The sequence below is a fragment of the Colletes gigas genome, unplaced genomic scaffold, assembly GCF_013123115.1.
Source record: "Colletes gigas isolate AHSC1104 unplaced genomic scaffold, ASM1312311v1 Colletes_gigas_Sc00023, whole genome shotgun sequence".
Lineage (NCBI taxonomy): Eukaryota > Metazoa > Arthropoda > Insecta > Hymenoptera > Colletidae > Colletes > Colletes gigas.
This window is the reverse complement of record NW_025106652.1, coordinates 3,151,311-3,273,182: the sequence shown is the minus strand read 5'-3', so window position 1 is coordinate 3,273,182 and position 121,872 is coordinate 3,151,311. Positions and strand designations below refer to the sequence as shown.

The window sequence follows — 121,872 nt, the reverse complement described above, 5'->3', positions numbered from 1 at the left end:
TTATCAAATTATATCTAGCTTGTCTACTCTAAGCTCGATATTGTCACAAAATTGTCATTATTTTTTTAGATATACATATAGGTTGCTGAATTAAGTTTTGTACTTAAATGAGGAGGAACTGATTTAAATGAATTTTTTAAACGCTCACGAAAGATATTTTCGATGATTTTAAACTGAACGTTATTAAAGGATCATTAATTTAATCATTATGGTCGCAACGAACTAACGATTAATTTAATTATCAATCGGCGCGAGCGTTTTACGATTAATTTCACTAATTGACTAAGGTTAGTCGCGTTGTATCAATTGATTAATGCTCGACTTTGATGTCAGCTTTCCTCTCTGATAAATGAAAAGCGTTTGCCTCCAGGTTTGCACGATAAGACGGAAGTTAGAGTGGAGGAGATAGAAAAATCGTGTGGCGGGGAGAGGGCCTTAGTGACCTCGAGCGGCCAATTCATTCTCATCACACTGCTGCCAGTAAATTGTATCTAGTTGGAGAGAGGACGGAAAAGAGACAGAGGAATCTTTCTCTTGGTAATTTTTTAAAAACGTACTCGAACGTTCGAAGACGGAAATGGATGTTAAAGAGACTCAAAGTGTTTATTGGGCCAATGACCCACCTCCGTTGACCGAGTGACGTGTAGTATACTAGATATTGTAGGACGAAAATAACGAAACGAAGCTTTAGAGAGGATCGGAGCTTTTCTCTTAATATTGTAGTGTGTGTATAATACGAGTATATAATATAAATGTTTTCCTTCTTCGTTCCTTGACGAATACGCACGCATCGTGTTTTCTGAGATGGATCTGCGCCAAAGCCCGGTTAATTGTGATTAAAAATGGATAAATTAATTAGGTCGAATCGTTGAACTGATAAAAATAAAAATTGAATACGCGTGGAAATTTTTTTCGAATCGCCGTCACCGCTTTGGCCAAACGTCTTTTAATTGTACAATCTCTGTTTAATGCGAAATTCCGATAGAATGTTTTTATTCAAATTTCTCCAATAATGCGCATTATATATTATTAAGTAATTTTTATCAGAATTCTTCGTCAAAATTAAAAGATTGTCATTGGTTTTATAAAATGCTTGATGAAAGCATTTTTCATTTCTGTTACCGCGCGTGGCACACGTAAAATATTTCAAAGGTATTTTGTAACAATGAATATCCGTTTTCTGTTTCCAGAACGATTCGCAATAACGTTTTCAATCACGTATGACTGGTATATAGGCGAAAATTCTCGACAATATTTGCAGTAATTGTTTGCAAAACGATTAGCAATATGTCAAACATTGTACAGAGTGCCTGGCAATCTGTTCACAATGTTTACACGTTTCCACGAAACGTACGGAAAAATATGACTCGATTGCGTGTTTCGTATATTATTTTTTATTTATATTTATAAATCGTACGTCTGTTCAGTCAAATCGGGAACACGTTCGCGTTCGTTGCAACGTGCTCTGTACCTTCTACTCGCTTCTCACCCCTTTCGCGACTCGACATGATCGATACTCTATCATTAGAAATCGTTTATTTATAGAAACTCCTTTAAATCCTGACAATCTCGTCGGGTCATGCTTCGTCCTTTCGCTTTTGTCCCTGTAAGGTAATCAGAATATAAAAAAAAAAAGAAAAACAAAGTATTATTTTGTCTCTGTTACTTGTTTTAAGCGACCCAGGCGAAAGGAATAGATTAAGCGCGCTTAAACAATAAAAGGAAGAAAAAAAAACGAAAATAATTATTGTACATAGTCTACGCTACTCGCTTTCGTTTTCTATCTTTTTTTCTGTAGAATCCACCATGAAATTGCTCGACAACGCTACGTCTCCCCGACTCGTTTTAACCTTACACGTATCTATCGCTGCATTTTAACGCTATTCATAAACGGAACATCGAATTTCCCCTCGCTGTATAGTAATCCCAGCGTGATGATCGCGTTTCGGTTCGATCATTGAAATCCAACAAGAGAAGAGAATCAACGCTAAAGCGGTTGCTACATTGACATCTAAGTTATCCCCAGAAATTTATATATTATATATTATTATATTATAGTAATTATTATTATTAATATTATTATATTATATTATTATTTGTACGTAGCGCAAAAACAAATTATAAATTATGTATATATACCATCGATAGATTGAATTAAATCATTAAACCAGTATCTTGTGATTGAGGTTCTTTTCCTAGGGTGGTTCCACGGTGAATATTACAGTAATAACCAGTGTAGTTCTATTTTAATAGATGCGAACGAGTTTATAGCATTTAACTTATTAATCGCATACGCAATGATGTTCAGAATGATTATTTTTAAATCAACGCATCGCAATGAAGTGGCAAATAAATAATCCAGTTTTTGGCCAATTTTCTTCTATCAATTGATTAATCTTTCTCTATTATTTTGTACTCTATTAATTGAAACGTTTCGATCGTTAAACACGTTTTCACTTTAAATTATATTGAAATTATACGCAGTCGCGTAACTCATCTTTTACGCTATTAAAAAGTATGTTACGATTTTTGAAAAATCGGTAATATTTAGTAGAGTAAGAAATAAAATATAAAAGTATAAACAAACAGCGAAGATAAGAATAGTGTCGTTTGAAATTGAAATTTTCGAACGTCAACTTTTCAATTGAAAAAGAAAAAAGAATTACGGTCGAATTCATTAGTTTCGACGTTTCTTTGTTGCTAAAACCTTTTATGAACTTTGTGCGACTTTGGTGTATGATTCACAGAGCGTTTTCATGCAAAATAGGGTAACAATTACTTTCCCAAGAGCTGCCGGAGTAATTAAGCCAAGCACGTGCTTAGAATGGAGGAAGATGTGGACGAGGACATTCCGCGAATGGTAAGCGTTTGCAAGTAACGATTATTGGAGGTTATAAAGATATAACATTATGACGTTTTAAACAAGAAGTCGTCAAACATTGTGTCAGCGTCTTGAAATATTTTTTAAGGTATCCGAGTGATTTTGCAGTGCAATTTCTCATTAATTTTTACAAAGAGTACCCTAAGATTTGTGCACGTAGCAACCAGAAAATTCGTAAAACGTTTTAGTACGAATTTTATCGTAATTATTATATCTGTAGCGACAAATCTGTTACTGTTGCAGCGATCCAGCGTGATAATTCCATCGTTGCAAAGAGAGGAAAAACGATTCTTCGATCTGGTCGAGGTCGGAAGCGTCCCAGAAGTGAGGGAGTTCCTTGAGTCGAAACCAGATTTTAATATCAATGTCGCGGATTTTCAGGTAAAATTTAAATTGAATTGATTATTTTTAAATAGAAAAAAATAAATGCATTGAAATATCGAACTCTACTTGTTTGTTTAAAATATAGATGAAATTTTTGTTCGGTTCGTGAAAGGCAATATTAGCCTCATAATTTCATGATGTTATTTAAAAAATTAATACGATATTTTGATGATACTTTGCTGATATTTCGGTATCGTTCGTTGCCAAAAAATGATCGAAGTGGAGGCCGAAATAAGTGTTTAACGGTAGAATAATCCTTTAAAGGGGAAGACCACTGTGGCGGCTGAAAATAAAGGCAATTTTCAAGAATCTTTTGGGCGTAACTATGAAACTTTTTCTGATAAATGTTCTTGAATAGTAGAATATGAATTAATTATTATAGCCATAATAGGAACCAGCGTGAGAGGCCTTTTCAAATTTGTTAGAAACGAGCGGACGTGTAATTTTTCACTGCAAGTTGTGAAACAAGAAATCGTGCCATTTTCTTAAACTACAAGACAGTAGCTTCAGTTGCACTTATGGATTTTTAAAAATAATTATTTATTATAAAACGGTGGAATATGAAGGAAAAATCTCAAAAAAAAGTGACCAAATAAATATTTCTTTTAACACCACGTCGAAACTAATTATTCGATTGAAAATTCCGTACGTGTAACTGAAGAAAATTATTAAATCGAATGAAAATTTACCGAGTTATTGACAGTTTCAAATGAATATCCCGATAGAGCAGTTAGTTTCAAACGTTACGCATATTACATTTTCTACATCTACTAAATCTTCTGTAACTTTGTCATTTTTGCGAATTTTACTTTAATATTTTAGGGGACCATTCCTAAACCCCCAAGTATTGAAAAGAGATGAAACAAAAATTTCGATTTTTTCAATCCCTCACAGTGGTTTCGTCCCTTAAGAACAAATTTGCCCAACACCGACCGAAACTATTCAACGACAACCTTTCTACCGGCTCGTGAAGATTCCGAAATTTATCTCCCATCGCCTGTGTCCCACAACATAACCGTAAGTGGTGTCGGCCGTTTACGTTGATTCACCAGAAGGTCCAGGTAAAGCTTTAGACGCCGACCGTTTTCCTCTTCTCTGTGCCGAATCCACCGACACTGTCAACCCCTTTTCCGAGATCATTTCCGACCGATGATTTACGCCGACCAGTCTCCGTGTCCCGGGGTTCAAAGAGCAAACGCCGTCTGCTTAGGTCGCGGATGATACCCAAACGAAGGCTACGAGATTCAAGAGGATGGGAAACGAAGAAAAAGAAGAGGAAAGAGAAGAAACCAGGCTCGAAAAACAGCCGAATCGAAGGAGGAAAGCGAAAGTAAGACGAGGTCTCGTTATCTCAGATCTTCACCCCGCGACGGTACACGTACCCCCCGTGGAATGTTACCCCCTCCTCCACACTCGTGCTGGTCGTGTCATCCTCCTCTCTTCGGGGTTCCCAAAAAGCCCAACCCTCGTTTCACTTTGTGGAACGGAGGCCGCCTTGAGCCGGCTGATCTTGAGGAGAAGAGAGCGGAAGAGGGATGGCAGAAGGAAGAGACGATCGAGGAAGAGATGGGAAGAAACGCGAAAGGAGGACGAAGTAAAGTCACCGAGCAAGAGAGAAACGAAACGTTTAGGAGCTGGCTGCCTCCGTGTATCTCCGGCCATATTTCAGCCCGTCCTTTACAAGACAATGGTTTCAGCCGAGGACCGATAAAAATTATTCAAATGACTCGTCCCGCTGTAAATTCCATCCGGGAATCCCCTTGCCACCGTCTTGGCCGCGAGCTGTCCTCCCCGGCTTGCGTTTGCTCTCGTTTAAGAAGGCGACCTAATATCTACTAGTTATCCCTATTCAAACTATGGTCCAGCAAATAATTTCAAATCCTTCGCGCTCGAGACTATAGCCAAAGTCGTATTATTAGAAGAGACGCTACATTCTTATAATTTTGGTTCTATACGTGTATTTCTTTTTTTTTATTTCCCTATCTTTACAATCTACCTACGAGCAATAAGTGAATTGATTAACTGTCGGTGTTCGTTCAGTAATTTGCACCAATTATACCAATTACTCTATTTGGAGCCTGTGTAATGATTCCAGGCTATTTAGATGAATCTGCCAAAGTCTAGTAGCTGTATACATGTATTTGACATTTCATCAACGTTTACAAATTATTCAAATTTACTACCAGTTAAATACAAAAAATACGTGTCGCCATTTTCGTTGCAAGATGTTCCTCGTACCTTTCGACCATCCCAGTCCCGTAGATCAATATTGACTTCTGTTTTCCGTAACAAACCGTAACGATATATCGCACTGTGTGTCATGGTGGATGAGAAAATGTTTAACACGAATTGCAACCTTTTTAAACACACGATAAAGAAACGGATTTACCGCCATGGAACTAGAAAAATTAATTCTCAAGTTGAGACGTTTGAGATTATCGAGGGAAATAAATTTTATAGTTTACAGTTTATATAATTTGCGTATAGTCTAAGATCATTGTACGCGTTAGTAAATTAATTGATCTCGTTTAGACGCGTATGGGGAAGCGTATGGCCCAACTTTTACTAAAAAGCGACTTATAAGCCATCCGACCGGAGATTTGTCCAGGCGCAAAAATTGCGTCGAGTCGGACAGCTGGCGATCGTGAAAAGTGAGGGCCCTCCAACGAAGCATATATCACAAGGTGTCATTGTGTTATGGCGTGTGGTTGGTATGCAGCTCCCCCCTGGGGGCCTGTCGAAAAGCCAGGATATCACGGAATATTGTGACCGTTGCCGTTGTCGACAATGGAGCCGGTCCATTGTCGGAGGCTGCCTCTGTAAACGCGCCGCAGATGGGCGACAAACGTCGTCGTCCTATTCTTCGCGCAAAAAAGGACACGTCCGACGGAGAAGAACAAAGTAGAGAAGCGAATGGAAGTTCGAAAGTCGATTTCACGAGGACGGAAGAGTGCGAGGAATTTCGTGATCGTGGAAAGCGAGAAGCCTTATGGGACATCGGTGCTCCCTTTTTTTACGACGCGCGCAAACGGCTGGAAACTTTCGATCTAGAAACGTTTGGATACCTTTGGCTCCGTAGTTTCAAAATCGAGTGCAATTTGGCACCTTATCTGCAACGCGAAACTCGCAGCAAGAGCTGCGTCATTTAAACGAGCTTCGTATACCGAAGAGACATTTGGTTTTGCACACGACTGGCTAATAATTCATGAGACATTTTGTAAGGATGTCAGGGATGGTCACAGACGTGTGGTCAGATTCAAATGTTCGGACACTTTTAACTTAAACATAAACTATATTATTTAATATTACTATAACTATTTAACATAAAAGAACATAAAAACGTGAACGTAAAAACCATAAGTGACTACTCTCGAGAGTTCGATGCAGAGTGACTTTCTGCTGTTCAATTCGAACCCTCTCGATTCCTATCTGCGTGTTATAAACAAACGAGGTTATCGATACGGAGGACCCCTTTTACAGACCCCTAAACGCATTTCGGTCTAAACCTAAATACTCCCATCGACGCCAACAATAACGCTTTCCCGGTCCAAACACATATACTGTTGAGGTTTTTAATTATATACGTTGTATTTGTAACAAGTAATGAGAAGAACAATTAGTGGTACGATACGTGTTACATTACATTACAGACTGATCTAAAAATCAATAAGTGATCCAACAGGTGGCGATCGATTACCTGCTCTATTTTATCGACGCAAGTGAGATTTACGATTAAGTTTTGTCATGTCATTCCTGACATATGTATACACTTCACATATACCAATTTAAAGTTTCAATTAAACATGGAACGAAAACTGACGTTCAAAAAATTGCAAATCTCCGATGAAAAACTTTGCAAGGTCTCGAAACACGGGAGTTTAAAATATTTATTGAGTATGATTTGATGATTACTTGTTGGTTTTTTTAGGGTGTCACGGCACTTCACATAGCAGTTCGGAACAGGAACGCGGCAATGGTGGAATACCTGCTGTCTTATCCCGACATCGACCCAGGCGATACTCACCTCCATGCCATCAGGGACAACGACATTAAAATTACCAGTATGATTTTAAACAAACTGAACGATCTGATGGCTGGTCTCGAGTACGTGGGCGTCACGCACAGCACCGACTTCCCGGACGACACTACGCCTCTCGCGGTGGCCGCACAATGCGGTCACTTCGAATTGATCAATTTCCTGCAGAGAAGACATCATACGATTTCGAAGCCGCATCCACCGAGTTGCAACTGCAACGAGTGCAAGTACGAATTTTATTTATTCGTTCGACGTCTCCGTCGTGACAATACGAACGTAATATAAACATTGACTGAAACGCAATGACGAGAATTCAACAACTTTTTTGGTTCTATTAACGATTTTATTCGATTTTATCATGACGAGGAGTAAGAACACCAGTTTCTATTTTTTAACCTAACCGTACTCTTGTAATCTTATTTATATCAGTTGATATACATAACTTGTCCACTGAAAATAACTCCCAAAGTATGCAGTATACAAAAAAGTGACTCCAATAGTTTTTTGTTTTTAAATGTCCTATCCGTTTATGTGATATTGAGGCGACTTTGAATTTCTATTTTCAAATATTCTACTAATTATTACTTTCCTCAATTTTAATGACAGCGCAGAAGCGAGAGGGAAAGATCCGACCTGCTGGCGATAGAGAAAATGCGACTACTTATGTACAAAGCAATCACGAACCCAGCATACATTTGCCAGACCGTCGAGGACCCGATTCTGGAAGCCTTCAATTTATCTTACGAGCTGAATAAAGCCGCCTCATTCAACAAAGAATTCTATCACGAGTACAAAACTCTCTCGACGGTTCGTTGACGCCGTCGCTATGGTGGACGAAACTTCTATAAAAACGCAACTCTTTCGAATCTAAAAAGTCGAGCGATTATTAATTTATAATTGGCACTTTTTAGTCAACGATACTCTTCTTACATAAATTTTGTATCTTTATTTGTTCGTAAATTGAAATTTCGGGAATTTTCGTTACAGAAATCGTGTCGCAATGAGCAATATAAATTTGTCAAACGAAGTAACATATTTTGTAGAAATTTCGTTCAATGTGGTGGTAACGATCATCGATCAAAATCACCCTTCTTTCCACAGGATGTCGCACAATTCGCGACCGACCTGATCGATTGTGCGCGCACGGTCGACGAAGTGGAAGAGATGCTGAAACAGTCAACCGGATTCGCTCATTCATCCAAGTTCATCTATCCACGACTGCTATTCGCGCTCCACTACAAGCAGAGGACTTTCGTGGCTCACCCCAACATACAACAGGTTCTCAATTTGAACCGACCAATCGTTTATAAACGTAGCAATTCGTGTGACAGATTCGCAGTGTCGGCCATCGATCGATCACATTCTCCATTAATTGACAAATCAATTGGAAAATTAGTTCGGTTAACCCTCGATTGCAATTACAAACACTGTGTTCAATTGTAATTTATTTTTTACAAATTCTATATTTCTTTTCTTTTAAGACCATCTTATTCCTATTTTTATCGTTTCGAAATTTGCTTCGTGGCATTTAAAGTTAGGTTTTTCGATCTTTGGGTTGGACGCAGAATATTAAAAAATTTGAAAGTTACACAAAAAGATTAATTTTCAAGAACCAAAAATTCGATAAATACGTTTTCAAATCCTTCATTCACTGTTAAGCTGGTATAATACGTGCACAGTATAAACTGTTACGATATTTGAGACTGTAATTGTAATAAAATATCTGTAACATGATTTTACGATACTGCGTCCAAACTTTTTAACAGCAATGTATCGTGTTTATCGTATTGAAAAACTTCTTTTCTAAATAAATACAGTGAGTGTAAAAAGTATTCGTACACTAGTCAATTTGAACAAAAACTTTGCAGAACTTTGTTTATTACAAAAGTATGTTAACAAAAACATGCATACATATTCTTAGAAATCTCTGGAACAAATGTCATTAACAACAAATTATTTATTTATATTTATTATGAAAATATTAACAAATTTCCAGAAATTGGCGTGAAATATACGTGTAATAAGTATTCATACACTTCTAATTTTACAACAAAAACTATAAATTTTAGTACATAAACGTAACAAAAATCAGTCTATTTGCTATTTTAGTATCTAGTGGGATTTCCTTTAGATTGTATAATCGCTTTAAGCCTTTGCGGCATTGAATTTACTAAATTTTTGGTTATAGTACTAGAAATTTTGTTCCATTCCTCTAAAAGTGCATTTTTTAAATCTTGTTTCGAAGAAATGTGATGGTCTCGAATTTTTTCTTCAAGATGACTCCATAAGTGCTCTATCACATTTACGTCTGGAGACTGTGGAGGGATTTTTAGTTGCTGCGGTACATTATACATATAGGATCCACTGACGTGTATTATAAGCATTATGCTTTGGATCATTATCTTGCAAAAATATATAATTGCCCTGTAACTGCATTTTATTTGCACTAACCTGAAGATGCTCTTTTAGAATATCGATGTACAATACATTTTGTGATCCATGATACCATCGATAAAATGGAGGGATCCAACTCCGCTCGCACTCATAGAGCCTAACTGCCAAACTGTGACTGATCTTCCTCCATGCTTTACGGTCGGCTTCAAATTTCTTTTTTCGTACTCGGTATTTTTTTTCCGCCATACTGTACATCGTCCATCTGACCCAAATATGTTAAATTTACTCTCATCGGTAAATATAATACGGTTCCAGTGCTCCATAGGATCATTAACGTACTCTTTTGCGAATTGCAATCGTTTCTTTCTATTAATTTCATTTACGAAATATTTCTTACGAGCTACTCTGCCGTGATATCCTCTATCCCGTAAAAAATTACGCACTGTGCTACTGCATACATTAATGTCCAGATCATTTTTAAGTTCAGTTGTGATTTTCACCGCACTTATCTTTGGATTTTGCTTTATTTTTCGAATTATCCATCGGCCGGTATACTCATTTATTATTCGTTTACGTCCGTTTCTTGGATTATTTTTTACAGTTTTTCTATCGCCATATCTGTCAATGATTCCTTGAATAGTGGACCTCGGTCTATTTAAAACTTTAGAAATTTCACTCAGTGTTTTACACTTATTATGTAAACTTATAACAATTTTCCTTTCTTCTTCAGAGGTTTCCTTGCGTTTTCGTACCATTTTACTGATAACTTCGTTGATAATGTTTGAATTCAGGATACTACCTATACCGACAGCGTCTCCAGACATGCTGATGCTAAGTATGTTTACATATCATTTATTATCTTGTAATCGTTCTATGTGGAATGTTACGAATCAAAGACTGTACTGTTATGCCGTAAGCTGCAGACTCGTCTAAATAGTTGCGGCGTCACAATATTAGGTTGATTTTTGATTGGGAAAGGTTCAAGTACTCGGACAAAGATATCAGGATATACTCTAAGGTTTATTCGGAGACTGAACACTGATGCACTCTTTACAAGATGAAACGTCCAAATGAGCCCGGAGGGCCAGGAGCGGTACGCTTTTATAATTTTGGTTTAAGTACAGCCGGGTTAGGTCTGGGTCTATGACGCATTTGTTTTTACCCCATAAAGGAGTCAACAAGTTCGTCATCTTCTTCGAGTATCGCTTATGACTAACCTTATCACTATGAGTAATACTTATTTTCTATGGGGGCCTACGGCATGACAGTACGAATACTTATTACTCGTATATTTTAGATCAATTTCTGGAAATTTGTTAATATTTTCATAATAAATATAAATAAATAATTTGTTGTTAATTACATTTGTTCCAGAGATTTCTAAGAATATGTATGTATGTTTTTGTTAACATACTTTTGTAATAAACAAAGTTCTGCAAAGTTTTTGTTCAAATTGACTAGTGTACGAATACTTTTTACACGCACTGTAGTTGCTTTTGGTTTATCCAGTATGTATAAAGCGTCGTCGATGCTAATAGTTATTAAATCCAAGTCGCCCATTTAGATTTAAATATCTCCAGTTGATCGAGAGTAAATGGATCGAGGGCTGGTACGAGTGGAAGATAATGGGAACGTGGATGAAGTGTCTATTAGTGATTTTACGCGTTGTTATGCTGCCGTTGATACTGTTCGTCGTTTTCTTCGCACCCTACTCTAACAAGTCAAAATTCTGGCAGTCGCCCGTTAACAAATATCTCTCATCCACCGCCAGCTACATCGTGTTTCTATTATTCGCTTTCCTCCAGTCGACGGCTGACAAAAGCGAACAGCTCCGTGGACCACCCAACACCGGTATTCTAAACAATTTTCTAAAATCGAGCTATAAAACAAAATCAAACGCCTCGACCTCTGACCCCGGGGATACTTTATTAGTGTACGTTTGGATTATGATCATCTACATCATCGCGTATACCTGGGCGATGATCCGTCTATGCGTGGTGCATGGCGCGAAGAAGTTCTTTACGACGCCTCAGTACTGGTACGCATCCAAGTATTCGTTAATAGATCATTGTGACACCTTCAAAAAATTGATTTTTCTTTTCATTTTTCGAAAATAGAAGAATGCCCTGTTTAACTTTCAAAGAAAAATTTTCAGTAATGTTTCTAAAGATTTACTACTTAATTTTGGTATGAAACTTTGTCGCCTGGCGTAGATAATATCTCGAAATCTACATTAACTATTTATTTAAAGAACACAAATTTATTTATAAAAAAAAATTAACACAAATTATTACGTAGGTTCGAGGTATTGATAATATTCCTATTTCTTCTGACATTTTTATATTGGATAATCGCCGCCGTGGACGTGACAATAAACGGACAGCTGGAATTGGAGAGGAAGTATTGGAACAAGTATGATCCCACGCTGATCGGTGAAGGGATTTTCTGTCTTGCGACCATCGCAGCGTTTCTAAAATTATTATATATCTGCTTGCTGAACTATCATCTTGGACCACTGCAGCTGTCTCTGGGAAAAATGATCACGGACGTTGTGAAATTTATCATTCTTTTCAGCATCATTATCCTTGCTTTCACCACGGGTAAACATCCTTGATTGTCGATAGATTTCGTACAAATTGTATCGAGTTTCGTTCGATAATATTTTCATTGTTTTGTAGGAACGTGTAAACTATATCAGTATTACGACGAGATGGTTCAGATCGACGACGAATCTAAGATCAAGACTCAACAAGTCAGCTCGTTCGTGGACTTCAAGTCCACGTTGAAGACTCTGTTCTGGGCACTCTTCTGCATGAGTCCCATCGAAAGCGCGGACGTGATAATCGAGAATCTTCCAGGCGAATCGGAAAACGAGACTGTCATCAATCATCACACGTTCACAGAGGTTATAGGCTACATATCATTCGCTGGTAAAAAAACTGATCTAACCTTTGTTCCTTTTACGTAAAAATCTCAAACCGTTCAATGTTATGTTAGCGATTTCAACATTTAGAAACTCTTAAATATAGAAAAATCATTAATTTACAATGAATCCAAATAATTGAAGACGATATTTTTCCAGGCTTCACGTTCATTTCTGTAATAGTGATACTGAACATGCTAATCGCATGCATGTCGAACACAATGACAAAAGTCACGGAAAACCTGATCGTTGAATGGACTTTCGGCCGAACAGAGGTTCGATACTCCTACAAGAATTGCCTCAACTAAATTTATTATAATGTTCCGTCTCTAACTAATCAACAATCGAAGTCTACTCCTGTTCAGTTACCAGAAATCAACCTTTTTTAATAACATTCAAATTCGTTGATTTTGTATGAAAGTAATCGCAATGGATTGGCGGTGTTCCCCCAATGAAAATGAATCCAATCACGATCACATTCGTACAATTTAATTATATAATTTGAACAAAGTACAACTGCAAATTGTCTGAGTATTCTGGCCGGGATATAAAATTTTAATTTTCATTAACGGCTTGACGAATTGTCTGGGCTGAATAAATTGAAGCAATTGTGAGGATGATTCCTGTTCAATTATCGAAAGAAAAATTCGATCAGTTAGAGAGGGAACACTGTATTATTCAGCTAGCTCGAGGAATCGACCTCGAGAAACGTTTTCCATGTTTTCAGACTTATGTCGATTACATGCTTACAACAACCCTTCCACCGCCGTTCAATATTATTCCAACCTACATCGGTATTCAGCCAGTGATCGAGTACGTGAAGATATTCCTTAAACCGACAGAAGATAAGCGTGCGCGATGGAGCATAAATCACTGTTGCTATATCGTTAGTAGATCAATATTGTATGTTCACAGTGTTTTAAATCACGATGTTGCGAAGAGTGATTAATACAACAATTTTCAATCTTACAATACTCACTATATAACTCACTAAACTTTTGTATAAATAGTAAATAGTAAATAAATTTTGCTACAGTTACGTCTAAGTATTTAATCGAAAACATTTTCCAAAAATTCTATTATAAATTCTATTAATACTCGAAATATTTTAATCACTTCTGCGTTATTTTTTAATAGGAATCTTTAGAAACCGAGAAGAACAAACAATTTTCCATGGTGATGAGGCGACTGGTTCAACGTTATTTCCGGCAAAAAGAAAAAGCGGCGGATGAGAACGAAATAGAGAGGCTCAGGAAAGAAATCGTAGAACTTAGGAACCTTTTAAGGGACGCTTTGTCTACCGATTGAAAGAATCCAAATGCGTAATTGTTCTTTTTCTCTTTTTTTTTTATGAATTTCGAAAAAGTCAGAAACTGTTTAATGTTGAGCGAACGGAGAATACGTTTTCTGCATTATTCTAGTAATGTACAGGAGAAAAGAACGACGAAGAAATGAATAGAAAACAGTTCTCGACGAAACAATACCATCTGTTGTAATTACCTTCGTCAAAGAAGAATAATAGCTATTTGCTGGGCACGTGGACTGTTTCTCAATTTCCAACGAGAGAAAAGGGGTTTCGAGGCAAAGCAAATCGTCCATCAAATGGCTTGTCAAGAAGTAACGAGTGTTCTTTGTATATAAAAGGAAGAAATTTATACTGCTTCTACAAGGTGTCTTGGAAATAAGTAGACCAAACTTTAGGAGTTCGGGTCGTTCGCTTTCAAGACGAAAAAAGTCACAGCAGTGTTACTGCTTTCCCGAATTACGAACATCTCGGTAAATGTTATCTTAACACTAGATTTACATTAGGTACATTCATATCATTCTATCGATAAAATTCAAAGAAAATCGCTAGCGAATAATATTTACGAGTTCTGTAACTTTAAGAACAGAATTTGAAACTCGAAAATTATGATCGAATAAAATTTGTATACTTTTATTTTGCTCTGTCATTGTTTATTACATCTCTATTACAGAATGTATGACCTTCGTTCGTACTCAAGGTGAGTAGGACAACCTTCCAATGTTTAGCAATTTATTTCTAGGGCATCTTCCATATTTTTTTATAACGACACTTGCTCTGACTTTTCCCTGAATTTATGAAACATTAAGCGCTGGATAAAATGTTAATACGAAAAAATTCCTTAGAGACTGTTGATTAACTTTTTCAATGTAATTTCAGATTTTCGCTTGAAAAATTGTAACTGTAAAACACGACGAATAATTATCAATATTGCATACAGGGTGTTCGGCCACCCCTGGGAAAAATTTTAATGGGGGATTTTAGAGGCCAAAATAAGACGAAAATCAAGAATACGAATTTGTTGATGGAGACTTTGTTAAAAAGTTATTAACGTTTAAAGTTCCGCCCGTACTGAATTTTTTTCTCGAAAATGCGCAGGATTTTGGGGGGTATGACTATTTACCAAAAATTATTGTAATTAACCCCCACAACCCAAAATAATTCTTCCAGAACGATCTGAAATTTTTTTTTCCCATCGAAAAATCTCACACCTTCTCGAATTTTTTTCTCGAAAATGCGCAGGATTTCGGGGGTATGACTATTTACCAAAAATTATTGTAATTAGCCCCCGCAACCGAAAATAATTTTTCCAGAACGATTTGAAATTTTTTTTTTTCGTTGAAAAAAGCAACCTAATTAGATTTTCGGTAAGGAATTTTTTTCTCGAAAGTACGTAGGATTTCGGGAGTATGTGTAATGACCAAAAATGATTGCAATTGACTTCCGCAACCGAAAATAATTTTTTTAGAACGTTTTGAAAAATTTTCTTTCCGCCGAAAAATTTCAGCATCTACCCGATTTTTTTTCTCAAAAGTGGTAAGGATAACGGAGGTATGTGTATTCACCACAAATTATTGTAATTGACCCCCGCAACCGAAAATAATTTTTCCAGAACGCTTCGAAATTGTTGAATTTAATTGTTAATAACTTTTTAATAACAAATTAGTATTGTTGATTTTCGTCTTATTTTGGCCTCTAGAATCCCCCATTAAAATTTTTCCCAGGGGTGACCGAACACCCTATATAAAAAGATTTTACTCTGTTTCAAGAACTTTTGAAACACGTTCGACACATTGATGAAATTGAAATACATATTCTAATTAATTGCGAATACATATAGTGTTGATATCTCGTAATTATAATCATACGTATAGTGTTTGTTAAATGTAAATTTCGCACGATTGCGTGACGTTTGCGTATTACGCAAATATTGAAAACGTTGCGATCCACGTGAAATTGGCTTCGCTGCAATGGAAATGCAGCTTACTTAATATGCAGCATACTGCTGTAACGATATTAACAAATTGCAAGTATAATGTGAACGTAAATAATTTCCACCATGGCAAAATTCATTCAAGTACACAAAATATAAAATTGAATTTTATAAATATTGTGATACGTTTTTCATGTAGATGGCTTAGGTAAATATATTTGAAAATAATTTTGTTGCTTTAGTCCTTCCAACGTCATGAAATTAACATAGCAGCGTAAAGTTAGCTTATGCGCGTACGCTCCGCTAAGAAATTAACAGAGGGCCATAAATTTTCATTATATTTTAGCGAATTTAACAAAGTTCACTGTACGAAGGTAACTAAACTTTGAATGGCTGTTAGCCACGACGTTCAAACTACACTTGTTTGCTTTTGTCCAATTATTTCGTTCTGAAATAATAATAAAGAGAAGTAGTTCACTTTTATTAAAAATTCAGAAACCTTTTACAAAGTCGCTACGTATGTTATTAAAAAATGAAGAACACGTAGCAAATATTGTGTATAGGAGGTGTAAAAAATACAATTTCATTTTTATGTTTATCCGTGGATAAAATGTTTGCAGCGACCTAGTAATAAAAGGACTAGATTTTAATAAAGTCACTTATCCGGGTCCCTTGTACGAAGGACGTAAAAGAAACCTAATCTTGTCGTCAATGCGTGACGCCTATTTCCTGTGGTGACTCGAGGGGTGAAAGAAACCATCTCCGTTCCGGCGTATTTATACGAAGTGATAAGAGACATACTATTTTCTAGGAATGCCTAGAAACCTCGCGAATAAAAGGGTTAACGACTTCTGGCAGCCTCTTACAATCTCATAATGAAGATTTTTCCCGCCCTTGTGCAAGTGGCTACGTAACAACTTCTTTTACAAGAGCTTCCAAAAGGGTTAAAAAATTAGGAACAAACCAAATTTCGTCGGGGATGTTAACGAGCACGCTATGTATGCTAATATCTTTCTCTTTCGTGATACAATATTTGAGGATTTCAGGATTAACAAAATGAATCTGTGAATGGAGCTGTAATTAACTAAAAGTGTACAGGAAAATGGTTCCCTAATGGATTTTTATGGAAAGGATAATTCTCGCTGCTCTAAGCATTCAAGGGATCACTTAAACGAGTTAAACAGTATTTTGAAAATTAACTGTGTAATACAAATTACACTTTTTCCATTTGTAACGAATAAAGTAGAAAAAAATGTGACTATATGAAATAGAAATTATTTTAAATCTTGTACTGTGTTTAAACGTAATAATATTTTTTCATATCCTTTCAGCTGCTCGTAACTCTATATTACCTCTGCTGCGCTCATTTTCACGCTAATTGAAAACCGCACAGAAAGCGAAAATTCTAATTAGGAAGTTTTCAAATTTAATAAAAATTTTTCTCTTGCCAGATTTATTAATTTCGTTTTAATATATACTGAAAGCGTCCCGACCAAATGAAAATCAATGTTACGATGGATACCATCAAATATAAAATATTACAATTGCGAAACGATCGCCCGCGAATCGAAAATACATTTAATTTGAAATTAATCTGAATATGAATCATAAATGAACGTTGGAGAACAACAATGATATAAATCAAAATAATTAAAAAGCAATTACATGCATATGTATTTTCGTTTATCGTATAGAATGCTACAATTTAAACTATAATTTCTCCGAATGGAGTACAATTATGATCTTCGAGGACTCGATTAATCTGAAACCATTCGTGTTATTGGCGAGACGCAGCCAATGATATTTCAATAATACCTTTTGTAGTTTTTATTTTATTTCAATTTAAGGTTCTATCGCTCTTATTGGAAATCTATAAAGCGAAATGTGTTTTGTGACAAACTATTTCTCCCTCGGGCTTCGATTATCCCCGCTGTTTGTCACCCTTTGAAGGCGATTTAACGGGTTCTACAGTATTCGGACAGCGTACGAAGAAGTCTGAATTACCGTAAGTATAAGGAAAATAACAATCGATAACAGAAAACGGCTGGATATCGCTACCGAGGAGCGTAATATGGATGGATTCAACGGCAATAACCGTCGATGCTTTCCGATCACGAGGACCTTCCTGCGCCATCATTGATTGCTTTACCAATAGTAATGTTCTCGACGAGTCTGCGACGGTTCTCCGATAGCTACGATTTCATTACTACAAATCGGTTTGTTTCTGACGTTTATCGCGCATTACGCGAGATTTCGCCCGTAAGAAAATACTCTAAAAGGAAACTGAACGACGCTAAAGCTGTAGGGAATTGAAACGTTGCGTCGCAAGAATTATACAGAGCGATTCTAAAAGCTGGAACATGCCGGTAGCTTTTTTTCAATCGAAGATATGAAGGACTCGAGAAGGAAAACGTTTTGTCGTTTAGTACAACAGCAGTACGCGCTCACACGATCGGATCCACGCTATTCCACAATGCACGACGAATTGCAATTGATTCGTGATTAATTTTAAATAACTCACTGTGCAATTCATTCGTTCTGTCATGCCGTAAGCCCCCATAGAAATAAGTATTACTCATAGCGATAAGGTTAGTCTAAAAACAAATGCGTCATACGCCTAGACCTAACCCGGCTGTACCTAAACCAAAAATTATAAAAGCGTACCGCTTCTGGCCCTCGGGGCTCATTTTCACTTCTGATTTTGTAAGAAGTGCACCAGTGTTCAGTCTCCGAATAAACCTTAGAGTATATCCTGATATCTTTGTCCGAGTGCTTGAACCCTTCCCAATTAAAATCATCCTAATATTGTGACTTTGCAACTATTTGGACGAGTCTGCAGCTTACGGCATAACAGTTCGATAACATTCGTGATGGACGCGCGATAAGTTTAAATAAATTGTAACCTCTGCACCGTTGAATTCGCGATGTCGCGTAAATGCGAGAGCGGCTAATTCAAGCGTGGGTCAAAGTGTGGATGTTCTAGCGACAGAGTCAGGCTATGAAATAGTAATCGATCGAGAAAAGTGCCCGCGTACATCTGAAGCTCGCCCCAAATCCTAATTCCAGCCCTACAGAGCCGAGGCCTCTTCATCCAACATCCCCTTCCCCAGCTTCCCATCGAGCTCGACACGGCCATACTTTTTTCGAGAGTGCAACTACGCAAAAAAGACGATAAACCGACGGTCGAGGGGTAGAGAAATTGCTCGTTAAACGAGTGACAAACGATACTCGAGGACAGATAATTTGGTCCAACCGGAGGGAGCGGAAACGGAAAGTTTCGATTGTTCGGTGAATCGCTGGCAAACGACGCAGAAAGAGCATAATCAGAAACATCGACCGTTGTCGGGGAACTAAGACTCGTCGAAAACTAGCTAACGAAATGTTGTTACTGTTATTGTTATTCGCTACAGTGTACCATTTATTCCATTTTTTCTCAACTTTACCAAAACGTACGATCCAAACTGCGTTATGGACAGTTTTTTACGACGTATCGTAAAATTTCTGATGCAAATATTTAATTTTATACGTCTCAAGATATAAACAGGATTTTTTCAAAATAGAGCCAATAGGCAACGGAATTTTTATTATCGTAATTCTTTTGTGAGAATTTAAAACTTATCGATGGATGGTTGCTCAGCGAGTCTGTATATGATTTCGGCTATAGGGGAGGGTCGCTAAAGTCGTACTTAAGACATTTTATCTTGTATTTCCCATTTGGTGCACGATTTAGGAAAATCGTGATTACTTTTTTGAAGCTATCGATTTAATCTTTAGGATAATTCGAATATGGAAGTAGAATAAATGCATTATAAAAACGACTATTTAAACGATAAATGTATCTATCTATCTATCTACAATATTTAATTATAATTTTCTGTAGTGCTGTATTTCTCTGAGGAATTATTATTTCTGCAGAGAATTAAATTCCGTTGACAGATTTGCTGCCAAGTACAGACGTATTTTGACACTATCGATAAATTCACGGTTTGAAATTGATTCTCTTATATCAAAGCATTCGTTACCCTCAAGTAACGTTTGAAACGTATGGAAACATACAAATATAGGTATCGGTACCTATTAATTACGTAAAGTTTAATACCTGTTTAATTGCATTTGCAATTCGTCAGAAATATTATATATATTCTGTACATAAATATTTAAATGAAATATTTTAGCTTTGTGTTTCTTCAATGTCTTTGACACTGAAAATAAATTGCATGCTATAAAAGAGACTGAATACAACAGAAATAATAATAACTTTACTAAAATGACGATTTGTAAGCAAGAGTGATTTGAATAGAATAAAATAATTTAATATTCTGAAAATTAATTACTATGATGCATTTCAATTGTATTTCTACACTTTGCTAAGTTTCAGAGTTAGTGAAAGAAGAATGATGTAATGAAATTTATAACACGAAAGGGAGTAAAATAGTGGTCATTGGTATTATTATTATTATTACATGTTACCAATATCAATAACAACTAATTTCGATGTCTGTTTAATAGCTTAATACAATGCTTGGGAATTGATATACATTGAAATTAATGACGATGTTATTGAATTGGATCGAACGTCAACAAGCTTGATTACTGTAACTGGGGTTAGGTTATAAAGCAGCAATTGCTGAACCTTGCCCTTTCATCGTGATATAGTCGATATTTATATTTTCGTTCCCATCCATTTTACATTTTATTTTATTTCTACCCTGTTACAGCGTATTAAGCTCTCTAAATAAGTAAAAAATAACATTTCTGATCAGGATTTTACGTTTATGAGCCCCTTCAGTAAGTGAAATGCAGAAATAAATAAATAAAATATGTAAAGTATAAGAGAACGTATGCAAAATATTTATGTGCTATTTAAATAATTTCAGATTAAAAATTTGACGTCATATTTAATTCAAAATCAAATAACAAGAAATAAAGGTTATTGGCGGTCGAAACGTTAGTAATAACAAAATTTGTTATTCGAATTAGAAGACAAAACTTCGCAAAAAGTCATTTTACGAGTATTTTTACCAGATAGCTCAACACCATGTAAACTATAAAGAATGTTAATTGCACGTGTTGGTCTAATGAACTGTACCTTAAAATCGTATTGATTCTAGCGAAAAAGAAATACGAGGAAAAGAGGAAGAAAGTTTACACCCTGTTAAACTTGCGTCAGTAGTATTTCCTGTTATTATTCCGGCAGTAGTAACGGACGGGAAAGTCAGACCAAAAGACAAAAGTGTCACGTACATAAAATGTGTGTGCTTAAAAAATTCATTGACCGTATTTTCTATGCATATTCTATTTATTAATTGTACTGATAAAAATCTTTGACCGCGAATACTTTTTTTTTCAAATTAACTATAAAGGAAAATACGTGACTGTAGACAAGCGAAGGTCCTCTATCAAATTAAATCTGTACTTTAAACCTCTAACCTAATATTCAATTTAAAATCTAAATCATGCAGGTAGAAAAAAATAAACATCCACGTAGAATTTAAGAAAGTCCCAATTTGTCTAAAAAATAATACAATTTTTTTAGAACAACGCGCGTCCCAAAAAGGCTTAAAATCAATTTTCGCGGAAACGGAGTTTCGTACAAAAAAAGATTATCATACGTGTTTTTGTTTATTTTTGTACACAGAAACACATCCTTTTTGTATATACAGTATTGTCTCTATAGAAGCGACGCTCTCGGGGCTCAACGCTCGGCTATATCGTGGACGAGAAACGATTCTTGATACTTTGTTGACGCCTACTGGAGGCGGCGAGTATAGAAAAGAACAGCGAGCATATGACAAAGAGGGACTGAGCGGCCGAGCATCGCCGAATTTGCTATCGCTTCCTTCGCTTCGGGTCGGCTGTAACGAAACACAGGCGATGTTTATGCGAGCCTATACGAAATCGGTGTTCTAATTCTGACTTCTACCTCTCTTGGTAGAGGTCGCAGAATGAAATACTGATTCTGTATAGGCTCGCGTAAACATCGCCTGTGTTTCGATACAGCCGACGTGGAGTCACTTGAGCGATGCATGCCTTTGATTTCTTATTGCGTTAGTAAATAGGACCTAAATTGTATATCGTATTTGGTGTCATTTTAATCAGAAAAGTGTCACGAATATGTTGATGAAGTTTGAAAAAAGGAAGAACAAAAATAAAGATGAATTTCGTTGTTGATTTAATATTGTATATGTACTAGTTAAATCGTGTCATAACTTCAGTACATATATGTATGTATCGATCGTTTACTGCAATAGTGATATAACCCGAAAAGATATACATAACTTGCGAATTTAAACTGTTTAACCAACTTATTTTACTCTGAGTTGTCTCACGATTTCGGCAAATAAATGATAGGTCAATTAAATTACAATTCCTTTTTTCAGATGAGGATACACTTTAAAGAAAGGTCAAATGTATATTATAATTTATGAAAAACAATAATAAAAATTATGTTGTACTTGATCTTAGTTAAATCAGAAAACTGTCACAGACATGTTAAAAGTTTCAAAACAAGAAAACGAAAAATAAAAAATTTGTATTATTGCACTAGTGTTGCCTTAGTAATTTGAGCCCGTATCGTATGACAATGTTCGACGACCGACTGTCAAACGCGCCGCTATCTTGGGGAACCGCCCATAGGAAGGCATACTCGCCGATACAGCGAGTGCTTAGTTCTAACGGTACGCAGTGGGGATAAGTAGAGGGGATATGATATTTGCCTATATCGTGGACGAGTTCCGAGCTTATATAGAGAAAATACTGTACCGTTCATTTCGAAATATTCCATTTATTGTTGCGTAGATAGAAAGTAATTTGTAACTCGAGAACGCTCAAATATCCGTGGACTACTCGATTCGTGGTTCGAAAGCGCATACTGTGATATCTGTCGATGTTTTACCGCAGTTAACTGTCAGTCTGTTATTGAGTAAAACATCGAATCTCTCCCAAGGGGATCGCAACGCGCGACCCCAGCTTTTCTGGCTCAGGAAAAGCTTTCAAAGATAAGATTCGCGCATGGTATCAAATATTTAAACGACGATATTTCGCGTTGCCGTCCAAACGAATCTCGATATTATAGCTCGGCTATTTCACGGAATCGATCGTAAACTCTAGCAGAATGCAAAGCTTCGAGTTGCAAAGTGGGGTGGATCGTTTAATTGAAACGGTACGGATCGAATGAGTCTCAACTATAAACGTTAGGTTTTATTCAGTCGATAGAACTGCCTGAAACTCATTGAACCTGAAGTTAATTGATATTTCCACGGAAAGAGTACATAAAGAAGAGCCGATTGTTCCATGTGCGATTAAAACTGCACGAATTAAAATTTATAAACTGATATAGACTTGATCGATGATTGCTATGGGAATTAAACACTACAAGAATTCATAATAATTTAAAAATAAGGTAACGTTAGACTACACTAAAGTACAGGCCAACGACAGTAAGCGATAAAAATCGAAAAAATATTATACAATAGAGTTCCGATTATCCGGCATATTTGATTTGTACTCGACAGGAGAGATAAGCAGAGTTTTATTTGTTTTACTATCAAATCTTTAAATTGTATTCTACGAGTAACGAATAAAAAACAGTTTATCTTTTATTCAATATTCGAAATTTCTGTCTAGATAAGAATATTAATAATATCTGCTCGAGGAGGAGGTTAAATTAGAATTTCATGCTTGAAATTCGCAGACTGGCAGGGAAGTAATTAATCATTCTAATAACCAGACTATATAAGTTTATGCAACTATGACATGCCGCAAATATGCAAAGTAAATGCAAGATATATGTAAAGCACCTGCACAATATATGCGGTAAATGCATTTTCGTAGATATTAGAAATTTCGTACTTTGTTTAATCGAAAATTAACCGAAGAATGACAGTATATCGAGGTTGATGTAACTGTGCATATATGTATATAGAAAATTATGCTTTCTCTTGTTTAGTTTCAGATCCAGAAACTTCCAATATTTTGTGACATAACCGTTTTAAGTTTCAGTATGGACGTAGCTTGCTATGAATGGGCAAGTAATCACCAGAGGTATTCAAAATGGCCTCCGTAGCTGAGCAGACTGACATTCAAATGTTGATATGCATATTTAATGCATGTTCATTATTCTTCGGCATTTCCCACTGGCCTGGAATACACTATCGATTCGTATTCAAGTAAATAAAAAAGTCAAGACGGACGGAAGTGACCATATCATTAGTCCACCGTGATATAATCTTAACCCTTAAGTGGACTCTGAATCTCAACTGAATTCTTTTACTTAATGTTGACTTTTACCAAATTGGCAAATGGATATCAACTTTTCCTTAAAGCATTTAAAATATAATGAATTAGTTTAAACTTGCGAAGAGCCACAGCAGCCTCAATAATCCATTTAAGGGTTAATGTTAATCGTCGGGCACAAGACATATTTCTCTATACCGACACGTACACGCGCTGAAACTTCAATTATTATGTAATCGAGGAAATAATTTAGTCTGAAACAAGTACAAAAAGCTAAATGAAATCATGTTTAGTGATCGAAATAATTAAAAGTAACGTAAAAGAAGAAATATAAAATTTAGAATAGAAATTGAAAAATATATTTTTGATTGTCTTTAAATATTTAAAATTCGGTAGGGAAGCGGTTGAGGCGACGAAAAAGAAGAACGATCAATCGATCGTCAATCCGTTTGAACGTAAATGTAGATTCACTTTGCGTAATGGACAAGTTTTGCTAATGATAAAGAATGAGCCTGTCAGTATAATGACAATAAAACAGAGTGTAGAAGATAGTGATGTTTCCTGGCGGAGTACTTCACTGAAAAACCTCTACTGTCACGAAGGCGCGTCGAAAAACGATTGGAAGAGTTTGGGATAATGGCGGCGACAGGAGCGATGGTCGTTTTTAAAAGTGAGACTTCTTTTCAAGCATTACTTTCTAAACGAGAATCTTTGTCTTATCGTGATAACCCAGTAATCCAGTTAATCGCAGAATACCTGATAAAGATTCATGCTCCTTGCAGCTTCGACGCTTTACAAACGTTTACTAACACTTTAAACGCGCCACGAAACGTTTAATTATGAAACGGATTCGTTTTTCTCCATAGCAAATTGATTTAGCCGCGAATGAACAAATTGAATACATCAAGGGGATAACAGTTAAAGCAGGTTCTAGCGCAAGTGGAAACAGCAAAATTACATTTCCTCGTTAGAATGGCCACCACGGCCGTCTGTTGCCAATCCAATAAAAAATGAACGCGCCATTGTGAAGCAGAAGCCTCGAGGAAACCCCAACGGTTGCCAAAATAAAAAGATACAATAAAGAGAACTGTGTAAATTGAAATGCGGCGTATCAAAATAAATCTTTAGATACGAATATTGCAGAATATTTTTTAGAAAACACAGATGATTGAATTTTTTCTTTTTAATTTAATAATAAAGGGGATGATGTTAACATATTTTGTTCTTGTATAAATATGTTGTATAAGCATACCGTTAAATTAAAAAGAAAAGTTAGCCAATATCTCCGTTTTTCTTTAGGCACAAACGAGGCAAGATGTTTGGAGGGAAAGGTATTCGATTCTATCGCGATAATGACGCATCTCTGTGGAAGATAACGCATCTGCCACAGCCCTTTGAGGGAAGAAGGACATTGCTGAGGGTAGGAGAAGCAAAACCCGTGAGGATGCGCAAGTTCGTAAACCGACCCAGCTTGCAGTCCTCGCGCGACTTTCGTGCTGCAAGCGTCGTCCTGTGAAGTGTTTCGTTGTCATTGTCGCGGAGAAGGGAGAAAATAAATGGTGACGGTCGGTGATCTTTGTTTTCGCGTTATCCACCCCCTAAGAGGCGTCAGGGTGGCTCAATTTTTGCCATGTTTCAGCCTAAAATGAACCTTCCTACGAAGATAAATATCAAACAAAAGTGAAATACCCAGTCTGAAATCTTTTTAAATTCCTAGTAGTTCGTCTGACAAGGACTTTTATAGTTTCATGAACCGCGTTCACCGACGAGAAAAAATTCTCGATGTGCTCTCGGTGCACGTGGATAAATTTTGATTTGGGACGAACAATGAAGAAACGAATTGTGAATTTAAAAAAACGTGCAACGTGAAATAAAAAATATTCTCTCGAAGAGCCGGTGCATATGTATATTTGATAAAACTTTCGAAGTAAGACGAGAACAGTAATTTCCTGTGTTGATATATTAATGAACTTTGTGAACAATCGTGGAACATTATACGTAATACAACGCACTTCGTAATAACGGAGTCAGTTAATCACAGTTATAACAGTTTTATAATTGTCAGATGTTACATACAGAGTTTATTTATTATTATTACACATAAATAACATATACAGAGTTGTTGAAAAATAATTTAAAACTCTTGGTGCGCGACTTTCTAGGTCACCTGATATATATCATTTTTAAACACTTTTTAAATCGAATTTTGATGACATAATTGTAATGGTTGTTATTAATTAAAACCATAACATTCACTTTCGTGTTTAGATACTAGATAGTGCTATTGATGAATGAATGTTATTGTCCTCTTTTGTTTAACATCTTTTGTTTTACAATTGCATCAGGTGCACGAATGAGCAGAGTCAAATTTAGTTATCAAAAATTTAGATTCATCCGTAAACTAACTTCCATTCTTAAATGTATTTGTAAATTAGAATTCATTGACAGAGTTTACGAAGCTAGTTTACGAACGAGTCTATTTGTATTCGTTGTTTACGAATGTGCCCAATTCCGCAAACAACAAGTAATGCACGAAAACAATTAAAAAAGTTTAAATAACTGTATGTCCTATTTGACCTTATTTTTGTGTCATAGTAAGTGCCTTCTTTAACACTCAGTATTAATCAAAAGTATTTAAAATTTAAATTACTTTCCCACGAGAAAGTCCCCGGGGAGCACGATCGCTGTGCAGAATATACGATAACTTCTTGTTTTCCTTAATGGAGGATAAACAGATCGATATCGTGTCGATATCTTAAGCGATTAATCGAACGAGTACTTGGAAAAAATTTTATCAGATGTATTTCAGATGTGATTATACAGCTCTGACCATACATTATGATACACCCTGGATATTTTGTATTTTATTTCCCCTTTCATTGTCTTATATTCTGTTTTATTACCGCGCAGTAAATGGTGTCGGACTTTCCTGACCCTTTTTCCATTCCTGGGATTCGGGATCGAAAAGATTTTCCCGGGATTTGTTATTTGTTAATCTGTGTGAATCTTGTATTTGTTTATATAAAAACAGCCACTATATTTTCATTTTTAATAATGCATTGCTTGTACACTAATAACCGTAAAATAAACAAAAATTTGTAAGAATAAAAAGAAGAAATAAAAATGCTATTATGATAAACTAGGCATACTATTATTTTTCATTTACTGAATCACAGATGCTCAGTTATTTTGATTTTCAAACTGAAATTCGGGCAACTATTTTGCTTACTTGCACAAAATGAAAACACTATTAAATAGCAATTTATAAATTTTCCAATATTCTCGGGAACCAGACACTAGCATTAAAAACGTTAAATATAGAAATAAATAATATTTCAGTATTGGATAAGATTTCGTAACATATAAACTGAATGATTAAAGCTCTCAAGAAGACTCGAATGCTTTCAAGGAATGCAATTTATGGGCGGAAAGATGGACTTCCCTAGCATCGTGAGCATCGCTCAGTGGAATTCTTTATAGCTCCTTGGAGTATCGCCAACAACAACGAAAGAAATTAAAGCTAAACCGCTGACGCTAAATGTTAATCCTTACTGTTAACGTTTACAATCCACGATGACACGAAACTAAAGATCGAAAGAAGGATGTTGATAGAAACTGTCAAGACACAAGGAACCTACAAGCCTACCGTATTTCGATGAACTGGGAAATCGCGCGAATTTACTACGCTGTTACGGCGCTTTTTGGCGAAGAAAATTCGTATGGAAATTGCCGTAGTATTCCGTTGAAAGAATGAATCACTTTTCATCAGGACGGAGCCTAACGAATGGGACAGACGAGAGCATTGTTGATCTGTAAGCACGGACGCGGGTCGAATTTTATGTGGTCATCTATCGTCGCAAATGGATCGAGCGTGCGCTGGATGAAGGGTGAAAATCGTTCGAGGGAATCCCTAGGCTTCTTCGGGAATGGCCGACGTTTGCGGAGAAAATCAGCATTTTGATCGGGGAATTTCTATCGACCTCAATGATACGGAAACGTTCGTGAATGTAAGCTAAAATTATTGCTTCCATGCGCACTAGAGAAATAAAAAAATGTTACAGGGATAGTGTTTCTCAAACTGAGACTCAGCGAAGCTCAATTCTTACTTTATGGACTCAAACGTAATGCAAATTCAAAGTACACAAAATTTACACGCGTGCAATTCCAAAGCTACTCATGTTTTATCCATAACTATACCACTGTTAGAAACGGAAAAGCTTCCACTTTAAAACAGCTTCCGATTTATGTCGATCCGTCTTTCCGTTTTGGAGATATCTTAATTTATGTAAAGGGGTAATTTTTCAAATTTGACAGTCTCTGTCTTCGTCTAACGCGCCGAACGGACCTCTCTCTCTCGCACGTGAGTCACAACAGTCGTGACCAGGAAGTCGTAGTATTTCCAAGAATTTACTACGCACTATTTACTATTTTCACGGGCAAGGTCATTCATACCGCGCCGAATGTCACCAATGAAACGTAAACAAACGCTTCGAACCCTCACATATCCGGAACTAGCCACCGCATCGACTTGAAATTAAAATCGCTATATCTTTGGAACTAGTTACGCTATCGACTTAAAATAAAAGGCGTTTTAAAGGGCGTTTCATACCCTATTCGATGCATATATCAACTATTATAATTAACGCTATCTTCTATGTTTATTTTGAAATCAACTTTGACATTAAATACTCAAATAATTATTGTAGACGTTAATTCTTTCGTCTTTTGATAATTCTACAACGATAAATAAATAGAAACGAAAACTAATTTTCAAAATTTTATACTAATTTCGAAAATATCATTTACTTTGAGCAAAGTGTTACCATATTAAATTAACTGTTGAAATAAATAAAAGAATTTGTTTACATCGCCAAAAATAAACGAATTCTTCTTTATCACTCGGCTATACATATCATAGTACATACATGTCATAGAATGCAAGAAAGTATGATGTGAAGTGAATGATGTTTTGTATAGAGGGATGAGTGTATGATCTAAATGATTCGTATACATTATGATAGAAAAGTGAACGAAAGAGCGACGTGTGTGAAACTGGTCACTGTTAAGCGAGCATCGAGAAGGAGAAGACGTGTGGGACAAAAAATAGAGTCGTTGTTAATGTTTCAATATCTGTAAAATAGTTTCTAACAGTACGTTCAATTCATCCATTCACAATATGCTGGGAACAAAAGAATATACCCTCCAATTCGTTTATTCGAATATTATACAGTGTCCGAGGCAATGTAATACCATCGGCCAGCGAGTGATTCTTCATGAAGAAGTAAATCGAAAATAGAGAATAAAATTCTCAAATGCAAAGAAATAATTTCCCACTCACTACATGTACTTTTAAGAAACATGAACGATAGCAAAATAACTCCACTGGCGGTAATTTCAATTAATATAGAACACAGCAATGATATTAAATTATTTCAAAAAGCGAAGGCTCGAGCGAAAAAATATTGTTCGTTTTTTTCAACTTATTTTTATATACAGAAACACTCTCTGCCCGGTTGTACCACTCGCCCTGCTCTATACAGGGTGTTCGGCCACCCCTAGGAAAAATTTTAATGAGAGATTCAAAAGGCCAAAATAAGACGGAAATCAAAAATGCCAATTTGTTGATTGAGACTTCGTTAAAAAGTTATTAACGTTTAAAGTTCCACCTGTAGAACGGCAATCTGCGTACAGCTGCACGCTGGACTAATCCAAGGATACTAATAAGACACTAATTTGTTGACTGAGGCTTCCTTAAAAAGTTATAGAAACATTTCCGATCACACAGTATATTTTCGGTAAAGAATTTTTTTCTCGAAAGTACATAGGATTTCGGAAGTATGTATATTCACCAAAAATGATTGTAATTGACACGCGCAACCGAACATTATTTTTTTAGAACGATTTGAAAAAGTTTTTTTTCGCCGAAGAAATTAGGCACAAACCCCCTGTTGATTTTTCTTAAAAATTCGTTTTTCATTTTTAATAAATTTGTTTGACGCTGTACGGAAAAGTTGTCTAATACTCTTTTGTAGCTATCCATGAGCTCTACATCCGGACTAAATTTTAATGAGATTCATTGACTGTTGTAGAAGTTATGACCGTTTGGAAATAGGACCATTTTTATAGTGTTCTTCTCACTTTTCGAGGTTAAAGAACAACTCTTTCAATATTCTTGGAATTTCTACACATTCTTAACCAAAATACACGTCATTTGCCTTTTGAAACATTAAAATCCTCCGAGCCGTTCAGAAGTTATGATATTTTAAACATATGCATGAAATTTCATTGAAACATATCAATGTATGGTCAGACATTACATTTTCGGTAAGGAATTTTTTTCTCAAAACTGCGTGGGATTTCGGGGATACGTGTATACACCAAAAATGATTGTAATTGACACCCGCAACCAAAAGTAGTTTTTCCAGATCGATTTGAAATTTTTTTTGCCGCCGAAAAATTTCAGTACCCTGTCGATTTTTCTTAAAAATTCGTTTTTGATTTTTAATAATTTTGTTTGACGCCCTACAGAAAAGATTTGTAATACTTTTTTGTATTCTAATAAATAAGTAATTTCTACATATTCTTCACTAAAATGCGCATCGTTTGCATTTTGAAATATTAAAATCGTCCAATCCGTTCAGGAGTTATGATGTTTTAAAGATTTCCATGTTTCGGGCAAACATTTCTGGCCAGAAATTATATTTTGTGTTATAACTGTGTTTCGTAGAAAATGGCTACGAGGGGGTAATTTAACTTCAACTTCAGCCGCAAAAATATCTGGCGTTCCACGGAAAAGGGAACGAAACGAACGCTGGTAAAATAAGAATATCGTCGGAGCAGAACAAAGAAAATGTTATCTCCACGCGTTATTAAGTTACGCGACGCACTTCTCGCACTATTGCTCTTGCTTTATGATTTTATCGTGACGCCTTTCGCCCGGTGAAATATTGAAGGTAAAGTATCGCGAACTTTTTCTTTTTATCCCTCTACGACACCGACGCGACGCCTATTTCATGCTGTTCAACGATCGTGTGAATTTAATCATTCGTGAAAAATTCGTTGCTGCATGGAAAATTCACTGGAAACGTTTCCTCGACGAAGACAATCTATATATCTATATTATGTATGTATATAAAATGAAAAGCCTGACTCACTGACTCATCAACGCCCAAGCCAAGCCCTTGGACATAAAAAGCTGAAGTTTTGTACAGAGGTTTCCTTTATGATGTATACACGGAATAAAAAAGGATATTCCGAAACTCAACCCCTAAGGGGGTGGAAAGGGGTTGCAACGTTTGTATGAGGAATATTTTATTTGTGGTCGGATTTGCTTCAAACTTGGTCTTAATGCTCTTTAATATAATTAATCAAACACCTGTTTCGGCATTTTAAAAAATTCAACCTCTGAAGGGGTGAAAAGGGGTTGCAACGTTTGTATGGGACATATTTTGTTCGTGGTCAGATTTACCTGATACTTGATCGCGAATGCTCATTGATACACTTATTTCGCATTAAAGTTGCCTTATTTCCGTAAATGGATCTAGAAACTTTAAATTTAACATGTACGAAGGTCTTTTGGGGCGTTAATTACGAAAATGGTATCAATTTTGAAATGTAAGATGGAGATATGACATAAAATTAAAACTCTATAGAGGTGAATGGGGGCTTAAAAGGTTTTATGGAGAAACAATATCTATTTCCGAGGGAACTAAACGGTTTCCTATGCGAACGAAGCCGCGGGCAAAAGCTAGTTTTCAATCTTACTTGTCCCACTCTACAATCAAAGTTTATAACTAGACTGCGTATGTTTATGCATTTATGGGAAATTTTAATCCTCAAAAAACTACAGAATGCATTTAATATGCAAAAATGTAAGAAGTACTTAAAGTAAGATACGAATTATTATATTTAGGGGTTGAGACAGCCCTCTGCGAAGCTTCCGTTTCATTAATTCTATTATTAAAAATGTGAATTTGCATAAAGATCCGCAGTCTATTTATAACAAATGGCATCCAGATCCATTGTATGGATCGCAATATCTGCTTTAACAACGATTCGATCACGAAAGCTTGACACTTCGAATGTTTAATTTCGAAAACATTACTCGTAATATTATCTTCCTTAAAGTATTGTACAAAGTATAACAAAGATTTGCACACAATACAGCTAACGTTAGCTTAATGTTATTTTCCCTTTTTCTATTCGTTACATCGATTAAATTTTCGTATTTATTGCGCCCGTGCAATTTCAGTTCGCACCGGTTGCCAATTTTCGCGTAATCTTCCAGCCTCAGCCTTGCAATTTCACACAGCCGAACGATTCTTTAACAAATCCTTTGTATCCCTCGTGGACAGCTAATGAGACATGAGGCTAATTCCGCGGGTTAAATATTCTAGCGTGATTCGTACACGGAAAGCAAATTGCGATTGCAAACCAATTTAATTAACTGGAACGTCGACTAGCTGTAATGTCTATATGACTGCACGCTTTGGTCTCGCGACAAGAAAACAACATTCATTTCAAAAGACTGAATGAATATAAAAGGAGGTAACGAATTATCGCGTGTTAAGAAGAAAGCAAATAAGAAAATTAATGCACAAAAGTAGAAATAGACTAGAATGGTACAATAATACTTTGTTTAAATATTTAAATACATTTTTAAATATTTTTTTAAATAGTTTTAACTTACTCTTTTATTCTCAATTAATACGAATAATCGAGTTTTATATTAGATTTTTCTTCGTTACGAGCGAAATAATTCATCTCTAAAGAAGTGTAATTCAATAGAAAACTTACTTAATTCTGAAGAAGTATAATTCTGTAGAAAACTTGCTTGATCCTATTACGTAATATTAACGCAGCGAGAAATGAAATAAAATAAAGAAAAGAAGTAATAACATAACCCAAAAATAAATAGAAATTAAAAAATAAAAAACTATTTCATTTCAGGGTTAAATAACGAAATAATCAAGATTCAATTATTTTCCATTAGTTTACAAGTAAAAATAAGATAAAAAAAAAGTTAGTTTTCTCATAACAAGTAATCGAATAACATCTAATTATATGAAAAATATATTTTGTATTAAATATTCCTCGTATGTTTTGCTCTTGGTTTTCAACAAATAATATTGAACTGAAATTGACTCGTAAAATATTTTACTGTAATAATTATTTGAATCAACCAGCCATTTGTCAATTCATTCTAATAACACAAGCATTAAGTCTTATAGTAGTTACGTAAGAATTGAAATATAGGTGGTGGGGTTATATTGAGTAAGTAGAGAACCATATTAGATCGCTTACCTCAATAATTGCAAGACTCTTTAGCCCTTATTGGTTCAATTATACATACTGATGTCTTCCTGAGAGTAACTACGAAGACTAGAAACATCCGTATCCTCGTTAATTTAGTCCAATGAAGTATGTTTTGTCCTTGGACCGGATCTAAAAGTAAAAAGAGTGTCATATTAACGATACATCCATGCTAGATATCGGGGTACATTTAATTAACGTATTAACATTTTTTAGTTAGCAATAAAAGGGGCAAATAAAATATTATTAACAAATTTCATGTATCTCGTATCTAGAAATTATAATACATGTCTAATAATATTAAATTTATTTGTGCCGTTCATCGAGAAGATTTATAAGAAATCTCCGCTTATTTTTACCAGTGTATTTCTCACATTTTAGTAGAAAATGTCTGGCTATCGTTTATTTTATAAAACAGTAAATTTGCCTTTCACGAATTTCGCATAAAATAAACAACGCATGCTACTACAATCTGAAGTAATTGGCATGTTGTTAGCTAACAAAAAACCGTAATGGTCTCCATTGAAAATTATGGTAACTATTATCGACAGCCAAAGCCATACTGCAATCTGTGTAATCGCTGGCACTGATAGCACCTTCCCTTCTATGTCGATTACTAGATGAATTTCTTGCATAAACACGATAAACAAACGATAATTGAATTTAAATGTTCCCAAGAAACAAAATATATAGTTTATGAGAAAAGAGTTTTGCTCTTAATAACTATGAAAAAAATCATTGTACAACTGTTGAGCTCTTATCTTTTTTATGCTTTAACGATTCTTTTCAAGACAGTATACTTTCATAAATGTTATTCGACTGAAGCGAAAGTTTCGTCATAAAATTTGTCCACGTATGAACACGAATGACTGTAGAAGCATTTTCGCGCAAGATTTGGAATATTTGGTGAAATATATCTGAAATGTCGCTGGTGCGTGACTAAAATGTCTACCTTTGAGCAAGTTGCAGTCACGTTTCTGAAATATTTCGAACAACGTTGCTGTGATATAACGGGGACGTTGAACAAAGATTTCCAAAATATTCTGAAACATATTTATATTTATATTAGTTATACTGGGTGTTCGACCACCCCTGGGAAAAATTTTAATGGGGGATTCTAGAGGCCGAAATAAGACGAAAATCAAGAATGCCAATTTGTTGATGGAGGCTTCGTTAGAAAGTTATTAACAATTAAATTCACAAATTTCAAATCGTTCTGGAAAAATTATTTTCGGTTGCGGGGGTCAATTACAATCATTTTTGGTGAATACACATACCTCCGAAATCCTAGGCACTTTCGAGAAAAAAATTTCTTACCGAAAATCTAATTTGGTGCCTACATTTTTCAACGAAAAAAAAAAATGTCAAATCGTTCTGGAAAAATTATTTTCGGTTGCAGGAGTCAATTACAATTATTTTTGGTGAATAAACATACCCCCAAAATCCTGCACATTTTCGAGAAAAAAATTCTGTACGGGCGAAACTTTAAACGTTAATAACTTTTTAGCAAAGCCTCCATCAAGAAATTGATATTCTTGATTTTCGTCTTATTTTGGCCTCTAGAAACACCCATTAAAATTTTTCCCAGGGGTGACTGAACACCTTGTACATTAATTGAACGTTAATTATAATTTGACATGAAGATTCTTATTGCATTTAGGTTTAGACGTTGTCTCACCGTGAATTATTAACATTCACTTTTCGTAATCTTCTATTTCAAGCAACTAAAAATTTGTTGATATAAATTGTTACTTAATAATGGAAGGCTACTGTCAACTTGTCCATAAAACAGTATAGAAGACAAAGCAACTAGATAATTGATCACCAGAAGCGATATACAATGTATAATACTACAACATGATCAAACTTTACTTCGCGTCTTTTCGAGACAGAGCAGTTCGTAAACTTTTCATATTTTTCTAAAGAATATTTACAACATACAATTTTTGATCCTATACGATACCTAAGTAATGTTTTTTTACCACGAAAGTACATTTTTAGTGAAAAGATTTATCTGCTATAAACATGGAAAGGTGTGCCAGAATTTTGAACGACAATGTTTGTATACGTTTCAAATTAAACAAACTAATAACAAACACTATACATAGTATATGTATAACGTGAAAACTATGTTTTCAGAAGAACTGACAAAATATTTTTATAGATATAAGTTAGATTATAAGATCGTCCTTCCTTAATCTTGGCAATAAAAAGCACAATATTGTTTTGTCTACAAAATATTTCTGATGAATCTCAAACAGATAGAACTAGATCCTCTAAAGTACACTCGATATGGAATATTCTCGAGCTGTTCACTCAACGATTTTTCACCCGTACGTGACTACCGACGAATAAATTGGATTACAGGAAGAGCGGATTGATCCTTCAATTTCGCATCCAAGATATCCTCGTTTTAAAGAAGCAGAGTTTCTTTGTACAAAAGACAATATTTCTTTATAGCAAATTTTAATCACTCTTCTATTTTTTACACATTTATTTTGATAAAAAGTACTTTATCAATCTATAGAAAGTAGGTTTACAATTGCGGATATTAAAAGATAAAATAGACTATAAAAAAGACGTTTCTTTTTACGACTGTCGTAAAAAAAAATAATCACGATTGTTTTGTCATTTCTTCTATGGTATTCGAATAAAATAAGAAATAAGAAGGAGATTGTCTCTTTCGAAACAAAACTATTTCAATTTTTATTCAGAATTAATGTATTGATCTTTGTTACAGATGGTTTAAACATTGACTAGGAAGATTATTCGGAATATAATGTAACATGGGTGACGAAATATCAATTTTCTTGGTGGTAATCCTCGCTATTAGCGGTTTAACGATGATGAGCGCGTTGCTGGCCTGTTATGCCTGTATCTTCCGGGACCTATGCTGTAGACCCGAGGACAGAACAAAAAGAAGACGTCCTCATAGTCCTCACCATGAACCTGACAATCCTAATAGACCTAGATTCGATGCAATACTTTTAAATGATATTACGCAAGGAGAAAGTATGCCCACGGAATCTGAGAAAATTTAATTAAAAAAGAACTCTAATATAAAATTACTATTACGATGTGGATTTTTTATTAAGAATTGACAATACTGGAAGAGAATTAATGTGGATGATTATAACCATAAAACATAAACATGGATGATGGGACTTTTATTTCAAGCTGCTATATTGGAGTTAATATATTATGTACATACTCGAATATATTCGTACATATATGTACATACGCTGTATATCATACATATGCGACAAAGTATATGTAATAAAAAATTTCTAGTAAAAATATATAACATCGTTTAGTCGCCAATAACGGCACGAGGAAGTTCTACAACACATTACATGTTTATATCTGCATCTTTATTAATATATAAAATAAATTTTTATTTATATTTCTCGTGCAATCATTATGCCACCCGTATTGCACATAAAACACGTACCGACGATTGACCTAAGTATCAGCGAAAAATTTATATAAACATCGTATTGTGCAATTATAAATTTTAGTAATATACTCAGCTAGCTGATTTGGCTGTTAAGCTGTTGGAGTACAGATAGTACTACATTGCGCAAAGTCTGAAACATTTGTTATGTATTTATTAAACACCATTTATTAATTCATGAATAAAATATATACAATATGGAAAGTAATTTATTTACCAGTGGTTTGCAATGTTCCTCCAACCAACTAAACACACACCCAGATAATTCTGCAAAATTTGCTACAGAAATGTTATTAAATGTTTGAAATAAACGATCCATAATTGCCTGAAACTTTATTAAAATTTTAATTACAAAATATGTCCAAAATAATGTAAATGTAATCTCACTATTCGCAAACCAAATTTAGATTTACCACTTGAAATTTGGTTTCATCGGATATACGCATTTCAGCCTGTCCCGGTTGGGTTTGATGAGCTTTAACAATTTGCTCATAATTAGCTTGCATAATACGTAAAGCAACAACATCTTTTCTTAGTGCGTTACGGTCCTCCTCTTGTTTTTTCTTTTGTTGCAATAAAAATTGTATATAATCAATTGATTTCTGAAGTACAGTAGCCTTGGAAAGCTTATAACCTGATGAATCGGTATGCTGGCAAGCAGGAACCAAATCTTGAAGAGAATCGTATCCTTTCTTAATAGCATCTCTTCGCTTCTGTTCTGCTTGAGTATGTGCTTCCCTCCTGCGTTCTTTATAACTTATCGTTGAATTTTTATTATCACTGTCTTCATCCTCTACAAATAATTAGTTTTACAAAATTTTTTTAAAAATATAATCATCTTTTACTTTGGAAAGCTTATATAATATGTTACTTTATAAATTAATTAATTAGTCTATATAATTCAATTACTTACCTGTATTATGAGCAGATGAAGATGGTGTATTTACAGAGCCAGTACTACTACAACGAGAGAACGTATATTTCTCTGTAGGACTAGACGGCTCTAGCTTCATATCACTATCTGTTGCCATATTACCACCTCCACCACGCATCGTTATGTTTGCTACTTACACAAAACAATAAATATTCACTAAAATTTATTAACTCCTCTTTAATGTCTTATATAAGAACTAATAAACCAATATTAAATTATCTTTATATCGTAATATTAAACGTCAGCTATTATAAACAACTTAGTACAAAATGTATAACTTTGTGTAACTATTGTTATCAAATGTATAACCATGGAATATTTAATAGCAACGGAGAAACGCAGTCGTAAGATTAAAATCGTGCAAAGTACAATTTCACTCACATATTTCATATCCATCTTTACGCAACGTATCTGCCATTACGTCAGTGATTAGTTTGTGGAGGGATCAACGTGAAGAAGAAACAAAATGATATTAAAACGCGTACGTGGAAATATTACAATAGAATTGCAACAAGATGCACCGAAAGTGGAAAATAAAGGAACACAGTTATCTATAAAGATTCGTTCAACAAACCGTCATATTAATAAAAGCACTAAAAATCTACGAAATTTTTCTAGCTTGTACGAAACACGATCAACATATTATAAATTTTATAAACAAACAATCCTCAAATTATTTCGTGATATTACTATACGGCCATATTCGGCGGCAGTAATGTAACTGTTGAGAGTGGTCGACAGTGTCGATACCGTCGACTCGACAGTCGGACAAAGCAGGTTCGCCACCTATCCGTAGCAAACGGAGCATAAACTGTCAAACAAAGCCACGTGCTCGACTAGCAGACGAAAATGAATGTCAAGGGTCGCGGTAAGCCAAGAAGAGTAAATCAATTATCTAGAATTCAGTATAAAATGATAATACACTCGACACTCTTGTAACTTTCTTAAGTTAATCGAAAGAAAACGTATATTTTGCACACGTAAACGTACGGAAAGGCATTATCATTGTTAAATATGTATGAACTTTTGTTTAAAATTACCGCGCTTTCAATGCTTAGGCTATTGTCCGTAAAGGGCACTCGAGCTGAGCCGCCCTTGTGATAGTTGCGATGCGACTTTCTCTTGCGCGCTCTAATAGAACGGCTCTATTCTGTCGTCTTCAACCGGCGCGTGTATGTTCGACTGTTCTGTTATCGCGGCTTTTCTTTTTCATGTATATCTCGTTCGTCCTTTTTATCCATTAAAATACGCAGCATCTGTCTTTTCCATGACGAAAACTTGTATCCTAATCTTTTATATTATTATAAAGAATACATATCTTTTTCACTTTCGTTGAAGTCAAAATCTATTCGCAAGAATCGTAAACTGTATTTCGTGAAAATTATAAAATAAAACGTAAATAGAAATGGAGTTCGGTAGTACAAAATGATAGTAGATTCAAGACATTTGGGCAACTGTAATTTTTCACTGCTATTGAGTCATAAAACAGAAACGGAAGTAGAAAATATTACTTTAGCGAAAATATAAGAATATCTATATAGTTTTCAAGGAAACTAAGAAATAGATTGAGTAAAATAATCGGATAAGAGTGATATTAATAATATTTTGCTTTTACAATGTGAAATCTATTATATTACAAAATCAAGGTCAACTTTATATGAAAGCAAACAATGCAATGCAGTTGCACTTCAACAGAAACAGAAAGTCTTTAATTTAATCCCCAAGTTGTATGCCATTTGGTTCTTAAACATATTATTTTAAAATGGGGTAATTTCTCATGATAATAAATGTAAAAGATGATGGGTTAAAAAATTTCTCTTTTATATAAAATAAATATATACCTTTTCTCGTTGTTAACAAAAAAAACATCAAATTTTGTGAATGATTTATTTTTATATATTTATTAATGCCTGATATGCATTGTACTCGTAAATAGCTAAATTTATAGTTTGTAATGTAAAAACAAATTGTTTTGTTCTTAAAAATATATAATTTGTTATTTAACGGACTTTTGGTTTTATATAGATGCTTTTTATAAACATTTGGATTTAACGAACCTTTGGCTTCGTATAGACGCTATTCTACGGACTTTCGATTTAAAAAATATTCCCCCCCCCATCCAATTAATCTACTAAATCTAAGCTATATTAAACAATTACCTTGTTGTTGTACGAATATAATAAATTAGTTTCTACAAAAGTACTATCTTCTTGCCTCATGAAATTTAGTTTTTATTCATGTTTTCCTCTGTGACTTTCATGGAACACATACCACGAAGTCGCCTTTCAGTATGTTCTACACTTATTTTGACGTACAATATAGTTTGCGCAAAATATACGTTTTCTTTCGTGTATTTTAAGAAAGGAACAAGAATATCATTGTATGCTGGACTGTACCTTTGACCATAGAAAATTTAGTGTACCTGGGTTCTTTTTTAATGTAATGCAAACATAGAAGGCATCCAAGGGTACATTTTATGTTAAATTACGTTTATTATAAGGTGTATCTAATATATTATAATATAATATATATAATATATATATATGATATATATATATATATATATCATATATATAATATATATTATAATATATATTTACAATCGCTTTAATACATGTAAAACCATTTAATATAACTCATTCTTCGGCGGTACGACGTTTCGGGCCCTAACGCTGGCAATTGTATTCCTATGTTCCTTCTCGTGTCTGTAATTACCAAAGTACACGCGTATAATATTTTCTTTGTAATTGCTTATTGTGTACCTGATCCGGAGACCATTACTTGCTAGTATGTACATACTGCGAACGAATATGGTCCTCGGATTAATTCGTGACGAATCAAAATTGAAAATTATCGTTTTGTGCTCGCAATCATAACACACGGCACTACTAATTAGGAAATTAGTCTACCTCTAATTGTGTATTCATTGTTATATTCGATTAATCTTAGTAGATTCATATACATAGTACACAACGCTACATTTGTATCGTTCGGGGACGGATAATGTCGGAAAGCCGAGGACTGTAAACTATTTTAAGACAATAAACTGGCAACGTGTATCGTCGAAAGAGTAAATATTTCAGTAGAAGTACATGAGGTACATTCAGTTATTGATTCCTAAATACAATTCTTTGAAGATTGTACACAGGATGCTGTTACATCAGGGGCCTAGATATATTCGTGTAAAAAGAGTCTTTTGATACACGATTTATTCGATGTTCTCAAATTTTCTTTTTCTTTCTTCTCGTTTTTTGGTCTGTCCGAACGTACCGCTAGTCGCGACATAAACATACAATGCAAGCATTTCGAAATTTCCGACACGGCGATTTAGTTACGCCCGCCCCCGCAATCCTATTCAACATAACATTAGGTAAAATTCACACATATTTTCTGTAGCCAGAAACGCCCCACGTGTATTTTATTTGAATAAAGGTCACTTTCCCGCAGTTAAATCGATAAAGCATCACATCGTAAATTCTCATTAAGTTTGAATTTAGTATTTTTATATATCACACGCTCTTATTCTCTCGTTCAAATTATCTCATACATGCGTGTTATGACGTACACGTGTTTCCATCTGCTCACTAGGTTTATTTTTCCTAATTAATTTTCGACATCGATAAAAAATTATATAGATATATATATACACGTATATATATATAAGCATATACATACATATATGTATATATATATATACATACGTACATATATATATTTCGGTAATATTTCATCATTAATTAATTATTATATCTTATTGTTCCATTAAAGTTTAAACTAAAGTGCTCTGTGTGGTATGCATATCTGGCAAACACCGCACTCATATATGTATATATATGTATGTATATATATACATATATATATTCATAATAAAGTATCATTTACTTATTATCAGTATCCTTTATATTTACTACTAGAATCATGAATAATAATAACTCACAATATTTCGAACTACGCATCTTAGAGATTAATTAGGATTGGTGCAAATAAAATAATTGAATCTACACAGACCGATCATCGAACATCGCGCAGGGTAACCCGTCCGATTTAAAAGGAAATTACGTAAACGCGAAATTTCAATTGATTTAGTTAAATAATTGCTCAGTGCTTCCTACTTTCCTCTCTTCATTTTTTTTCTTACGAATGTGATGTGAACTTAGTAAATTTTTATCGTGATTGATAAATTAGAAAATTGGTGTTTCCAAAATTTTTTTAAAATGATCTGACAATCATTCTCCTATAAATAATTGATCCTATAAATAATTTCCTAGCACTATTAATATTGCAATATACACCATCCCGTAAAATAATCGCTCATTTACAAGATGGCGCGTTGAAAACAAAATAATACCTTCCAAGGTATTTAATATGTTTTGCTCACGTTTACAATTCACTTTCTCCCCAACATCGCATTTTTAAGGCTCACGAAATTTTATATCAGTAAAATTGTTTTGATTTCATCGCGGTGAGCTGCTCTATTAAATTACTTTTTTTCAATTACAAGTTTACCTGTCAATATTCAGAAAGATAAACTGATATCACATGTCATTATGCAAAAGCAATTCAGTTTACAAAGCCTTTGACATTTGCTACCCATTTTATGGCTAAACTCATAACATAAGTGGTATATACACAAATCATTTTAAAGAGAAATACATTTTCAATTGAGCAGACTTAGATAAATTAGAAAATTGATATGAATATTGATGAACTTGGAGTACCTGCGCGAACCAATCCCCACTCAGTCCTCTCAGGTACTTATTTATTGTTGATACTGCAAAATAAAATTTGCTAGAATCATATCCAATGTCCACTCGAAATTTTTCGTAAAAATTTCTATAAAGACAAGAACATCCCCCGCCTCGCGGAACAAAATTCATCACGTAAAGTGATTTTTATTCGTTTAACACTGTACTAAACAGTAAAATATGTTATCGGTATTCTTTTGTAAGTTGAAGACACCAAACATACTTTGTAGTGACTTTAATACAAAGAACCTCCTTTTTGTGTGACTACCAAACATTGCATTTTATATTAATTCCTGTATTGTCTGGTGGGTATTTAATTAAACTGTTAAGGATAAAATGTTTGGGATAAAAGTATCATTACAGTAAAGAAAAAACATTCGAAATATTTTGCGAGTAAATGGTAAATCAGTGCATTGTTTCTATTCAAGGAATACAGAAGGTGAACTTCTTATTCGTCACCTCATTAATGACGTTTGATCTGCTCCATAGCAAGTGATCGTTATAAAATGAACATTTCACATCAAATTCAACGCTTCCGCTTTCCTTGTGTATACCATCGCAAAAATAATAACAATTAAAAAGGCTCGAAAAAGTTACTCCATGTTACTTTACGAACAATACAAATGATCAGCTATCATTTAGAATATTTGTAGATGTCACCATGTGTGACAAATTCGTCCATAATAAAATAGGAAAATCAATCGCGTTGGTTCCCTTCACGTGACAACCAACGTGGCTATAATTTTCAAAATGAGGTTCGTTGCGCGAAATGCAGGACGTTCAAGAAAGAATTTTGTACTTTTCTAAGATCATTTGTTTCGCTAGCATAAAGAAACATGTATGCTTTAAGTAGAAAGACCTCTTTCGAAAACCCAATAAGGATGTTAGATAGATATTTTTGTACCATGATTAGAATTGATTTACATCTTCGAACGTTTGACCTGACGTGACTTGGTGGCACGGCGTGGTTTCTTTCCGGCATCGTTTGGAGTTTCCTCTGTAGTAGATTTCCGTTTCGTAGATAATGAAGGCACAGGAGCCTTTGGTGGTGCCATTTCCACAGTCGGTGGTGGCGATGAAGGCTGTGTAACTACTGGCTGTGGAGCTACTTCAGTCGGACTTTGCGCGTCTGCTATAGGGATGAAGTCCAAACCTTCATCAAGCGTCTCTGATAGTACACCTTGATTGGTTAGAACTTGTATGTCCTCTGATGGTACCAACATAGATTGACCACAAACTACACACACTGGTATTGCTGGAGATTTCGATCGCCAATACTGAAGCTCTGTTTTACACTTGTTTAATTCCTATAAAATATATATATCTAATTTTGTAAATTACAAATTATCAACAAAATATTACAATACGTTTATAATTTTACCTTCAAATCTAAACGTCATAGATTTTCATGCTATTAATCATTTTCACAAAATATTTAAATAACAAAATATTGTTTACACGTATGTTTTCTCTGTCACACATTATACTTATGAGTACTAAGTGTACCTTAGTAAATACCTGTAGGAGCGTGCTAAATTTTCGGGAGGTTTCCTCATTCTTCTTATCATTGTCATCAAGACGTGTAGCATATTCAACAATTTGTTTTTGTTGTTCAGCTATTTTTGCCTTGCAACTCCTCAAATCTCTACGCATTAACGTTAACTGGCTATTGTATCGTTTCATGCCCTGTTTAATCTTGCGAATCCGTTTTCGTAAAACCATGTTTGATTGTGGAGGTGATACATTCGATTCTAAAAGAACAGGATCGTCCGAAGAATGCGGCGAGGATCCTTCTTCTCCGCTATTACTTCCACCCTTTCCACTTCCAACATTCAAAGGCGCGGAGTCCAGACAAATAAATGGTTTACTCACATTACTAGAAGCTGTAACATTTGAATAAAAATATATCGAAATTATATTACAAAATGACGAACTGATATAGCCTAAAAGAATTTTTAATTTTCAAATTTTCTACTTACAGGAGAATGTCCCAGCAAGATCTAGAAAATCGGCTCCAAAATAAGGAATTTCTGGTAATGTCGGCTCAATGCGTTCCTTAAAGTATTCCATAGCCATTGTACTTAAATCAAATAACTCGTCGGTAACTTTATATGGTCTGGCTAATTTTGGAGTAACTTTTATATAATGTAAAATGCGATAAACTTCGTCTAAAATCTGAAACGTAATTAAAAATTGAAACACTCATGTGATTAATTTTTAATTATATAACTCAAATGAAACAGATAATATACCTCCCCAGGAAAAAAACAACAATGTTTACGTTCAATATGCTTGCCAAAACTCATTTGGAGTAAAGTAAGTCTCATGTGAAGGGTTTCAATTATGTCTGATTCACAAGCTAATGGATGATTACGACGTGCAGATTCACGTCTTGGCATCTGTGCTTTAATTGCTTGGAAACGACTCAACATTTGTGCTTGAAGCTTCTGAAATGTGGAATTTAATATTGATCCGCAAACGCGATCCATCTGCTGACAAACCTACAAAACATAAGTAAAACATGGAATTAAATAAATTATTTTACATACATATTAAAATCATATAAATAATTCATAGTATGTGTAAAACATATATTTCGACTGTAACTATATTTTTCACTTACTGGACGTAAACGAGCCACAGTATCATAGTCCAAATAACTGAAAATCTTTTCAAGAATTTCAATTGGTAAGTTCGGAAGATTTAACTTATTAAAGATAGGTGGTTCCGAAACTGAGGCCCCGCTATAAGAACTAGCCATTGCTACAGATTGATGTCTCCTGGATGGACTCACATCTGCAACTTCTGCAACCGGCCCGCCCCCATTACTTCCTCCCATATTACTTGACTGACGAGTTGATACCATATTTTTAACGTGTTTAGGTAATCAGCTTCACCAGAAACCTAAAATAATAACTTACTGTGAATAACATTGATTTATGTATAATGATTTCGACAAAGAAATTGAGAAAATTATCTCTACCATAATCAATAACAAAAATGTAAAATGTTTTCATTAAATACAATTTTCCTAAACACACTTCTATTCATATTCTCATATAAACTATATGACAGCATATCACTGTTACTTTCACATTCTCTATACTTGTTAAGCCAAATTACACTTAAAAAATTTTTAATCAAACCAAAACTTTTAAGAAAAATTATTGTACAACAACATACTTATGAAAATTATAATTGTTTGTACAAACATTCACAAATTCTTCACACTGTTTAAAATATTCCTCTTTACAAACTATTTTATTATGAAATAAATAATTAAAACTGTCAGTCCACTGTACCAATTTATTTTCACACAACATATGTACAATTATTTCAACTTCAATAAAAAATTATTTAATCAAATTATACTACAAAAAAACATTACAAGACAAAGACTTTTAATCCCAATCACAGTAAACGCGACGTAATTTTCTATTACTGTAGGTTTGCATTTTCTTTAAAACGTTCCACTTAAAAACGAATTATTAAGAATAATCGTGCTACAGAAACTGCACAAAATTTTGTCACAGTATCGATGAAAAACAAAATCTGCAATGTAACCTAGAGAGACTTTCGTCAAATTTTACATACGATTTGGTTCTAGTAATCGATTTTAGAAAAGTATAAAAATGGTATATATTAACAATGATGTTAATAAAAAATCAACAAAAACGTCGCAAGACGGGAAGTAAAATTTCCGACCTTCGGTTAGCTTTAAACTTCGATACGAGGAATCAAAATCTTGGGTTAAAAAAATACCCTAGCAATACAATTGATATTAGTTTCGGTGAACGACGAATATCTGGAACATCCTCACCATAAAAGTGATCACCTAATGCCTTCATCGACGAAGTACAGTAATCAAGAAATAAAAAATACGAACAGATGCGCATAAATATATTTACCCGCCAGCGTAACGAAATGGCCGTGTTGTGCACACAACACGCACGACAAAGTTGTACAAACTCAATGCAAATCGAAGCCGGATAAAATTTAGAATAATAATATTCAAAATACTATATAAGTTACATAGTATTTCAAATATAAAAACATAAAAAAGGATAGTTTTACTTGAATAGTCGAAAAATTAAATAAAGAAGTTTCTCTTTGCTTTATAGTTTTAAACTACTAAATAAAATGTGTTGCTCTCATTTCTGAAGTATTTAAAACATTTTAAATATATTATAATAATGCAAATTAATCTAAAATAGACTATGAACTAAAGTTGGGTAATAGTTGAACTATTATTCTAAACAGTAGACAAAGTCATATTAAACAATATTTCAAATATAATGTAAGAACTTAAAGAACAAGATAGTTTTATTCGAATAGCATATTTTAAATATTTTACAGTGGTAAAAATGATGATTAGAGACACTTTATGAATTTATACTTACATTTAACTGAACAATTGTTGTTTACATTTATTAGATCCTCAAAAGTGCATAACTAAAAACAGTTGTGCATTTTGCAATTCTCTTGCGGCATGTAGCCACAAAATATAACAAAGTGAGGCTCAGTTTTAAACTCTTGACATTCCAATGTGAAACTTAAAACAGATTTGCCAAGTTGATGGTCTATAAAATATTTCTAATTTAAAATTATCCAACTATGGTATACAGTCTGCTTTAGCCTAATTTTCATAATCACAAGATATCCCAAATATTTCAGATACTTTACGATCAAAAATAAGATATTTTATTTATTACACTGAACAAATCACTCAAAATAAAATATTTTTACTTTATTCTTTGACTATTAAAGTTTTAATGTTACATTTGAATATTGCTTAATTAGCATTGACTTTGATATCTATTATTTAAAACAGCATTTTCGATTCTTCTATTTTAAATAATTAAATAGCAGATTTAGACTCGTTTGTTCGAAATAAACAATTTTTTTTAAATATTGTACTTCCACTTTCACGATACTGCAAGTAAAACGTTATTTTTGAACGTGATATTTAAAAAGTTCAATGCAAGTAAAGCAGGACTTTATTTCGATAATGATGAATCAGACTTGAAAACAGAATATCCTATTTCCTATTTAGTGATTAAAAGACTTATTTTACCCAAAGGTGTATTTGATGGAAACAGAGGGAAACCGGGTGACCGTGCGCAATCGATGCACCTAGGACTTTTCTCTGTACATATTTCGGAAAAGCTGCGTACGTTTTAGACACTGTGTAATTGAGATTATTTGTCGCGAGAACGATGAAACAAAGAAAAAAAAGGACGCGTGGATATCGAGAATGAGCACATACCCCCTGTTAAATGACGAAAAGCAATCAATGTATCCGTGTTGGTGTTTTCAGCGACATTTTGACGGAGATCCCTTCCTTCTCCTCACGACCCTTGCGAACGATCTCGTTCTCGCTCCGTTTCACTATCGAAGTTTCTCTCGTTTCTTCTCGAGTAGCCCTATCGCTCTCGTTTGTGGTACCCTTCTCTATGCCTCTCTCCGTTTCTCTTAGCGCAATATACTCGTGTAACTATGGCGCACTCACACACACGAATTCTACCCGGAAAAAAGCCCGCGCGTGCAGCGTTGAAATGGTTCTTCTTTTTCGTTACCTATCCTGAGACCTGTTTTTGTCCCCTTCAGAAAATCGCAGTTGGGTGCATCGGCTTCGACTCTATAAATACCAGAATAAAGGATAACAATCCCACTATCTAATATAGTCCGTTCGCTGATAAACGGGAGGTCGGCTGCGAGGTATAATTTATTCTGTAGTTTACGCGGTTCGTTTTTACTGCGAATCGTTGTTTTCAGAGTCAGAATCGAGATCGGCGCACAAACAACGCCGACGTCGACGATGACGACTATCGCGACGAAACGTACAATACATACATATGTGTATCTGTAATATCGTCACTTCGTTCAATGGTTTTGTCACATTCTGTGAAAACGTACCCACCGAATCACGAACGATTCTCGATTGGTCGACTCGCGCAGGCCAGTTCGCAACGAAGGCTATTCCGACAGCATTTTATTAACTGTCCCACAATTCGTGCAGGAAAATATCATGCGTGGCTTTTGAGATACAACATTTCATACCCGCTACCGCCACGGACCTAACAGACGGTACAGAGAGTAATATTAAGGGCAAGAAAAGCGGTACCTGAATTGCGGGGAGAGGGGAAAAATGACCGCCGAAATAACCTTCAACCATCTTACTTTGATGAACCAATGGTGCCATCTGTTCGAAGCGTGGCAAAATTTAAACACATATGCGTAAGTCAAGAAACTAAAAACAAAGTTGAGATTTTCATTTGTTTTATGTTACATTGATTCATATATTATAGTATTATGGAACAATTTTATTCAAATACTATATATATTTTTAATAGATTGCTACTGCTTTCAGTATCCCTATTCTATTCCTAATAATGATCGATATTGACGATAAAACATTTTGTTCTATAATATAAAAATATTTTTTAATACACTCAACCACGAAAATCTAAATATCTAAAAATGAAATATATATGTTTTACATCAGTTTTATAATCACCGGCATATATTAGGAGCGATATAAATAATTTACAATCCTATAAAAATTGTTTGCATTATCGTGTATAGGAACCTATGTTTAAGAATACCAGGTAATAGAGAATAACTGTTTAACAGTCATGTAAGAATACAGTTTTATTTAAAAGAATGCCTTTTACTTCTCGAGAATCTTTTATGAATGTAAAAATAAAATATTTTGTAATAATAAGTTTAATAAAGTTTATTCTGCGATCAAATATAAAATATAGATCGTTAGTATATTATATTAATTATAAAAATAAAACTTATTGTGTCCATTTATAAAAACACGTTATACATGTATGGCTATTATACTCTTCAATATTTCGACGTTTTATATAAATAACTTTTTCACGTATCGTACAAACTTTCTACTACAATAGAAGGATACCGCAACTACTTTTGATTTGAAAGTATTCCATCGATCACTTGAATCACCGTTTAAATTTGCTATACATCATACGCAAACTATTGTTAGCTACGACTGTATCTAAAAATGCAGAGCATATTTGTAATTCGTTATGATAAGGGGTATAAAAAAAATTATGATTTTGACAAATAGACCCTATCCGGCTACTTTATCAAAAATAGAATTCAGTTGTTTTTGTACACAACAATAATTAGTATAAATATATTTTTATTTAATTTAATTCTTATAAACCACATTTTCATATATGTTTTGAATACACTGATTTTATAATTTACTATCCCATTGGCTTTTTTTTTTAACTAGATCAATAAATACGTGACCCCTTCTCAGACAGGTAGGTGCTATAGTAGATCATACTACTTGGATGACAGATTATATCAAATAGATCAAAAATATGAATCACGACGAACCTGTTACTATAATTCCAAAATGATTATCTTCTTTTGTCCTATTTGGCTAATATTGAAGTAGCTTTTATGTAATGTAAAATGCGATAAACTTCATCTAAAATCTGAAATATAATTAGAAACAGGAAAATACTCGTATAAAATAACATTTTTAATTGTACGATCTATACGAAAAGGATAAATTACCTTTCCAGGAAAGGAGCAACAGTGTGCGCGTTCAACGTGGTTGCCAAAACTCATCTGAAGCAAAGTAAGTCGCATGTGAAGTGTTTCGATTATGTGTGATTCGCAGACTAATTGATGATTACGACATATAGATTCGGGTTTCGGTATTTGAGCTTCAATTGCGTTGTAACGATTTAACATTTGCGTTTTAAGCTTCAGAATTGTAGAATTTAATATTGATGCACAAATATGTTCCATCTGCTGGCAAACCTGCAAAACATAAATAAAATATGGAATTAAATAAATTATTTTACACACATATTAAAATTGCATAAATAATTCATGCTATTTGTAAAACATATGTTTCGACTGTAACTGTATTTTCCACTTACTGGACGTAAACGGGCCACGGTATCGTAGTCCAAATAACTAAAAATCTTTTCAAGAATTTCAATTGGTAAGTCAAGAAGATTCAAGTTACTAAAGGGAGGTGGTTCCGAAACGGATGTCTCGCTATAAGAATCAGCCATTGAAACAGATTGATGTGCCCTGGAAGGACACACATTTGCAACTTCAGCAATTGAGCCGACTCCATTACTTTCTTCCATATCACTTAACCGACGAGTTATATTTGTAACGCTTTTGAGTAATCAGTTTCGCCAAAAATCTAAAACCACGATTTATTGCGAATAAAAATAGTAATAAGAAGAATACGTCTTTAGACAGTTTATTCAGCTGCCTTCCCCAAAGTCAATAATTGCTTACATAACAATATTAATAATATATGAACTTCTAAAATAGATGATACATAAAAAAAATACAGAATTTACAAATATAACAATGCAAAAATTAAGCCAGAAATATTACATTGGAATGTGAAATAACGAAATTCAGATTTGAGTCAAAATGAACTCGGGCACTGCCATTGTAAAAATTGTAATAAGAACTATACAAAATTCCGATGTAGTACGTACGGAAAATAAGTCTGCAATGTAACGGATTTTCGACGTTTTTTACAGACGATTCGGTTCTACTAATTGGCTTTCAAAGAGCAAAATGTGATAAATATTGAAAGCGATGCTAACGAAAAGTCAACGAAGATGTTATTACGAGACGGAAGCTAAAATTTTCGATATTTAGTTAACATCTAAATTTCGACGCGTGGAATCAAAATCTTGGATTTAAAAAATACTCTAACGATAATCAAAATATTATTTTAGACAGTAGTCAAGAATGTTAATGCAAATTACGAAGATATAAGAAAATATAAGAAAGAATAGTTTAACTTGAACAGTCGAAAAATAGAGATAACGTGTTGCATTTTAATGTTGCACTTTAATTTACGAAGCATGTTGTTGCCATTTTTGAAATATATTGAAATAATGAAAATTAAGATAAAGTAAACTGCAAATTACACACTTAAATAAAGGAGACAGTGTTATTTGAGGAGTATGTTTGAAATATTAAAAATCCGTTACAGTGGTGACTAGCAGTATAAGGAAAATAGCAGAAAGATCAGACAGTTGTCCATTTTGAAACGCTCTTGAGGCATGCAGCCAAAATGAATTGGGGCTCAGGTTCAGGACCATGACATTTCAATATGAAACTCAAAACAGATTCGCCAAGTCGATAGTCTACTAAATATTTTTAATTTGTAATTATCTAACTACGTATGGTGTACAACTAACTCCGCCTAATTTTTGTAGTCACAACATATTTCAAATATTTCAAATTGTGATCAAACAAATGTGATCTAAAGCGCAATGAAAATCATCCGTTTTTTAGGCAAGTGATCACAGGGGACGAAAACTGGATTTTATAGAATAACATTGTACGTAAACAATTGTAAAAGTGGCAAAAGAGGTGGCATTAACTATTGCAAAAGTTTGACTGCGCGCAAAGAAAATTTTATTCAATGCACAGTGAGATTGAAAGGTGATTATTTACTACAAATTTTTAATCACGTAATTTGGATAAATATTGTTTCCAATTGATTCGATTAAATAAGAAACCGACTCACAAACGATTCCCGATTGGTCGACTCGCACGGGCCAGTTCGCAACGCACGCTACTCTGACAGCATTTTATTAACTATCTCGCAATCTGTGTAGGAAGGGATCATATCTAGCCTCTGAGATGCGAGTCTACTACCACAGCACACCTGAAGGACGGTGCAGAGTGTAATATTTGGGGCAAGAGGTGAGAAGCCTCAACTTCGAGGGGAAATGATCTTCAAGATGACCTTTTGCCATCGTACTTTGGTCAATCAGTGGCGCTATCTGCTCAAAAAGCGGCAAAATTTAAACGCATATCTTCTTTCACGTGTTATGAGCTAAAGTAATTACTTACTACTTAGGTAATATAGAAATTTTTTTTAAAAAATGCCTTCTACTTCTTGATGCATCGATGGACTCTTACTAATTTAAAAATAACGCACTCCAATATATTTATCAATAACAAGTTTAATTAAGTCGATTCGATGATGGTTAAATGTTGATCGTTGCCAGGTTCTATTAAATTTAAAAATAAATTTGATGTGTTCATTTGGAAACACTACATGGCTGACATACTCTTTTGATCTTTTTGTCTTGATAGGCACACGGATACGGATACGGGTAGCGGAAGAGTATCGCAAATTACTTCCTTTTTTGGATTTCATTACAGTATTTCATGCTGAAACACCGTTCAAACTTGTTATACATCATTTACAACGCAAAGTTTTTGTTAGAAGCCACACAATAAATTCTGCAGTATTTGCTACGGCTCTAATTAAAAATTACGCCATTTATGCCACATTCTATGTTAAAATAAAAATGTTTAAAAAAAAAAATGACAACTTAGACCACTCACTGATCTAATGTGTCCATATCAAAATCTTGATCTTCAAGAGTCCACTAGCGACATCTTTATATGCACTAATCAATAGTAAGAGTGCACAATTCGAATCAATAGACGATAGAAAGATCGTATAGATAGAAACACAAATTATTAAGATTCGAATGCTAATTTAAGCTATTTTATTATTTTTGTAAAACAAATTAAATTGTATCTATTTTCATATACATGTATGTATATACATATATAAACTTAAAAAATACAGTGTTTATCTATAGGTGAACAATCTTTTAAGGGATTATTCCACATGTCATAATAGGATAAAAATGAAAAATGATGAAATTGTGTTTGGCACTTTTCATAATTTCCAACCTGCACGGAGATATAGCAAACAAGAAACATTAAAAAAAAATTTGTTTAATACAAAATTAAAAAGGAAAAATATTTTTTACATGATTGTATTTATATTTAAAAAAAAAAAAAAACTATATCCAAAATATCCTGATAAGAATGACACACGAAGGAACTAATTTAAAATACGTTTCTAATAATAGCTCACGTGACAAAGCATCATTGTTTTCACAACTATACATTTTTTCATACGTGTCTAAATATACACAATGTCTCAAGAGTATAAAAATATCTTCAATGTTGCTTGATACCTCGGAGAAGGTATAACATAGTTTTATTTCTTGCGTTATTAAAAATAAAACACTATTGATAGAGATCTAACATAAAAATAGAGTTTTAATTTTATAATGTGAATTTGAATATGAATTGTTACATGTACGTGATATAAAAAAATGTTTTTTTCTAGAATTCAATATCTTATTCACTTTGAATACACAAATTCAATCATTTAATTTCACGAATTGTTCCGACGAATGTCTACTTTTGCAAAATAAAATCTTGACAATTGTAAATTATTAAATTATTTACACGCAAGATATAGAAAACATTTACTATCTCTCTAGTTCTTTTTTTAAACCAGATCAATGAATACGTATCCCCCTCTCGGGCACGTACTATAATAGATCATACTACTTGCATGACAGTTTATTAAAATGGCCAAAAATATAAATCACGACGGACCTGTCACCGTCGCTCCAAAATGATTATCTTGCTGACCTTTCGCGAATGAATACGCCTTTACCTTAGTCCTCTTTCCAAATATATTGCCACGAGAATTACTTTTACACAATATAGCAATTTCTGTAACAGTTACATAACACTTGTGAAATTGGGTCTAACAATCTAATAGTGGTCGCATGAAATCTTTATTCCGAAACGTAACAAATCAGGTGACCTTCATAAAATATTTCAGGTGCTCGTTGAAGCAGCTGCAGCTAATGTCGATATTTCGCATAACTCACAGGAATCCAAGTATGTAAATCCCGAAGCTTTCATTCCATAATAATTGCTACTAATGATTATTGTTAAAATATTTTTCTTTCGATTAAAAATTAATCGATACGGTCAGAATAATTTAACGTCATAAAGAGTACAAAGTATTTACAAACAAAGTGATTTTTAAACATTTTTCAGTTTTCGTCTACGTGCATACGCAGTTGCAAATGGGTCACATTGACCGGTTAGATTTTTCCAACATCAAAATTGAAAAATTTGTAGCACGTGTAACGTGTAATAGAGACTTCTTGACGGTAATCGATGTCTCATTCACAAAGAACAGGATACCATTAGGTATTTATCCAATAATGTCCAGCGCACTGATTAGGTAATGAACGGTAACTCCACGAATCTGGGGCCGATAGAGAAAACCACGAGCGGAAGGGAATCTAGCGAAACGGAAGCTAATACATCCAGAGTAAAACATTCGGTCTTGTTTTCAACGTCAAAGAGCCGCAAGCTGCCACTCACGTGTCGCAAAAGCCTTAAATAGGAGACTTCCTTCCATCGTATCAATTGAAAAGAGTGTAACAGTTTGCAGGTTCGGATTAAAATTTTTTAGGCCCAGGGCTTGTAAACGATTAGGGGCTCTTTCGACAAGAAAAGTGAGGAATCGCAGGATTTGTAAATATTTTTGAAAGAGTAAACGTTATCTTTAAAAATGTCAACAGTTTCAACAAACTTTTTGTATATTTCAAGTTTCACTAATCGCAACAAAAAAATTTCATTTTTAACCATCTACTGACCTTTTATACTACAACCAATGAACTACACGTTGGTAGTCAACTTGAAAGAATTTTTGCTTAGATTTCTGAGTTATACAATGACCGAGAGAAAATCTTGGCGACTGATTATATACCTTGTCTAGTTAATGAATGGTATTTTAAACACCGTGAGTGTATACACTCCCTAGTGTTTGTTTCTCTTGAGTAATTGGCTAAATTTAATTTTCGTACGTAGTGGTTCGAATCGAAGTAAAATATTTCAATTTCATATGATTGTATACACTCCCTAGTGTTTGTTCCTCTTTAGTAATGGAGTTCCTTGTTGTACATAATGGTTTGAGTTAGTTTGTGACTGTTAACATGACGATAGAATTAACGACGAGCAATAGAAATACAACCATTTTAAAAAGAATCTTTTAAAGGTTAACTATTTTAATTCACAGGTACAGCAATAATTAAATGATAAAATGAATGAAATGATGTTCACCATTAATAATATCCTTCGTTACTACTTTCTAAAGATGTTAGGTAGATATTGGTAAGTAACATATTGCACAACGATACAGTGGAACCTCGATCATTGCACGAGAGTTTCGTTCATTGCACGATGGTGACAAGTAAAGGGGACGCTAGTCAAGCAACAAGTGAAGATGGAGAAGTTACGCACGAGCCACAAGCAGTGGGGATACGCAGTGCCAGCTTGTTCTCATTAAGTTGTTTGCCTTCTCATTAAGTTGTTTACCTTTTATTGCGGAAGTTTTCAGCACCAAATCTCTGCAATAATCAAACTCCTACTGTACATATGTGAATGAATTTTCAAAAAGGAACAACACTCGCTAGGAACTTTGAACTAGAAACACCAAAATACACACTCGCTTACCAAATTAGTAAAGTTAAACATTCACTGGTAATTACATAAATTTACTGACTCACCTATACGGTAACATATACAGGATGATTCCGAAATCATAATATTAACGATCTTGACATTGTTTATGAACATAAATAGCAGTAGCATTGGCCAGCCAGTAGAAGATCGGACGAACTAAGCAGATCGTGGCTGGTTTAAAACGTAGTAATTTTACACAAGAAATCATCTTCTGTTTCCAGTTGCACCACGATTTCAGGACCACCCTGTGTACCTTACGAAATTGCACTATAATTTTACGCTGATCTCAGTAGAAAAAAATCGAGGCAGAATGCCAAAGACAAACATTCGATGCATAGGAACACGTCTTACATGCATAAAGTTTATATTGTTAACGAACGTTAATTACCATTTCGACCAGTATCTACGGCTATGGAATATTTAAAGGAGACGTGTATCGCAACAGCCGTATTTGCAATTTATTGTTACACAATCCAAGTCTCAACTTTAAACATACGATACGCGAGACGGGAGATAACAAATAAAGCACTAAATAATGTAACGGAGCTGCATACTGATTATAGAATCATAAAATCCGAATGCAGATCTATTTCATAGAAACGCGCGTCGAGTGATAATTGACAGAGGCATTGCATACTTCAGTCGGCGTACGAGCCGAAGTACCTCTTCTTTATGAATACACGATTTCTCTCGACTCATTTCCGAACATGGTGGTTCGTTTCCTTTATTTTTTGCTCCTAAGTCAGTATTAAACTCGGGAGAGCCGCATTAGTGATTCTCGTTGATAATAGGAGATTCTTTTTAGAAAAAATTAATGGATTTCTTTCCCTCCATTTCGACGAAATATTAACCCTCTTCACGATATACTATTTAAAAACCATATAGGAATGTCTCAAATTTATTACTACCTATTTCTTTGATTTCTATATTATTTTTAAGGTTTCCAAGAAAAACAGGTTTAAAAATTCGTTGATATTTTAAATCTGAATAAACAATTTTGGTATTATATTATTATTTTCTATGTTTAATACAACCATAACTCAAGGCATTTAATTAATAATGTAAGTTAGTTTCCCTAAAATTATAATAGAATATTTGGACAAGTACGAAAGAAGACATATTACATATACTACATAATGTTATGCAATAAGGAGTAAAATGGTTAATAACTGAAAATATTCTCGATTTCACTACTATTAGGAAATTTAGTAAGAATAATGTAGTATAATATTAATAAATTTGTTCATTTTGAATATAAAGTTGCGCCCTTTGCGCGTATCATAGATACAATACTGCATTTGATTAATAATATAGTTGACGATCGAAGTTCAAAAATATAAATTTTGTTGTTTAGAAACTTCTGATTGAAAAGTTATTAAAAAAAAACATTTTAAAACATATTGTTTGCAAATGGTTTCCGACGTCATAAAAATTTACATAATTTATTAAGTTGTATTTTTTGGACATCGTCGCTATCCGTTATTTATTTATCTTCAATTTAACATTAATCATAATTTAACCCAAACTCAAACCTATAATCGCTTGCCTATAAATTTAAAATTAATTTTTGGCGCCCCTAAACGAAATTTAGCCGAAAATATTCCAACAATTTTATACAGTGTAAAGAAACAGCCGTTCAGTGATATGTAAAAATGTAAATTTACCAGAAAGTGAGCATCGGTTGTCTCTGGAAGAGGGTCCAGACATTTGGCCGACGCGTAGATAAAGAAATACAGTAATTCTTTCCGAGAAATGTTCCTCATTATCAACCAACTGTTTCGAGTTTATTTCTAAACCATTTATAAACGGATGCTGGCACGATAAACAAAGAAGTCGTTGAACCAGCACGGGAATATGAATAAGTGTTGACGAAACTACATACGTATCGATTTCGGGGATCTCTAATTTTTGAGGTACATAAAGCCCGACTGAGTCATCGGGAAAACACCATCGGGGTGACACACCTCCCCTTGACAGACTTTCTTTGATATCGTTGCTCGATTGTCTATCGCGAGCTTCTTCGACTGTGTGCCGCTATTAAATTTGAGCAGAGTCGATAGGCTACCGCGAAATAAAAGCGGTGGTCTCTTATTTAACATAGCCGACAGGCGGACAGTGCTCAGTCGACCACCGACCGTAACAGAGTATTCGCATTTCAAAGGTAGACGTATCGGGGATCAGTAACGATAGTGTTAAAGAAGTTTCGCGCGCTGTGAAAAGTGATAGCTGCTTTCAATCATGATTCTCTTGATCTTCACGCTTGGGCCGCTTTTCTTGACGAGTAAGTTTCTTTCATCACCGTTTTGTTCGCGTTTATTCGCACGAAACGAATTTCGATCTCGGCTCGCGCGTTCTGGCACCCTGCGAATTCTTTATTGAGCGTGGAACGTTTTTCGTACAAATAATATTCCAATAATCTCGAGTGTCGTACAACGGAAACGTCATTGAAATTATTTAACCTGTGCGATTTAAATATTTGTGCACATATTTCTAGTGGTATATTTCGGGACACGCGACCGACCGAAGAATGCGTATGAAATTCGAACGAAATAATTTTCAAAAATATATAAATCGATCAGTGTTTGAAAGTAATATTCAAAACTGTAAATACTGATATGTCAGTGATTGCGCAGCGATTATATTTTGAATTTTTAAACCAAGTTTCGTTGGGAGGTAACGGTAAGGCTCGATGGCAATGTCAATAAATCGAAATGGTGTATTTTTAAGACTCTTCGAGTTAACGTACCAACATGTATCGGCATAGAATTCTTTTTATAAGTTATTAGTTTCAACAGTGGGGCTACAAAGCGTGCATTCGAGCCTCGGTCTGAACTGATCGAAAATAAAAGGTTAAATGATAAATTACGATACACCGTCCATTTCGATAACCGTTACCCTGGTAGGCGCTTCTGAGTTAATAATGCTTATTATTAATATCACGGAACTGTTTGAAATTCATGAAGAGACCGTCGATGTCGCCGATGCATATACAACTCGGTCACCCCTTGCATTGTAGCCAGTATGTAAACGACAATTAGAACATTGCCGAAGATTTCCATCCGAGGCGGAAGCGCGAACCATGAAGTGAGAAACTGAAATGGTTACATAAAATTCGCGAAATAAGAAAGCTGACCGAAAGTTACAGTTACAGTTAAAAGAATTTTATAAATTATTTGGTCGTAACAAGTACTGTAAAACTACTTGAATTTTTTGTTTACAACGTTACGATATTCTTCGGGTAAAACATATCCTAAAAACAATTATAAAAGAAAACGTAGCGTTATTAAAAATATATCAGAAAATTACAAATTTGTAAAAATAACTGAAAATTAGTTTAAACTTATAAGAAAGTGAAACCATCACTGGAACAATTTTAATATGCATTTGTTATTATCATAAATACTATAACAAACGTAGTCTGAATAAGCATAGTGTACTTTAGATTAATTTTTCGATCCCTAATTTGAGTCTCATTCAAGATTTATGGTTTAAACGTAAAAACACATAAATCTGTGCTTATTTAGATTATATTTATTACAATGTTTGTTCTGAGTATGGCAATTAAGATACCCTAGAATTCCGTATAACTAAATTTTACTTTTTACCTTTGCTTTGGGTAAAAATGAAAATACATTGTAATAACTTGAATCTAAAGAATACAAATTTCTACACATATTGGTTTTTGCAAACAAAATTTTAATGACATTCTCAAATAATAGTAAAGCAAACGTGTTACTTTATTACTATTTTTGTAACCCTCTATGGGCCGATTTTTTTTTTAAATATAAAATTATAAACCTATGTATGCAGATTAAAAAAAATTGACCAGTTTAAACAATTTTATTATAATTAATTTACTTTGCAACTTTTATGTAACAACGTCTTATAATGTTTGCACTTCTGTGCATAAAAGCTTAAGCGTGAAATTTCATAAAACAGTTTGCACTTGGCGTTAAACATAGATGTATGTTGCATTTGAATAGAATTGTCTTCTAATTGCTTATTTACGAAAGTTGAAACATGGCGCCCTTTTTTCCTACTAATTCCGTTGTGCTCCTGACATAATCAAGATGCAATGTGAGTTTTAAATTCCATTAAATATAGTGATGCTTGGGTCTCATAGAATGCAATGAACAATCTCTCTTATATAATAGCCAAGCAATTGATTGTGGTCCTGAATTTTCCTTATTTGATGATGATCCAGTATTAAATTCATCGTCACTTTATACTATAATTTTGTATTAAATTATATACTGATGAATTGCACAATCTAAACTGATATATACTGCTTAATAAATATAAATAGAATAAAGAAATACCCAATCAAATAAAAAGAATTTCTTCATACAATGTAAAACCATTATAAGTATATTTCACATTTTAATCATTTTATGCTGGTCCTCTTCAGAAACTACTTGTACAATTAATCTAAAGAAAAAATATAATATAATATCCTCGACCATACATATACCAAGCATTTGCAAGAGCAAAGAAATACAACTGTTATATCGTTAGAAATTTTTAGAAAAATGCCATAAGAATTCGAATTTCGACATAAAACGACTGTGGTTTAAAAAAATCAATTGTTCGGCATTAACATTGAATTATAAAAATTATGAAGGACAAATCTAATCAGCTTTCGACAACGGTATCACAAATGTGTGTGTTACATAACGAATGTTTGCACGTGTCCACGCGTATGTATAAGATCGGGCACCCGATTCGATATACCTACGTTAATAAATCTTACCACGGTATAAATAAATTTTGGCTGTTCGGTAAGGATGATCAAATTTACGTAACCGTTTTACGCGCGCATTTCAACGCGTTGCACCAAACTCTGCTTTCTTCTATGCCGCAAGATGACCGCGTCTAATCCGGCGATTAGAATAAAATGAGTTAATACGATGTTCCTTGAACGAGTTAGAGGTTAATTAGTGCAATTTACCAGTTAAGAAATCGAAACTGTCAGTCGCTGTTTTTGTCAGTTTCCAGACGGTTGTGTTTGCAAAATTCAAGTTCCGATTGTTCGCCAACATTTAGCCGGCAAATAACAAATTTCAAATAACGAATAAAAGAAGAGCAACTTTCGAACCGTTTTTTTTTTTGTTAGATAAAAACTACAGTCTGTAGTATCATAATCAAATTATACTTTACGTTGAACGAATAAATCTTATCCGAATTACTTCGATCGAGTAAACGTTGGGATTAAATCGCTTTTTTTTATTAGCCATCTATTATCCAAATAAAATTCCGCCCAGCTTTATTGGCCACGCTACATACGTTTACCACGATGGCTTAAAATACTTTCTGGGTCCGTGTTTACCGAAGTAATTTAATGAAGAATTTCGCAACCATCGACAGTGTGACAATAATGCGACGTAAGGGATCGGTGAACTATACATATAACCACACAGTTACCGTAAAACTTCACGTATACCTTCCCAATTCGATACTCGACGTTTCCTGTATTACAATTTACTGATAAATATCACGTCCACGAATTTGGGCTCCTACGCTCGATAAACACACGATCGTTTGTTTCCGATAGAAATGGACGATGTATATCGCAACATGATCTCGCGTTTTTGATAAAACAGTTCCTATTACAGAGCATAAAAGAGCAAAAATTATTTTATTAACTTAACGTTGAAACTGTAAAGAAATCATAATAAATATTCGCAATCGAATTTTCCAGCGATGTCGCACTAATAACTCGTCCTCAACCTCTCCGCAGCAAATTAACTATTGCAAAATAATGTCATTAATCTGTAATTGGAGCTCTTTCGTAATTTTAATTATTTCTCCGAAAAGGCATCGCAACTAGGACGAAGACGTTGGATTAAGACAATTGTAATATGCGTTCTTGGCGACGAATTACTGTGTCGTTTCTTTCTATTTGATACATAAAAAGCAAATATTCCACGTTTATTCAGAGTTTCTAAAATAACTGGTCAAACATTACGAATATATTCTACTCATTGTAATGGCAGAAATAGGAACGTAACTCCGGAAATGTTGTCTTCCCCAGTTATAGCGTGTTACAGTTGTACGTCAGAGGAAATGCTTAAAATGGATTCCTCGAGCAAAAGGAGTTTTGTCATTCTTAACATTATTCATATAACAATAGAACATTCCGCTGTAGAGTATGAGCAATAATAAATGATTTTCACATTCTTGACAGCTTATTCGATTGCTGGAACTTTTCTTGCCAATATATAATATATAATATACGTTTGTTTAATATTTTTTATCATTATAACGAACAGAATACATTCAAATGTTGCTAGTTATTTAGAAACACGCTTTATATACTACCTAGATTTAAAACGAAAAAAATGAGCCAACGCCAGTGTAATGCGTATTTAATTGCGATCAGCAACATTCGCAACGATTTTCGTTGAATAATGCATTTGAACATCCATCAAATAATATCAATGCATATTTAGTCATTTATTTTAGGTGCACTCTGTATATGCTATCTATCTTTTATTTGATATGACATACTTTTACTCTGATAAAAAGGAGGTGCAAACATAACCCACCATCAGCAAAGTGAAAGAAGAAAGAGTTCAATCAGAGTAATGTATACTTATGATCCGTAACATTCGAAAGAACTTTCGTTAAATAAGATACTTGAACATTCGTACAGCAATTTTTGGCTGTAAAAGAATTATAAGATCAAACAAAGAGATTGTGGTCGACAGCTCGTTTGTCATTAAAAAATATTCCTGTGAATAGAAAGTAATGAGAATTGTTCACCATACGTTTTAAAATTTGAAAATGTTGGAAGGAACAGTTCCAGCTGATGCAAAAAAAAAGAAGTTCGAATAACGATATAAAATTGATCACCTTTCGAAACTATTATTTTACTACAAGTAGTTTAAGTGTAACAGATTTAAGTTTATCGATTCACAAAGACCTGACCCAGCCGAAGCAATTTTTGGCCACGAAAGAATTAGAATGCAAAACAAATGACAAAGGAACAAAGAGTCCGTGATTAATAGCTTGTTCGTCCTCGAAAATGAAACATATTCTTCGAGGAAACATTACGCGCAATTTTCCATCGGAAGGACGTTCGCAGGACAAACGGAGTGAAGAATCGCGGCATTAGATCGCTCGTGGCTTCATTATCACAGAAGTTACGTGCTCCGGAAAGATATATAATGTCTACAAACATTTTGCTCAATTTGCTGGATGCCACGTGTTGCGCAATTTCCAGCGGGGGAAAAACGCGCCAAAACCGAGAAGCGCTCACGCGACGAGCGTGCCATCGGCTGCGCGAAGGTGATCGAATCGCGAATCGAATCGTATCCGAAAACATCGTTATGCGGTGATTCCCCTCGAACCGCGTGAGATTTCCGCGCACGCGCGCCAGGAAAGCGCGCTCGATTCTTTCAGAGTTTAGAATTTCAATACTGTCAGGGTCTTGCAAGTACCGATCCACCAAACAGCTATACAAAATGCCTCCGAACTACGTTCACGATGCGAGAGAAATCTATCTTTACGGCCATAAATCGCGGATACGCGACAAGAATTCTGTTAATCCTTAATTGACGCGAAACGAGCATTTGTTAAAATGTTCCGATTGCTAAATCTGAATTAGGCAGCTGTCTTTTCGGTTACGAAATTTATACATTACACAGAACACCAGCCATTGAACGTTAACGAATGTCAGAGACTTCTAAATTGTACGGTGTGTCACGGATTTACGACGAGCGGCAAATGGCCACACGTGTAATCGCTGGTTCGTTAAAAGTACCTTTATATGCGGCATTAGCATCAATCGAGCGTACGCAGTATACCGTATGTGCAGTACAGGGTGTTTCGGGACGAGTACACAGAGGATTGATAGATTGTTGGGAGCGGTCGTTTCGAGTAAGCAACGTCGTGGGAACATAACCGATATTTTAAATATTTACTTACAGTCAGTCGCACTATCTAAACACGCCCTATGGATTCCAATGTTATACACTGTACGAGATATTCGATAGTACTGTGCTACTTCGAGCCAATTAAAATCAGAAATATAATGTAAGAAAATTTGTTAGAGAAATATAATTTTTCCATGTACAATAAATTCTTTTTGGGCGAGTATTAAGAGGAAATTTTTTTTTCTCCGTTTCTTCTCCGGATTTTTCTTTCGTTACCCCGGGTAACTCTTGTCGAACTGAATAATATTTACTCGAACCGTTTATTTTTATCGTGTATCGTTACAGAGATAAAGCGAAAAATTAATAATTGGTTTTACCAGTACGTTTAGAATCAAGCATTCTAAGTTGCATCGATTCTGTTTAGAATCATATACGTCAATTATATAACAAGGAACCACCGAACGAACAAATTGTTCGTTTAAATGTGATATGAAATAAAAATAGATATTGCCTACAGAGTGGGAAAATATAATAAAGTGTAAGCTTAACCCGTATGTACTGTACGTGATAATTATATCAAATATAAACTAGTCTGCAGAACCTGTCCTTGTACACAGACTTTATACGCAAACTAGTTTATATTTTACAGACTTGTTTTACGCTTGCACATCACTATGTTTCATCAGTCTGTAAGTAGTATTTTTATTTTATATTTCGATTCATTAGTTAGTATTATTAATAAGTATCGAGGGCAAGATTTCTGTTCGTCATTTTTATTCAGAATGGCCATGCCAACGATGCAAAAATTTTTACACTTGCGTTAACACACCCTGTATATACAATATGCAAAACTGTAATATAACTCTTGCCTCTGTAAATGATAAATGAAACTCTAGACTGCACTTGATGATGAAAGCAGCATTCGAAGAACGAGTACTCTATTTCGGAAGTAATCTCTATCCCTCGCTCATTGAAACACATTAAAGCAAATAAATGAATATAATGATTAATCAAGTAACTCGAAATAGGAGCGAAGAAACATTCATTGAAAAATTGATAAACATACGGTTGAAAGAAATATTCCTAATAAAATAAAAATATTTTAACATCAAACAAAACGTGGTAGGAATAAATAACGATCTCGTAAAATCCTTTCTATTAAGAGAGGATGTAGAACCAGTTTAAAGAAACATCGATGACCTAGAAATTTCGAAGACCGTGACCGTTGAAAGAAGTTTCGTCTCGACGAAAAGAATAGTCCCTTGAACCAAGCATTCTTGCTGTCATCAAAAGCAACTGCGCAACCTGTGCGGGGAGAAACAATTATTATAAGGTGAAACAATTATTGGGATATAAAAGATTCGAAAGGTCATCAAACCCCGATTGCGCAACAGTAAAGTCTTCATGAAACTGAGACATATAACTTCTTGGAACTGTAACAGAACAGCGTACACGGTAATACACTCCTGAAAACAATCAGCGTTTCAAATGACATCGCAGTTCGTTATCAAATCAGGGCATTCAATACTTAAAAAATTATGAAACAAATATTCAATAAAGATATTTCTTTGACGCACGTAACTTAAATTTATTTAAGATTAAATTGTAATCAACATTTTCGTCCTCTTTTGGAAACAAAACGTAATATAAAGGCATGCGTGCAAGTTGGTTTCCATATATGTAATCTGTTAAAAATCGAGTAAATCTAGAAAATAATTCCGTGTTGTAAAGTCAGTTTGCGTTTAATCTTTACGGTCTTCTGTTGTTGGCCATTTTACTTGATTTTACTATTTAACCTCGTTTTTTTTTTACTATACATATACATGACTTCAAGCATTACCGATCATTTCATCCAATTATTGAAGTATGCATACAAATGAAAATAGTTTTTTCAATATTCCTGGTACAGTGAAAACTCGATAAATGTCGCTACTCCGGGTCCGGTCAGCAACACTTACGGAATAGGAGAATCGTCTTTCGAATTTGATTGTAGTTTGCCGACGCTTCGAACGTAGAAAGAGTCAGTAGCTAAAGAAGAAAGAGGGACTGAAACTCGGATTTATCGCCCCAGTTTAAATATCCGCGTCAGTGTGATCACACTACTGCACAGAAGAAAGTTTTTTATTTTTTAATTTTTGTTAATAAAAATTTCACTATCATGTTGGGGAGATTTCTCTGATTAAAATGAGGCTAAACGCGATATAAATCGGTCAATATTTGGTAGCATAATATTGACTGATTAAAATGAGGCTAAACGCGATATAAATCGGTCAATATTTGGTAGCATAATATTGAATTAAATATTGTACTTGCGAGTCTTTCTCTCTTTATTTATCCTTCTTGTGCTGTCCTTTTCTATGTTCGGAAATATCAAAGAACGACGCATCGAGGTGCTGGCTACATTTATCGAACGGGAGGTACAGTGAAAACTCGATAAATGTCCTCAAGAGTTGTTCCATAAATGATACATTTTTATCCCCACCACTAGGGGGATCCCCCTTGAACCAGTGAGGCGAAGTGTAACCGGAGACGTAGCGGCTTTCTTTAAAAATCTTTATTGCCTTCGTCATCTTAGTTTAAATGTCCCTGCCAGTGTGACCACACTACTGTACAAGAAGAAAGTTTTTTATTTTTTACTTTTTTTTAATAAAAATTTTACTATCATGTGGGAAAGATTTTTCTAATTAAAATGAGACTAAACACGATATAAATCGGCCAATATTTGTTACCATAATATTGAATTAAATATTGTGTACTCGTATCTTCGCAAGGTCAGTGGATTGGTACATTTATCGAACAGTGGTAGCTAACGAAACCCCCTATTTCATAAGTGTTGCAGTTTTTGATCACTTACGAAACGGTGGAACCGTCCCGTTTGAAAATAGCTACCTCCCGTTCGATAAATGTAGCCAGCACCTCGATGCGTCGTTCTTTGATATTTCCGAACATAGAAAAGGACAGCACAAGAAGGATAAATAAAGAGAGAAAGACTCGCAAGTACAATATTTAATTAAATATTATGCTACCAAATATTGACCGATTTATATCGTGTTTAGCCTCATTTTAATCAGAGAAATCTCCCCAACATGATAGTGAAATTTTTATTAACAAAAAGTAAAAAATAAAAAACTTTCTTTTGTGCAGTAGTGTGGTCACACTGACGCGGATATTTAAACTGGGGCGATAAATCCGAGTTTCAGTCCCTCTTTCTTCTTTAGCTACTAACTCTTTCTACGTTCGAAGCGTCGGCAAACTACAATCAAATTCGAAAGACGATTCTCCTATTCCGTAAGTGTTGCTGACCGGACCCGGAGTAGCGACATTTATCGAGTTTTCACTGTACTATATTTGATTTCTTAGTAGGTCATATTTACAATACTATAACTTTTTTAATAAAATAAGAAAAAGTGCATTTGTTTCAGGAGTTTCCCTATTTAATTTATTGAATTAAAATTGGAATTTGAAGTGTAAAATGAAATATTAGACATTGCGAATAATTCGCTACACGTTGACGTTTTTTGTTATTTATTATTCGAATTGAGTTGCGGCCACCTCTGGTAAAAAGAACCGAAACGAGATACGGTTGAAACGTTTAAATGAATCAAGTATAAAGCTTGCTTATTATGCTATTGTTATGATTGTGATTCCTGTGCTTTTTTCGTAGCCAAAAACGCGTTTTTGTACAATGCAATGACGCACAGATCGTACGTTTCAAATATTCCCCGCAGAAAAAGAAATTCGCATTGAAGTACTAGATCGTTGTGCAGTGTACGTGCCCTTGTTTTGATCGTCATCCTTGGATGTCACGGTATATTTTACGAGCATTTGCCCCGCATTTGCAGCAATAAATATGCCGTATTTATAGAGGACATCAATGACGTCAGACGTTCACGGGCGATATTCGGTTTAAATTAGTTTACAGTCCTCGAAACCCAGCTGAAAGGACCTCCTGCATATAATAGTATACGTCTAAGTTCGCCTGGAAACAACGTCCCCGTCCTAAGCAAATGTTCGTCATTCGATGCACGTGTCAAGCATGTGCGTAAGACCTGGAAGCACGGGTACGAGCGATTTATCTTTGTAGATAGGGGAAGGGAACTTTACCAGGCTGACTCATTAACCGGTAATCGAGAAGCGTCTTTACTGTGCGTAAGGAAGTGGTCAGTTTCGTTTTTCGCTATGCACCGCAGATTTATCACTGGTTCATGAATTATCCATAACGCGTCGCTCGGACAATTACTACGACTGATAACGGTATTCCGGCAGCGTCGAATCTCTTTTCTAGAAAAGCTTCGAATTTACATAAATTCAGTGGCTACTCATTTTTACAGTCGAATACATTCAATTTTAGAGTAATGCACAAAATGAAATCCAACGTCGATATACATTTATTTGAATTATTTTTTTTTTCGAAAAAGCTTGAAACATATACATTTTTCTCGCGGTTATTCATTTTTACCTTCGTGAATTACGATTATCTGCGAGCTTGTAATATTTTTTTACGGTAAACAATTATTGTGCGATAGTGTCTTGTTTCATTTTTATTCAGAGGTCAGCTCATATGCAGCAAGTACTTTTGCTTTTAGTATCATATCAAACAAACGTATGTAGATTTGTGCGAGTGATTGGACATGTGTAGTAACAAGAATGCAAACTTTCGATACCATCACAAGAATGTTACAAGCTTGATATGAAGTGACCTTTGAGGAATGAAAACGCAACAAGGTGATATCAAACATCAGTTGTTTACGTTTAGGTAAGAGGGTTCATTATCAATATGTAAAACTATATATATCCAATCTTATTGATTGAATTTTTATTGCAGTTCTTAATTTATGCCTTCATGAATATACATATAAAATTATATTTTTTCAATCTTATTAATTTTATGTTATTAATTATCATTATTAGCATGTTATAATCAATACGACTTCAGTGTTATTAAAATACAGCAATATTAAAAATATGCGGATACAAGTAAATAATGTAATAGCAATTAAAATTATTCCAACACTGTCTAAAAGAGAAATTTTTAATTTAAATATTTCGTCAATGTTCAAAAATCTATTAATGTAAAAAAATAACGTGAACAAAAATAAATATTATTTTAATAATCATCAAATTTCTTTTTCATAAAAGCTTGCATACATTCCGTCGCGACTCATAAAAATAATACTGCCATTATTATTTGTCACTTATTGCATATTGTAACCTTACAAATTGATTTTAAAGCAAATAACTAATGGGTGTTGCTATCTTCTATCTCATTCATTTCCCAAAGGTCAATTCATAGAAAGCAAGCACTTTTGCTTACAATATCATATCGAACTTGTTTATGTAGATTTATATGAGTGACGTGTGTTGTAACAAGAACACAAACTTTTGTTACTATCGTAAGAAAATTACATGCTTGATATGAAGCGACCTTCGAGAAATAAAAACGAGACCAGGTGACATTAAACAGTCATCGATTACATCGAAATAACAATGTTTAATATCAATAGATACAATTACATGATGTTAATCTTACTATTGTATCTGGTTTTACTATTATTAATAAGTTTGCCAGGTTTATTTATTAACGTTTAATTGCTCAAAAGTTTGTAAAAGCGAAAGTTTGAAAAAGGTTGAAGAAATTTTGAAGTAGTTATAATTACTTGAAATAAAATAGGCAAAATTAGAAATAGCATGGTTTCGGAGTTCGGTTATTCGACACGATTTGCTCCACATGCATTCTTTCGCTACTGCTGATGTGTGATATTACCTTGTTTCATGTTCATTGTTCAAAAGTCAATTTGTATCAGACAAGTACTTTCACATTAGTTATCACATTCAATAGGTGTAATTATATTTCCATGACAAACTGCGCGTATACATATAGTAACAATACTGCGATTCTTACTGTCATTAGGGAATTATAGGCTTGATATAAAGTGACCTTTGATAAATGAAAACGAAAGAAGGTAACGCCAACCATCAGTTGTTTTGCATTATAGTTACAATGTTCGATATCAATATCTACATTAACATGTCTTCGAATCTATTAATTGAATTTACATTATTGCGTGATGTTAAAAATTAATACGAAATTTGTCTTCGATGGAAAAATTTAATTTCCTGCGTAATCAAGTTTCAAATACACAAGAAAAGTATGTTTAAAATGTAGGCCAATGGATTGTACACTTTCGTTCATTGTCATCAGTGTTGAAGCACATACAATAATAATGAACAGAAAGAAGAATAACGTGTTACGAAACCAATGATAACTATGTTATCGGATACACATGCTCAGATCTGGATATGTAAAGCAGATGAAGATTATGTTTAAAAGAAAAGGTGTAATTTTCCGTAAAATAGTCACAGTTCATACATAAACTGTGCCAACGTAGTTTCCAACTTTTTTATAATAAAATCACTTGCTGCCGTGTTATTAATCTGCTGCAATTAATTAGAAGATTTGCAATCTAGAAAACAAACTACACATCTGATTTTAAAAAATGAATCACACATCGGGAATAAAAAAATGTTACGTAATTAATGCTACAACATGTTTCTTTAATTTAAATTGCTTATTATATCGACTATCCATAGCGATAGCGATCGACACAAGTATAGTTTAAAAATATTTATGAAACTATTCTTACGCTGAAAGAATTATAACAAGACAGGGGCAAAGGGGCACGTGCCCCTAGCGCGATCTTAAAAGGTTTGATTCTTTCTTTTCAACTTATTTTTTCATAAGGAATTGACCCTCGTCTGGTTATACCGCCAATAACATCCTGTATGCATTCTTAATAACCAAACTTGATGTATAAAAATATCCTCTCCTTGTTGCATACATCGATTATATTTTAATATCCGATGGAACGTCGGGGCGACATGTATTATCAAAAACTATAAATAATTTACACAAGAGTAGAGGCAATGGTGTGTAAAGACAGTAATCGAATTCGTAGTAACAAATCGATATTTTTCTTTGAAAGCTGATTCGAACCACGACAACAACCTCTAATAAGGAGACTAGAATAATTCATCTGTGACGAGTTGAATGCAATGCCGTGGCCAGTTTGTATCTTTCGCGAGTCTACTTTCACCGGACTATCAAGACGCCTCTCGCACAGTGTGAAACTATTGTTGGTTCTATCATCGTGTTTACACTTTCGATTGCAATACAAGCATTGTTCGTGTCGCCGTCGCAATTTTCGTTCTACGTTTAATTCAATTGTCTCTCCAATGAATGTTAACACCGTCAACCGGGGCCTGAGAATTCTTTTTACGTTTTTCCCCCCTTTTAATCTCGGTCCAAGTTTTCCATAATCGTCAGAATTCAATCGCGACAAGGATAATAAGATTCCCACAATTGCCGGTGAATTACGCGCGTACGTACAGCTAATTAGTAGCAGGATCCGATTCGACGTGAAAATTTATGGAACGTGCTATAATGTGCAAATTGACCGTGTTCATAAATTCATTTACTTTTCTTTCAGACCTTGTTTCTGCTGACTTCGGCTACGATGGAGACGACGGTGAGTGAATCACGAATCCTAGTATAGCTAATAAATTATTCGAGCGCGCTCGATATCGATTTATTTGGAAACTACAAAAACTCGTTTGATAATTTCGAATGCGTTCAACACGATGTACAGGGTGTCTCCAAGCAAAACGATCGAACTACTCCAATATGTTCCACGAGTGAAAACGATGGAGAAATTACATATAATCGTGGGCTCGCAAAAACTTGAACAGAAAGTTATAACAAAAGGACAAAATACAATTTTTCAACGATGACAGCCTTGTATTGATAAGAGCACTTGGCATTTCGAAACAGAATTATAGTGATTAATAGAAGTTATATTGATTATTTTCAACGACCTCAAGTAGCAAACAAATATCGACGACCTATTCTTACCTTTTAATGTGAAATAACAAGTATGTTATTATCCTCTTCGCGTTCAATATTTTTCCCTTATCCGTACATGATAAATTGGAGCAATTTCATCGTTTAATTTCGATACACTCTATATATTAATGCCTATTTTTGCGATATCACTTGGCATGTGATATGCGATGAAAATATACAATAAAATGAACAGTCTTGTTGTAATAAAACATAAAATAGTTGACAATTATTTACAATAATAACGACCTAACTGATGCTAGTAACATTGAAGTATGTTGGTTTAATACTGGTTTTCAAGTGAAAACTTTTACAACGGATTGAAGAAGTAATCGTAACTTCACCATCGACTCTCGTGTCTCAACCGTTTTTTAGCGAATGAAAGGAGAGAGGAGATATTTCATCGCTTGAAAGCGAGGAAAAAGAAAATACATTCGATAGACCTTGTAAAAATGATTTAGAATATGCTCTATGATAAAAAAAAACTCTACCTAGGGGCATACCATGTCCATTATGCCTTCTAACATCCAGAACTGATTACAACAAGACACAGTCATTTTATCAATATTGTTTAGCATATTTATGAGTGACATCCTTCGGATGTACGGTATAAATAGCGTAGCAAAAGAATAATAACGTTTAAAGGTAACCTGTTAATTTACATAGAACATAATAAATCATCCACAATATAATTAACCTTGCAAGACACATTTAACAAAACTTAAGATTATGTCCACACTTGATAACTAAAAATAAATGTAAACAATTACGAAAAAATGTTCAACTATCAAACACATAACAACTGTTCTGTATCTAGGAGTACGTATAGATTTTAAATTAAACTACGATAATCACGTAAGTATTCTAATGGATAAAGCCTAGAAAGCATTCTTCTTTCTTTTCTTTCTAGGCCCGTCGCATTGGGGTGACAGCCACAAAGCCTGTTTAGGAAAGCAACAATCCCCCATCGACATAGAAGCAAAGGACGTTACGATGGCCAGTTACCCACCGCTAGAATTTTCTAATCTCCAAAATCCTCATAAGGCTAATCTTACGAACAATGGGCACACAGGTATGAGTTAGCAAGATCGAAATATTGGCACGCACGAACACGACAATCATTGTCACGTTTATAAGAATCTAAGGACATGCGCGGTTGTGTTCGTAAATTACGAAATAAACGAAAAGTTTTAACAGCTTGAATATACAGGGTGTTCGGCCAACCCTGGAAAAAATTTTAATGGGAGATTCTAGAGGCCAAAATAAGACGAAAATCAAGAATACTAATTTGTTGATTGAGGCTTCGTTAAAAAGTTATAGAAACATTTCCAGTCACACAGTATATTTTCGGTAAAGAATTCTTCTCTTGAAAGTACGCAGGATTTCGGGGGTACGTGTATTCGCCAAACATGATTGTAATTGACCCCCGCAACCAAAAATAATTTTTCCAAAACGATTTGAAATTTTCTAATTTTGTCGACTTTGTCCACATAGTCAAATTTTTTTCTCGAAAGTGCGTAGGATTTCGGGGATGTGTCTATCCACCAAAAATAATTGTAATTGACTCCCGCAACCGAAAATAATTTTTCCAGAACGATTTGAAATTTTCTAATTTCGTCGAAAAATTTCACACCTTCTCGAATTTTTTTCTCGAAAGTGGGCAGGATTTCGGGGGTGTGTCTATCCACCAAAAATGATTGCAATTGACCCACGCAACCGAAAATAATTTTTTCAAAATGATTAGAAACTTTTCAATTTCGTCGAAAAATTTCACACCTTCTCGAATTTTTTTCTCGAATGTGGGTAGGATTTCGGGGGTATGTCTATTCGCCAAAAATGATTGTAATTGACCTCCGCAACTTAAAATAATTTTTTTAGAACGATTTGAAATTTTTTAATTTAATTTTAACTTTAACGAAGCCTCAATCAACAAATTGATATTCTTGATTTTCGTTTTATTTTGGCCTCTAGAATCTCACATTAAAATTTTTCCCAGTATAATTAACTTAAGAACACTTTAGAACCGTTTCAGAACCAATATACATCAAAAACTTTTTTATTTTTAACTGTTACACTATCATTTCGATTCCTATAACTGTTTCGAAACCGAAATTGATATCGTAACTGTTTTCAACCATTTCCCAATACAGAAGGATTGACAACTGATCTTTGTATAGCGCATAGTTCTACACAAAGTAAACATTAACGTTCGGAATAAAAGAAGCAGAAAATCATCGATAAAATACATTTTTCCTCCATATTCTTGCACGACTTATAATTTTGTAAGGGAGTGTAGTATAAGTTGCCTCACTCGCCAGAAAATCTCAATAGCAACTCTTGAAAACAAAACTCTGCAGTGAAATCAGGCATAAGGAGTTCTAATCTAAGCACAGCAGTGGCGTGCAGGACATACAAGGCAATTAGCTGTAATTTCCTTTCTCATTGTTCCTTTCGTTTTTTATAGTAAAAAAGCGTACATTCGCTTGAAAAATAATATCTGGTACTCCTTGTACCTGGTTTCCACAAGGAAAGTTTTGTTCTCAAGAGTACTACTTAAAGTAGGACACACGGAAACAGGCCTTATAACCGATGAGGCAACTTCCACCACGAGGCTGTTATGCTTGCTCGTGTGAAAGAGCTCTTATTTTCGATACCGATTTTCAAAACTAAAATTTCGTTCCAATAAAAAGGAAACGTGCGATCGTTATGCGTTACATTCACCTTTGAAAGTAGATAGTTTTGAACGTGAGACATCGACTTCAAAGCTTACATAAGAAAAGATTAAGATTATATTACTAGGCATTGAGTAGAGATGGGGTAGTATGACCGAATACAGTCAATCGTTTCATTAAATTATACGTGCACGGCGTTCAGAAGACCGTAGCTTGGTGGGACTTAACGCGCGAATTTAACGTGGCAGTCAACGTGTTAAAACGTCAAGTCTAACTCTCCGTAATACAAGGTGAAATTCTAGTTGCAAGATGTGCAATTTAATCATTTGTTTCAATTAAATGGTAATCAGTATATACGAAAGAAACTTATATTAGCACGAAAGTATCTACAAAATTTACAATCGCGGATATAATATTTAAAAAAGAAAGCGTCGATCGAATGGTTTCCGAAAGTATATACTTTTAATACTTTTTCTTCCACGACACCTCACACTCTCGACTAACTAAATAATATAAAAGAATTTTATATCATCTCTTTATCTCCTTGAATATATTTTCGGAAAGAAATCTGTATCTCTGAGTCTTGGCAAGCCGTGTTTAAGCGAACCATAGTAAGTGGCCACCTCTATCAAATCCCACTCTAAAGAATTCACACATATACAACACGTATGCACCCTTAAACTTTCAACACGTTTTAGAGTAGTTCATGAATTGGACGGTATTTATGAACAGAGGACGCTGTATTCAGTCCACAAATTATGAGTCGGTAACACAGTATCACTGCGAGTACAAAATCTCATAAAATGTTAGACCTATTATATACCTCGGCTATAGTTTCATTACACTGTCCAACAAATTAAAATCTTTTTTTTGTTTCTCATTATTATTTTTGTCGTATTATTTCAAATCTAAACAGACACACACAGTATTCGGTACTAATTGAACCAACTAAAGTCAAATCATTGTCTACGATTTTTCGCGTTTATTTTACAAACTCAATTTCGTAGTACCCTTTTTTGTAATGCATGAAACTAAGAGCAACCATTACTAAACATTTAGATGATCGTAAATAAATTCATTCCGCCGCACAGGATAATCACAGGTTTATTTTAAATAAATAGAACCCGAATAAAATCTATACTTTTATACGTTTATTTCACAATTTAGAGCACGAAAATTGTAAATGCTGTCTACATTAATGGAAATCTGATCAATCCGTACGATAATTTACGTCTATTTTATAACTTCGTGATTTCTTTCCTTGATAAAGTATAATCACAAGCATAGACCATTGTATAGATATTTATTGCAGCATGCAGAATAATACTAAATATCTTAAATAAACAAAATCTGCTTAAATTATATGCTTTCTATTTTATAGATCTTACTACATCTTAAATTTGTAAATCTACTGTAGTGTACAGATCATAAACAAATAATTATTAACACAGATACTATGTTGTTGTAAATAGTCTTGCTCTGGTGAGTATAATTATTAAAATTTTAGATAAACCACAGAAAAATCAACTAACCTTCATGATATTATCTTCCTTCCTTCACATTATTTTATTTGCTTGTTGCTCAGAGTTGATTATTCTTGATTTGTACCTCATAGTTTTGTTTATTCACATCCAGCTGCAAACAAATTATTTTGTTTAGCATATTAACAAACATTAGTTGTGGAAGATACTTGGACAATTAGCAAAAATGTTCTTACCAGTTCTTTTGAACTCTTGTTATTGTAATCATTGAATATAGTTCTTAAGACACTGGAGTCAATCTTATTCTTGTTTCACCAGTTTAGTCTACTCTACAACTTATAGCCCAGCATCCTATGCAAATTAAATCACTAATACAATAATGTAACAACAAAATGTCATAGTCAATATGCCTCAATACACATTCTTATATGTTTCAACATTGAATTTCTTACTCCCTGGAAAATACCTAGAAAATATCTTGGCTATATAATCCCAAAGATAGAAATCTAAGAGATTGGGTCTACCTTGCCCTATTTATTATTTTGCAACGGTATTGTTCAAAAATGTTCTCGCTGCATGAAGGAAATGTAGCATCATGCAATACCATCGTGCATGAATCATATGTTATGTTTGATGTACAAGAGTACATCATACTTTAATTTATAAACATCATTTCTTAAACAATCAAAATAAACAATCCCACTTAGACCAGCTGGAAGGAAATGTGGTTTTAAAAGACAATTTTTTATAATTCCGTATTAAATAATAAGAGTCACTAAAAACACTGCGAAATTACAAGTCGCTTAGAATATTTAGTCGAAGTTAGAAAATTTTAAACAACACAATGCAACGGAGTTTATCCGCTGTGTCTCAACACGTATTCTTATAAACCGTGAAATTTACCACACACATAGGTTATTTAAGGTTAAGAAATCTGGCATCATTGCACAGTTATCGAAGCGAAATTTTGGACGAGTAGTTAAGTTATCTCACGCTAAAATTCCTACCTTAAATCGTTCCTAAAGTAGAAGAACGTTAAACTGATACAACTTTTGTTTTCGAACTGTTAATAAACATTAGGACAAATCAAAACGTATCTCTTTAATTCAAACGTCATTAATCCGTTTGAGTCGAACCAACTGTGGCTCTTTAACAGTTAAATAAGCACCCGCGAAAATTGCGTAGATTTTTAGATTTAAGTAGATCAATTTACAAACCTTGGAGAATTTTGAACGCCGAGTATTTATCTTGCCAGTAATTTGTTTCTATCGTCAGTAAGTATTTGTTCCGTCAACCACTGAAATTGAAACAAAATAAAACTGATCTTTATATTATGCTGCCTATCATTTTCTAAGAATACACCTGTTGCTTGTTACGCCATCTTGCCAAACTCGAAAATTGTTTGCGCGGTAACAGGAATTATGCGTTTCGAACAAATAGTATTTTCGAATTTTTGGTATTTCCTTCGGCCCATTGTAATTTTATGACGACTATATTACTCATTACTGTTTCATTCTAAATATATACTTAGTCTCCTCTATACAATTTTCTTTCGAATAAAACTGATACTCCTTTCTTTCCCTCCAAAATTAAACTGAACTTCACACGAAATATTCTACTCATTGTCTACTAGAGAATTGATCAAGAATAACTTCAATTTTTTAAACTTTTTAAACAACTACCTTTTATACAAGAATTTAGAAATAATAAATTTTGAAATACAATTATTTCATATTGATATTAGTCACTTCAATTGGTTTAATCGTACTTTATATGTGTCTCTTATCCTTGAACAGCTGCAAATTATCGTCGCTTATTGCATGCCGTAGACGTCAATTCAACGTAATTATGATAAACCTTCAGCGAATCCCGTGTATCGGGAAGAAATGACCTTTAGGAAACAAATAATTTTAGCAAGTATAATGCATCAATACATATAATCACAAGGACTGATTTCTTCATTTAGTGATGATCAAAAGTGTCGATACCGAGTTACCCACGATATCAGGGGGACCAATCAACGATACGTACACCTTTCAACAACTGCATTTCCATTGGGGCCAAAACGACAGAATCGGATCCGAGGATCTTATCAATAATCATTCATTTTCGATGGAACTTCATGCCGTTTTCTGGAAAAAATCGTACGAAACTGCGGATGAAGCGATGAAACATTCTGACGGTCTCACCGTTCTAGGATATTTATATCAGGTATCAATCAAACACCTTCTGTAAACATTCAAATCGTGTGATATCAGATATCATCAGATACAGTAGTGCCCACGTAAAAGACCAAGCTCGGGACCGACCACGGTCATTTATGTGGGCATGGTTAGTTCTCAGAATTCAACAGAGATAAGGAAAGAAGATAAGTGCAAGTGAGATACAATAGCTGGCACCCGACCGAAACCATATACAGGGTGTTCGGCCACCCCAGGAAAAAAATTTTAATGGGAGATTTTGGAGGTCAAAATAAGACGAAAATCAAGAATGCCAATTTGTTGATTGAGACTTCGTTAAAAAGTTATTAAAGTTTAAAGTTCCGCCTGTAGAACGGCGATCTGCGTGGTTCTCACTCAGCATGAGAAACTTTACTTACTGACTCATCGACAGCCTTACAGTTTTTTGAATGAGAACCACTATCGCGTATACGCAGCTGTTCGCAGATTGCGGTTCTACAGGCGGAACTTTAAACGTTAATAACTTTTTAACGAAGCCTCAATCAACAAATTGGTATTCTTGATTTTCGTCTTATTTTGGCTTCTAGAATCTCCCATTAAAATTTTTCCCAGGGGTGGCCGAACACTCTGTATACAATGTATCGATAACGACCAGCGTCAAGTTTCACTTGACACGCTCGATATTCGAAGCCGCTTAGCTTTTAAGAATTGGTGGGGATAACTCTGGTCATTTATGTGAGCAAAAATCCAGTCACTTATGTGAGCACCACTATAACACAACGTATTGGTCCTCTTCAAGGATGCGACTGACGCTACGAAATCGAAATGCAATTACAGATTGATGAAAGAAATAGGGAAGTATGAGATGAACAATATTTTTTACACAACAAACACAAACAAAAATAAATGCACAAAAAAGAGAAGATCTGTGCGTTTGTGATCCTGTTTCGTAAAAATAGAAATATTTAAACACATCGGCTAGGATTTGTACATTTCGTTTCGCACGGTTACGTTTTCAACAAATGTATTTGATCATGCTTAATGTTTACTCAGAAATGAAAAATGCGGCCCCGTTTAGTTTCGCTGTAAGTTTGATTCGTACAAAGATTTTGTTAAAAAAATTTATATTGTTACAGACCACGGATGATTCAAATCCAATTTTCGATTCGATCGTTTCCCGAATATCAGAAATAGAGACAGCTGGCAGTACTATAACAATAGATGATTCTAGTGTCTTAAATAAATTGGTTGCACCGGACATTGTATCCGCACAAAATTATTACACGTACAAAGGATCGTTAACCACGCCTCCTTGTCTCGAGATCGTTCAATGGATCGACTTCATAGACCCGCTGCCCATATCCCATGATCAGGTATTTCGAAAGTTGTTACATTTAATGTAATGGATAAACTTTTATGAATGGTGTATTTCTAAAACATTTGGCTTAACTTTAATGTTTACTAACTGTAAACATGAAAAGAGGTGCAAATATGTTTCGTAAACACTATGTAGGTACCTTGAAGTTACGGTCGTTTAAGCTTCAATGTCAGAAAAAGTGTCTTCCAAAAGAAAGTTATCTCCTTGGATACTAAATTTTACAAAGTTTGGCCAAATAATTTAAAAAACATCTACGTAAAAATACGTTTATTAAGAATACTTAACAATATAAGTAATAATACATTAATTTTTAGTTGGCAGCATTCCGCAATATTCAATCCTCAGATGGTAAAAATGTGACACATAATTTCCGTCCAGTGCAGCCACTAAATGGTAGAGTAATTTATCGGAACAATATTAATGAGATCACAGAAACACCTAAGCCGACAAGTGGTTCAATGACTACTACGACTCTTGTAACAACTGCTCCAACAACTGCTGCAATAACTGCTCCAACAACTGCTGCAGTAACTGCTCCAACAACTGCTCCAACAACTGCTGCAGTAACTGCTCCTACTACAACAGTTGGAGGAAAATTAACAAAAATGTCTACGTTAACGATTACTTCAACACGTGCGCCAACCATAGAATCGATTAATCATATGGATAACAACGGAAGCCAACATTCTGGACAAGAAAGAATATGGATAGCATCACGTCAGTATATTTTCCGTTTTATTTTATAAATTTAATCACCATTATAGTATTGATCAGATGATAGCTTGTTGCATACGCGATATATCGATCGATTGTAATTTATATGCTAGCATTATTTAATATTTCAGTTCTTAAAAATTCGAGGTTATTTACTTACGCTTTTAATACATTTGTTACCAAACTTGGTTTTTTTTCAAATTTATATTTTATGTCATTTTTGTTACAGCTTTCGCGGTAATATTTGGAATCATTTTCCTTCTACCATACCAATAATTCTGACTACACTGGAAGCTCTAGTCAATTACTTTAACTCTATATATATGTATACAATTTAAGTAAGGATAAACCAAGTTTTAAATAAGTATTTACATAATACGTTTCATTACAAAAAAGGTATTATTTATATTCTCAGAGGTATTCGTATTTAAACAAAATGCCTATGACATTTTATTAAATAAATATCACCTCACGGCTATACAATTATAGGATACATGTAATAGAGATATATATATATATATATATATATCTAATGCAATTAGTGTAATTTCGTTACACTTATTCGAATCAGCTGTGATGTAAATATAAATGTATAAGATAAATTATTTAAAAATATATGTTGGATTGTTATGTACAAAAATTGTACCACTATTAAAAATATAATGTAATAAAATGACAAGAATTGCAAGTATTTCACTTTATTTTATTACGTGATATAATCAAGATTCCTATGCTGTGTCATAACTTAATAATTGTGTACAATGCCAGTATATATTTTTAATAAAATGTCTTACATAAATAATTACATGTAATTAAGGAGAGAATGATCAGATGTAGTATACGAGTTTACGTACACTTTAAATAAGACGTTATTTTACTAGTCAAAATATTTGTACCTCGACTATTAAAATTAACAAATTTCATATATATATGTAATGTAAACAAATTTTGATTTTTCTGCACACGCTATCGCAATATGCATAACCATTATTTAACATTACATAATCGTTTACCAATATCGATAACTTTATTACATGAAGGAAAACATATATATAAATCGTTATTGTACCAAGTGTATCATATATACATATTTTTGTTTCGTATATACAAAACTTAAATAGTATTAAGTAACATTGTACAATTTATTTACGGCTAATTGAAATCAGATTAAAACATATTTTTAGTCACATCGAATTAAACTAAATTTAACTAATTCATTTTATCTATTTTTATCTCCATTCAGAATTTAAACTAGACAATTAGGGAAAACAGTATTTAATAATTTCTCATGATCAAATAGTTATAATAAATAAAAAGTGTAATAGAATTTGCATTATCCTAAAACAAATAATCTAATATATAAAAGCAGAAAATTGAATTACGGTGCCAAGGCTGCTGATCGCTTATCTCTATTCTTATTGCGTTGAATAGTACGCGCCTTAAATGCAGCAGCATTCATCAATGTCTGTAATGAAACGTCTCATTAATTATGGAATCACTAAATACCAATTCACTTTATACCTTCGCGATAATAAACTTACCCTTTCTAATTTAGTAGTTTTTTGATTCGACGGTATTGGTAAAACTTTATTACCAAGGTGGAAAATTTCGCGTAAAAGTTGATTTTCTGCAAGATGAATATTGATACCCGGACCCAATAGTCTACAACATGCATTATACTGAGTTCGTGCACACCATCCTTCTAAATATAGAATTTCTTGGCCGAATTTGACATGCATCTCTGGTACAACATCTTCCTAATAATGATTACAGCAATGGTAATTAATAATATATAGCATACAGACAGTGATGTACAAATCTTAATATTTTCATTACGAAACATACTTCTATGTAATGAAGTATATCTCTGAAATTAGCTCTTTGTTGCTTTCGATCTTTTTTTGCTCTGTACTTGTTAGAATCTGTAGCCAATTCTTTTAGTATTTCAATTAAATCCAATGACCAATCTTGTTCGTAATCGCAAGAGAAATTACGACCAAGTTCAAATATTACAGCAAGAGCTTCTCCAGCCGATAATCGTATTTCCAAATGTGGTGATTCTAGTAATTCTCGTAATCTATTCAGAGAACTGAAATAAAATTGATTTTTGTTTATCATGTTCTGCCAATGTTAACGTACGACGTCATACAGGTAAATATACAGGGAAAGATACTTACGGCATGTAAGTATTAGTTTTATCGCTTGCAAGTAAATTATATATATCAGCCGGAGTCATAACAGTTAAAAGAAGCGTCCATGATGAAATCGCTGCTGCATGTAACTCTGCCATTTTGGACGAAATATTTGGTAAAGCACCATTTCCTTTCAAATAGGAGCCAGAAAAAATACCCGATAGTAATTGCACAATTTCAATAGTGTCTACTGCATCGTTGCCCGATAAAAATTGATTCATGCTCAAAGCCCAACAACACTGTAAATTTTATTAAAATTTATTATATTCTTGTTAATTTAAAATTACTTATTAGTAAATTAAATTTTGTTTTACCTCCAAGCGAGCTTGAGTTGAAGCTGTTGCGTCGCCAGCGATAAAAGTCAAAGTACTTTTTAAATCACGGCAGACTGTTTCAGCACTTTCAAATGCTCCCAATTGCACGCAAAGTAAAGTACTTAATCTGGCTGCTGTTGACTGTTCTTCACTACGCCCTTTTTTCAAACCCCGTTCCACAGAATCTGCGATGGTCATTTTTCTATCCTCTACAAAATCTGGTACATACTTGGTAGCAAAAATTTTTTCAATTCCATTAAAGCAAATTGTTCTGCCCTTTGCGCTTCTCTGTGTAAGACCATCTATAGCTTCTTTCAGTTTCTCCTCAAATGCCTCCTGTTGTGAGAATTCTTCTACTTCATTATCATTTACATCATCCACCACGCTTTGATTATCAGACTGACTACTGGATATGCTGCATGCATCATTATTAATCGAATCTTCATCAGATGTTAATTCAGCCTTTTTTCCACCATGACCTGTTCAAGAAGTATTTTTTTTATTATACAGCTTGTATAATATTTTAAAAGTATTACTCAATGATCATGCAAGCATAGCTACATGCAATTTTTAATGAATACATTGCTATGTTAAGAAAACTAAAATAACTTTGAATTGTTAAGAGAGAAAAATAATTTTAAGCAAATAGTATATAAATATATACCAATATATAATATTGATACACATAGCAATAAAAAACAAAAACAAGCAAAAAATTAAATGTTATTAACACTGGAAAATTAATATTTATGAGTTAATTATAAAAACAGTGAAAGGAAAAGTGAACAGCTGTTGAAAGTGAATGTTATGTTACATAATGTAAAGCCTAAACAGCTGTTACTCTTGACATCTAACATAATCCTTTTGTATGTAGTATATCAGATAAGATAGTATAGCTGCATAGAAAATGAAAATTCTGATACTGAAATTGATAATACTGTTTTCTAAATTTTAATTTATAAGAAAGAAAAAGACATCATTATTCATTACTAGGACTGCATTCTTTAAAACAAGTTCACCTTTTGAAAAACTTATAATAAAATATATAAAACTAATTTAAAAAACAGGCTACATACAAGCGAAAGATATTAACAGTATTTGATTAAGATATTAACTAGGAAAGCGATTGAACTTAATCGTCGCTGAGAGTAAAACGTAAAAGCAACGTTTGTAATTGTAAATAGTGTAAAATCATAAAATCCCAAGACGTTTGTTAAAATAATTTAATAAATTGTAAATATTTGATCATGTATTGTGTGCGACAATCTAAATTTAGCACTAACAATACGAAAAGAAGTATGGTTGATTGTCGTAAAAGCATGATTCATCCATTAACGCTTATTTTATTTTCATGATGAATATCGATAAATGGTACAAGAAATTTCGATTTCTTGTAATATGATGCGAAAAATTCGATCAACGAAGTTAATATGCTTTCATTGTAAGATTCATATATCAAATTTACGTTAAGTATTTAAAACATCAAATTTGTTCGTTCCTAACCCAGAGACCCCATGTGCGAAAAGCATGGAAGTCACATGGGTATAGGAAGTGGTGCCATGATATTGGCTCGTTTCAAGATACTTACGGATATTCCGTGAATCGATATATGATTTCTTAGTCACGAAACGAATCAAGTATGTGTATTCGGCGTTGTTAAAAGAAAAACGCACTAATCGACAAAGTACCCGTGACGTAAGACGAAATAAATAAGATTTATGTACGAGATGAGTCATTCGTTGGAAAGACTGGTAATTTAAACAATTATCTACATAATGTGATTTCGACAATAATTGTACTGACGAATGATACATAATAGAAAAGCCGTCGGAAAAATAAGGAAGCTTTTACCGGATTTTCCTCTTCTGCCTCCTTTGCCTGGCATCGTTCTTCACCTTCCTTATTGCACAATTAATACTAACAAAAATACTCGATCAAGAGGGTAAATGTCTTGCACTATTAATTTTCTTTCGTATACTGTATGCACTGCATGAATTTTTAATCAAAACTTGGTAAAAACTCATTAACATGTTGCAAACTATTCAGAACATACACGCCGAGACAGCCTGCGATGGGCTTTCTCAAGTGCACTGTCTTTCGCGATCGTGAATGTACCCGAATATCGGCGAATATTCCCGAACAATGACGACGCATGCGTCGTGCTTTCGATAGATACAATGCTGGAACCATCAACCAATAAATGTCTCGCATTTGTGACCTATCGGACAGTCCGATAGGTAGGTCGCGTGAAAGCATTGCGTCTGTGTCGTATAGAATGTCTATATTAGACGCGGGAAAATTCGACGAAAGAATCGAATGAAAATATGTATTTACAATTTATATAAAACGAAGTAGGATATCTTGCGTATTTTAATAACTTCGAGAATCTGAGACTATAGCTTGGGTTGAAAAATATCCTGAAAGAAATTTCGGACTTTGGATACTGTCGATGTTCCGTTACACATATATGTTTTTGGAGATTCAAAGGTATCTATACGAGATGTGAATATACATATGTATTATATTATATTATATATATATAATACTAGGTCACAAAATGTAACCTAGTTGTGGACAACGGTTGAGTGCCAACAAGGATCGAACCGGGTAGTAAAACATTCGGCATTTCAGCAAAAAATAAAATATATTTTCTACAAAGTGATATACATTATTCTTGAAATCGCAGAATACCGTATGTACAAAAAACTGTCTTTGATTGTTAAGCAATTTACAAAATATTCGTAATCATATTAATTAATAATATGGACGAGAATTTGAATTGACAATTCGGTGGTGATCGGAGTTGGTCGGGAATAATCGGTCATCATACGTCAATCTGTCGTTCGATTTAACCCAAGAAGACGGAGCTCTGAATGGATCGCGCACAATCACGCTACGTGAGTAAATATTTGTTAACGATTATTAATTACGATTGTAAATGAATTAACAAAAGGATCTAGCCAAATAAGCATGGCAAAAGTGCCCCCAAACCAAATTGAACGGGGTTAATACCACTCGATAGATGGTTCGAAAAAACCCCTTTTCACAGAGTTTCAACCCGGTATCTCTACTACAGGGGTAATAACGGGGTGAAAATCATTTTTTGGTTTATCCTTAATATCTCCCGTTCTGCTCAATTAAAAATTATGAAAAAAATCATGGTTATTCGATCGATTGATGTACATAGTCGAGAATTTTTTCAGAATTTTTGAATGCAAATTCGATTTTTAAAAAATTCGAAAATATTTTAACCGGCAATTTTTTGTCGAAATTATCAAGTGACCACGTTTGTTTTTATACAGTATAAAGCTCTCAAAAAAACTAGTAATCTCTAATTTTCAGATTTTTCGAAGGGGTGGAACGTAGTCATAAAAATGTTGAAAAAGCTTTATATTGCCTTAATTACTTACGTGACCATGTTCATATTTTTACAGTTATAGCGTAACATTATGACTATTAATGCGTAATTTTTTCAGATTTTTTAGAAAAGTGTTTTTGGAAAAATTGTTAAAGAATTATTCATTCATATTTCCTAATTTTTTATACGGCAAAAGGCCACACATGCTTTTAAAACAGATATAATTAAAATATATTTGTTTACATACTTTGTTAACTAGTCGCTATACATATATGTATAGTTTCTGTAGCGGCCATTGTATAGCCACTACGCCCTTGCCAGAGTATGAATGGGAATGGAATGTAAGGATAGTTTTAAGCTTTCTATTTTTCCATTTTCCCAGGGTCTCGTGCGAGCCTGGTCGTCCTGTTAAACACTTGGCGACCAGAGCCGTGCGAGGCGTCTGTTTTCCCTCAAGGTTTCGCCTGGGCCTCGGACCACCCTGATCCGGGCCCGGCGAGCCTCTTGACTTTTATGACTCTCTTTCGCTAAACTTTTCCTACACTGAGTATTTTCCAGTTTCGTTTTTCCGTCTTTCTGTCCTGTCTCTTTTTCTCTACCTTTGCTATTAGGGTAAGAAATTGTATATGTATATTCAGGGGACGTAAGAAGAAAGGCCCAGTCTATTTTAGACCTCAGTCTGGCTAAGACGTCGCGCGTTTGCAAAGCCAGTTATAGTGTCAATTTTACCTACGTGTGGCTACACCCCCGACACCCGCGGAAATAAACTCTTTAATAATTGTTGGGGTAGATTGAGGTTTGTCACTTGAACCTCCAGCCCCCTCAGTTTCAAATACGTGAGGTACCGGACTCCTGTTGATTAGAACCGCCACGGCGCGGCGCGGCGCCGCGGGATGCGCTGATCATTTTCGTAAAGCATCCGCGACATTGCCAACATTTTGTCTGAATCTGAACAACATTATGTACTGATAAAAAGGAAGATGGGGATGAGACTAACTCAAACAATATTATAAATATAATTCTTTGTTATCTAAAACAATGAAAATATAGTTCAGTTCAAAGTGCAATCACGACACATTAATAAAAAACTGTACAAGTGCTACATAGTCTACATCAAATTCAACGGGCTACTCCGGAATTAGACGATATTTTTGCGAATATGCAAGTGGTAATAGGACAATTGGATGCTGTTCCCATACAGTTGTGATAATTTATTATCTATCATATACTTCAAAAATAATAAAACTTGCAGAAATACTGAGTAAATTATTTGAGAGTGAAAAAGTAAATCCTGTAATAAATGATGATAGCGATGAAGATTGAAGAACAAACCAAGTTATTAATGCTGCAAATAAAAATAATAGTGTTACGTCCCGACGAACGGGTCACTAGCCGCGACTATTTCACACTTCCTTAGAGTCAGCATTGTTATCGAATTCCTCTTTCTTTCTCAAGAGGCCTGCACGCGGAGATTCGTAAAGCGGGTCAATATTGTCATCAAATTCCTATCTCTTTTTCAATAACCTTACACATAGAAGTCAGCAAAGCAAATTCAGCACTTAAGCATGGGTTAAAAACCCAAGAATTAGGTCAGTGCGGGGCAGTCAGTTATTAAGTCGCGAGGTGCGTGCTGTCTGTCCCGGATAGTTCGTAAAGCAGAGTTCGTCGGTCAATCCGCGAAGGACTTTAACTACCCGTTAACCATTTTCTGTTCAAAATTTATTGTTATTATTATTATTATCATTATATTCTCACTAGTAATATAAATGTTTAGTGCAATTCCCCAAAATTCAAGCTACGACTGTTGTGCAAGGTGAAAGAGGAAAAGAAAGAGAGAGAGAGAACACAGCGCTAGTATGGTGAGCAGGAAATTCGTAATCTATCTGTACCCGTCAGCCAAATTTCAGATCTTCTGTTTCACGAAATACATATATATCAATTTCGATTTCATTTCGTTTCTTTCTTTAATATACATTTTCCCAGACTTGTATTCAACGAGCGAGGAGTTTGTATAAGCTCAGATCAACTCCGATCCCATATACATACGTTTCCTTCGAGAACTCGAAGGTGTTAAGCGTTACGCCGGGGTACGAGCAATCGCTCACAACCACCTACCATCATCCTCCCTTACCCCGCACGTAGCAATAGGAGGTAAACCTTGTTTAGATCATTTATTTTAATTAAAGCTAAAATATTTAAGGAATATCTAAAAAACTTCATGTACATAATGTTGTTCAGATTCAGACAAAATGTTGGCAATATCGCGGATGCTTTACCAAAATCATCAACAGGAGTCCGGTACCTCACGTATTTGAAACTATACATATATGTATAGCGACTAGTTAACAAAGTATGTAAACAAATATATTTTAATTATATCTGTTTTAAAAGCATGTGTGGCCTTTTGCCGTATAAAAAATTAGGAAATATGAATGAATAATTCTTTAACAATTTTTCCAAAAACACTTTTCTAAAAAATCTGAAAAAATTACGCATTAATAGTCATAATGTTACGCTATAACTGTAAAAATATGAACATGGTCACGTAAGTAATTAAGGCAATATAAAGCTTTTTCAACATTTTTATGACTACGTTCCACCCCTTCGAAAAATCTGAAAAATTAGAGATTACTAGTTTTTTTGAGAGCTTTATACTGTATAAAAACAAACGTGGTCACTTGATAACTTCGACAAAAAATTGCCGGTTAAAATATTTTCGAATTTTTTAAAAATCGAATTTGCATTCAAAAATTCTGAAAAAATTCTCGACTATGTACATCAATCGATCGAATAACCATGATTTTTTCATAATTTTTAATTGAGCAGAACGGGAGATATTAAGGATAAACCAAAAAATGATTTTCACCCCGTTATTACCCCTGTAGTAGAGATACCGGGTTGAAACTCTGTGAAAAGGGGTTTTTTCGAACCATCTATCGAGTGGTATTAATCCCGTTCAATTTGGTTTGAAGGCACTTCTACCATGCTTATTTGGCTAGACCCTTTATAGTATATGAATTTATAAACTTACAAAATTCAAGAATTTACAAAATAATAGTATTCATACATTTACTATAAATTTATGCAATTTAAGAACATACAAAATTTTACAATTTTATACAGAATCAGCGTAATACTGTAAAGGAATTCAATTACTGTACAAAATATGGCAGTTCATAAATCGTAATGTTTAAAATTCTGTTTTGTTGTAATTATCGCTTAATAAATTAAGGTTTTCGAATGTGCAATATTTTCTGGAACACTGTAATGTCTACGATCGTAACTGATTTTATTTAAAAAATGGTAGAGTAAAAGGAAGGAAGGAAGGAAGGAAAGAAGGAATGAAGGAGGAAGGCTTTTCCTTGGAAGAAAAATAAAATAGATACAAACATTAAAAGGAGTTACGCACAACTCTTGTAACAATCGTATGTTATTTTATATTCTCGAAGTATAAAAACAATGTTAAAAAAAATATAAACAACGATTTTTAAGTTTTCCTTTACAAGAACGATGCATTTTTGTTACGATAAGAATGTAACAATAAATCGATGAATTTATTCATACCTGTGATTCAAAGTTAATAATGCATTCTTTTAAATATTAAAAAATTAAAAAACACAGTTTCTACAACGTAACAGAAATAATAGGTGAATGATGAATACAATTGTGTGAGTTGTATTATTCCATATAATTAATAGTATTTATATTACAAGATTGTATCAACTTGCTCAAATATGTAACTATAGTACAAAATTTAACATATTCAAAGTGTAGCAAAGTCAAGGAATGTTGTCCTTATTGTAGTTATAGTTTACATTTAGATTTTGTTTATGCTTACAGATGGACACCTATGAATATGTCAGTCTTTTCTGAAGCACCTCAATTATTAATAACTATTTTAGCCAAATATAATAGTCATGTATAAGTTAGACATTAAACAGATTATAAACAGAAAAAAATTATTTGCTATTTCTTGAATATGTTACCTGACTTTCTTCTTTGATATCACTTAAGTTCAAATTATACTCGAAAGAAAAATATCACATCCCATAAGATATTTTATTAGAATATATGGTGATCGAAAGAAATATGTAATTGATTACAAAATCATTTGATTGCATGTATTCGTTGACGCTGAATCATGATATGTATAACATGTGAAATTTAGTTAAATTTACTTCAGATGAATTTTAATAATAAAAATACTATGCTTATCGTTGCTAGAAAATTAATTGTAGACCTAGAAGCAGCACTTTGAACCGTCATTAAACCCTCACATGGCGTTACCCGTAAAATAAAATTAAATATAGAGTCTACAATGTTTGCTGGTGTTGGGTCTGAACATTTTTCCAGTTCATTCACGATACATGTTTTAAGAGTAGAAACGTCCCTGTACATAAATATTTAATACAATTTGATGTATAAACACAATTCAAAAGTTTAAATCAATGTACATAGCTTAATATTTACGTACGTGCATTCCTTAGGTCCAAGAATAAGAGATGGAAGGCTGTCCAATCCTCCTAAAAGTCTATTATTAGAATCCATAGGGGGTAAGTAATTTCCAAATGTAGTATTGACACAATTTTCAATTTCTTGTTGCTTTGATTGTAAACATTCTGGTCCATCGGCAGATATAAAAACTGAATAATACGAATTTTATTTAATTAATTTCTGAAAGTTGTTGGTAATATATGTACAAATGTTTTAATATTTGTCACATACGGGCAATGCGATCTCCTTCCTTGAAGCATATAAAACTGAGGAGAGAGTCAGTGATATTTTGAATTATTTTCTTATTTTCCCTTTCTTTTGGTTCCAAACAAGGTTCTATGGCTGCTGTAAAGTTGCTCACACACTTCTTAAGAATAGGAGTTCTGCGGCAGTAATTTTTGAACACAATATCCAAATCTCCAGTAGGTTTATATTTTTCCATTTCTTCTTGTAGTACCGTAATGTTGACGAATGATTTAAGGCACTGCATTATCTCATCCTTGGCACGATCAGCATTTTCAAATGCACCTTCTCCTCCATTTTTATTGCATTTTTGTTTGAATAGGCTTTTTGCCTCATTAAGTTCTGGAATCGCGGATGTATTCAGATTCTCTACAACTGAGATCACTGATGCGTTACTATTGTTCAAATCTATGACATTTGAAACTTTGTTTAATACTGTGTCTACAATAGGTTCATTTCCTTGCGAATTGGTGTGCCCAAGGAGACCTGAAATAAAAATAGAAATTCAAATTAATTCGATTTATGACATTGATGGATTAAACAAAATAAATTTTCACAGCCTAAATCTTTCAAAAAACATTAAAATCACGACGAAATATTTTTTTCTAAGTTAAGGTAACTGTTGAACGACGAATTATCGATGACCCTCTGATACACGGATTTAAAAATTAATTTAATAAAACGTCTTATACATGAATGAAAATTAGACTACAAAAGATTAAGGTCTACGTATATAACCTCTAGCTGCCTTTTTACGGCTTGAGCTTGAAATGTCGAAGCTCTACAGATCGGTTTTAAAATCTGTTAGTATGCATCGACAAAGGCGAAAAAAAGCACGTCACTGTAATTGCAAATTATCTTTCCTTCTGTCTACATATTTTTCAAGGACATATCTAATTTTACTTCGCATTGAAAAATCATATTTAGGTTTAATCGAAATGTTATTTTTACTTGTATCTACATATGCAGTTTCTGCTTTGTTTTTACGGGTAAGCTACGAAGTATATCATAGAATCTATAGCTAAAAGGCTCAACATGAATCATAAATTCTAATACGCAAACTTAGTAGCACGGACATCAATATATTATGCTTACTGTACGTCATTGTATACGCATACGAATTTTTCTTTGTTTTGTTGTTTTCTACGAAAAATAATTGAATGAATTCAAATGTATGTACACAGTAACTAAAGGGTACAAAGTACGGAAGTTAAATCGATATGTATTCGTCACACGTGTATCATAATGATAAGAGTCAAGCCGGCGGAAAGAAAGAATTCAGTAATCGATGATAGCAATTGTTACTCGATACTAATACAAGATTTTTACACGAAATAATTGTCACACTGAACAATTAAGGCCCAAATCGATTTTAATCGTCTGTCGAATCGACAATTCGATATTTCGATGGTGGACTTGATGTCTCAGCAATGATGACTCTTATCGATTATGCGAATATGATCGAAGGTCGCTAGCATTTCTTGATCGCAAATCGACTACGATTTAAGTTTAGCATAGCGCCCTCAGCAAAACAATGCCAGGATTCTTTAAAAAGGCACATACACAAGAAACAAATGTTCGCGTTGCAAATCGAATCTGATTAAACACGTAACGCATAGTCAGTCCTTGGCATTCAAACCTAAGTCACCGGTATTATAAATTATTCCTAACACAAGCTTCGAAAGCTATTATCTTACGAGCATCGAATTCTTTGACCATCTGTCTCTTTCTCTTTCGTTCACACACACAGTTCCCTTTGTTGTTTTACATGCACTATGCGTCATGAATCATCGTCACAGATTCTATCAACGAGTAGAAAACAAAAATGAAGGACCATCTACGTTTTCGAACGTAAAAACAGGTCCGTCGAACTTACCGCAAAGAAACACTACGGCCGTGACTGTCGAGTATTTGGTCATTTCCAATTTTTTCTTTTCACACAGCACCACGTTCGGGCGGAAAGTATTGTGGACTCTTTTCAACGTCGAAACCACTGTGCCTGCGAAGTATCTTCGCAGGAAATATGCACGTATACGACACGAACGAAATGGAAATGCACCTTCAGTTACGCATCACGATTACTGTCGTGTTGGCTTTATGCGTTGTGCTGCCACTGTTTGTTATGAGAGGCGTACAGCAATGTGTCAGCGTTGCTCGGAAAATCGGTGAAAGGGAGAAGAACGAAAACGAAAGAGCGAGACGTGATTGGAGAAGCAGAGGACAGAACGACACTCCGTGAACATGCATGAACGACACTTCGATACTGAAGCTACTGGGCGCGTGCGCTCAACTTATATAAACTTCATGTATGCTCCCTTCTACCCCCAGCCATAGTTCCCGTGCTCTAATTTCATGTGGATTATGTTAAATACCTCAAAGTTTCGAATTTCTGCGGATTTCCGACGTTTTAAACTTGTCTTGTCGGAAAGACTTGTTGAAATAGGTTAAATTACCGAGAAAAGTGAAACTGTTTTTTTAGCTTGAAAGATACGAGTTTAGAATTGAACGCAATAGCAATTTAATGGGCTCGTAAATGATGAAATTTACAGGTATCGGAGTAATTTGAAAATGGAAAAGAAAATTGCGAATTATCCATTTAATGAAAATATATAATCTTAATTTGAAAAATATTTTACCAAGATTTTTCTATGGTACAGTGGTTAGTATTTTCGTCTGACACGCGAGAGACCGAAGTTTGATTCTCCGTCGGGGAATTTTAATTTTTATCAACTATTTTGCAATCTGTAGCTTCATACCAATATAAGCGGCTGAAATACTTGCAGGTGTTACTTCCGGTGGGTGATTTTCGAATTCTAGTCAACTAAGCAAGCGACCGCATATGGATTTGAAACGTCATGTCCAAGATAATGATTATATCATCTAAATAAACAACGTTGGCCATGCATAACAGAAATGAATATTAATACGTCTTACGAAGTACATACTCGGTTTTTGTTGTTTAACGGTTCAAGAGTGACTCTATAAAACAACAGATGCAGAATAAAATTTATAAGATGTATGAATTTTCAAATTTTTACAACTTTGCAAATTTGTAAATTTCTCTTAAATATGTAAATTGCTAAAAGTTCTTTAAAAATTTGTTATTTATAGTAGAAGTACATGTCTTATGCAAGTATTTTTCAATAGCGATGTTCTGTTTTTCAGTGTCTGTAATTATTGACTTGTCCATATTGTAATCATTTGTTAATGAAGTTGCGCTTATACCGCTCATGAGATCTGTTATTATTTCGTAACTGATTGCTATAGTTAGCATTACGCTTTTTTGTCTTGGCGACATTTAGAATGCCTCGTGAATAGTTCATTCTACTAATCACATAATCTTATCGATGCTAAATAGTAACCAATGTGCAATTGATTAGATTTAACGACTTAATGATATTTTTTCAGTTTTTTGATGAAATGTTATACATATGTCGGACGTTGCAAAGGTGAAAATCTTGATCCAAAATACACTATAGAAACATTAGAGCATTGTGACGAACATACATACATATATGATGGTATGGGCATCGTTGTTCAAATGGAATTGAGGAAGAGATTCCTCTGAAGGTTATTTATATAAAGTTATCGGAGCTATGTCCTGTGAATTGAAATTTGTACTTTTCATCACCAAAATGTGTCCGTACTCCTAATTCAGCGGACAAGGTTCGTAGATAACAGAACCGTTTCGAAATGAAAGATCCTGCATCAGGGGGCAAAGTCCGCTAATGGAGAAGATCGTTTGCAGGGTATCCGAAGAGTAAAGTCCGACTGTGACGCGGTTAGCAGCATAAATAAAAAAAGAAAAGAAGGTAAAATTGTTCTAGATGCATAACATTGTTCTTTATTTTATTGTATACACTGTTCCGCGTAAGTTTATTTTACAAAAAACATATTGATATGACAGCAACATACCAAGATGCACTATACAGTAGATTTTCTTTTTCCCCTATTTCTAAATGTAATGTTAATCTAAATGTAATCTATACATTTATAAATTCTATAATAGTTAATTCTATAGGTTATCGAATGTAGTCTATATTATGCATTTACATTCTTGTGGTTATACAATAATAGACAAGAAGCATCGGTGGTTCAGTGGTAGAATGCTCGCCTGCCACGCGGGCGGCCCGGGTTCGATTCCCGGCCGATGCAATTTCTTTTTTTATTTTTGTTTCAACATTTTTATTTTATATTCACAGTTAAGATCACATATTTTTATTAATAGATAGACGAATCGATGTATCGATGAAGTATCACACCAGTGATGTAAGTTATATCAATAACACGCGTGGTGTAATAGTTCTTTTTTTTCTATTCGTCGTTACATTTGTTATAAGGCTCGACATAACAATTACGGGCAAAAAAGAGATTACGTAAACAGAATGAATGTCGAGACGATGCGAGATTCGCATAAAAAATATGCATTTTGCATACGAGTTAAGATTTATCCGTCACACATAATAATCATCGTATTCAAAGGAGCATTACCTCTCCTTGAATGATATTCCATTACTCTAATTAGGGTTAATATCTACGTATTAAAGTCAACGATATTGAGAAGAGTATAAGAAAATGAGAAGTATCTAAGATTCCTGAAGATGCTTAGTAAAATAATATAGTGCTTGTCAGGCAGTATGATCACAGACGAGGTATACAAGTAGACCTTACACTTTATGGACTTTCCTGTCTCAAAATGTGAGTTAATGATTGGTGAATGCATATCATTTGATACACGAGATTGTACATATATGACTATGATTATGACTATATGTATATGTCTATGATACATATATGTTTGTACACATATGACCGAACATACCGAAGCGTCAATCGCCAAATTTCAATTTTAAAACATTCAAGGCCTGTTCCATCTATCTCTCTTTTACATTCTTAGAAACTAGATTACTAAACTAGAGAGATAGAAGGAAGTAGAGTTCCTTCGATCTTCTGGTTTAGTTATGTCAAGCAATTATTTCGTTTAAAGGGAGCAAGTAAATTAAATAAAATCAATTTTTCGTCAAACGGTACTCAAAGTTAAACAAGTAAATTTTGGATGAGTAAAATAAGAGAGGGGGGAGATTTAAATACTTCTTACCACTGGTCAGCAAGTGGTCACCATTGGTCAATAGTGGTCAGTAGTGGTCCGCATTGATCCACCTTCCCCGGAGACCGTCACAAAACTGAGAAATTTTGGTCAAAGCAGTCCCACATATGCCTCATGTAAAATGGCGGAAGAGAGGGGAGAGCAATGTCAGTCATCTCAACTGTCCGTTCGATGTCTCGACAAATTATTTCGCGAAAAATTAATATATACTTATATTGATAGGTCCTTTAATTATTTATATATCACATATTGTTTAATTCTTTTCCTTGATATAAATGAATCAAGATAGTGGCGATTTAATAAATATCACTTGGAATGTTTATTAATTCATTTATTATGTAATGTCATGTGAACGATTAATAATAATACATATTACTTTAGTAGCGAAATTTTGAAGTACATATGGAAATGTATGCTACTATCATTTATGTAAAACTAAGGGAAATTAAGAAAATATCGCAGATATGAAAACATAGACGATAGTAATGTTTAATTGAATAATTCTAGCACAGCTGAATTAACTGTTCCGTTAATCGATTAATTACTTCAATGAAATTAATCGCATCATACTCAACTCTGAACCGTAAAGTTTTCATTCCGTTTAAAAACAAAAGAATTCTTGTAATTTCATTTTCTTAATTTTGTTGTTCATGCTGTAGTATCGAGATTACAAACTTAATTGTAAAGAAACATTGCGTTTGTGTTTTGTCCAATCGAAATATTCGACGTACTGTTTGCGATTTTGAGTATGATAGATCGTACGTCCATTGCATATGTGTATTTATACTATTGTACAACTATATAATACGTTTTCACTGCATTGGACCCTGTAACCAACTTTTGTTCCTTAGATACTATACATAAATCGTAATTTATAGATCTATATTTATACATATGTATATACTTGGTGGTAATGAAAGTGTGGTACTCTTTTTCAGGATCGATTTCTTGCGCGAAGAGAAATCAAAGAGGTCATTAATATTTTGTAATCTGTAACTCTGTTACCGAGATATAAAAGTTAAAGTTTATTGGAATGTTTTCCTGTTAGCATTATTTATAGCTCGGTTACTTAATCGTGCCACACATGCACGTATTCACATGCTCCGTGATACTCAAACTTCAATGTGCCGAAATGTTGTATTTATCGTGGTACACGCAATAGTTATATTCATACTAATCAAAGTGCTATTTTGCTTTTTTTGTTACAGGTTAACAGAACGGTTGGCATCTTGCACAGCGTTAGACCACTTTTCTTTATATACTTAGATTTAATCACACATAGCATACGTAATTCTCATTATTTTCAGTTGAAGACAATAATATATATATACATAAAATAGTAATGAATATGTGTTCTAAAAATCATATAACAAAGTTTTACGGTATTTTGCAATAAGTTCCCGGCAAAGATATAAAATTTGACTTTCTAGACCAGAATACCCTCTTAACTGTACAACTCTCTACTCTGTGTACACTGCATTTTTCCGCAAACACGAATTTAGCTGGGCATCGAAGAGTAAGTATAACTGAATATAAAATTTGTATTGTATATTTAGGTATTTTATTATCGTTTAGTCGAAAAAGAGTGAACGTCAAACGGTTAAGAAGAAATAATTTATTTTCAGAGTACCGCTCGACAACGGAGTCTCGTTTATACAGAATTATTTATTTTGTGTTCTTTTTCTTGCAGGATGCTTTAATCGTTAGATAATTAAGTATAATTACCCACGCAAAAACTGAGCCTTAAAGCGAAGTTGTGATCGTTAATTGTTAGATAAGAAAAGCCTTGTGACACAAGGGAATGAATCGTGTCCACTGTTTGCAAATCGATATGTCATTATTGGTCACACTGAACTTCAGGTGCACGATATTACATGCTGTCAGTTTGCAAAACGTTGGACACGACCGAGCTAGGGAAGCCACATGGTATGTTCTTCGAACGTTGGCATTGGCCATGACCTGACGTCCTTCGCAAAGCCAATAATTCTGTGTTATGTAACAGCAACCGAATAGATATTATGTCGTAGCTAAATGCTACAAGAAACCTACGTCTCTTGTAAGACGCCGTACCGGTGGTTCAGAGTTTGTAAGCGTTGCGCATCATTAGATCGAAGTACGCATCGTGATCGATACTAGCGCTAATCGCACTATAGTAATTCATAAACTCCTCCTTGGTAACCTGTAATCAACGTATAAACAGTTATTTTTTAAATGAAAACGGTTACTTGTTACTTTATATAGCAGCGTTATTTAAACTGGGGGATACTACCCTTACGAGGGGTGTCTTATAATCCAAGGGGAGTACGAAAGGAAATTATTAATACAAAAAGTGTTTCTAACTTATAGGGTTAAGGTAGCTAATGTTAAATATAATTCATACTATATTTTTATGATAAATACTTTTTAAAGATGATCCTAATATTTCGATCAACAGCAATTTAACATTTGCTACGCGTCTTTAAAGCGATCGAGAACCTCTGTTATAGAGTAGAACGGTATGAGTCATCCTAAAGTGATCTAAATCCACTTACAATGCCGTCTCTTGTGTTGTTCTGCTCGAAATTACCTAGGAACTTGTTCAATATGCTCTCCTCGCTTTCTTCTCCGCTTATGTAACGAGGATGACATTTAACGTTGTACACGCCTTTTAGATCGTCGCACGTGATTAACCCGTCGCCGGATTTGTCCAGTTTTTGGAAAGCCTGATCTACCACGTTCCTGCGGCTCTGGGACATTGGAGGCTGCGTAACCATTTCTCCAATCAGAATGAAAGTTTCACGAAACGTATCGAACGGAAACATCTACGTACCCTTATAGCGACGATGAATTCATCGACGCTGATGTTTCCATCGTCGTCGGTGTCGATTTTATTGAAAATCTCTTGAATTTCATCTTCCGAGACATCCAGACCGGCTTCCATCAAGCCTTTCGTGAACTCTTCAAGACTTAGTTTCTTATTGCCATCATCGTCCATGATACGAAACGCTCTGCGAACGGACAATTATATGAGTTAACTTGCTTTTGAGCATTCCATATTAGGAGATACAAGAGCGACATATGATTTAACATATAATTAAAAATTCCAGTCGTCTGAATCATTCGTCTGTTACGATCGAGAAAAGAGAACACGCTAAAACACTGCCCGAAATTTCCATAAAGTCAGCAGATGTTTTCATGAAATCTTATAACTATACTGCATTAATGAAACGTTGTTTACATACGGAATCTGTTTGTTTCACGAAACAAATACCAGTGAAGCGAGTTTGACTATTCACAGTACAATCTACTTCCTATAGAACCACCTTCCTGAGTTTATAGAAAGGAAATTATATTTCACACACTTAGCAATCCATATTACGGCATGCACTTTATAAAACACACACGAGAATCGTTTCTCGTTCTATAGCGAAGTAAAAAGAAAAAGAAGAAAATAAATTTTCAACTTACCTACCCAGTCCGAGGATGCCATTGGCACCTCTGGCCAGGCAGAGCAAGCGAAGTTTCTCTATGGAATCCGTGGTTGTGTGTACGGCCCGTTGGGCCTTATTGATCATCTCAGTCTGTTGCCTTGTTGTTGCACTCTGCGGTCTGTAGAAGAACATCCCTGGAAAGAGAAACTAGCGCTTGACTCACGTGACGGTTGTGACTCAGGTATCCGAGAAAAGAAGGGGGAATCGAGATGAGATAATTATCTCTCTCCGTACAACTTAAACAAACATGGATACGACACGCAAGATTAAATCGTTCGCTGTTTTAGACAATCGATGCAGCTATAAATAGGACTTGAAAAGGTTCCGAAAATAATTCTTACAAAACGTTCTGATCGAAGAATCAGTTTAAGTTAAGTTCTTGTGTTAAATCTTGTTAATCTTTTCGAGATATTCGTAAACTAAAGTTAAGTGAGACTTATATCGCGTGAAGAAAAATTATTAATTTTCATCGAAATCATACCAGTATTAAGTCCTTGGTTTCTAGGAGGCCCTGCTTGTACCAAACATGATTATCGTGTCGTTTCCTTTTTGGAAAGTCGCTTGAAACTGCAACTCATTGTATTAGTGGAATTGGGTGCCATTTTATTTAATTGCAAGGCGCGGCAAATTGCCTGTCTTCGTTAACCAGTGCCATCCACGCGCAGTTACTTAATTAAATGGAGGCAAAGTGTGGAAAATTGGTTCCGATAGAGTATGGTGGCGGAAAAATATTGAACCAGTTTGAACGTAATTTCGTATCGACTTAGCACTTCGCCGATCGATCAGGAACAGTTGGCGTTACGTGCTGGCCGCAAGTATGCGCAAATTGTCTCCATTAATTATTTAGAAATTCAACGGTAGAGCGGAAATAATAATCAAAGTGCTTGAAAACTAACGTGTAATGAGGCTCGATTACACAAATCGGCGTGTTGGTTTGAAACTTAGATAAACAACTATAGCGTCGATTTATTGATTGCATTAATCAACAGATTGCAAATAATAGTTTATATTCTTTACGATTAAGCTATCTTCCTATTTATTTATGTATATTGAGATAATTTAAACATTTGTATACTCTCATTATCAGTTCATGACTTTATAATAGTGAGAATTCTGGTACAAGAAACAATATTGCTTTGTTGCGTCCTGGATCTGTTAATTGAGCACATCGATAAGGTTTACCTAACAGATCCTACCTTAGCTAAGGATTGATAGTATTAATGTGTTCGAACCAATTATGTACTATAAAACTACCGCGTTCGTTAAACGATTAATAGGATCACGTTTAGATAAGCCTTACTGATAAGTTTAATTAACATGTCTGCGACGAATCATTTTTATAGAAAAACTTCAGAAGGCATACTGCTATCATACAAATTTTTTTAAATATTGAGTTATACACACTGTATAAGCCTTTGTGATTAACAAAGTAGATCATGCCTTATATTATGTTATTTATCTACACTTACCTTGACTTCCAGGAAGCGAGGCTCGAACCGTTTGCACCGGTTCCGTAAAAATAAATCGTGCCAGAGCAACTAGTAAGGATCAGGAAAAAGATGCGTGACACGTCTGATGAAGACCGGAAGGCGAGTGACGATACGGGGATTCCTCTGACGCAGCTATTCGCATTCTATAGGGCGACACACACATTTGGTCGCTCACATGAACGAAGACACTAGCCTGAAAACGAGGTGTGTTCGACGTATACAATGTCCGTACAATAGTCTCTGTACAACGTATCCATAACGACCGACTAGTCACAACACGTGTATCAGCAAAAAATTCACGCGTGATCAATCGCTGATACCGATTTCCTGTCGAAGGACATCAAAGAAAAGGACGATACCTACTAAGGCAGGTCCCTATAAAACTATACTCGATAAGATTCTACAAAATCTTATATACTTGGGATATGTATTTCCTGCTGCATTTGTATTTTACTTTTATTTGTTCGCATGCAATTGAAAATAACTACAGGATTGTACGTTTGAATGACTGTGTCACACTTCGACAGCATATCCAATAATTCAAAACTGTAACATATCATAAAAGTTGGCAATTATACAGAAACAACACGATAAAAACTCATTTAATAATATGTTATCAATGAAACCCAAAGAATAAATAAATTAATTGAATTTGCATTTTTTAAGAACTATAATTATATGATCGGGGAATCTTAAAACGTGTATTTTCGCTAACAAAAATATTTGAAATTTTTTTTTCGTTATTGAAATTTATTTAGCCGTTTAGACGCAATCATGTCAATAGCATAGGAACAACAAAAATTTCTCTTTTTTTAACAGTCACAATATGATCGGGGGGTTTTAAAACGTGTATTTCCGTTAAAAAAAATTTTCGAAATTTTTTTTTCATTATGATACACCTTACATAGGTCGGAGAGTAAAAATGCTGGGTCAATCGAGACTTGGAATCGTATAATGACTATCGTGAGGTCCAGTGATGCCAGAAAAGCACCGTCGGGTGCACACTCACACATACGCGTACGTGAGCTCGTGGAGTTTCGGAAAGACGACAAAGGCAAACTGACGCATGCCCTCTTTCTCGATTCTCCGAAGCTGCCCGAAGTAATTTCGGACCGCTTCGTGGAAGTCGAGAGAGAAAGGCTCACATTTGCCTTCTCGCTCTTAACAACTGCAATCCGACCTCCAGTCAACGGCATACGATTTGGATTCTCGAGCCGAGATTCTCGACTGCCCAGGCATTTTTACTTTCCGACCTATGTAGGCACACATAAGCAAAGTACCCATAATGAAAAAAAAATTTTGTAAAATTTATTTTACGGAAATACACGTTTTAAGACCTCCTGATCATATTTTAATTATTGAAAAAAAAGAAATTTTTTTTATTACCATGTATGAGCACACATATGTATATTATTATTACGATTGTGTATAAATAGCTAAATGAATTTAAATGAAACTTTACATTTAAGTTTTATGTTCTCATTTCAAAGTCCGGTTAGACTTTGACTATAATTAGTCCATGGATAATAATGATTATACCTCTTGTTTCATAGTTGTTCCGATATATGTATAGGCATAATGTATAAAAAATCTTTTAAATGTTTCATATAAATCTTACAACGAATTAAATTTTATATATGTTAGACAGACGCGTAGAATGGAATTAGGAATTAAGAAATACGCAGGGTATTCGTATACATGCTTTATTCCCGTTCTTTCAGCGTCGGAAAAACAAATGAGCCCGTCCTGGGCCTAGACCAGCGGTCGGGGAACTTTTTTAATCATTACCCCAAAATATTTTTGTGTAAGTTGATATTACCCATGGCGAAGAGCAAAAAACGAAATCGCCTCTTTTTAGCATCTTTCATATTATAGCCCCCATGATAATTTTGAAAAGAAAACAATAACTAAAAATTTAATTTAAACATCATTTATTCAATTTATCAATGTAATACCTAGTAATACATAACGGTAATAATAGTAATATACGTAATATACAGTTGAGGAAAAAAAAATTTGCCCCACAGAAAATATAAGTAAATGATAATTTCTTGTTATTTTATAATTCATATGATATTTTTCTTGTATTATTAGACGAAAAAACTAGTTTAAATTTTATAAATAGCCCCCATAAAAAAGCTTTTTTAATTTAAATGATTTTTTTCGGGATCTTTTTTATTTATTTACATATCTTTATCGCTCGGCCCGGCAGCGAGCGGAAGGCTCTTTCTTCTTTGCCGCCGACCGCTACAAACTAATTAGTAAAAACTCGGTCTCTGACTTGTCAATGTATTTGTATCTTGATGGTATGACATGGACTGAGCAGGTAGCCGGGGCTGTGCTTTACTGCGCAAAGATATAACTCGAGAACACTTAGTGGTGGGGAGTGAGATGGCGTGGCCTGCATATGTCGCTAAATTGTTTAAGTTGAAAAAAATACTAACAGGTTTATAAAATAGCAAATTAAAAATATATACTTTTTACTCACAAAAGTTTCATTTTTACCCCATTTGGGGTAATTTACCCCGGTTCCCCGACCGCTGGCCTAGACCCTCGCCTTTGTCGTCAGCCTTCTCCCCCATCGGTAGGGGTGGGAGTGTTGACGGACGAAGGCCAGACGCGGTCCCTTGTTAGCGCCTCGGCTTGGGCCTCGCCTTTTCCCGACGCCTTACATATAAAAAAAATTATATAAACTTTTTCTCTATCTTCTCTAGAAAAGAAAAAATTAATTGAAATCTTATACATTACATGCTTACTTAAATCGCATTGAAAACGAATACCACAAATGTTTTAGAATAATGTGCAAAATGTGATTACGATTTTCGCTAAGACAAATTGAAAACTCGGTTCTAACAAGGAAAAGTTGGAATGGTACCCGATTTTGGGTCAGGTTTTACTTTGAGATATTATTAAAGTTATTACAGATACTTATCTTCAGAAATAGAAATACATTCAACAACCAGCGTGGCGTGAATGACAAGGTATTTGCTTGCAAGTTCCGAGCTTCTTCTGCTCTGCAGGTTCAAACCCTGCCAAAACAAATCCTTTTTTTTTATTTTTTCAATCATATTTTAATCGTACACTAAATGTGACATTATATTTTTGTCTGACCATCGAATATTTTTTTTTTTAAGTTGAATTTAACCAATTACATTTAACATATGTTATTTTCAATGTACGAAGTACATGAATCTGGATGGTACTTTTCGTAAAAACAGTGAAAACATAACAATTTCAAGCACCACCTACATCTAATGAAAGTTCTGTTTTCACAGAAATAACAAAATTTTGTATTTAACTCTGATGGAAAGGCCGCTTCATTTACATTGATAAAATGTGAACGATTTTCGGATAGTCGTACCTTGTAGCTCGTACTTTTTACCTTATACTTCAGGTAAAAAGGGATATAGCTGGGAAAAACAGTTTTATGACATTACCTGCTAACTTATGTTACTGTTCTACAATGAAACGCTATGTTTTGTACCTTTAAAAATATTCGACTATGTCCTTTTAAAATTTATGATACAACCCATACTTTGTATTAAACTGGCAAACGGTATCACTTTTCCTTTGTTTCTAGTTAGTTCTATTTAGTTCGTCATAACAAATTGATACGGTTATCTCAAAACAATCGAGGAAAATCATTATTAATTAATTTCTGCAATTATTAATTCTACTGTTTTGTTTATGTTATAAAAGTAAGAACTCTTCTTATTGAAAAATGCCACAGCGTGCACAATACTGGTAAAGAGTGGAATCTCATTTTAATTTATTAATTTTCAATCGTAAAGTATTTTGATTTTCAAAAATCGTATTAATAATATACATATGTGCGCTCATACATGGGAATAAAAAAAATTTCTTTTTTTTCAATAATTAAAATATGATCAGGAGGTCTTAAAACGTGTATTTCCGTAAAATAAATTTTACAACATTATTTTTTCATTATGGGTACTTTGCTTATGTGCGCCTACATAGGTCGGAAAGTAAAAATGCCTGGGCAGTCGAGAATCTCGGCTCGAGAATCCAAATCGTATGCCGTTGACTGGAGGTCGGATTGCAGTTGTTAAGAGCGAGAAGGCAAATGTGAGCCTTTCTCTCTCGACTTCCACGAAGCGGTCCGAAATTACTTCGGGCAGCTTCGGAGAATCGAGAAAGAGGGCATGCGTCAGTTTGCCTTTGTCGTCTTTCCGAAACTCCACGAGCTCACGTACGCGTATGTGTGAGTGTGCACCCGACGGTGCTTTTCTGGCATCACTGGAGGTCGTATTTCAGTTGTACTAGAGTAAGAAGGAAAGACTCACACTAGCGTTCTTTATCAATTTCCCGAAGTTGTGCGAAATGCCGAGCTCACGTGCGCGTGGCTCATGCGGTAGTATATACATACCTGCTATCCCCACCACTCCGTTGGACGTTAAGGAAGTTCGACGTCACTATTGTCGATTTCGATGCACTCAATTATGCCCGATCTGGCCACACTGGATGCCAGCCCTGCTTTCGAGAAATGTAGCGAAGGAAAGCGGGTATCATCCTGTTCTTCTCGGCTCTTCCGAAACTCTACGAGCTCACGTACACGCAACTGGGCATAGGTGCGAAAGTGGAATGAAGAGTTCTGGGGCCTCCGATGTGCGGTCTGATAACACTGATTTCGAGTCGCAGATACGTTTTTGCCGAGTTATTTTTTAAATAAATGATGTATTACAATTTAAAATAAAAAATAGAGAATTTGCGGTGTACGTATCAATGAAATACATCCTTAGGTATTTTAATAATCTTGAAATTTTTAAATAATCTTAATCGATTGATTACTCCAATGAAATTAATCGATTAATGTCCAATGATGGACCGTACAGCTTTCATTCCGTTAAAAAATAATAAAATTTATGTAATTTTATTTTCTGTCTCACTTCCTCTTATGTACATTTCTAAATCTGTTGGTAACGTTGCAAGTATTACGGAAATGGTAATGGGGCTTTAGAGCCCCAGAGAAACGGGCCAAAAAAATACATTAGGTAAAAGCACAGACGAGGTATACGAGTAGACCTTTCACGCAATGTATTTTTTCGGTCCATTTTTCTGGGGCTCTAGAGCCCCATTACCATTTCCGTGTCACTCGCATCATTACCAACAGATTTAGAAATAAACACAAGAGGAAGTGAGACAGAAAATGAAATTACAGAAATTTTAGTATTTTTTAACGGAATGAAAGCTGTATGGTCCAGAATTGAGCATCAATCGATTAATTTCATTAGAGCAACTAATTGATTAAAATTATTTAATGATTTCAAGATTATTAAAATACGAAAGGATGTACCCATTGACAACTACATTTTAAGTGAATAGTTTCTCAACTGACCGCCATCATGAGAAGAGGCCGCTAAAATCAGTTCCGAATTTCAGGTCGGTATGGCAGTCAGATTCGGTTGCGAAAGTCCATAAGGTGAAAGCACAGACGAGGTATAGCTCGTTTGTGGTGAAAGGTCTATTCATATACCTCGTTTGTGCTTTCACCTTATGGACTTTCGTAGCCCAATGTGACTGCCATACCGACCTGAAAATTCGGAGGTGATTTTAGCGGTCTCTCCTCATGGATAGCGGTCAGTTGAGAAACTCACTGAATTAGTGTGATAGGTAGCAGCTAGCGCGTGTAAATGCATATCAGTTGAAAAGTACGAATTATTCGCGATTCCTTGACAAGTTAAAGTTGTACATAATTTGCTAAAAATCAGTCTAAGCTTCGCGAGATATCGGAGCTTCCCCCACCCCGCCGCCTAATTCGCGAGCATTACCGAGCACAGCGAACGGCCATCATTCATACTTTGACGTCAAGACGTATCGGCGTTCCGCGATCGACGTGCGTATTTCTAACCTGTTGATCTTTCCACTATTACTATTCGCGTTTTAATTACGATCTCTTGTAATACGGTTTCGATTTGATCATTACTTAATTATAATAATCGTTTGTGTACTTTAATGCATCGTTATTTCGTTTCTGTTAGTCTCTTATTGGAATTAGAAATTAAGAAATAATAAGACTTGTTGAAACCTGTCAAGACGTGTCGGCGTTTCGCGACCAACGAAATATGTATTTCTAACCTTTTGCATTTCCTCATTATAATCAATCATTGTTTAATTATGATTTAATTTGTATATTATTTCTGTTGCAGTCTCTGATTGAAATTCAACGCCATGGAAAGTTTTATTGGCGCGTAAAGTACGCCATAACAGATGGCGGACGAGTCGACAAATTTTGGAGGGAATATTGATAACGTTTAAACAATTATAACAAAAATTAACATCCATATTAATATTTATACATTTTTATCGTTTTATTGCGTTATTCGTTGCAAGCATGATCATAATTTTATAATCGGCCATTGTTAAGATAAATTATGAAAATCTTTGACAAACTTTTTATCTACTTTGATCGAAGTATACAAAAATGGCGTCGGTAGATATCGACGATAAATTGGAATAGTTTATATTTAACTATATTCTGATCGCGATTGAATATTTCCGAGTGTTATTTATTTAATTGATTGTTTATATTTCTTTATGAATTGTTGTAATTGCGATTTGCATATATATTTCGATACAAGTTTAAAAAAATGTAGTAACTGCGGAGTTGGAATATGCTATTCGAGCACAAATAACCAACGAACTTTAATTTTTGCAAATTTCGGAATATTTATAAAAATTATCGGATATTCTCACATTCGATGAAGTAAACATAATCATGCTTACAACTCTAATTATGAAATTTAGTGATATATTTATGAATTGAATAATTTCTTGTACGTAATTATTTTCGCAGATAATATTTTATCGTTGAAATTCTCATTGATTGAGAATATTTCGCCTTCGTGGCATTGATCTTGTACGGGACAAACTATGTATACAGCAGTGCTAAGTAAAGCAGTATTTCTGTTGACGAACTCTTGTAAGAAGAAGAAAGAAAATCGATAGGCAAAGCACAGATGTGCTTGTTGTGTTTCTTGTCTCCTGTCCCTTTCTTTTCAGCTCTTTTCTTTCCAGGAAATTTGTTGGTCGCGCGCAATGCGGCCGGTAGATTCAGTGATTGTGCGTAGCAACAAGTTTGTTTCTCGGGGCAAAGTGACCCCGAGTATGTTGTCGTTCACGATGTTAAGCAAACGCGAGAATAGAAGCAGTGTTTCTTACGCAGTATTAAATTATTTCCAGAGCATCGTGGCTCTTTCTGTTTTCTGAATCGCGATAATAGAATCATTTGTTCGCCGATTTCAATCTTCGGCCGCGGTAATCTAATTTAATACTTTCTAATCAAATTAATTATTTTTTCAATTTGAAATTTAAATTCCTCGTTACCGGAATTAGAGTCAGTGCATCACCGAAGAGGACTATTGGGCGATGCTCTACGAGCAAACAATGTAAGTATAAATTTATACTTTGAAATTTTTAATTAAAAATCTCTATAATTTTAACAATAGATTATAATTGCTTTCTTATTCTTTATAGCAGGAGCATGCAGGGGGCTTTGATGACTTCCACTGGGCAGCAGCAGCATTATTATGCAGTCATCCCAGAGGCACAAGTTCATCATTCGTGAGTCGCATGCTATTTGTGTTCCTCTGGTCCCCAACCATGTTGTAGGATGAAAGATCCGAATCAACACGGGTGACCAGTTGTATACTTGCTATTTTTGACGAGTTAAGTGACCGCGGGTATGAAAAATACCCATGAGTTATATTTTTTTAGTGCAGGCTAGGGTCTTCTTGCACTCGTGTTTTTTAATGTTATCAATAAATATTACGCAATATGATTATTACACAATTTTGATAAAATATATGAAATATGTTTATTAACTTTATATGAATTATATAATCGAGTAGAATATGAATTAATATAATGTGAAAACATTATATTGATCATACGATTCAGTAAAATATTTTACATTATTAATATAATTATTAAATATTCGTTTGATCAATTAATACATCATATGATGTATTTTACGTGCAAGAAGGCGTTTCGCGACTGGTCGATTTTCAACTCAAAGGAACATGCATATTGATTATATTTTTAAAAAAATTTACTTTGACGACAGAATCGACCAAGGTTAATTCAATATTTTGAATAATAATTTAACAAATTTATTTCAATTTGCAAAGTAAATTATTTTATCATGAAATCTTTATTAAAGTCTTACATTTTACACAATTAAATTTCAGTCACAAATTTTTCTTGAATAACAATATCTTTCGATATTAATGTACTCTGTTGTTGATACATTACATATAACAAGTCGAGTCATTTTAACTGAGAATAGATACCGTTTAGTTAATTATTAATAACCTGTTGTTCTAGTCAGGATTTTCAGGATACTTTCCCGTGTTCGTTGCCTAAGTTCATGCACATGCCCAAGTGTTATTTGCACGAGCGAAGGCAACGGGGCACGATGACTTAGTTTGTAACATTTATAATAATAATTTATCTGTGCGACTGACAATGCTAGTGTCTCGTGCACGATGTACTGTCCACATATGTGTGTTTGTGGTTAGGTTGTGGAAGTACATCGTATTAAAAGTTCATCACAATTCAGATACAGAATTTTTTGACATTAGATTCATAACAATCACAATAATAATATTAAACTTATAGTTATTATTTACTTGGCAATTGTTCGTATTGCATACACGTCGATAATATTGTAAAATGCATAATGAATTAGCTTTTCAATCTTATATAATCATATATGTATAGAGTATATTTTAATAAAGACTACATCAGATATATTAAAATGTTTTACATAAATAATAAAAGTACGCAATGGGCACTAGCTTTGTCAGTCCACTGCAAAAACTGGTACGTACACAATTAGAGTATGAATGAGGTTGTGTCCGGGTGTCGGAGGAACCCCGGGGAGTCCTCTCTAGTTTAGGTCGTGCCCGGACATTGGGAATGATAACCGTGGAGTGTTTGTTTGAGAGACTGAGTTTTGCAATTTTTTAAATATAGGGTTAGGTAGGTAGGTAACTTTCTCTCAGGTGTGTGTGTGCTTAATCTAAGTAGGTAGGGTCAGGGCAGGACTGTCCACATTAGTAATTCGGGTAGGCGCGTTTTCACGTGGCAGTTCTGTTCCTGTAGTTTTCGAGATTTCGAGAGTAAAAATCTTGCTGATTCAAACGGTGCACTTGTGCTGTTTGTTTCGGCTTTATTTTCGACTCCTCGAATCGCGCGACTCTTAAAGTCGCTCTCTCGCGCTCGCGGTCGTGATTAGGTCCCTTTCGAAACGTTCGTCCCGCTCGAGATTCACCACGTATGCTCTTGCAACAATTCGTATATTGTTGGAAGACTACGTATTGCACAAAATCTCGAGCCCGGTCTTTCGTAAGTTTCAGGCATCGGCAGGACCGCCGAAGAAAGAAAAGACTCTCAATGAGCTGAAGAGGCCCTGACAAACTGTCTCAAGAGTGGGTTACAACAAATGGCTTTTCATCTTCATCCTCGGATGAAAATGGAAAGTCATTCCTGTTACTACTTTGTCACTTAACTCGTCTGTAGTTGTAGTTAGTTTATTTTTCTGACTGGCTCACGTATGCATGTACCTGATGGTACATGATTGCACCATACATGCGAGGCATCCCTCCCCATAACTCGCGGTTATGATATACATAGAGTTGCGAATATCCAATAATCGCGTTTGCTTTTAGAGTTGCGAATAGTTATTTTTCGCGTTTCCTTTTCAGGGTAGTGTTGCGAATAATTACCATTCGCGATTGTTTTCATGCAAACTTAGGTACCGGGAGTTTGCTTTAAAAGTAGCTTTGCGAATTATTGATAAACGCGATTGCTCGTAGAGTTGCGAAATACTATTTTTCGCGTTTGCTTTTCAGGGTAGTGTTGCGAATAATTACAATTCGCGTTGTTTTTTACTCTTTTATACATATAATGGACATCAACCGCGTTTGCAATTTTCATACTATAAATTAGCGTTGCGATCTTGATTAATCGTGCGATTTTTTATTTAGCGTTGCGATATTTTCAATGCCCAAATTCTACCCCAATTGTAGTACTAGTAGTAGTTAGTTTATTTTGTGGCCAGTAGATGTCTATGTACATGTACCAATAGCCCCTGATTAAAGTTAGAGTTGCGAATAATATACAATGTTCGCGTTTGCTCGTAGAGTTGCGAACAAATATTTATCGCGTTGATATATTAGTGCTGCGAATAAATACGATTCGTGATTGTCTTTATGCAAACCTAGGAACCGGGCGTTTACTTTAAAAATAGCGTTGCGAATTGTTAGTAAACGCGATTGCGAACTAGAGTAGCGAATTACTATTTTTCGCGTTTGCTTTTCAGGATAGTGTTGCGAATAATTACCATTCGCGGGTTGCTTTTATTCTTACAAGTCGCGTTTGGAATTTTTTCTATTATAAATTAGCATTGCGATTGTTGATTTATCGCGTTGTTGCCCCGTAGTGTTGCGATATTTAAAACGTCTAACTTCATCCCCATATGTGCCACTCTATTGTAGTTTGAAGTAGCTTGATGTAGTTAGTTTCTTTGTACAATTTTATTTATTGTCTGATTTATGTTTCAGGGAAACATCGTGGGATTAATCAAGACACCAAGAATTAATATTTTTTCATATTTATTTGTTTTATATGAGTTATATATTTTATTGGATATGAGTTTTTGTTTCAGGAAAGGGAGTGACGAAGACACCAAGAAGAAAATATCTTGTCATATTTCTTTGTTTCATGTCGGTTATATTTATTGTATATGAGTGTATGTTTTAGAAAAACATCGCGGGTCTTGATGAAGATACCAAGAAGAAAATATTTCCTTATACATATTTCTTCATGTTTCTACAGATTGCGTTAGAATATAAGTACAAATGAATATAGATTATAAGATAAAAAAGCGTTCTCCTGCCGTTTATTAAATATTACCGAAACGTGTGCGTAAATTTAAGTGGGAATGGTTAATATTAAGATACATATTAGTATTCTAATATGCAAGGTCCATACGTGCAGTTGCACATTTCTGGTTGGATCTTCAGGATCCTTTCTTCGTTTTGTACGAGTGTCTTGTTAGGCACTGTCATAATGCAAGTATTTATTTAAGAAGGAACAATTAATAATAAAGTACATATTGATAATTTAGTAATCAGGATTCATACGTGCAGTTGCACATCCCAATTTCGTTTCTAGAAAACATGTGATGGATTATTTCACATGTATCAACATTTTGTTAGGTTTTTGATCTCTTCATCGGTCAGAGTTCGTGCATGCAGTTGTACATTTAAATTTCGTTTTTAGAAAACATGTGTATCATTTCACATATATTGACATTTTGTTAGGTTCTTCATCTATTGATTGGGCAGTTCTTTTAAGAACGCTCCTTTTCTAGCTCGTTTCTAACTTTTCGATAGCTTCTCTCTTGGATAGGTATTCGAATTCCTCGCCAAAGGAAGGGTGGTTGGGGCGAAGCTAGGGCGGGTCTCCATTCGCAGCAACCTCCACGCGGTGAGACCCGGGTCATATTATTTACTATGTAATTAATATAATTATTAATTACATAGCAAATAATATGAGCTAATGGCTGCGTTCTTCTTATAGTTCCACATACCTTCTTCGGCCTGGTGTACGGTCTAATAACACTGATTTCGAGTCGCAAATACGTTTTTGCCGAGTTAGTTTTTAAATAAATAATATATTACAATTTAAAATAAAAAATAGAGGATTTGCGGTGTATTTATCAATGAGATCTTTACGTATTTTAATAATCTTGAAATCATTAAATAATTTTAATCGATTAGTTGCTCTAATGAAATTAATCGATTGATGCTCAATTCTGGACCATACAGCTTTCATTCCGTTAAAAAATACTAAAATTTCTGTAATTTCATTTTCTGTCTCACTTCCTCTTGTGTTTATTTCTAAATCTGTTGGTAATGATGCGAGTGACACGAAAATGGTAATGGGGTCCCGGGACCCCAGAAACTCCGGCCGAAAAATTACATTAGGTGAAAGGTCTATTCATATACCTCGTCTGTGGTGAAAGGTCTATTTATATACCTCGTCTATGGAAAAAGGTCTACTCGTACACCTTGTCTGTGCTTTTACCTTATGGACTTTCGCGGCCAAATCTGACTGCCATACCGACCTGAAAATTCGGAGGTGATTTTAGTGGCCTTTTCTCATGGATGGCGGTCAGATGAGAAACTATTCACTGAATTAGCAATTTGCAGACAGCTGTAGTGTGTAGTAAATACATGTGATTTGACTATGGGAGGGATTGAAAAAGGCCTACACACTATCGAGAAAAAAATTCCTTACTGTAAATGTAATGTCTGACCAGAAATGATTACGCGAAATTCCATGTATGTATATCTTTAAAAATTTATAACTCTTGAACGGATTGAGAGATTTTAATGTTTAAAAAGGCAAACAACGCGTATTTTAGTGAAGAATATGTAGGAAATTCAAGAATATTCGAAAAGTTGACCTTGACCCTGTAAAGTGAGAAAAACACCATAAAAATGGTCCAATTTTCAAACGGTTATAACTCCTAGAATAGTTAAGGCATCTCATTGAAATTTAGTATGGAAGTAGAGCTCATGGATACCTACAAAAAAGTATTAGATAACGTTTTCGTACAGCGTCAAATAAATTTATTAAAAATGAAAAACGAATTTTTAAGAAAAATCGACAGGGGGTGCCTAATTTTTTCGACGAAAAAAAAAATTTCAAATCGTTCTGAAAAAATTATTTTCGGTTGCGGGGGTCAATTACATTAATTTTTGGTCAATAGATGTATCCCTGAAATCCTACGTATTTTGGAGAAAAAAATTAGAGTAGGTGCTGAAATTTTTCAGCGAAATTAAAAAATTTTAATTAATCGATTGATATATATTTAATTAGTGTTTATATTGATATTGTCAATATTTTTATATAAAAATTGATCGCGGGAAACATATTCTACTCTTACCTTCCGTAGCAGGCTTTGATATTTACTTGTAGCGCCATCGCATGACGAAAATTATTGGACGGGTTGTGTATAAACTTGAGTCTTTTGCCATACGAGGCGCTTTACTCCTTTTCTATCTATCGACGCGGGAAATTAATTAGTATTTCAATACGTAAACCTACACTCTCTCATCATAGATTTTTTTGTTAAACCTAATCTCGGTGCTTTAATTTTAATTAGCAAATTTCTACATTTTCACAATAACTTTCTTAGTGCAATATTCTACTGAAGATTGTTTAAGATTGAAAAACTTATCCGCAATATAAATTTGTTTAAAGTAATAACACCATTTACAAATTTAATATAAATACAGTTCAAACGGACTATTCTCTTGTAATAAACTATATTTTCTTTATTGTAAATTATATTTTCAATGCTTAATAACGCAAACGAAAAACATAAAACATTGATAATTTTAAGATGGTGCAATTTTTATAGGCACAGTTATGTATATTTTATTTCCAAATTTTGAATAAGGAATAAAAAGATATTGAATATTCATTATTTGCGAATTATTATATTTGATGAATGTGAATTAGAAATAGTTTGAAACAAATTTATTCGTTATACTAAATAATTTTTGTCCAACACTAATTTGATGTTTTTTGTATTCTCGATTTTCTAAATTTTTTGTGCCAACAGATAAACGCGAATACGAAATGATGAATAAAAGTGAAGTTTATTAACAGTAATTAAGTACATGGTCACCACCACAGGTGTACAATTATTCGATAGTTGTTCGGACAGTTGCAACTATTTAGAAATGTTTATTCTAGCTCGTGTTTAGTGATAATTATTGAATTGTTCGGAACGAAGCTGTCGCGTCGCGACTGCAAGCAGTCGAAGGTCTTTCCGGTTTAATCAACTTCAGGAAGTTTGGCAGTGGCGGTAGTTGTCGGGTCAGTATATGCATTCTATACTAGCCAGGGGAATTTTGTGGACGTCGCGCGGTCAACCACTATAATATTAATAGCTCGGGTATGAAATTTGCTTAATCATGACTAACGGGATGACCCAATGGAATGACAATAATTTGCCGGTGTTCACTTGCCGCGTCAATCTCGAGTAACGATCGCAACGAAATTGGGACCAATGTAGCAACACGACGCCGAACGGCAACAGGCTCGCGTAATCAATAGAAATATTAATTAACGGAACTTTTTCAATGGAATTAAAATATTTTTTAATAAGTCGTCGATTGTCTGGATTCAATTATACGATTTCTCGCGTCTGCAATCAGTCTTCTATTGTTTGACATCTCCGCCTTTCGATCTATTAAAATTCTGACCACACGAATGCAATGCAGGACATTCATTTGCGTACAAATAAAATTGTTGCTATAGGCAAAGTAGTTAGAGTAACCGAACATGTCCTAATGGTTGGATATTTGGTATAGTTTAATTGACGATTCTTTGCTCTGTAGATCTATTCGGAAGTGTTAAAATGACGATTCGTTCTCAAAAATCATTGCTAAGCAGGACTATTCTTCCTTATCATTTGCGGCGCTACAAACTAAACAACATTTGTAGTTATTTAAACGCTTGGATATTCTAAATATGTTGCTCTTACTTTGTTATATTGTCCCACAAAATGATATAATTATATCAATAATTTTTTTTGTATTAAGAAAACTCCAGTTGACGATAGCTGTAAAGTGGGATAATATTGTTGCGCCGGGGCGAGGCGTTCCTTGTAGAACTCATTTAACATAATAACTCAATATAACACTCAAACTGTGAACTGATGAACGCGAAACTTTATTCGCAAAGCTTTGTTAGAACGTCTTGTCTCTACGAGGTCTCTCGAAGTTCTTTTCTTTTAAATCGTTGCCGGTTCCTCTGGCAACCAGAAGGTACGGAATCTCGCTTCCGCTCGTTCGAAGGGGTAGCTTCACATCGTTGCGGAACAGTTTTCACTTTGCCGCAACGATGCATCTTCAGTCCGTCACAACAATATAATTTTTATACATCCTGTACATTCGACGACATTAAACATTTATCAGAAACAGTTTCATAGTTACGGCCAAAAAATTCTTGAAAATTGCCTTTATTTTCAGCCGTCAGGATGGTTTCCCCCCTTAAAATTGATAAGTAACTATTTTTCACTAATTTCACGAGTGCCTTATAGTTTCGTTACAGTGCGTATTATAATGATAACATTGTCTCCTTACGTATATGGCTCGCCATCGCACAGTAGGGCCATTGCACGCCAAACGCGGTAAAAAGTGGTTTTATACAAATATACCCACAATGAAATAATGATTCACTAATCGTTAATGGAACACATGAGCCATGATTTAGTGTGATATTTTTTATCATTTGTCAATTTTTGATACGACTACATGATTTTCAAATGTTCAATCTTAAAATCATCCAAAATTATAATCATCGTTTATTGTTGCTTTGATTCGTCAAAGTAAATGATGAGTAATTGAATTAAATTCACTTAGTATGTATTTAAATTACCAAAGTACACTTTTATATCTCCAATATTTTTTGAGTTATAATAAATAGAACATGTTCAGTTTTCATTTTAATTGCTTTTTGTGGAGTGAAGCCTTACCTTCTTTTTAAAAAAAAAGATTAGCTGCTACTAGCTGCTACTGCGAAAAATACAAAGATGATCAACTGTTTCGGCACGTGCGAGCGTTAGTGATTGCGAGCATTGTTATTGTTATATAGAAGATAAAGAAAAATGGCAAAATTCAAATATACAAGGTGTTCAAAAAAAACCATTCAATATTTATATGGTATATAGGATACACTGTACTGATTAAAAAAGCTTTAGTAATCATAGGTCGAAAGGTCAACCGTTTTTGAGATATAAACATTTTTGTTTGCTAGTATCATGATTGACTTAGTTGCGTATTTCAACTTCTTGGTGAATACATTACCTCAGTACTTGAATGATATGCCTGTGGTAGAAAGATTATCGATTCATAATTAAAAAATAAAATGAAAACTGAACATGTTCAATTAGTTATAACTCAAAAAATGTTGGAGATATAAAAGTGTACTTTGGTAATTTAAATACGTACTAAGTAAATTTAATTCAGTTCCTCCTCATTTACTTTGAAGAATCAAAGCAACAATAAACGATGATTATAATTTTGGATGATTTTGAAGATTGAACATTTGAAAATCATGTAGTCGTATCAAAAATCAACAAATGATAAAAAAAATCATACTGAATCATGGCCCATGTGTCCCATTAACTATTAGTGAATCATTATTTCATTGTGGGTATATTTGTATAAAACCACTTTTTACCGCGTTTGGCGTGCAATGGCCCCACTGTGCACCGCACAATTTCGGGGGGGGAAATTAACGCGACTTTGTGAGCGTCGGGAATATATCGCAGAATTTTTCCGGGATTTCCCCGGGGAACGCTTAAATTTTTGTCTTGGTCGTCCCGTAAACTGTGCATCCGGGATGAATCCTTCCGCCGCTTGTGTCAGCTGCTGTTAGGGCCGTAATGAGAGGTGCCATAACGTTAACGGGCGAACGCATACGTTCAAGCAATTACGTCGTCCCGACTAATTTCTGTTCCTGGGCAAACTTGAGGAATTCCAGGCTGCTCTGTCGCGCACGATGGGGTTGCACAGGGATCGCGTCGAGGAGGCCGAGGTCGACGTTGACCGTTTCGTCGGATCCAACCAGCGTTTTTCTGGTCGCAGACGGTCGAGCACACACGCGCGAAAAGCGTACAAACACGGGACCGCGACGCGCCCTTTAGCGAGCTAGGAGCTCGAACGCGGCCGAGAGGGTTGTTTGTCAAGAGAATTTTCAGCGGCGAACACGTCGGGCACCGAGTATTACGGGCTGGATTAATTCCTAATAAAAATATGTGAAATATTTCCGTCGAGCAGACGAGCTCCGGCGCAAAAAGGCCGCGTACATCGTTCGTCGGACGTTGTGTTTTGCTTTCGGATTGCGCGTCTAGGTTTTCGCGACAAATTGTCTTCGGGTAAAAGACCACCACACCCTCGTACGGTATTTGCGGCCTCCTGCCCCCTTCCCTCCGGCCCACTCTCTCCATAACGTAGAATTTTTGCAGATATTAACCTTTTAAGTACCGCGGGAGTTGGTCGCTCGACGTTTTTCGTACCGTCGACTGTTTCTAAATTAACGAATTATGAACCGTCGCGGTATTTTGTGTCGTTGTTTTTACCGTGGTATGTTTATGTTATTACTAGCGTAGCGTAACAGGTATTTATATATCCCAATCTTCCGTTAGACAGGAAAAGGTATCAAATATGTCTATAGCATAATATCAAAGTAATTTTATTTATAGGGTTTTACAAGCACGAGAACGGCGTACAGATTGTAAATTAAAATCTTTTACAAATTCAGTAGAATATCGATTTAACACAAAATTTGGTTAGAAATATTTTTAGTTTCCCCTCCGTGATCAAGAATAGATAAATATTATAATGTAGTTACTCCTACTCGTATTCGTGCTATAGTTGGAACAGGAGTAAATTTATAACATGTTTTAATATAATAACAACTGGTTTTGTTAAACACACATTTCTTCGTCGTCAAAATACGTCAATCGCCTTTCTAGTCAATCGATCTGTTCTCTCTCCAATTGTTTTCATTGTCTTCTAAATATTTTCACAGTTCATTCACAATAAAATCACAATTAAAAATTGACAATTAAAAATAATTCATTCTCACACACAATTCGTATACTATAATGGTGTTCTTATAAATTGAGCACTTGTTTTTGGTACGAATCTATTTTTTCATACGTTGAGATATTTTATGGGCTTATATTTGAATAAATTAAAAGTGAAACTTGTAAACGGTCGTGTCACGTTAAAAACACCGGCTCTCATCCGACCCCGCCGGCATGGTTGATTTGTACACTGTTTATACTATTTATATCTCTCTATTGATTTTGTAATTGGGTATTACTTGTCATTAATATTTAAAGAAAACAAAGCAAAACTACTTTGTAAATACAAATAAGATAGTGTAATAAACAACATTTAGCAAAAGTAAATAGGAAAGGAATTCATAGAAAACAGAACTACGTAAATAGAAGTTAACAAAAAATTACTTCGTAAATAGAAGTAACATAGTGTAATAAGCAGTTGATAAAAATAAGTGAGAAAAAATTCATAAATACATAAATAAGAAGTTAACACAGACCTTCATCGTAATACAGTGTAATAAACAGTATTTGATAAAAATAAGAGACAAGTAGAATTTTGTTAATGTCTACGGTTAGAGATAAGTAGAAGAGGACCTATTTACACAGTATGTTTTCACTAGTTCCCCTTTCTAACTTCGCTGGTTGGTAAGTAACCATCCTTTCCACTTGTCAACGGATTCTAACGAACTATGGTGCAATAATCGAGGTTCTATCGTACTCGCGATGGAATCACTCCCACCGCTGTTTGAATTTCTTCGTTTCGAGCGACCGTCGACTCGAGTGGCCGGCAGCTGTGTAATTAAAAACCCATTTGAGTGCCCAAAGTTCTCGCTGAAACCTCTCCGCATGATATCTGACGGTCTCGATTTGATTGCAAGATAGTACTGTAATTGGCTGTGAACTCCCAATTTTTTCTCTTTCAATTATGTCTCATTTTCTTTGATAAAATAATTGCTCGTCAGAATTAAACTCGAGAAGGTCGAAGGGACTCTCCGATGCCTTCCGACCGATTATGGTTCTCGGAATCATAAACGCAGAGAGAACTTCCGACAATTTTTCAGTTCATAAGATAGTCCTTTTCGAAGAAACACTCTGTATTTTGTTCTTGCACGTAAATAATACAAAAAACAAATTTTGTTTTATTAAGCATTTGAAACCGTACGTATAGGTTCACGTGTTTTATAATAGCACAATAATAATTTGCTACTGTAATTTATTCGTAGCAAATTGTAGATTCACTTTTTAGCTTTGTTCACGACTACCCTTGCCTGAACGTTTAAAGAAGCTGTCAATGGATTCCGATTTACGAACGAATCTAGAGCAGGCTTCGATCGTTTAGGTTTTCCAGTACAGAAAATGGCGCGCTTTTTCCTGAAATGGCTCCTACGCCTGAATGTACCGTCCACTTTATAGTTCGTCGATGATGCTACCCTATTCCAGCTCGCGATGCTCGTCGCTACGTGCACGCGACACGCGGATAGATCGCGAGGATTCGTAACGTCGGGATCTATAAACGTCCCCGTAGCATGTAAATGGAAAAAATGTCATTCCGAGCGATACTCGTGTCTCGCGTTCCCCGGACTCGCTCGCGCTATTTGCACGCGTTTGCACGCCTCGTCCCTCGTTGAAAGATTTCCGTACGGAATTCCTTGCCGAGCTCAGAATAGTCGAGCCATTCAAGTTCCTGGCGACGTTCTATTCACGAGACGGGACGGTTCCTCTTTCCACCGATTCATCCCTATCGAGGAGCGAATCGACGATTTGCCATTCGAAGCAGTCGATCCACCATTTAAAACGAAGATCGCGCCGCTAGATTTACAATGTAAATTTTCGCGATGGCTCGTTTTGCCCGTTTTTCCCCTTATTTCCACTCCCCCGTGTCCCTAATCACCGCGCTAAATTCGTGCGTGAGCTCCACCACGATTTTCTGAACGCCTCGCATGTATAATTTAACGAAACGAATGATTGCATTCGGTCATACTGCCCTGTGTGTACTCAGTGCCAGGTAATCTAATCTTAATCTCTTCTAATGCGAACCGTGGAATCGATGTTTCACGCCTAAAAGCATTTACCACCGTCAGAGATTGTGGAACTGATTATTTAACATTTGGAAAACGTAGTTTCGAACGTAATCATTTATTAGTAACAATGGTTAATACGACTAAAATATGCATATACGTAAGTTAAATACGATAGTCCGGAATCCAAATAATTCACGTTCTTGGAACTTTAACACTAGATTTACGGGCATTGATCTGATGTATATTTATTGATACCTTTCATGTTGACGATTACCTTACAATACAATTTTTCTTTTAATGAGAATATGTATTCATGCCAGTGCATCAATCAAATTCAACATAAGTTGTTAAAAAATAATATTTACGCGTTCTGCAATTTTAAATATGGAATCAGACATCCGTCAAATTGACGGCTTCCGTAAATTTAGTGTTAATAATACGTGCAACTGTGGAGTTGCATTCGACTTTGTAAATTGTAATGTTTGTAATTCCATTCAAGTTCTGTCTGGGGAATTTTTATAATCATCTTTATAGATCTTTGCAAATATACAGTTTCAGTTAAATAGACACTAATTGCATATATTTTTATCGGAAGCCATCACGTTGACGATTAAATTAAAATGCAGGTTTTCTTTCAATGACGATGTTAATATCATTGTATCAATCAAATTTAACAGGAATTGCTAACAAATGATATTTACGAGTTCTGTAAATCTAGTATTAATATGGAATCGTTAAATAATAAAATTTGTCCTCACGAAGTATGCTCGCAAAACTGGATAAACCTAAATTATTTCGATTTCGTTCGTTCCTATATTCTCATAACTTCAGAAGTAAACGACTCTTGAATGGAGCGTTCGAGGAAAACATCAACAGGGAAAATTTGTTTTCGAGTTTGAGTTTGAATATCCAGTATCTCAAAAACCATTCATTTGACGGAGAAAATTTCAAGAATTCGCTTCGTGTAAAGTTTTCTTTTCTTCATTAATTAATCGCAGCTTCACAATTTGTCCTGATGGACATTTGGTAAATTATTTTAACGTGTACTTTATAGTGTATGGGCAGTCCTCATTGAAGCGTCAGCGCAAGATAGTTTTGTCTATTTGGTTATTCAGCCATCAAGTTCAAGGGATTCTTTTAAACTTTCTTTCGTGGAAAGTGTCGATGCGTCGATCGCAATCGCTCGACTCGAGTTTCCAGGAACGACTGTAGGTTTGAATTATACGCGTCGAACATCGTGGCGTTGGTCGAGGCGTCGGAAAAGGGCGCAAGGGGTTGAGGGGGTGGAGAACGTTGAGCCGCGAAAGGGAGCATTTGGCGTAATCGAGGTATCGCGTGCAACGGGGTTCCCGCGGAACGATAATTCCATTACGCGAGAGAACAAACG

At 34.5% G+C, this 121,872-nt stretch overlaps 7 protein-coding genes and 1 non-coding gene across 20 annotated transcripts; 3 read left to right on the top strand and 5 right to left on the bottom strand.

The window, feature by feature from the left end:
- Positions 1-2,824: 2,824 nt before the first annotated feature.
- Positions 2,825-13,926, top strand: LOC122401302 (short transient receptor potential channel 4-like). Its single transcript, XM_043403368.1, has 11 exons — positions 2,825-2,870; positions 3,102-3,262; positions 7,194-7,528; positions 7,913-8,108; positions 8,403-8,579; positions 11,276-11,733; positions 11,994-12,295; positions 12,374-12,625; positions 12,778-12,893; positions 13,346-13,504; positions 13,756-13,926. The coding sequence occupies exons 1-11, from the start codon at positions 2,825-2,827 to the stop codon at positions 13,924-13,926; spliced, it is 2,373 nt and encodes a 790-aa protein (XP_043259303.1).
- Positions 13,927-36,503: 22,577 nt separating this feature from the next.
- On the bottom strand, positions 36,504-38,513 carry LOC122401239 (max-like protein X). The gene is made up of 5 exons (XM_043403240.1): positions 38,171-38,513; positions 37,769-37,918; positions 37,269-37,648; positions 37,073-37,186; positions 36,504-36,988 (listed from the first exon to the last, which is right to left on the bottom strand). The coding sequence occupies exons 1-5, from the start codon at positions 38,205-38,207 to the stop codon at positions 36,932-36,934; spliced, it is 738 nt and encodes a 245-aa protein (XP_043259175.1). The 5' UTR covers positions 38,208-38,513; the 3' UTR covers positions 36,504-36,931.
- Positions 38,514-40,435: 1,922 nt separating this feature from the next.
- LOC122401288 (F-box only protein 28) lies at positions 40,436-77,058 on the bottom strand. 11 transcript variants are annotated; one of them, XM_043403351.1, is made up of 10 exons: positions 76,087-77,057; positions 75,902-76,004; positions 50,092-50,340; positions 49,909-50,009; positions 47,801-48,172; positions 45,158-45,438; positions 44,787-45,035; positions 44,514-44,709; positions 44,053-44,417; positions 40,436-43,841 (listed from the first exon to the last, which is right to left on the bottom strand). In XM_043403351.1, exons 6-10 carry the CDS (start codon positions 45,398-45,400, stop codon positions 43,455-43,457), a joined length of 1,440 nt encoding a protein of 479 aa, XP_043259286.1. In that variant the 5' UTR covers positions 45,401-45,438; positions 47,801-48,172; positions 49,909-50,009; positions 50,092-50,340; positions 75,902-76,004; positions 76,087-77,057; the 3' UTR covers positions 40,436-43,454. The 11 variants fall into 11 exon arrangements, with proteins under 11 accessions (XP_043259286.1, XP_043259278.1, XP_043259287.1 ...); XM_043403343.1 differs by lacking the exons at positions 75,902-76,004; positions 76,087-77,057 and adding an exon at positions 50,463-50,602 and having other exon boundaries at positions 44,041-44,417; XM_043403352.1 differs by lacking the exons at positions 45,158-45,438; positions 47,801-48,172; positions 49,909-50,009; positions 50,092-50,340 and adding an exon at positions 50,463-50,737 and having other exon boundaries at positions 44,041-44,417; positions 76,087-77,058.
- On the top strand, positions 58,055-80,620 carry LOC122401291 (carbonic anhydrase 1). The gene is made up of 7 exons (XM_043403355.1): positions 58,055-58,207; positions 71,288-71,326; positions 72,608-72,769; positions 77,817-78,061; positions 79,167-79,403; positions 79,723-80,125; positions 80,352-80,620. Exons 1-7 carry the CDS (start codon positions 58,165-58,167, stop codon positions 80,396-80,398), a joined length of 1,176 nt encoding a protein of 391 aa, XP_043259290.1. The 5' UTR covers positions 58,055-58,164; the 3' UTR covers positions 80,399-80,620.
- A 740-nt stretch (positions 80,621-81,360) lies between these two features.
- LOC122401290 (interferon-related developmental regulator 2) lies at positions 81,361-84,733 on the bottom strand. The gene is made up of 6 exons (XM_043403354.1): positions 84,480-84,733; positions 82,629-83,107; positions 82,300-82,553; positions 81,968-82,211; positions 81,664-81,879; positions 81,361-81,587 (listed from the first exon to the last, which is right to left on the bottom strand). The coding sequence occupies exons 1-6, from the start codon at positions 84,511-84,513 to the stop codon at positions 81,501-81,503; spliced, it is 1,314 nt and encodes a 437-aa protein (XP_043259289.1). The 5' UTR covers positions 84,514-84,733; the 3' UTR covers positions 81,361-81,500.
- Positions 84,734-89,493: 4,760 nt separating this feature from the next.
- On the bottom strand, positions 89,494-93,000 carry LOC122401319 (27 kDa hemolymph protein-like). The gene is made up of 4 exons (XM_043403390.1): positions 92,600-93,000; positions 90,712-91,209; positions 90,461-90,629; positions 89,494-90,376 (listed from the first exon to the last, which is right to left on the bottom strand). The coding sequence occupies exons 1-4, from the start codon at positions 92,640-92,642 to the stop codon at positions 90,166-90,168; spliced, it is 921 nt and encodes a 306-aa protein (XP_043259325.1). The 5' UTR covers positions 92,643-93,000; the 3' UTR covers positions 89,494-90,165.
- Positions 93,001-94,807: 1,807 nt separating this feature from the next.
- Trnag-gcc lies at positions 94,808-94,878 on the top strand. The gene has a single exon. It is a non-coding gene; the product is annotated as a tRNA-Gly (tRNA).
- Positions 94,879-95,712: 834 nt separating this feature from the next.
- On the bottom strand, positions 95,713-100,889 carry LOC122401222 (calcyphosin-like protein). 3 transcript variants are annotated; one of them, XM_043403213.1, is made up of 6 exons: positions 100,770-100,889; positions 99,782-99,811; positions 99,278-99,434; positions 98,640-98,817; positions 98,362-98,571; positions 95,713-98,009 (listed from the first exon to the last, which is right to left on the bottom strand). In XM_043403213.1, exons 3-6 carry the CDS (start codon positions 99,430-99,432, stop codon positions 97,908-97,910), a joined length of 645 nt encoding a protein of 214 aa, XP_043259148.1. In that variant the 5' UTR covers positions 99,433-99,434; positions 99,782-99,811; positions 100,770-100,889; the 3' UTR covers positions 95,713-97,907. The 3 variants fall into 3 exon arrangements, with proteins under 3 accessions (XP_043259148.1, XP_043259146.1, XP_043259147.1); XM_043403211.1 differs by having other exon boundaries at positions 99,782-99,867; positions 100,770-100,880; XM_043403212.1 differs by lacking the exon at positions 100,770-100,889 and having other exon boundaries at positions 99,782-100,208.
- Between the last annotated feature and the right edge of the window lie 20,983 nt (positions 100,890-121,872).

What these genes read in the sequence shown, in the direction of transcription:
- LOC122401302 (XM_043403368.1), top strand. Translation starts at nt 2,825, where the DNA reads ATGGAGGAAGATGTGGACGAGGACATTCCGCGAATGGTAAGCGTTT. An exon ending in TTTACGACGCCTCAGTACTG is followed by an intron (nt 11,734 to 11,993) that starts GTACGCATCCAA and finishes ATTATTACGTAG; the next exon opens with GTTCGAGGTATTGATAATAT. An exon ending in TAAATCACTGTTGCTATATC is followed by an intron (nt 13,505 to 13,755) that starts GTTAGTAGATCA and finishes ATTTTTTAATAG; the next exon opens with GAATCTTTAGAAACCGAGAA.
- LOC122401239 (XM_043403240.1), bottom strand. Translation starts at nt 38,207, where the DNA reads ATGGCAGATACGTTGCGTAAAGATGGATATGAAATAT. An exon ending in TAAAGATGGATATGAAATAT is followed by an intron (nt 37,919 to 38,170) that starts GTGAGTGAAATT and finishes TTGTGTAAGTAG; the next exon opens with CAAACATAACGATGCGTGGT. An exon ending in ATGAAACCAAATTTCAAGTG is followed by an intron (nt 37,187 to 37,268) that starts GTAAATCTAAAT and finishes ATTTTAATAAAG; the next exon opens with TTTCAGGCAATTATGGATCG.
- LOC122401288 (XM_043403343.1), bottom strand. Translation starts at nt 45,400, where the DNA reads ATGGTATCAACTCGTCAGTCAAGTAATATGGGAGGAAGTAATGGGGGC. An exon ending in TCTTGCTGGGACATTCTCCT is followed by an intron (nt 44,418 to 44,513) that starts GTAAGTAGAAAA and finishes CAAATGTTACAG; the next exon opens with CTTCTAGTAATGTGAGTAAA. An exon ending in TCCTACAGGTATTTACTAAG is followed by an intron (nt 43,842 to 44,040) that starts GTACACTTAGTA and finishes TATATTTTATAG; the next exon opens with GAATTAAACAAGTGTAAAAC.
- LOC122401291 (XM_043403355.1), top strand. Translation starts at nt 58,165, where the DNA reads ATGATTCTCTTGATCTTCACGCTTGGGCCGCTTTTCTTGACGA. An exon ending in CGGCTACGATGGAGACGACG is followed by an intron (nt 71,327 to 72,607) that starts GTGAGTGAATCA and finishes TTTTCTTTCTAG; the next exon opens with GCCCGTCGCATTGGGGTGAC. An exon ending in AAGAATATGGATAGCATCAC is followed by an intron (nt 80,126 to 80,351) that starts GTCAGTATATTT and finishes TTTTTGTTACAG; the next exon opens with CTTTCGCGGTAATATTTGGA.
- LOC122401290 (XM_043403354.1), bottom strand. Translation starts at nt 84,513, where the DNA reads ATGCCAGGCAAAGGAGGCAGAAGAGGAAAATCCG. An exon ending in AGGCAGAAGAGGAAAATCCG is followed by an intron (nt 83,108 to 84,479) that starts GTAAAAGCTTCC and finishes CTTCTTGAACAG; the next exon opens with GTCATGGTGGAAAAAAGGCT. An exon ending in CAACTCAAGCTCGCTTGGAG is followed by an intron (nt 82,554 to 82,628) that starts GTAAAACAAAAT and finishes TAAAATTTACAG; the next exon opens with TGTTGTTGGGCTTTGAGCAT.
- LOC122401319 (XM_043403390.1), bottom strand. Translation starts at nt 92,642, where the DNA reads ATGACCAAATACTCGACAGTCACGGCCGTAGTGTTTCTTTGCG. An exon ending in GGAAGGAGATCGCATTGCCC is followed by an intron (nt 90,630 to 90,711) that starts GTATGTGACAAA and finishes CGTATTATTCAG; the next exon opens with TTTTTATATCTGCCGATGGA. An exon ending in CTTGGACCTAAGGAATGCAC is followed by an intron (nt 90,377 to 90,460) that starts GTACGTAAATAT and finishes ATTTATGTACAG; the next exon opens with GGACGTTTCTACTCTTAAAA.
- LOC122401222 (XM_043403213.1), bottom strand. Translation starts at nt 99,432, where the DNA reads ATGTTCTTCTACAGACCGCAGAGTGCAACAACAAGGCAACAGACTGAG. An exon ending in AATTCATCGTCGCTATAAGG is followed by an intron (nt 98,572 to 98,639) that starts GTACGTAGATGT and finishes ATGGTTACGCAG; the next exon opens with CCTCCAATGTCCCAGAGCCG. An exon ending in ACAACACAAGAGACGGCATT is followed by an intron (nt 98,010 to 98,361) that starts GTAAGTGGATTT and finishes CGTTGATTACAG; the next exon opens with GTTACCAAGGAGGAGTTTAT.